A 121,421-nucleotide genomic window follows, 5' to 3' on the forward strand; every position below is an offset into this window, starting at 1 on the left:
AGCTTGGCTTAGCATAGATAATTGAAATGGATTAGGCCATTAGCATCTCGGTCAAAAAATGTTTGAAATAAATTTCCTATTTAAAAAGCAATGCTATTACACAGCTGCTGAAAATAGTCCCCTGCTAAGAAACTAGGCCTAATATCGTTGCGCCTGCTACAGCCATGGTAGAGCAGCAACGTTCCTTGATTATGACCTAGAAAATAGCAACTTTTCGTTTCAAGTCTTAGTACATGATGTCAAAACAGAGGAGTCAAGCTCTAAATAGGAAAGAACTCCACTTACTGTTGAAATAGGCTCATTTTAAAACTCCCATAGAGTAAAACAGTTGAGTTTTACTAGTTTTGAATCCATTCAGTCAATCTCTGTCTGGTGGGAGCACTTTTTTTCACGTTAAGTTGTTGTGAACCATTTATTTGGGCTGAATTTAAACACAAATTAGGTTGAACATTCCAAATTTAATTCGTTTAAATTCAACAAATTGTTTGCAACAATTTTGCTGAAATATCAAAATATCAACTTTTCCTCTCCTGTCAGTCTTAGTACATGTAGCAAAAACAGAAGTCTAGCTTTAAATAGGAAAGATATTTTAAAAAATTAAATAATCTAATTATATATTCTATTCTATTTAGCTTAGCTTAGCATAAATTATTGAAATGGATTAGACCATTAGCATCTCGTTTAAAAAATGTCTTAAATGATTTTCCTATTTAAAAAGCAATGCTATTACGCAGCAGCTGAAAACAGTCCTGTTAAGAAACTAGGCCTAATATCGTTGCGCCTGCTGCAGCTATGGTACAGCAGCAAAGTTCCTTGATTATGACTTAGAAAATAGCAACTTTTCGTTTCAAGTCTTAGTACATGATGTCAAAACAGAGGAGTCAAGCTCTAAATAGGAAAGAACTCCACTTACTGTTGAAACAGGCTCATTTTACAACGCCCATAGAGTAAAACAGTTGAGTTTTACTAGTTTTGAATCCATTCAGTCAATCTCTGTCTGGTGGGAGCACTTTTTTCACATTAAGTTGTTGTGAACCATTTATTTGGGCTGAATTTAAACAAACAAATTAGGTTGAACATTCCAAATTTAATTCGTTTAAATTCAACAAATTGTTTGCAACAATTTTGCGGAAATATCAAAATATCAACTTTTCCTCTCCTGTCAGTCTTAGTACATGTAGCAAAAACAGAAGTCTAGCTTTAAATAGGAAAGTTATTTTAAAAAATTAAATAATCTAATTATATATTCTATTCTATTTAGCTTAGCTTAGCATAAATTATTGAAATGGATTAGACCATTAGCATCTCGTTTCAAAAATGCCTTAAATGATTTTCCTATTTAAAAAGCAATGCTATTACGCAGCAGCTGAAAACAGTCCTGTTAAGAAACTAGGCCTAATATTGTTGCGCCTGCTGCAGCTATGGTACAGCAGCAAAGTTCCTTGATTATGACCTAGAAAATAGCAACTTTTCATTTCCAGTCTTAGTACAATGATGTCAAAACAGAGGAGTCAAGCTCCAAATAGGAAAATAAACTCCACTTGCTGTTGAAATAGGCTCATTTTACAACTCCCATAGAGTAAAACAGTTGAGTTTTACTAGTTTTAAATCCATTCAGTCAATCTCTGTCTGGTGGGAGCACTTTTTTTCACGTTAAGTTGTTGTGAACCATTTATTTGGGCTGAATTTAAACACAAATTAGGTTGAACATTCCAAATTTAAATCGTTTAAATTCAACAAATTGTTTGAAACAATTTTGCAGAAATATCAAAATATCAGCTTTTCCTCTCCTGTCAGTCTTAGTACATGTAGCAAAAACAGAAGTCTAGCTTTAAATAGGAAAGTTATTTTAAAAAATTAAATAATCTAATTATATATTCTATTCTATTTAGCTTAGCTTAGCATAAATTATTGAAATGGATTAGACCATTAGCATCTCGTTTAAAAAATGTCTTAAATGATTTTCCTATTTAAAAAGCAATGCTATTACGCAGCAGCTGAAAACAGTCCTGTTAAGAAACTAGGCCTAATATCGTTGCGCCTGCTGCAGCCATGGTACAGCAGCAAAGTTCCTTGATTATGACTTAGAAAATAGCAACTTTTCATTTCCAGTCTTAGTACAATGATGTCAAAACAGAGGAGTCAAGCTCCAAATAGGAAAATAAACTCCACTTGCTGTTGAAATAGGCTCATTTTACAACTCCCATAGAGTAAAACAGATGAGTTTTACTAATTTTGAATCCATTCAGTCAATCTCTGTCTGGTGGGAGCACTTTTTTTCACGTTAAGTTGTAGTGAACCATTTATTTGGGCTGAATTTAAACACAAATTAGGTTGAACATTCCAAATTTAATTCGTTTAAATTCAACAAATTGTTTGCAACAATTTTGCGGAAATATCAAAATATCAACTTTTCCTCTCCTGTCAGTCTTAGTACATGTAGCAAAAACAGAAGTCTAGCTTTAAATAGGAAAGTTATTTTAAAAAATTAAATAATCTAATTATATATTCTACTTTATTTAGCTTAGCTTAGCATAAATTATTGAAATGGATTAGACCATTAGCATCTCGTTTAAAAAATGTCTTAAATGATTTTCCTATTTAAAAAGCAATGCTATTACGCAGCAGCTGAAAACAGTCCTGTTAAGAAACTAGGCCTAATATTGTTGCGCCTGCTGCAGCTATGGTACAGCAGCAAAGTTCCTTGATAATGACCTAGAAAATAGCAACTTTTCATTTCCAGTCTTAGTACATGATGTCAAAACAGAGGAGTCAAGCTCTAAATAGGAAAATAAACTCGACTTGCTGTTGAAATAGGCTCATTTTACAACTCCCATAGAGTATAACAGTTAAGTTTTACTAGTTTCGAATCCATTCAGTCAATCTCTGTCTGGCGGGAGCACTTTTTTTCACGTTAAGTTTTTTTAAACCATATATTTGAGCTGAATTTAAACAAACAGATTAAGTTGAACATTCCAAATTTAATTTGTTTAAATTCAACATAAATTGTTTGCAATAATTTTGCGGAAATATCAAAATATCAACTTTTCCTCTCCTGTCAGTCTTAGTACATGTAGCAAAAACATTTATATATTCTATTCTATTTAGCTTAGCTTAGCATAGATAATTGAAGTGGATTAAACCATTAGCATCTCGTTTAAAAAATGTCTTAAATGATTTTCCTATTTAAAAAGCAATGCTATTACGCAGCAGCTGAAAATAGTCCCCAGCTAAGAAACTAGGCCAAATATCATTGCGCCTGCTGCAGCCATGGAACAGCAGCAAAGTTCCTTGATTATTACGAAAAAAATGAGAGTATAGTACATCAGTTATTTTGACCTATTAAATAGAAACTTTTAATTTCCATCGGTCTTAGTACATGATGTAAAAACAGAGGAGTCAAGCTTTAAATAGGAAAATTATCAAAATTCAAATTTTTTTGTGAGCGAGATGCTAATTGTCTAATCCAATTTAATGATTTATGCTAAGCTAAGCTAAAGTGCTCCCGCCAGACCTGGAGATTGACTGAAAGGATTCAAAAAATGGCAAAACTAAACTGTTTAATTCTAGGGGACTTGTAAAAAGTCTATTTCCAAAATAAAGAGGTGTTCCTTCTAACCTGAATTCTAGAGCCAGAGCAGATCAGGTAACAAATACATGCTTTCCTGCGTCAGGGTATTACTGAGCTACTTTTACCATCAATAGTGGAGGGCAGGCATTCTGTCTCTCTCTCTCCCTCTCTCTTTCTCTCTATATCTCTGAGTACAGACCTCTTAAAATAGACAGGGCAACTCAAGAAGCCATTTCGCCCGTGGTGGAAAAACAGCTCTCTGCGGTCCAGGATTGCGACAGGGCTCATCCTGTTGACCCATTCCACCCTGACAGACTCGCTTTCTTCATTCTGACCACGATCACCATCACTCTGGAAATTAGCATCATTTATCTTGCGCCACCATTTCATTTGTTTGTTTGTTAGTTTTTTCACAGCATTGCTCCTCACATGATTAAAGGTAAAGTACTTTTATTTTGTGAGTTTTGCTTTTATTTTTGGTCCCACTTTATATTAAGTGTCCTTAACTACTATGTACTTACATCAAAAAATAAATACAATGTACTTACTGTGTTAATAATGTATTTGAGAACACTTGTGGTGCTTTGAGTTGGGATAGAGGTTGGGTTATGAACAGGTTTGGTGGTGTGGGTAGGTTTAAGGGTGGGTTAAGGTGTAAGGGATGGTCAACAGTGTATTTACAAATGTAATTACAAAAGTTAATTACAGATGTAATTACATACATGTATTTAATCAAGCATAAGTACACAGTAAATACATGTATTAAAACAATAAGTACATTGTATCAAACTATTAATTCCTGTGTAAGTACATATTAGTTAAGGCCACTTAATATAAAGTGGGACCTTATTTTTTGACACTATGCTAATGTTAAATGAACCCCATAACTATTAGCCTCACTTAATTTGATTTAAGGATATTTGCCAGGGTTAGTGAGGGCATTGCTTATCTTTGAAATTATAATTTGAAGTGATCGCTTGATTAATTTTTGGCTTGTTTTACCAAATGAATCAACAACGGAATTAAATTCAAACTGTTTATTTGTTTTATTTAAAAATTAGTCTTATAAACAATTTTCTAAAGCTAATATGTAAATACAGTATGATAAAATAAGGTTGTAATTGTAACATTGAAAAATACCCAAAGCATTTATTAATCTTCATGTTACTTTTAGCATTTATTAATACATTGTTCCTAATATTTATTGCAACTTGGCTAACATAGACTACTAATGAAGAATTATTATTAAGAGCTGATGTTGTTTATTACTAAAAGTTAAGTTTCTTTGTTGCATCTGTGGTTGATATAACATTAAAAACTCCTTTTATATAACATTTATTATAGGAGATGGTATTTTAATTATTAATAATTCCTTTAAATAAATAAAAAAACATCCTTTGTAAAGTTGTGTCTGAAACGTTTTGTTCCAATGGCACTTTGAAAACCCATTTGGATCTATAGTTTATTATAATATTAACAACTGTACCTTACTGTGAAGTCTCACTAGATATAATTATAAATTTTTTATTATTAATTTTATTATTTATTTATTTTTATTTTTTGTATGATGTACCATTTCCTTGTAATCACAAATTTGTTACATCTATATAAACTGAACATTTATATAGACCGAACTCTTGCCATTTTTTAAAGCTTGCTTGTTACAGAAATGTGAATGAAAGTAATGTTGAGCTCAGCTAATTGTTTATACTCTGTTATCTGAGATGTTAATGCTGCATTCACAATAGTCAAAGTCTTGTTAAACAAGTTTTACCAGGGATTACTGCTCTTTTAATTATATTTAGCCTAAATTCCTTTTATTCCAGCCAAACTAAAAGAAATAAGTAGAAAGAAAAATGTAAAAGGAAATACCTGTTAGCATGTCCGTCCTTGCTCTGTTAAACATCAATTGGGGAATATTTGAAAAATAATAAAAAGATTCTCAAGATGGCCAATAATTTTGTCTTCAACTGTATAAACGGGTATTGGTTAAATTGGGTTATACAAATTGGGAGAGGCAACGCGATGGTGCAGGTTATGCTGTCCTCTCACAGCAAGAAGGTCGCTGGTTCGAGCCTTGGCTGGGTCAGTTGGCGTTTCTGTGTGGAGTTTCCATGTTCTCCCCGCATTCACGTGGGTTTTTCTCCGGTTCTCCCCACAGTCCAAACTCATGTGGTGAATTGGGTAGGCTAAATTGTCCATATAAGTGTAAACGAGTGATTATGGATCAGGGGTCACCAACCCTGTTCCTGGAGGGCTACCTTCCTGCAGAATTCAGTCCCAACCTTGATCAAACACACCTGAACCAATTAATAGTACCTAAAGCAGCACTTGATAATTACAAACACGTGTGTTTGGTCAGGGTTGCAACTAAAAATCTGCAGGAAGGTAGCTCTCCAGGAACAGGGTTGGTGACTCCTGGTATGGATGTTTCCTAGAGATGGGTTGCAGCTGGAAGGGCATCCTTTGCATAAAACATATGCTGGATGAGTTGGCAGTTCATTCCGCCCCACAATATACTTTCTGAGGTTCATATACTCACCCAAACATTGGATCCTATTGAATTTAAAAAAAATAACCCAGGAGTTTGGTTAGTCCACATTACACCCTTACAGTCTATGATTACACCCAGAATTGGGTTGAATTAACCCACCATTATTTAGTGTGATTTTGTCTTTAACTGTACTCTACAAATTAAAGGTATCCCTTTAATGTAAGTACAGTTCACCCAAGAAATAAAATTTCCTCTCCTTCAAGTGGTTCCAAACTTAATGAGTTTCTTTTTTGCTGTTGAACACAAAGACAACATTTTTAAAAAATATTAGAAACCTGTAACAATGGGGTATATGCACAGACTTTTCATTTCAGACAGCTAGCCTTAGCTCAGCTGTCTATCATAAAATCGCCACGTTTGAGTTCTGATTTCTATAAAAATCAGTGATCTTCAGTACCGGATGGATATATAATTTAAAGTGGGTCTCTGACCGGACAAGAAGCGCTGCATTAAATCCCATTTTCCCCCACCATGTGTTTAAAACATGACAGTTTATCTTACCCCAGTGGGCGACTTGGTGGCAAAGTAGGTAGTGCTGTCGCCTCACAGCAAGAAGGTCGCTGGTTCCAGCCTCGGCTGGGTCAGTTGGCATTCCTGTGTGGAGTTTGCATGTTCTCCCAGTGTTTGCGTGGGTTTCCTCCGAGTGCTCCAATTTCCCCCACTAGTCCAAAGAAATGCGGTACAGGTGAACTGGGTGAACTAAAATTGTCCGTAGTGTATGTATGTGAATAAGAGTGTGTGAGGGTTTCCCAGTGATGGGTTGCAGCTGGAAGGGCATGCGCTGTGTAAAACATTTGCTGGATATGTTGGCAGTTCATTCTGCTGTGGTGACCCAGATTAATAAAGGGACTAAGCTAAAAACAATGAATGAATAAACGGATTGTACCCTAGTATTTTCAATGGAGTTTCTGTGCTCGCTTGCTGATCCTGAAAACGCTAAGTTAGCAGGTTAAAATGTCTTTCTTCATTACAATTGAACATCTAATGCTTAAGTCTATTATACTGAATTTATTGCAATTACATTACAACATCGATGCTGTAAAAATTACCTTATGAAGTTAAAAGAAGTCACATTAGGCGCTCACCTGAGGTTTATCATCGGCTAAAAAACACTAACATTAGCTGTGCATAGACACACCATTGACTGTCATCGTCGGAAAAACAAATATAGAAGTCAATGTTGATGGTTTTCATATTTTTTTTTTAAATAATTTCTTTTGTGGCGGCGCAGTGGCACAGAGGGTAGTACGTTCGCCTCACAGCAAGAAAGTCGCTGGGTCGCTGGTTCGATCCTCGGCTCAGTTGGCATTTCTGTGTGGAGTTTGCATGTTTTCCCTGTGTTAGCGTGGGTTTCCTCCGGGTACTCCCGTTTCCCCCACTGTCCAAAGACATGCGGTACAGGTGAATTGGGTAGGCTAAATTGTCCGTAGTGTATGAGTGTGTGTGTGGATGTTTCCCAGAGATGGGTTGCGGCTGGAAGGGCATCCGCTGCGTAAAAACTTGCTGGATAAGTTGGCGGTTCATTCCGCCGTGGTGACCCCAGATTAATAAAGGGACTAAGCTGACAAGAAAATGAATGAATTAACTTCTTTTGTGTTTTACAGCAGAAAAACTAGTGCCAAAAGAAGGGTTGAGTTAATTACCCCCCCACCCCCCCATTTTGTGTTCTCCATCCACATCAAAGCTGAATAACCCACAATTGTCATAAGAATTAACAAGCTGTACCGGCTTTCTCCCCTTTGTTTTTCCTCAGCATGAAAAAACTGATGTCTTTAGGCCAGAAACTGTGTCCGGGGTCAGAGGAAGACCTGGACCTGAAGAAACCGTCTGGAGCCTGCAATGGCGCAGAGCCGCAGGAGGAGATGATGGTCATGCGGAGGGAGATCTCGCTCACCAACGGCATCTGCTTGATCGTGGGCAACATGATTGGCTCGGGCATTTTCGTGTCGCCCAAGGGGGTGCTGATATACAGCGCTTCATACGGCCTGTCCCTGGTCATCTGGGCTCTCGGCGGCATATTCTCCGTGTTTGGCGCGCTTTGTTACGCAGAACTTGGAACCACCATTCCTAAATCTGGCGCGAGTTACGTGTACATCCTGGAGGCCTTCGGGGGTTTCCTCGCCTTCATCCGCCTGTGGACATCCATCCTGCTGGTGGAGCCGGCCAGTCAGGCGGTCATCTCGCTCACATTCGCCAACTACCTGGTGGAGGCTCTCTATCCCACCTGTCAGCCTCCGTACGACGCTGTGAGGCTGATAGCGGCCGCCTGTCTCTGTGAGTCCACAGTGTGTCAGTTATTGATTTCTAAAACGTAATTTCCTTTCAAATGAGTTATTACGAAAATAATACAAGGCTTCTTAACAGGCCCAGATTGAGAACTCAGGGCCCCCTGGGCACATTATCTTGTAAGGCCCCCTTCCTGGCCGCATCCCTATAGTTGAATTAAAAAATAAGAATAACAAAATAATTTTTTAATAAAAAGAATCTATAATTTGTTGGCCACATATTTAAATAAATGACATATAGTACATATATATTTATGGTCTACAAAGATTTAACTTATTTTTCAATGCATTAAATACAAATACTAATATAGTGAAAATAATTTATTAATTTATTATAAAATTAGTATATATATATATATATATATATATATATATATATATATATATATATATATATATATATATATATATATATATATATATCAGGTTGAAGTCAGAATTATTAGCCCCCTTCGATTTTTTCTTCTTCTTTTTTAAATATTTTCTAAATGATGTTTAACAGAGCAAGGACATTTTCACACTATGTCTGATAATATTTTTTCTTCTGGAGAAAGTCTTATCTGTTTTATTTTGGCTAGAATAAAAGCAGTTTTGAATTTTTTATGAACCATTTTAGGTACAAAATTATTAGCCCCTTTAAGCTATATATTTTCGATAGTCTACAGAACAAACCATCGTTATACAATAACTTGCCTAATTACCCTAACCTGCCTAAATTAACCTAGTTAAGCCTTTAAATGTCACTTTAAGCTGTATAGAAGTGTCTTGAAAAATATCTAGTAAAATATTATTTACAGACATCATGGTAAAGATAAAATAAATCGGTTATTAGAAATGATTTATTAAAATTATTATGTTTAGAAATGTGTTGAAAAAATCTTCTGTCGGTTAAACAGAAATTGAGGAAAAAATAAATAGGGGGCTAATATATCTGACTTCAACTGTATATATTTATTTTTGTATTATTTTTATTAAACATTGCTGTGATGTAATATAATTTGCAAAAAAATAAAAATAGCTGGCATTATTATGCATATCCAAATACACACAGACATACATATTTGAGCAAATGTTTATTTATAGATATATGCAATGTGTATACGATACAAATTCTTTATCAATTTAAATATCTAAGTAACTCTTTAACACAAAAGAAGATATTTTTAAGAATGTTAGAAACCAGTAACCATTGACTTCTAATATAAAAAAATATTAAATATTAAAATATAAAAAAAAATATGGAAGTCAATGGTCACAGTTTTCAAAAGAAACTAAAACAGGTATTATAAGGTGATAAAATCATGACAGAATTTTCAGTTTAGGTAAACCATTCGCTTCATAACTTTTGAAAATAACCACCTCTGAAATAACTTTCCTTTTTGTTTGATTTAACTGTATTTTTCTAGCTCCATGTTGTAAGACTTTGTGTCCAAATAGCTTTATATGTGTGACCTGTATAGAAATGGCAGAAATCCCTTTATGGTATATTTTTCTTTAGCTATGAAATAGTTTTTTTTTTGTTTTGTTTTTTTACATACAATATATTACAGAAATCATTTCATTTATATATATCAAGCATTTAATTTTCTTCATATATCATATTAATTCTAACAGATAAACTTAACTTTTATGATGATATTCTGTTAAACACAGAAGACCATATTAGGTTTTTAATATTAAGATTTCCCTGTTTTCTTTGTAATAAAATATTTAATGTTTTCTTCCAGCATTATCCAGAATATAATTTTTTAGTTTCTACAGAAAAACAAAAAAAAAAATCATCATATACATTTGGACAGGCATTTTTCTCATATTTATTGTATCTTAATAACACTTTCATGAACAATACATACACAGCATATTTTCCTGCCAGTCAACATGAAACAGCGTTCATAACCCACTGCACCTCCATAATCTTATGTGGTAAAACAAATTAGATTGTGGATACTAGGCAGAAATAATCAGTTCTACACTATGTATTATGCACTATAAACAGTCTAGTTCAGGGGTTCTCAACTAGTTGGGCCATGGGACCCACATTTTTACATGGTCATCAAGCCGCGACCCAAATTTTTATGAACTATAATACAATTTTAGGAATTATAATTAATTTGTATTTATTTGTTAACATAAACAAGTAGTGACAGATACATCATATGAAATTCACCAAGACTTACAAATAAACAATATTTTATTGCTGTCTTTTAACAAAATGGATCAAATTATAGAAATATTACAAAGTAAAAACGGCAAATACTGTTAATAATAAACTGTTAATAAAACGCATTTTCTGGTTTCTAAATGTTGTTTTAATTTAGAAGGTTTAATGCTCTCCCAGCCGGCATTTCAACGGTGATTCAACGTTGAATCAACGTCAGGTCTATGGTTGGATCAACGTTGAATTACCTTTCGATTTTGCAAATTGGATCAACGTTTATATAGTGACGTTGTTTCACCGTCGGACCATCACCGGTGATTCACCGTTGAAATCCCAACGTTGTTTCACCCTTACCTTCTTCATGGGTGAATTGTGGTCGTTTTGTAGACGTTGAATGAAGGTTGAATTACCTTTCGATTTTGCAAATTGGATCAACGTTGATACCGTGACGTTGTTTCACCGTCATACATTTCAACGTAAGTTAAATAGAAATTACATACAACGCAAAGTCCATAAATATAGCAAACAAATTTTTACTAATAAAAAATACACGACACAAATACACAACTTAGTCTGTGTATCAATTTATTTAATACACACCTCATTATTTCAATTATTCTAAATATACAGCAACATTTACAGCATACAGTTCATTAAAACCATGCAGGTTACTATACATGCTGTACACTCAAATACAGAAAAAAGGCATACAATTAAATAGTCACTTTTTAATTAGGTTTCATGAATTAAACTTGTTCAACATTTATTAATCATTTAATTAATTGAAATATGTCCCGATGCTATTAAAATCAAAATGTATGCTTGTTAACATTAATGCACTGAGCTGACATGAACTGTACTTTCTTTATATGAAAGATGCTTCATTGCTCTTTGTTCATGTTAGTAAATACATTAACACTTACTAATACAACCTTATTGTAAAGTGTTACCGTCTTCAGAAAGACAGATACTAACTAAATTAAACTAAGTAACTAAACTACGCTTCAATTCTGTTTACAAAGTTTACAAAATACCCATTTTTAAAGTGGCTGCAGTAAAAAAATAAAATAAAAAACATCACTCACAACTAAGAATCACAAGTGAAATACATTACATCTGTTTGAGGTTTTATAGGTTGAGAGAAACACTTGAGGTAAAAGATGGCACTGGGGACAAAGAATCAAGTGTAAAACACTAAAACATCTATATCAGTCTAGCACTTAAATACATATTTATTTCTCAAACACCAGGTGAGTTTCCTACAAAATCAATAATGAGGTTTGCTATTCCAATTCATTGTGAATGAATGGCTTCACTTTCACAATAGTGAAAACTCATGCTATAATCTAAACCTGACATTACTCCTTCACTTTGCAGGTCTGCATGCTAAATATTTAGTAGTTTTTTTTTTTTTTTTGTATAAAGTACATCGATTGTGTTTAGCATTACTGCAGCAAAACTGAGCACCTGTGACAGTGGAACATGTAGACAAATATTTCAGTAAATCATCAAGAAAATGTGTAGAATATATGGTTTGATTCTCTCTCACAAACACAACAGTAAAAGCAATTTGTTATTCCATTATTATTATTAGTATCATAAAAATTGCATGTTCACATGGGTCTTATAATAATGGCTCACATTTGTGAATGTAGGACCACTATTTCACTATTACATGTCACATTTAGTGTTCATATAGGTTCTGTTATTAATTACTTGTGTCATCCCAGAGACCTGTTAATCTTCAGAACACAAACTAAAATATTTTAGATTAAATGCTCCTCATCCTCTACAGACAGCAATAGTCCCAAGATGGTCAATGTCAAGATAAGGCACAAAACACATTGTCAAAACGTTCCATGTGACTTCAGTGATTTCAACTGTGAACATACCAAGCTCCAACATCACTTTAGTGAGGCAAAACAAAACAGTAAATACAAATATGTTTGCATATATCTCTCCCGCATCAGATCAGCGTGTGTGTTTACTACGAGCAGTAAGCACACACCATCACCTGTTGTGGCAAAGGCAAACAAGTTATTTTTACAGTACTTACTGTGATTTAACCTTTATGACAAATGTACTGGACCTGTTACACATATCACTATCTTTTATGAACACAAATTTCACTGTAACGGATGCTATTGTTTTGCTCCAGTTATACCTTTAGTGAACACCGTAATAGTCAGACATCCATACAAAAGCAGAGAGTTTGGTCTTGTGTAGCAGAACTGCAATAGATGTCTGTCTGTCTAGGCTGACACTGGTTTAGGCCATCAGTATGTCCTTGATGCCCTCAAATGGAGCTTCCAGAAAACCTGCAATAAATGAAATACGAGGTTACAACTAAGTTGGTATCAGCTATTATACAAAGTGAAATTCAAATATTTATTTTTTTATTGAATCCAAATTTGTCCAATAATATCGCCACACTCAATAATTTTGACTCATCCATCTGAATATTCCTAACTAAGAGAAGTGAAGAATTAGGTGTGATGACGTCAGGAAGCCCTTCGCCACTACTGGTGCCAGCATTTCCAGAATTCAAATTTCAGATTCTCGAAAAAATTGCTTTTTTTTTTTTTTTTTAACCAAGGCTGCAGTAAAGAATCATGAAACATTCAACACATTTAATAATTATAAGTTGTTGTAAACCATTACATGTACTGTAAAAGCTGTTTAAAGCTTTTTAGACATGGTTGAGAAAAACTCTAGGAGTAGCACTTCTGCAAAAGTCTGCATGTAGGACAGAGAATTAAAGGGATAGTTCAAAATTTGTATTCTGTCGTCATGTACTGACCACATTGAACACAAAAGAAGATATTTTGAAGAAAGCTGCAAATCTATTTAACCATTGACTTCTATAGTATTTTTTTCTACTATGGAGGTCAATGTTTACAGGTTTTTAGTTTTTTTTTTTTTCAGAATAGCCTCTTTTGTGTTCAACAAAATAAACTCATAATGGTTTTAAACCATTTGGGGAGTAAAATGTGAGTAAATTTTCATTCTTGGGTGAACTATCCCTTTCAGTTGGAAAACACCAGAATTCTTAAGTAGACCCTTTTCGCAAGACAGATGATGCATTTCATTTGTCATCTTAATCCTCAAGTTTTTAATATTTAGATTTATTTAAATAGCATGTTTATTTATTTGTTTCAATGACATTTAATAAAAACAACTTCTCAATGACATCACATGTACTGGACCTGCTACACATGTATCACTATTTTTTTGAATACAAATTTCACTGTAACAGGTGCTGTTGTTTTGCTCCAGTAATACCTTTAGAGAACACAGTAGTAGTCAAGACATCCATACAAAAGCCTTGGCATGGAGTAGCAGAACTGCAGTCTGTCCAGGCTGACACAGGTTTAGGCTATCTGCGTGTTCTTGATGCCCCTCAACTGGACCTTCCAGAAAACTCAGAAAGTTAAAACCCATTACACCTCTTATCTGCTACTATACAGAGTGTAATTTAAGCATTAATTTCTCACTAAATACATATTTCAAGAGTTCACACTTAGCTGATGATTTACAAAGCTTATTTGGCATGCTGTCCCGGGAGAGAGCCCCGAGCTCAAGGGCTCCTCGAGCCCGGGGCTTCCTCCCGTTGGCAGAGCAAGAAGGGAGCCTGAGCTCGGTGGATCTCAGAACTCCCCTGCCGCTGTAGCTAAGGGAACGTAAGGAATTAGACCAGCTTGATTGTTAAGTATGTTGAATGTCTTTGGATGGTGGGAGGAAACCGGAGAGCCCGGGGAAAACCCACGCGGACACGGGAAGGACATACAAACTCCCCACAGAAACACTCACCGGTCCTATCGAACTAGGACCGGCAGTATTCTTGCTGTGTGGTTCACAGTGCTAACCACTGGACCGCCGTGCCGCCCAATTACAGGTAAAGGAGGAGAATAGGGGAGGAGGGGGGTTTCTTCCAAACGAAGATAAAGTGAACTGGAAACTTAGACTATTTATGGTGCCTTAGGGCTCATATGATTGGAAGATTAGTGATTAGCAAATGCGAGACTGGACGTGATAAATCATAAGCACGTGATCCTCTCGAAATTAGTTTATGAATAAACTTCACTTCAAGAGTTCACACTTAGCTGATGATTTACAAAGCTTATTTGGCATGCTGTCCCGGGAGAGAGCCCCGAGCTCAAGGGCTCCTCGAGCCCGGGGCTTCCTCCCGTTGGCAGAGCAAGAAGGGAGCCTGAGCTCGGTGGATCTCAGAACTCCCCAAAATGCAGAATTAATCGCTCGGGACAGCAGCCGCGTATTCGAAGAAAAAACCCCCCAAAAGGCAGGAAATTTAGAGCTATATCCGGCTGCTGGATATAATAGAAGAAAAGAGATTAAATGCATGGGCATTAATTAGATAGGATTAATAAGGGTGAAAAGAGGATTCTAATAACTCTTGCTGGAGTTAGAGTTTGAAGGAACCCCTGCGGGGGTCATGGTTTTCGGGGTTAAGAAGAAGGGGAGAATAGGTGGTTTGAAGCAGTGAAAGAGAACTTTGAGTGAATCTTGTGGGAGTTGGAGCTCTAAGTGACCCCTGCGGGGGCCAGAGTAGAGTGAAGGTATGGAGCAGAGAGTGGAGGAGAGTAGCTCTTACGAAAGATGGAGCTTTGTGAGAGTTTGAGTTTAGAGCAGCCTCTGCGGAGGTTAGAGCTTGAGGGTAGGGTGTAGATAGGAGTGACCTCTGCGGAGGTTAGAGCTTGAGGGTAGGGAGTAGATAGGAGCGACCTCTGCGGAGGTTTGAGCTTGAAGGTAGGGTGTAGATAGGAGCGACCTCTGCGGAGGTTTTGAGCTTGAAGGTAGGGTGTAGATAGGAGCGACCTCTGCGGAGGTTTGAGCTTGAAGGTAGGGTGTAGATAGGAGTGACCTCTGCGGAGGTTTGAGCTTGAGGATAGGGTGTAGATAGGAGTGACCTCTGCGGAGGTTAGAGCTTGAGGGTAGGGAGTAGATAGGAGCGACCTCTGCGGAGGTTTGAGCTTGAAAGTAGGGTGTAGATAGGAGTGACCTCTGCGGAGGTTTGAGCTTGAGGATAGGGTGTAGATAGGAGTGACCTCTGCGGAGGTTAGAGCTTGAGGGTAGAGAGTAGATAGGAGCGACCTCTGCGGAGGTTTGAGCTTGAAGGTAGGGTGTAGATAGGAGTGACCTCTGCGGAGGTTTGAGCTTGAGGGTAGGGTGTAGATAGGAGCAACCTCTGCGGAGGTTTGAGCTTGAAGGTAGGGTGTAGATAGGAGTGACCTCTGCGGAGGTTTGAGCTTGAGGGTAGGGTGTAGATAGGAGTGACCTCTGCGGAGGTTTGAGCTTGAGGGTAGAGTGTAGATAGGAGTGACCTCTGCGGAGGTTTGAGCTTGAGGGTAGAGTGTAGCTAGGAGCGACCTCTGCGGAGGTTTGAGCTTGAAGGTAGGGTGTAGATAGGAGTGACCTCTGCGGAGGTTTGAGCTTGAGGGTAGGGTGTAGATAGGAGTGACCTCTGCGGAGGTTTGAGCTTGAGGGTAGAGTGTAGCTGGGAGGAGCAATGAGTGGAAGAGAGTAACTCTTGTGAGAGTTGGAGCTTGAAGCGACCTCTGTGGAGGTCAGAGCTTGGGGGTAGAGTGTAGATAGGGGGAGATAGGTAGCAGTGAGTGGAAGAGAGTAACTCTTGTGAGAGTTGGAGCTCTGAGCGACCTTTGTGGAGGTCAGAGCTTGAGGGTAGATTGCGGATAGGAGGAGATAGATATCAGTGAGTGGGAAAGAGGATTTGGATAACTCTTGCGAGAGATTGGGGCTCGGAGCGACCCCTGTGGGGGTCAGAGCTAGAGGGTGAGTCATAAGGAGAAGAGAGGTAGTTGAAGTAGAGTGAAGAAGTTTTAGCTTGAGCGGACCCCTGCGGGGTTTGGAGCTTGGAGAAAGAGTCTAGGCGGAAAAAGAATAGGTAACATCGTGAAGAAGCAAGGACTGTGGCCGCTATGGCCGAATCCTGCAAGAGTTGGAGCTCAAGGGGGCCCCTTCGGGTGTCTGAAGAGTCTAGACAGTAGAAACAAGATCATTAGAGGTAGAGTGTAAAATAGATTAGTTGGGAGTGGAGTGTAGAGAAGAAAGGAACGAGAGGCTGAAAAGTAGGGTTATAAGGATAAAAGATTTGGAAAAGTTGGAAGAAGGGAACAAGCACAAATATAATACATATGTACAAACGCAGTAAATGCGCAAAGAACATGTGGATACAAACGTCTGCATCTGTAAATAGCTATTGGTGATTGCAGAAGATGCTAACTGCAATGGCCCTTGAGGGAGTCCTTGGCAAACATGTAAGGGTGCCATGGGTGGACAATTGGGCTTCTGCGGGGTTTGGTTTGGATGACTCTTGCGAGAGTCGAGGCTCTGTTAGACACCTTTTTGAGTTGGAGCCGTGTGAGGAGGTGCTTGGGGGTTGGTTAAAGCCTGTTGGGCTTTCTTGAGGTGGTATTTACTGAGACGTATATAAGATTTGAAAACTTCAGAAGACCAGCGACCAAGGGTCTGGATCTGATGGTGTGAGAGCCCGTTGTAGTGGCTGCGCCAATCCTGAATGAGTGGCTGGAAAAGGGCTCTGGGAAAAAAACCTGATAGGCGAAAGATTTCTTTAAGGTGTTTTTGAAACCAGAATCGAGATACTGGACGGTTAGCGTCATCAGTAAAAAGCGGGGCCAGTGGGTTAGCCTCTTGAGATTTTCTAGGCTAAGAGGGTTTGGAATGGGCGTGTAGGTGAAGGAATATTGAAAATGAGGATAGAGTGTCCTCTCTGGAATTAATCTGTTTTGCTTTGTTTGATAAGGAAAGAGATAGTTTCCCTGTCTTGCAAAGCTAGATCTGAGATGGTGGGGTGGAGTAGAGGGTTAAATTTGGATGTAACTGTTAATTCAGAACATTTAAGAAACCCCCCAAAAAATGCTAGATTGAACATAGCATCTAAGGTGCGGGCTGTATGGGAGGAAATGTAACCTTTACAGAGGGTGTAGATGCATGAGGTAAGGATTTTGAGTGTAATGGGTTGTCTAGCATGGTATGGAATTGTTTGAACGAATTCCATGCTGTGAGGTAGGCATTGAGGGTTCTGGGAGCTATTGCTTGTAGGATAAGAGATAGAGAAGTTTGATGAAGATTATGAAGTGGGTGGTTTATGGAAATATCGTTACTGAATAAGGAGGGACCGGCGTTGGGTGAGGGTCTGCTTCCGGGGCTAGTTGCCAGAATATCTGCAAAGAGAAATGAGAGAGAGAGAGTCAGCGATTTGGTTTTTGCAACCAGGTACATGTTCAGCAATCATGATAAATTGTTTTTTAGCAGATATCCAGATAAGGTGTCTTAAAAATGGCATAAGCGATTGGGAGTGGGAGCGTCCTTTGTTAATGCAATGCACTGTAGCTTCGTTATCGCAGTGAAAGAGAATGCTAGATGTAGACCATTCATCCCCCCACAGGATGGCTGCTGCGATGATAGGGTAGAATTGGAAGAGGGCTGAAAAACATTGGTCTTTGGAATGGAATTACAATTGGGTTGGCCATGTTGAGACAAACCAGTGTCCTTTATATTAGCCACTGTAACCTATTGGAGGGGCAGCGTCTGTGTATGTGTTGATGTCAATAGGGGATGCAATCAAGTCGCTGTAGAAAAAGGAACAGCCGTTCCATTGCTTAAGGAAAGAGATCCATAAGCAAAGTTCATCGCGACTGGGTTTGGAGAGAAAAATTGTTTCTTCTAAACCATGAACTGTGGTGGATAATTGATGGAGGTGGGAAATGAAAGGAATAATGCGCATAGCGAAATTTAGATGGCCGAGAATTGGTAGGAGTTCTCGTTGTGTGCACATCTGTTTTTCAAGGAAAATTTGGGATAGAGAAATTATTCGATTGATTTTCTCTTTAGGAAGGGATGCTTGGAATTTATGCGAGTCTAGATTAATACCCAGAAATTCGATTGAAGTACTGGGTCCTTCCGAGATCAGCGAAAACCTGCTGGGTGATCGCTAGGTGTTTGGCTGGAGGAGATGACGGGGGGGAAATAAGAAAATCGTCTAGAAGGTGAATGAGGTATGGTATTTCGTAAATATTAGACAGAATCCAGCATAAAGCTTCTGACATTATGTCAAATATTTTTTTTTTTTTTTTTTTTTTTTTTTTTTTTTTTTTTTTTTTTTTTTTGGGCTGCTTTTGCATCCGAAAAATAGAATTGATTTCGCCAATAAATGCCAAAAGGTGCCAGAAGTCTGGGTGGATTGGCATGATTTTAAAGGTAGGGGAAATGTCTTCTTTGGCTAGCCAGGTGTTACGACTGGCTATCTTTATGAGAGAGATCTCTTGATCAATGTCGTAGTAGTTAAGTAAATATTCGTCCAATGGAATGGTGCTGTTAATGCTAGGAAAGGAGCAATTGTGTTGGGACGAAAGGTCGACTACAAGGCGTTTTTGCCAGAACATTTTTTGAGTAGCGACACCAATGGGGCTAATGCGCAAGATATTAAAAGGAGGAGCCTTGGAGTTCCAATCATGAAGTTGTTGTCGATTTCTTTTTAATAAGATAATCGACGGTTTCAGGTTCAGAGGTTGCAGACTGCAGGTTAGGACAGATTGGATAAAGTGAAAAATGGAATGTATCCTTTGTGAAGAGGATGTGGAGTGTAATAGGTTGGATGAGGGTCAGCTTCTGGAGCCAGCAGTCATGATCTCTAAAATAGAAAAAACAAAGAGAATCAGAAATTAAATCTTTGCAAAATAATACAAGTATGGCAGACATGAAAATTGTTTTAGTTTATATCCATGCGAGGCATCTTAATAAGGGCATGGGCGGCTGTAAATGGAAGCGCTTTTGATAATGCATGGTCCGATGACTTCATTGATACGATGTGCAAGGATGGTAGGGGTGGGTGTTCGTCTCCTAACGGGATGACAGATGAATGGAGAGCTGAGGACATGGGATATGGCTAGTCTGGTGGTCCTGGAAAACTGGTACCCCTTGAAGACTGAGCATGTGAAGTGATAGTGAAGTTTAAATTTGTATTTATAACAGTCAAGTGGGAAGTTTGTTTCTTTGCCGTTTTCACATCCGACTGACTTGCTTTATAATCTTATATGACGCTTGTAAATCAACACATGAGTCGCTGGCGTATTACAATTGGACTTCTGTGCTTGATGGCATAATGTTTTTCAATAGCTTGTTAATATTTACTGGTTGGGTAATTTTTTTTTTTTTTTTTTTTTTTTTTTTTTTCAGAAGTTAAATGTCAAATGGAATTTTTTTTTTTTTTTTATTTATTTTTTTTTTTTTTTTAACTAAATTTACAAGCGTGTCTGGCCTATTCATTCATAAGGTCTTTGCAGCAGAGTCAAGAGAGAGGGCGGGACCATCTCCAGTCTTTTAGCTCATTGGATGGAGACGCTTATCTTTACAGCTATTGGCTTAAGGAGTTTCAGTCAGGCCATGCAAAAGGTGCAAAAAGCCTGGCGGCCATTTTGTTGATCAAATTCAACATTGTTTGTGGCTGGAGCTGCTGCTCTGCTGAACACATTCCAGCAAACAATCTGTTAAACGATGGATAGCATGTGTACTGCTAGGAGAAGGTGAGGGTTCCGTTTTATTGCAATAGCTTTGGAGTTTGGCTTATATCTTGCTGGGAAATAAGGTTGAAGACACAGCAGATGCGTTGTGGAGGCTCTTTGAAGTGGAAGGTTGTTGTTTAAGCTGTTGATGAAATTGTTGGAGTTGTAGTTGTTTGAAATGGTAGCAATAGTAGTTGTTGTTGTTGTTGTTGCTGTAGCTTGTATATTGTAGCTTGTAGATTGAAGCTTTTAGATTGTATATTGTAGATTGTAGGTTGAAGCTTTTGTAGCTTGTAGCACTTGTAGCTTTTGTAGTTGATGAGCAGAGCAGAGCGTTCTTCCAAATGAAGATCCTGAAGATTGTAGCTTGTTGCTGCTTTAGTTGTCCATGCTGGTTTAGAGTTGGTTCTTCAACGGAGCTAGCTACGGTGAAGCTGCTTCTTCCAAACGAAGATAAAGTGAACTGGAAACTTAGACTATTTATGGTGCCTTAGGGCTCATATGATTGGAAGATTAGTGATTAGCAAATGCGAGACTGGACGTGATAAATCATAAGCACGTGATCCTCTCGAAATTAGTTTATGAATAAACTTCACTTGTTCCCCAATACTGTCACATAGTATAACATCACAACATGATTTCACAATAATAATATCAATATAACAATATAATATCACAACATAGCCTAACAATCAATAAACAAACAGATTAGAAAGAGAATATCACCAACCAAAGCACCAAGAAGATTTAACAGATAGCTTAGTTAAAGGTAAAGTAAACTTACATGGACAAAGCCTTTTCCATTCAATGCTGTGCAAGTTAGTGCGTCTCTGGAGTAAGTTAGTTACATGTCTAAAAGCAAAAACAACAACAACAGTGAAACGACAGCAGTTCACTTTGTAATAATAACACTAATAATACAGCGTATAAAATGGATATTGTTTTATAACGTTGCTCAGTAACTTTAAACTGAGTTTAGAGTTTATCGCTTTGAATTTGCCATAAAAACGCTCATTTAGACTAACGTTAAACATGTGACATTACCTCGAGGTTAGCTGCGTCACCGGAGCGCAAACAAGACTAAAAACAAACTGGAAAGTTTTAAATGCTTCAAAATTCGAAACACCACACCAAGTCACATTTAAGATACACTGTGTGTAAAACAAAATCGGGGGGTAAATAAAACATTAAAGCATCTAAAAACACGCTTACCTCTGAATTCTGCTGCACTGCAGGTCAGGTGTTCGTAATTAAGTGAAGTGAAGCGCTGCGCGTGGCCGCGTGCGCCGAGTCCTCCGATACCATGGTAACCAAACATGTTGAATATTGGGTGAAGCAATGACGTTAATTCAACATACAGACCATGATAAAAAAATGTCAACGTTGATTTGTACAAGTATTTCTGTAACTTTTTTCAACCATTTATCATTCAACATTGTTTCAACATTAAAGCAACAACTGACGTATTTTCAACCACATTTCAACGTTGAAGCCTTGTCATATGCAGGCTGTTTTTCAACCGTTCAACATTAAACGTTCTATCAACATTATTTCAACGTTCAAAACACATCTGACCTTATTTCAACGTTGAAGGTCGGTCGTGTGCCGGCTGGGCTCTTATGAGTGCACCTCACATATAAAACTGAGGCTTTAAGTCTTTTTTGTCGTCAATACTTATTTGTCGTACTTGCACTTCGACAAATTTGTTGGAATAATTAAATTAAATTTCACATGTCAAACGGTAGGGTTGTCGCGCATGCATTTTAAAATAAAAGTCCGGTATAAGCAAAATAATTAAAAATTTTTACTTTCGTTGTTTTTTTTTTGACCACACACTCAAAAATGTTACATTTTCACCCACTAAAAATGTTACGTGGGTTTTGACCCACAAGTTGAGAAACACTGGTCTAGTTTATGACATTTATATAACTTGACAACATGATTAGTCAGTCTAAGGCTGAGCAATACTGCAAAAATAATTATCACGCTATCGTGTTTCATATCATAATTACTAAATATTTTTTAACAACACATTTAGGAATATTAGGATTAATATTAGGATTACCAACATTACCAAGGCAAATAGTTTTAATAGTCAAAAACAAAAATATGTAAACAAAATAGCTGATCTCTTTATAGTAACATAAACATAAGTGTTAAAGAGACTCCTAAACTTGATGAATGAAATTTTACAAAGTGTGTGCAATGGTAAAGCGTTAATGCAGAAATGCCAAACGCTTTTGCCTGTTTTTTGTAAGGGGAGGAGCTAATGTTTGGCCTGCCCTGTCTTTATGTTTCAGTTGAGATTACACTGAATAAAAAAAATGAGAGGACCTTTAATATTAGTAATGTTTTTAAATAAGTACATCATCTTAAAGTCCATTCTTCTGTTTTGGTGTAAGTAGCATCAACAAGAAAAGAAAAGTTGTTTCAAAAGCGAGTCTAACCATTTTGAATTGATTTAAGAACACATACATTGTGAAAATGTTGTCTGAATATGAGCACCGATGAATCATGCGCATTAAGACTAGGTTCAAGCGCTAATTTCTGTTTTGTGGGTCTAGTTGGCATACACTTCCTTAAAGCATGAAGTTTCCCAAGAGATTTTCACATGACCCCTGATGAAGTTTTGTTTTCATTCAGTTTGGACATGACAGTTACTTTCAAGATTAAGCAAGAGGGACTGTATACTGCATATGTGCTAAAGGGAAAACAAGATTCATTCTCCCTTTATTTACCTTAAACCTGTTTCATTCCTGTTTCTTTGTGAGTTTATTTTTCTGTTAAATACAAAGGAAGATCTACCGAAATGTGTCAGAAAAATTGAAGGTCATAGTATTTTTGGTTCCTACTATGGATTCCTACAACAATCTTCAGAATATCTTGTTTTGTGTTCATAAATGTTTAGAAACACTTGAGTTTGAATAAATACTGAGCATATTTTCACTGTTGGGATGTATTATGCCTTTAAGATAAAAGAAAAGCCAGGCCGATTTTGTGAGGAAAAATATAAACAAAAAGAAAAAGTGGTATTGTATTTCATACGATTTAATTTGATTTAATGATTTTTAAAAGGAGACATGTCCCCAAACCTCAGCCCTAAACCCCAACCATCATTCGGGAACGAGTAAATAAATCATATTCAAATGTACAAAAGAGACCATACAAATAAATATGACAAACGAAACTAAATCGCCAAGTTACAGATTCCTGTGTGATTGCGTTGAAAAAACTCCCATTGATGTCCATGGTGTTTTTGGTTCCTCTTTGGATGCCAATGGCTGTTTTTTCCAACATTCTTCAGAATATCTTGTTTTTTGTTTATAAAAGTTTGAAACCACTAGAGTGTGAATAATTGCTGAGTATATTTTCACATTTGGGATGAATTATGCCTTTAAGATGGAAGAAAAACCAGGCCAATTTCACAAGGAAAAATACAAACTATTTTTGTAGTATAGTCAAAAAATTGGCTATTAAATACTATTTAATTTGATTCGATGCGTGTCCCCAAACCTCAGCCCTAAACACAACCATTATTGGGGGATGAGTAAATAAATCATGCTAAAATGTACAAAAGAGATTGTACAAATGTATACAAATTACGCAACTAAATCAAAAAGTTACAAATTGCCGTGAGATTGTGTTGGAAAATCTCCTATTAATGTCCATGATATTTTTGGTTCCTCTTTGGATGCCAATGGTTGTTTTTTTCAACATTCGTTAGAATATCTTGTTTTTTTTGTTCATAAAAGTTTGAAACCACTTGAGTGTGAATAAATACAGAGTATATTTTCTCTATTGGAATGAATTTTTCTTCCTTTAAGATGGAAGAAAAACCAGGCCAATTTCACAAGGACAAGTAGAAACTATTGTATTCAATGTGGAAGTGTGTCTTTTTTCCAATTGTTTTAGAACTTATGATTCAGCTCCCTAAATTACTAATAATAAATGGAGGAAAACAGTCAAACTGCTTCCTCTACAAACAAGTGTGTCCTTGACTATACAGACAAAGTAATATAATATAAAAAAAAATCAGTTTTCAACATCAAGCAGCAAAACAAGCTGTTTCTAACTTCTAAAAATGAATGGAAGTGAATGAGACCGGCTGTCTCAAGCCAAAAAAATTAAAATGGCTGCGCCCGCTCATTTGCAAAGAATAAGGTGAATAGTCAAAAAAAAAAGGTCTATTTCATATGGTTTCATTTGATTCGAGGCATTTCCCCAAACCTCAGCCCTTAACCCAACAATCATTGGGGATGAGTAAATAAATCATATTAAAATGTACAAAAGAGATCGTACAAATATGACACGTAACTAAATCACCGTTACAAACTGCCGTGAGATTGTGTAGGAAAATCTCCCATTGATGCTCATGGTATTTTGGTTCCTCTTTGGATGCCAATGGCTGTTTTTTCCAACATTCGTTAGAATATCTTGTTTTTTGTTTATAAAAGTTTGAAACCACTAGAGCAGGGGTGTCAAACTTAGTTCCAAAAGGGCCGAAGCCCAACAGGTTACCTGTAGGTTTCAAACAAGCCTGAAGGACTCAATTAGTTTGATCAGGTGTGTTTAATTAGGGTTGGAACTAAACTGTGCAGAGCTGCGGCCCTTTTGGAACTGAGTTTGACACCTGTGCACTAGAGTGTGAAATAATACTGAGTATATTTTCACTTTTGGGATGAATTATGTCTTTAAGATCAAAGAAAAACCAGGCCAATTTCACGAAGAAAAATACAAACTATTTTTGTAGTATAGTCAAATAACATTTCATATGATTTCATTTGATTCGAGGCGCGTCCCCAAACCTCAGCCCTTAACACAAACATCATTGGGGGATGAGTAAATAAATCGTGCTAAAATTGATGTCCATTGGTACTTTTGGTTCTTGTTTGAATGTCAAGGGCTGTTTTTTTCATTATTCTTCAGAATATCTTGTTTTGTGTTCATAAAAGTTGAGAACCACTTGAGTGTGGATAAATATATTTTCACTTTTGTGTAAACTGTCCCTGGAAAATGGATGAAAAACCAGTCTAATTTCACAGAGAAACATAACTATTTTATATATTGTCAAAAAGGTGGCTATTTTATACGAGTTAATTTGATTAGATTTTTAAAAATTATGATTTTAAAACGAAGATATGTCGATAACCCCACCCTTAAACCCAACCGTCATTGCTGGATTAAATAGTAAGAGTAAATAAATCCTACAAATGTATACAAATTACGCAACTAAATCAAAAAGTTACAAATTGCCTCAAGATAGTGTTGGAAACACAGAAAACCACATATGATCTGTATTGCATAAAATATCTGTAGGCCACTATTTATGATCTGCCTATTTGAGCACATATGTTGAGCACATATCTTAGCAAGTCCAAGTCCAGGCATCCACGATATATATTTTTAAACTGCTGCGTGTTGCTGCTCGTTGTTGTGGCGCTTTAAGATCCAGACCAAACTATTTTTGTTGCGCACAAATATTTTTTGTGACTCAGCTGGCTTGACTGTTGCAGACACTCGTATCTGGGTGAAAGATCAACAACCTGCGTCTTACACATGACATGTACTCTCAGGGCAATACAATGGTAATGAAAAGATTGCCAGTACATGTTATATTTTAAAGCATACCATTTTTATACATGTACAAAAACCGTGATAGTGTATTTTGTTGGTGGCTCTTGCTGCGTAAACATCACATTAAACAAAATGGGTGTAGAAATAATTGTCATTCAGAATTGTTAGCTTAATTTCTTACGTAAGTTCTTAAGTAATTACAATGAATGGAAACCAGTCCTATATAACTGTGCGATCACACCGAAGATGGCAAGACCGTCAAAGTTTGCTCTGGCCGCCCTGGTGACAATGCTGTCTGCCTGTATTGCTCTGCCGTCAAAATTCGCTACATTGATCTCGTATTTAAAGAGGCCAAAAAGAAAATCAGTTACATTTTCGCATAAAAATACAATTTCTAGCGTATAAATGTTTAACACTTTTTTTTATCAAACTTTTAAATTTTTTTACACCTCTGGAGTTTCATGTAATTTCGGGTGTTTCATTATTAATTTGTCGACTTTAACTACGGTTTGGTTCTTTCACTTTCATTCTGGCAACAAGGAAACATAACTATTTTACATACTTTTACATTCAGAAAAGTGGCTAATTTGTACAAATTTATACGATTTCATTTGTAAGGAACAATACGAATTCAAAAAGGAGGCGTGTCAACTGAAAATGTGCTTTATTTACATTAGATACGCACTGTTTAGAATACTAGAATGTTTATTCTATTCTTTTCTTTCAGTTAAACAACCACTTTCTTTCACGTAGTTAGGAGACATTAATGAAGTAACATGTTGTACATCCAGCTTCTCTAATCTCTCCATTGCAACGTAACTGTTTTACCTACTTTTACGCACAGAAGAGTGGCCAATTTGTACAAATTCATATGATTTCATTCATAAGAGGTGTATTCTCAAACCCTAACCCTACCACAATTTATACTAAAATGTATCCATAAAAATAACATAAATTAGCCACTAAATCAAAAGGTTACGAATTGAAGTGAGATTGTTTTGAAATAACACATTGAATAAACATGGAATTGTGGTTAAACATTTCTTTTTTTTGTAAAGCATACTACAACAATAAAAAAGCATATTTCTATAGCATAATTACATTTGTTTTTACATAGAAAAAAGACCGGTTCATATCCCTTGCTCAACCAAACTAAGTTTGATCAAAATGAAAGTGAAACAGGTGAATGTGGCACTTATTTTTCTGATTTGCCCAGATTTCACTGCTCCAACAGACGAGACACAGGAGATGTTTTTTTTCTTTCCCTTTCCTTCTAAGCAGCTGTTGCTTTCACACAGTTTCCAGACAGAGCTAAATGTGTTCTCAGAAAGCAGGGACATGATCTAACTGCATGAGGACAGTCTGTAAAAACACACACAAACCTAAGATTAACCCTGGCTCTTTCCAAGAATATAAAACCTTAGTACAAAAAGTGATTATTTTTATCATTACAAATATCTATGAGACCAAAACCACCTATGATATAATTAAAAGACACTTGATTCATATTAAATGACCTACTTTTAATCTTACACAGTATAATATTTTTATCTAACGAACTGTATACACTCAAAAAATATGTTTGCTGTTTGTTCAAATTACTTTTTTATGAGCTGAATATTTTATATTACTTTTAAATAAGCTGAAACAACACAATTGTTGTTTTTTCCCAGACAACTTAGTTGTTTTATGTTCAATCTACTTAAATTTATGAGAACCAATAAGCTAACTTAAAGTTTCAGTATGTATGTTTGACATCAATTGGTCTCGCAAGCACAGGTTACTACTGTAGATTGATGACATCAACAGAACTGTGCCTTACTATCAAGCCTCTGGCAGATTTCAATTGTTTACTAAATAAAAGCAACAACACACGAAGGAATTCATTCATTCATTTTCTTTTTGGCTTAGTACCTTTATTAATCTGGGGTCGCCACAGCGGAATGAACCACCAACTTATCCAGCACATGTTTAATGCAGCGGATGCCCTTCCAGCTGCAACCCATCTCTGGGAAACATCCATACACACTCAATCACTCTTATACACTATGGACAATTTAGCTTACCCAATTAACCTGTACCACATGTCTTTGGACTGTGGGGGAAACCGGAGCACCCGGAGGAAGCCCAATAGCAGGGAGAACATGCAAACTCCACACAGAAATGCCAATATTTCACATATTAAAAGGAGTTTTTGTTCTAAGCTGAAATTGATATATTAGAGACGGCTTCTATTTCTTGCAGCTGAACAGAAAACCTACCTTACCTCAGGTACACCTTATGTGCTTGACTCAGTGTTAAAAGCTAATCGTTCGAGTTTGAATGCCATTATACATGACATTTATTGCCATACTACTGAAAGCAGCAGCAGATAGTTCACCTCAGATCTTGGAAATAAAATAAACCGTTTGAAATTGAACTTTAGATCTGTGACTCAGTGCAAGCCAACACATATCAGTGATTCAGCATCTACATTTAATAATGTTAAAGAGGTTTAATATGTATTAATTAGATTATAAACTTTATCATTTTGTCGGTGTGCAGTGAGTGCTCTATTTTGTGCTTCTGAATGGCTGTATTTAAATTTTTGTGGTGTTTTGTTTGGTGCAAACAGCCAAATTGCTTATCACTGCAAATCTCATCACGTAGCGTGTTGTCAGGACACAGGGTTACAATGTAACCTGTTCACCTAATGTTTACGCTCGTAATATTTATATTATTTGCTAATTAAAAACCTCATGTGGAACTCTAGAGGTTCCATTTCGGTTGCATTTCGGTTGCGATGCACACTTTGAGATCCTTCCTGACTGAATAAATGAAATACTCGGTTTTCCACCAACGCAACCCAGAGTTTGGGCTGAAATACAATTGTGGGATGAAATATAATAGCTAAGCTAGCATTCGGTAGTTTAAAAGAACCAAAACAAAGACAGACGTTTTGGCATTTTTAAAGCAGAATATCTGACTTCAGTATTGTTTTTCAGAAAATCAAGAATGTTCACTTGGCATGTTTCTTCAATATCTGCAACATATGGCATTTCTGTGCTTTAGAAGAGACAAAAACTTACAAACAGCACCATTAATTCCTGTTGTCTCAAAACAAATCGATTGTGTGGAACCCTAAATTATTTACAGTGTAATTAATTCACACACACACACACACACACACACACACAAACACATATATATATATATATATATATATATATATATATATATATATATATATATATATATATATATATATATATATATATATATATATATAAATGAGCAAAATCACACAAGTAGCAGTGCGATATGGCTGTATATCGGCACTGGTGGGAGGCGTGCGTTGGCAGGAGGCCACAAGCTGAGTGCCTTAGTGGCCCCACCAGTGCCGATATACAGCCATATAGCACTGCTACGAGTGTGATATTGCGTTTATACAACAGTTTGATGGCATAATAGTGTATATAAAAACAAAATCAAATATGGAGAGTCTCAAAAACCCTTTTGAGGAACTACTTTCTTCCGCATTGGATTCAAATCATAAGCTGACTGTTAAACAGCTGAGCAAGCATCTTTTAAACTTTAGATCTGTAGTGTCTGCCTTTTGCTGGCTGTATGTGGGTGGAGTAATACACAAAGGGTAAAGAGGCTGTACGGGTGCTGATATTACTTAAATATATCACAGCTATCAGCCGATCAGATTCGATAACCAGACAGAACTGTTATATATATATATTAGAATAGATCAGTACTGCAATAACAAATTGTATCATATATTCATAGAAAGTGTCTGCAGAAAAAAACTGATATTAAAACTAAATATGAACATCTCCTGACCAAAGCATCAAAAAAATGATGTTTGTAGTATGTTCTAATGACTTTTTTAAAATGAGTTGATACAACACAATTATTAAGATTTGTTTTGAGATAACTTAATTATTTTATGTTCAATCCACTTAAATTTGTTAAAATAAATAAGTTAACTTAATTCCTTCATGTTGTCCCAACACAAATCGATTGTGTGGAACCCAGCATTTTTAACAGAGTATTGTTAAATTTGTTTACACTCCTTCGGCTCATTTTAAAATGTGCTGAATGTGTTTCCCCTCTTTCCACAGGTATTCTGATCTTCATAAACTGTGCTTACGTAAAGTGGGGCACTTTGGTTCAGGATGTTTTCACATACGCCAAAATCATGTCTCTGCTCCTCGTCATCACTGTGGGCATCATTAAGATCATTAACGGTAACAAAGCAACTCCAATGTCATGGATGTGACATTTGCACAATCTTACAACAGAAAATCACATAGAAAGTCTATGTTAACATTATATTGAAACATCTGTTTATATTTTCCAAAACCACTAAGTGATTGGATCAGAGATATATCAATATGTAAACCTTTTTTTATACTTTAAATGAGGATAATAACCATGCGTTATGGATGAGACCTAAAAAGCTAGCGAGTTTATAGTATACAACATACTTTGTAGAAATTCTGTGAATTAAACTGAGCAATCCAAAAGAATTAATGCTAATGAAAAGGATTAGAGTTAGCTCACTATAGACCAAAAATGATTTTATTTTGTTTACGTTAATGAGGAAAAAGCTTTGTTATGAATGTTACACTTCTCTGTCATGGATTTGACACCTCTCCTCTCAGTGACAGGTGTGACATTGGCACTTGTGTGACTTTGGTAAATCAAATAGTTTGAAAACATCGGCAAAGACATTTCTGAGTTCCTTAGTACTGTAAAATACAAGCCTACACAAAAAAACGTAAAAGGCTTTCATTATTATGGTGAAATTTTACTTTTTTTTTGTCATGGAAAGTTTTACATTTGCATTTAATTGCTTAACACTGATCATATTTAGGCGGATTTGTTACAGTAAATCACATTGGGATTGCATGAACAAGGAAGTACTTCTCAATCATTGCTCAGGTTGCACCTAAAAAGCTTTTGATGTTTGTATAGACTACTAATACCTAAATGATCTCAGGTTGTTTCTACTGCTGAGTTGTGTAATTTTCCCTCTTTTTTTTGCATGTCACCACAGGAGAAACAAAAAACTTAAATAATGCATTCGAGGGCTCCTCGACTGAGGCGGGCAGCATTGCTCTGGCTCTTTATTCAGCGCTGTTCTCCTACTCAGGCTGGGACACGCTCAACTTTGTTACAGAGGAGATCAAGAATCCTGAGAGGTGCCATTTTTACATTTTCATGCTTTTAAGGGAATTTTGACCCAAAAATTAAAATTATTTCATTGTTTACTTATCCTTGATTTGATTCAAATCAGTTAGAATTGTTGGTCCCACTTTATATTAAGTGGTCTTAACTACTATGTACTTACATTAAAAAATAAATACAATGTACTTACTGTGTTTATAATGTATTTGAGAACACTTGTGGTGCATTTGAGTTGGGATAGAGGTTGGGTTATGGACAAGTTTGGTGGCTTGGGTAGGTTTAAGGGTGGGTTAAGGTGTAAGGGATGGTCAACAGTGTATTTACAAATGTAATTACAAAAGTTAATTACAGATGTAATTACATAAATGTATTTAATCAAGCATAAGTACACAGTAAATACATGTATTTACACAATAAGTACATTGTAACAAACTAATAATTCCTGTGTAAGTACTTATTAGTTATGGCCACTTAATATAAAGTGGGACCGAATTGTTTTCTTCTGTTGAACACAAAAGAAGATACTTTGAAGAATGCTGGGAACTGTTCATTTCTAAAGTAGGAAAAACAAATACTCTGGTCAATGGTTCAACACTCTTCAACATACATTTTTTTGTTCAACAGAACAAACAACTCAAACTGATTTGTAAAGAAATCAAGGGGAATAAGTAAATGGTGGCAAAAGTTACAATTTTGGGAGAATTATCCATTTTTACTGGATATTGTCACATTAGCATATAAAAACATTTTAAGAGTTCAGATGCAAAAACCTCTAAATGCCATCTGAATTTTATTCTAAAGTGAGGATTTTTATCAAGCGCCTGTGTGTATGTTCAGTAAATCCACTTTTATGTCAATAAATAAGTTTTTTGCATTGCCTTTAAAGTGAAATAGCTGAACAAAAATATTGGAGGCTGAGAAAAATGCTAATTTTAGAAGAAAATTTAAGACAGCACGAGGATTTTGCATGTGAACTCTTCATTTTTTTAACAAACTCTTTTTTTGTGTGTGTTAAATCATTAATCATCAGTGATTTGAACTGATGGATCAGTGATGAATGGGGACGGGGGGTAATTACATTGGAATAAATTGGAAAAATCAAGAAAAGCATAAAAACTATCACATTTAGTTGAAACTGTGTAGTTTGTCATTTTTTTTTTTATTAACTAAGGTCTTTGGTGACCAAACTGTTATATTAATCTATATATATATATATATATATATATATATATATATATATATATATATATATATATATATATATATATATATATATATATATATATATATTATAGATTAATATAACAGATTAATATAACAGTTTGGTATATATATATATATATATATATATATATATATATATATATATATATATATATATATATATATATATATATATATATATATTATAGATTAACATAACATTAACATAACAGATTAATGTAACAGTTTGGTGTATATATATATATATATATATATATATATATATATATATATATATATATATATATATATATATATATATTTATAGATTAATATAACAGATTAATATAACAGTTTGGTATATATATATATATATATATATATATATATATATATATATATATATATATATATATATATATATATATATATATATATAAATATATATATATTGGTTTAATAAAACTGTTTAAATGCACCCCATATTTTTGGCTATATTCACTGTGAAATAGATAAAAAAATATATTTAATTTCAAAAGACGGTGTACTGATTTATGCTGAGCACTATATAGAAAATCCAGCTTTGACTAGTGGTCGTACTGTATGTGCTTTCATAGCACAGACAATACAGTAGCATCTACAGTAGCAACAACGCAAGTCAAGTTCTTTCAGTCATCAGCTACAACTACGGTTTTTAAGGGTCAAAGTAGGTGTAGATCATTGTGACAGATGATCTGTCTTATAAATATAAGTGATTTATGTGTTTCTAAAGTGTTGCACTTTAATGTGTTGGCTCCTTTAAGAATGCACTCCTCATTAGTTATGCATGAGGAACATACCACGAGGTTGTATGTTATAGCATGTTCCGGTTAATATAACAGATTAATATAACAGTTTGGTATATATATATATATATATATATATATATATATATATATATATATATATATATATATATATATATATATATATATATATATATATATATATATATATATATATATACATAAATATATATATATTGGTTTAATAAAACTGTTTAAATGCACCCCATATTTTTGGCTATATTCACTGTGAAATAGATAAAAAAATATATTTAATTTCAAAAGACGGTGTACTGATTTATGCTGAGCACTATATAGAAAATCCAGCTTTGACTAGTGGTTGTACTGTATGTGCTTTCATAGCACAGACAATACAGTAGCATCTACAGTAGCAACAACGCAAGTCAAGTTCTTTCAGTCATCAGCTACAACTACGGTATTTAAGGGTCTAAGTAGGTGTAGATCATTGTGACAGATGATCTGTCTTATAAATATAAGTGATTTATGTGTTTCTAAAGTGTTGCACTTTAATGTGTTGGCTCCTTTAAGAATGCACTCCTCATTAGTTATGCATGAGGAACATACCACGAGGTTGTATGTTATAGCATGTTCCGGTTAACAAGTGCGCTGTTTATAAAGTACAATCTTTACATGAAGGTGGACGTGTGTTAATTCCTCAGAGGATCGGTTCACAACAGTAGGCATTGATTAGGGAATGCCAAGACCACAGTCTGGCATTTTGCAAATTCATTTAAAACCTTAAAAGGTTTGTGCATGAATTAAGAAGTAAGGAATTACTGACAACCTGCTTCAAGCTGCTTTGAGTCACTTCTTTATTTTAAGAAACAGCAACTCCATTTTTTACTCCATTTTGATTATTGAATCTTTTCAAATCTTTCAAAGTATGGCAACGTTATTATACTAAATTATTATTATTATTCATTCGTTTTCTTTTCGACTTAGTCCATTTAATAATCCGGGGTCGCCACAGCAGAATAAACCGTCAGCTTATCCAGCATATGTTTTATGCAACGGATGCCCTTCCAGCTGCAACTCATCTCTGGGAAACATCCATACACACATTCACACTCATACACTACGGACAATTTAGCCTCCCAAATTAACCTGTACCGAATGTCTTTTGAACTGTGGGGGAAACCGGAGCGACCGGAGGAAACCCACGCGAACACATGAAGAACATGCTAACTGTACACAGAATCACCAACTGACCCAGCCGAGGCTTGAACCAACAACCTTCTTGCTGTGAGGCGACAGCACTACCTACTGCGCCACTGCGTCGCCAGTTTTTCAGCTTAGTCCCTTTATTAATCTGGGGTCGGCACAGCTGAATGAACCGCCAACTTATCCAGCATATGTTTTACGCAGCGGATGCCCTTCCAGCTGCAACCCATCACGGGGAAACACCCATACACTCTCATTCACACACTTATACTGTACTGCGGACAATTTTAGCTTACCCAATTCACCTGTACCGCATGTCTTCGAAATTGTGGGGGGAAACCGGAGCACCCAGAGGAAACCCACATGAACGCAGGGAGAACATGCAAACTCTACACAGAAATGCCAACTGACCCTGCCGAGGCTCTAACCAGAGACCTTCTTGCTGTGAAGCGACAGCACTACCTACTGCGCCACCGCGTCTCCCCATTATTATTATTATTATTATTATTTAATATTTATTATTATTATTAAATTCTGTGATAGCATATTAGGGACACATAACATTTTTACAATAGCTAAAGCGAATAGCAAAATTCTTAAGCTTATTTCTTCCTCTGCGTTTACATATTCATCTATTTACTTAGCTGAAAGGACTTTCCAAATACTCTAGTTTTTAAAGTGCTACTTCGCCAAACATATAATAAGTAGATATTTTGAAGAATGTTGGAAACCACTAGGTAGAGATCTACGTGGGACTAAATTTTGAATCCCGCTCCCGCCCGCACCCACCAGGTTTTAGCCCGAACCCGACCGCCCCCACATATATTAAGCATTTGTTGTCCCGCTGCCCGACCCGCCCCGTTTTCTACCCGCCGCGCCCGATCCTGCTAAAGAGGGGGGGGGGACAAAACCGAAAATCACCCAGCTATACAGTCCAGACAGCCTATAACAAGCTGTCTGTACAAACACAAACACACACAGCACCAAGCACACATACACAGACAAAGCTCTCTCTCTCTCATTCGCACGCGCACTAACACACACACATAAGCACCAAGCACACACACAGGCAAAGCTCTCTCTCTCTCTCATTCGCGCGTGCGCATTAACACACACACACACACATAAGCACCAAGCACACACACAGGCAAAGCTCTCTCTCTCACACACACACACACACACACACACACAGCAAAAAACAAGCTAAACACAATATCGCACAATATTTCATTTACACACATACATACGCGTGCTCGCTCGGGTGTCGGGAGTGATGTTGCTAGACAGCCCTCTCCCGTCCCAAATTAAACCTGTTACCGACCGCTCCCGTGATTTATTTGGAAATTTATTCCTGTGCCGCAGAAATCTGGTCGGGTCCCGCAGCGCCCACGGGAATGCAGACCTCTACCACCAGGCATTGACTTTCATAGAATTTGTTTCCCCGTCTATTCATGTCAATGGTTAAATGTTATCAACATATTCAACATATTCAAAAATATAATCTTTTGTTAAAACTCAAATTGACAAGTCAATGGTGAGCAAATGATGACAGAATTGTAGTTTTTGGGTGAGCTATTCTTTAAATGTTCTCCTTGATCATTGACAGGAATCTGCCCATCGCTATAGCCGTCTCCATGCCAATCGTGACCATCATCTACCTGCTGACCAATGTGGCGTACTACGCAGTTCTGGACATGCCTTCTTTCATGGGTAGTGATGCAGTGGCTGTAGTAAGAGTCTTTCAGAGTATCAAATACGCAGTGTTTATTCTGTATGCGTTCAGTGTATTGACTGCAAAGCCATTTAATTAAACCTTCAGCTTCTGTCCCAATCTGTAGACATTTGGAAATCAAGTGCTTGGGCCTATAAATTGGATCGTCCCAATTGCCGTGGCCATGTCTTGCTATGGAGGACTCAACGCTTCCATCATTGCCGCCTCCAGGTAATGTTCTGGTTCAGTTTTAATCGATGAAGGCTTTCAAATGTTGATATTTGCGTCTTGTATGTTCTGTTCTGGGTGTTAGGTTGTTTTTTGTTGGGGCGAGAGAAGGCCACCTTCCCATCAGCTTAAGTCTGATCCACACTGAGCGGTACACTCCTGTACCAGCACTCCTTTTCAATGTAAGTGTCTTTTTTAAAGAGTTGTAATTGGTTTATATTATCCACGATGATACAAATAGTTGGTAGAGTTAGCATGACATGGTGTTAGCATGACATGGCGTTTGCGCATGGACCGTCAAAGTCTCCCTGTCCATTGAACTTTGAGCATATTACATTCAGAGATGTTGTTTATACACATCAACTTAAGTTTAAAATATGATATCATAGTGGACCACCCTTTTAAGAGATACTATTATCAGAAATATGTTTCTAAAAAAATAACAGGAACACTTGGAATTACATTGTGTTGTTTAAGTGTTCCCTTTATTTTTTGAGCAGTTTGAACAAACAGCAAAATACTTTTTCCTAAGTGCGCTATGGATGTAAACATTCTTCAGAATATCTTGTTTTGTGTTGTTCAATTGAAGATAAAAAAAAAGAAATGAATGTGCGAGTTCACATGAGTGAGTGGAAATGATGAGGTCATTTTTATACGGGGCTGCCATGCGTGAGAGTCACACAATTGAGAGTATTCTCACGCTCTCACACCACACGTCCATTTTCTCACGCAGAAAAATCAGCCCTACAAAATATTTCTTCCCAGCTGTATTTGATGTATAACAATAAATAAATAAATAAATAAATAAACACTATCTACACAGTATCTTTAATAATGTGAACTGGACTTAAGGTCATTACCTCAAAATGTTTTCATTAAAAAATAAGTCTTAAAGTTATTATTTCACATTTATTTTGGTCTTGCTAATATAATCTGCATGTTTGGATTGATGTTGAAGTTTGATTTCTCATAATATTTTAAAAACTTTTGCGTTTATAAACTTTATGCTATTATTATGTACATTTTACATACACAAATACACTCTCTTCATGGTGCTAGAAAAAAAGAGATAAAAATAATTAATTTAAAGTTATTAAAATAAATTATTTTGTTAATAACTAAATTAGAAAAAAAGTATTATATATTTTTATGTATATTAATAATAATGTCACCTCTGCTTTTTTATTGTTTTTATTTATTTAATTTTTCTTTTCTCTTTGTCTTTCTCTTCTTGTTAAGGAATGTGAAGTGAGTTTCTTGTGTAATGAAACTGCACATGAATATAAATGTGTATAAATATAAACAAGTGAGTTTTTTTTTGTTTAACCCTTTTAACTGCACCACCAATAAAAAAATGTTTGGATTGCATTTCTCAACTCCTAATGTCACTAGTTAACACACTCATTGCATTTTTGTTTCAACACATCCTCTAATTTCTAAAATATCAGCCTCTGCAAATGTTCGATATGTCGGTAAAAGCACCGGAATTAATACATATACTATGAAAAATCTGAAAATATGAAGTGTAACACCAAAACATAATCAAAATAAAACATTTTTGAACACTTATATATGCCATATTCTCATTTAACATGTTTTCTTGTTTTATTTTACAATAAAACCAAAATCAAGTGTAGTATTGCAACAGGATTATATTTGTTTGATCATTTTGTAAATCAACAACAACGCTGCGTGTGTAAATTATTAATTAAAACAGTCATTAGCCAAACAGTCAGAGATTAAAATTATAAAAGTGATGACTAAAACAGTTAATACATGCTCCTTCTTTAACATTATTGCATAAAATGTTAGTATACATGGATTTTTCTGTACTAAAAGTGCGTCTAATAACTTTTGTTTATATATATATATATATATATATATATATATATATATATGTATATATATATATAATTGTATGTACAGTATATGATATATGTCCCAACCTCTTTTTTATTATTATATTATCTTTAATTTAAATGTTCTTTTCTCTTTTAATTCTTGTTAAGGAACATGAAGTGAGTTCGTTGTATAATGATTTTTGTAAATGATCTTAGCATATCCCTCCAGCTGTTTTATAGTGTTTTCCCGTTTCATTCAAAATCGATTTCTGTTATTTATAATAATAATAATAATAATAATAATAATAATAATAATAATAATTTATTAAAATATATATTTATAAATAAATAGGGGCGGGGCACAAATTCTCACTCCAAGTTAGAACCGGCTACCCTTCAGGCGCATTAAATGTGCAACTGCGCCCTCGTCAGGTCAGATGATAAACAGTGTTTGTATGTTTGTTTTGTTTTTTGCTTTAACAAGAACCATCATGTACAGCTTCATTAACTCTTTGACTGCCCGCTCTAGCTAATAGTTTGACCATGTTTTAACTGTTTTTATTAGTGACTGTTAAAGTCATTTAAAGAATGACTGTTTTAATTAATGGTTTACACACAGCGTTGTTGGTTTACAAAAAATAACAATAATAACTTTTATTTTGGTTTTATTGCAAACTTAAGAAAAAAAGAAAACATGTTAAATGAGAATCACCGAAGGCATTTCTCGTAAAGAGGAGGGTTGTAACCCTGATGTCCTGGACAAATTCCCTCTCTGCCTTTAACCATTATGGCCTCCCAATCATCCCTATCTGCTGAATTGGCTCTATCACTGTCACTGGTGGTGTGGAGAAACCCCCCTCCTGATTGTGAAGCACTTTGGGTGTATGGCCATATACAATAAATGCGCTATATAAATACACATTACATTACATCACATGGCATATATTAGTGTTTAAAAATGTTTAATTTTGATTATGTTTTTAAATAAATTGGTCTTACACTACATATTTTCAGATTTTTTTTTATAGTAAATGTATTTATTTCTGTACTTTTACCATAAACTGACATCTCAACCATTTGGTAGAGGTTGATATTTTAGTAATTTTTGGATGTGTTGACAAAAAAAAGTGAAAGTAGTGACACTGGGATTTTTAGTTAGTTAACATTAGTTTTCTTGGTGGGGCAGTTAAAGGGTTAAACAACAAACTCAACACATTCCTTAATAATAATAAAAAGGAGAGGGGACATTATTATCAATATACATACAAATATGTATCTTTTTTAATTGAGATATTGACAAAAGTTATTAAATGGACTCTTAGTACAGAAATATTATATTTTATAAACATTTAAATCTCTTTTTTTTCTATTCACATATTTTCTGGAAATGTTTAAAAATTCAGGCATTTTGAAATTCCTAAATGTTTAGAAAATATATTCCATATCCCCATCAATTTTTCTTTCTCAACTCTATACTTAGGCCTAAAAAATCCTATGTTACAAGAAAAATCTGACAAAAAAAGAAAAACTGCTGAAAATTTTGCTGATAGCCTGTAAAAAAGCTATAACCAAAAAAATGGTTACAGCTTGAAATACCTCAAATTAGTGACTGGTTTGACATAATTTATGAAATCTGTAAGATGGAGAGGCTAACAATGAACCGTCGTTTACAGACTGAGGAGTTTAATGAGACATGGAGAAAATGGGTAGAATTTATTCTGCCATTAAGACCAGATTTATTATAGAATGAATGAATAGTTAGAAAGACGTGAAATTTATTTTGTTTATTTTGTGTATTATTTCTAGTAATAAAAGAAAACATAACAGAAAGATAGAAAGAAGAACACTAGCTATTTTAAATATTATACATTTAAGATCCTAAAAGTAGCATCCTCGTAGTTCCATATGTACATAGTTTAGGTAATTAAAAAAACTGGGTGCTACAATATGACAAAAAAGTACACAATTGAAAGGCAACAAGTTAATTTTATCTGTTTCATTTTTGATGATATACAAAACAATTAAGTGTATTGATTTTCTTGTTTCTTATAATGTCCTTAAATCATTAATGTAACTTCCATTTTCATTAATTGAATTTTTTGTATTTTATCATTTTATTTATTTCTACAATTTTGGGAATCCAATCTTTGATTGTTTTGTGAATACATTGTGGAAAACCAGATCTGTATGTGAATTTGGAAACTGCAATGAAAAACTAAATGAAAAAAAATCTCTTTTTTTCTAGCACTATGAAGAGAGCAAACTTGTATTTGAGTATGTGAAATGTACATAATCATAGCATAAAGTTTATACTGAAACCAGCAACTTTTAAAGATCGATCCTTAACATAATCAGGTTTATAAGAGAAGGAAAAGGTTTTTAAAATAATATGAGCAATCAAAGGTTCAACATTAATCCAAAAATGCAGATTATATTAGCAAAACTTAACTCAAAATTAATTAGAAATAGTTTTATTAAAGCATTGAAAAAAACATCTCTTTAGCCTAAAATCTTTGAGGTAATGACCTTCAGTCCAGTTTACATTATTGAAGATATTGTTCCAGTAAAAAAAAAAACACAAGGCCTAGACATATTTTCTTTTAAAATTAAAGAGCTCATTTTGTCATCGTAAGACTTACATCCACAGAAATTGTGTTTGTATGTGTTTGTGCTGCAGTGTGTGATGGGTCTGGTCTTCCTGTGTGTGGAAGACGTGTTTCAACTCATCAACTACTTCAGCTTCAGTTACTGGCTGTTTGTGGGTCTGTCTGTGGCCGGACTCATTTACCTACGCATCACACAGCCTGACAGACACAGACCCGTCAAGGTGACTCCTCCAGCCATCAATGGACCCGTTTCACATTTTCGGGTTTATCAGTATTTTATTTTCAATAACAATATCTGTAAATAAATAAAAAATAAAACAAAAAGATTTTAGGTTAAGTTCTTATCCTTTTAACTTTACAAATTTAACACACACTTTCATCCTCAGAGGTGTTATTTTTTTACTATGACAATTCTAAGTGTTTATCTTTTGAATACATCGTTAATCTTTTTATTCTGAATGCAAATTTTTGTATTCTTAAGCAGAAATAGCTAAAATCTCCTTTGTTTTTGTTTTCATTTTCATTTTTCTTCTTGAATTTGACTTGTTTCTTCTCTTAAATTTATTAAAAACAAGAAAAGCGAACAAAAATGTTTTTGACACATTATGGCATCCTACGCCACATAAATCATTGTCAATTTTATTTATTTTTTCAATTACATAATAGCTTTAATTCATGCAAACCCCCATTGTTGGTTTATTTTCTTGTTCTTGTTATTGTCATTGATTTACACTTAAAATATTGTCATATTATTTAGTTTTTATTGTACAAGTTTGACAATGAAAAAAAGTTTTAAAGATTTGTAAATTAACAGTTTTTCATATTTTGTTATAAAAAAATTTCAGTTATTTATGCTTTTAATTTTATTATGGGACCTTGATCTTTCCTTTAAAAGCGTACACTTCCTGACAAAAATCTTGTCCTCAGTCCCAGTTGTAAGAGCAACAAATAACTAGTTAATCATTTGGAAAATTGACAGAAGGTCGATGAATCCTCTGTTGAGCTGCATCCCAATCATCGCAAATACTGCAGAAGACCTAACTGAAACTTCATGGACCCAAGATTCTCATAGAAATCAGTCAAGTTTGGTGAAGGAAAAAATCATGGCTTGGGGTTATATTCAGTATGGGGGTGTGCGAGAGATCCAGAGTGAATAGCAACATCAACAGCCTGAGGTATCAAAACATTTGTGCTGCCCGTTACATTACAAACCACAGGAGAGGACAAATTCTTCAGCAGGATAGCGCTCCTTACTCACACTTCAGCCTCCACATCAAAGTTCCTAAAAGCAAAGAAGATCAAGGTGATCCAGGATTGGCTTTCCCAGTCACCAGACATGAACATTATTGAGCATTTGAAAGATGGTAAAGGAATCTTGATGAACTCTGGGAGTCCTGCAAGAACGCTTTCTTTGCCATTCCAGATGACTTTATTAATAAGTGATTTGAGTCATTGCAGAGATGTATGGATGCAGTCCTCCAAGCTCATGGGAGTCATGCACAATATTCATTTTTTTCCACTGCACCACGGCTTTATATTCTATACTGTACATTATTTCTGTTCAGTGACAAGACTTTTGTCTAAGTAAATTCAGACCTTACTGTCCTAATTAAATAATAAAAATCAAGGCATGATCATATTTTATTTTGGTCAAATAAGCGTAATCTACAGGCCTTTGCCTTTATCTAAGCCACTTCTGATTTCAAATGATCAACTAGAAGTCAAGTTATTATTAGTTGTTACTGAAACTTGGATAGGCGACGAGACTTTTATCAGATAGTGTTAAAAAATTGACTTTACATTTTTATAGTTTAGAGTAATTTATTGTCTGGGTTGGTGTTGTACAAAAAGCCTTGTAATAGTCTGCCAGTAAATTTTCTGTTGCTTTACAGACTTAGTTCGCTATATATTATTTATTATACTTTTTATTATCTCAAACAGCTGAAATGTCAATAAAATTCCCTTTGTTCAACTGCAGAGTTGAACTTTCAAAATCAAATTAGACAGAGCAGAGATGAAATTTCCATTATGCAATTCACAATCAGAAAACACTTGTGATGCACTAAATACAGACACTGTTAATTAACAGCTATATCGGTCACACTTTACAATAAGGTTTATTAGTTAATGTTAATTAATGCATTTACTAACATGAACAAACAATGAACAATACATTTACTACAGTATTTATTAATGTTAATAAACGTTAGTTAATGAAAATACAGTTGTTCATTGTTAGTTCATGTTAACTCATGGTGCAATAACCAATGCTAACAAGCATGGACTTGGATGTTAATAATGCATTAGTAAATGTTCAATTATGATTAATAAATGCTGAACATGTGTTGTTCATTATTAGTTCATGTTAGTAAATGCATTAACTAATGAACCTTATTGTAAAGTGTTACCGATATATTTTACAGTGCAGAGCGCAGTGAATGGGAGAGTACAACAAATATATATTTTTTACAATCCTATTTGCTGAAATAATAGAAGAAAAACTCTAGGATTGTGTTATCAAGAGCGTCAGAGGATGGAAAAAAATGTGCAAGACTGATAACGGCAACCAGGAGAAAAAACAACGACAAATTTACTGTTACACTGCATTAGAAACCCCTTAAGCGGTAATTCGTTTTTTGTAATTTGGTGCAAGAATGATTTAATACATACGTAAATACCAGTGTTGGGGAGTAACTAGTGACATGTAACGGCGTTATGTAATTTAATTACAAAATAAAAGTAACAGTAATTCGTTACAGTTACTGAGAAACAATGTTAAATTACAGTTACTTGTGAAAATGTTTACGATTACAAATGTAAATCTAAATTTACAAATGAAATTTAAGAATACAAATGTAAATCTTACATCTAAAATTTTTCTTTCAAATTCTGGGATATGTTGAATATTTATCTGTTGCTTTGTCTGTTTTTGATATGCACGAGGCCTTTCGCTAAGGCCATTTATTAAAGCGATGCTATTCTGATGCTTTTGATTTGCGGCGCACCCACAGGCATAAATCCCGGAGGGAACATGTCCTCGGTATAAATGCTTGAAAATGATTTAGTTGAAAATGTACATTAAAAACTTAAAAGTAATCAAAAAGTAATCAAATGTAATTTGTTACTTTACTTTTATAAAGTAATCGAAAAGTAGTGTAACTTATCACATTTTAAATAGGGTCATTTGTAATCTGTAATCTATTACATTTCCAGAGTAACCTCCCCAACACTGGTAAATACATATGAATGCTCATATGTTGTTGTTTTTTTTTATTAAAAACTTTCAAGGATTTAAAATGCTGATGACCTTTAAACGCATAATACCAGTTTTGTGAAAAGGGTCTGTATTCATATCTGCTAATTTGTTAGAATCCAAACCATCTGCCATTCTTACATGTTTCTTTTTCCTCCATCAGCTCAGCTTGTTTTTCCCATTCGTCTACTGCCTGTGCAGCGTGTTCCTGGTGATCGTTCCCCTGTACAGCGACACCATCAACTCTCTCATAGGAATCGCCATCGCACTGTCCGGAGTGCCTGTTTATTACCTGTGCGTCTACCTGCCCAAAGAGAAAAGGCCGAAATGGATCGGGAAACTAAATGGTAAGGGATAATCGTGTTACATATTCAACTGAGAGGATTGAACTTAACTTGGATAGGCTGATCAAGTTAAAGGTGCTGTATGTAAGTGTTTGACTCTGCTAAAGCATAGAAAATACCTTAATATGTTTGCAGATATTTAAGAAATATGCTAAGTGAACATTCTTGTTTATCTAAAAAACAATGCCTAATTCAGATATTCTGCTTTGAAAATATGCTTTACATGCCCGAACATCGGTCTTTGTTTTGGTCATTCAACCTGCCCGATGCCAGGCACCCCGGGTTGCTTTGGTAGAAAACAGCGTATTTCAATCATTCAGTCAGGAAGGCTCTTAAAGTGTGCGTCCGTGACCCAATGTGACCTCTGGTGGACAGTAGCAGACTCATAAATGTGACGCAGATTCAGAGTTCCACATGAACTTTTGAAGTGGTTATTAATTAGCTAATAACATAAATATACAAACGTTATGTAAGGAGAGAAGGTTGTATATTGTAACCCCCGTGTCCTGACAACATGTGAGAAGATTTGAAGTGATAAGAAATTGGTCTGTTTGCACCAGACGAAACACGACAGAAATTTAAACAAAGCCTTTCAGAAGCACTGAATAGTGCACTTACTGCACTCCAACGAAATGGTGAGGTTTATAATCGAATTAATGCAAATTAAACCTCTTTAATATTCTAAAAAGTACATCCTGAATCACTGATATGTGTTGGCTTGCGCTGGACCACAGAGGTGAACTATCTGCTGCTGCTTTCAGTGGTATGGTAATAAATGTCATGTAAAAAGGCGTTCAGACTCACATTATTAGCACTTAAAACTGAATAAAGCACATGAGGTGTTTCTGAGATGATCACTGTTAGTTTATCCTGTTGCAAGAAATAGAAGCCGTTTCTAAAATATAAATTCCAGGTGTTGGTTTGGACAAAAACTTTTTTTAGTATAGAAAATATTCCTTCTATCACGTGCCATTGCTTTTATTTAGAAAACGGTTTAAATCAGCCTTAAATCAGCCTTTAGGTTTGATGGTTAGGCACACTTTTTCCGATGTCATCAATCTGGCAACCTGCGCTTGCATTTGCTTCGAATCAGGCGTGCAATACCTAGTTCAACCACTGGGTGTCAAACTTACATATTGCACCTTTAAATGGATATTTAATAGTGCAAAAAATGATTTTCTTACTTGGATATTTTGTCCTGTTTCTAGTCCAAATGTCTAAAAATAAAAATAAAAATAGCATTTTCTAGACAAGTAAAACATATTGTCTTGTTTTAAGGCATAATATGTCAGAATGAAGTGAGTTTTTCCTTAAAACAAGCTAAATAATGTGCCAATGGTGTAAGCAAAATTGTTATTTTGTCAAAAGGAAAAATACTATAATTTAGCTTGTTTTAAGGATAAAGTCACTTCATTTTGATGTATTACTTCTTAAAATAAGAGATAATCATGTTACATAGTAAATTGAGTTGATCAAACTAAACTTGGCTAGACTGATCAATTTAAATCGATTGTAATAGTGCACAAAATGCTTTTCTTAGAGATTTTTTCTTGTTTCTACTCCAAATATCTTTACGTTCTTAAATTAAGAAGCATTTTCTAGACAAGTAAAACATGTTGGCTTGTTTTATGAAGTTATATGTTAAAATTAAGTGACTTTTTCTTAACACAAGCTAAATAAGGTGCCAATGGGGCAAGCATTTTTTTTTTGTCAAAAGGAAAAATACAATTGTTTTGCTTGTTTTAAGAATAAACTGACTCCAGTTTGATGTATTACTTCCTGAAACAAGGGATAATCATGTTATATATTAATTTGAGTAGATCCAACTAAACTTGGATAGGCTGATCAAGTTAAACAAAACTTTAATAGTGAAAAAAAAAATTCTTAGAGATTTTGTCTTGTTTCTAGTCCAGATATCTAAATATTCTTAAATCAAAAAGCATTTTTTTTAGCAAAAAGCAAAAATGTTTGTCTTGTTTTTCCTTAAAATATGCAAAATAATCTGCCAATGGGGTCAGCAAAACAATCCTGCATCAAAAGGAAAAACAAGATTATTTTGACATATTACTTCTTAAGATAAGGGATAATCATATTAGATATTGAATTGAGTGGATTGAACTAAACTTGAAATGGCTGATCAAGTTCAACGGATCTTTATTAATGCAAAAAAAAATTTTTTTAATTGGAGATTTTGCCTTGTTTCGAGTCCAAATATCTAAAAATTCTTAAATCAAGAAGCATTCTCAATACAAGCAAAGCATATTGTCTTGTTTTAAGAAATAATGTGACAAAAACAGTTAAAAGCAAAACAGTTAAATGGTCACAAAAATAATCTATACTAAACCTCTAAATAAAAACATAAATAAAAGGACCTTTGCCATATAAAATGGTAATATTTCACTGAAATGTTTATTTTCACTCACTTTCCTTCAGCTTATTCATTATTTTTCAGTGTTTTAATTTATTTAAATGTTATTTTATTTTGTCATTTTATTTTATGCCATTTTACATAGTTACATTTTATAGTGTTTTTTGGCCTCAGGTATTTAATAATGATTTAACGATTTTTATTGGCGAGGCAGTGGCGCAGTAGGTAGTGCTGCCGCCTCACAGCAAGAAGGTCGCTGGGTCGAACCTCGGCTCAGTTGGCGTTTCTGTGTGGAGTTTGCATGTTCTCCCTGCCTTCGCGTGGGTTTCCTCCGGGTGCTCCGGTTTCCCCCACAGTCCAAAGACATGCAGTACAGGTGAATTGGGTTGGCTAAATTGTCCGTAGTGTAAGAGTGTGTGTATGAATGTGTGTGGATGTTTCCCCAGAGATGGGTTGCGGCTGGAAGGGCATCCGCTGCGTAAAGACTCGCTGGATAAGTTGGTGGTTCATTCCACTGTGGCAACCCTGGAGTAATAAAGGGACTAAGCCGACAAGGAAATGAATGATTTTTATTTTAATTTTAAGAGCTGAAATGTATTAAACTATGCTTAAACCGATCTAACCATAGATTTGGCTATTTTAGTAGCAGCATCTTAATAACATGTCCATGGAATATGAATTTATATTGAACCGTTTAATGCCTTTTAAATGATGACAACGCTAATTATATGAATTTCTGACACATGCGACAGTGAAAATGCAGTGTCATGTCCACAACCCATGTATAGTCATGTGGTCAAAGCATTTCACCTCCACAAATGTGATTATCATCCATGGAAGTTCACAGTTCTGCCTAATTTAGACATACAGTTTAAGTCGAAATGATTAACCCTCTTGTGAATTTTCTTTTAGAAATGTTTCCCAAATTATTTTTAACAAAGCGAGGAAATTTTTACAGTTTTCTTATATAATTTTTTTTCTTCTGGAGAAAGTCTTGTTTGTTTTATTTTGGCTAGAATAAAAGAAGAAACATTTTTAAACACCATTTTAAGGTCAATATTATTAGCCACCTTAAGCTATATTTTTTTGGATAGTCTACAGAAAAAAAAACATCATTCAATAACTTTCCTAATTACCCTAACCTGCCTAATTAACCTAATTAACCTAGTTAAGCCTTTAAATCTCACTTTAAGCTGTATAGAAGTGTCTTGAAAAATATCAGCTAAAATATGATGTACTGTCATCATTGCAAATATAAAATAAATCAGTTATTAGAGATGAGTTATTAAAACTATTGTGTTAAAAAAAATGTGTTTTCTTTCCATTAAACAGAAATTGGGAAACAAAATATACAGAAGGGCTAATAATTCTGACTTCAACCGTATATACACATTTCTATGAATTGAATGGAAGCCAAGAAGACTCAGATATGTTTTACCAGATACAAAGTTATGTAAATGTTAGTCACAACCAGATCTATGACAAGATGTTCTGGCCTGGAGGAGGGAAGTGGGCTGTGTGACTGAAATGCTGTCTCATGTTTACGCTAGAGCTGCACATCTAGTCTCTTCTTACTTCAGTCCTGAACCGCTCACACCGTACAAAACACCTTTTCTCAGTCAGAATGTACAGTATGTATATCTATGAGTTCCAGTAAAAAGACATGCAGAGACCAGCAGGGAGAGTTTGGCATGGGAGACTAGAGTCCTTGTCTTTTGTTTTTTAAAACTTTGTTGTTACATTTTAAGCTTTATGTGTTTGCTCTTATCTTTTTAATTGTTTATGGGATAGTATTTTAAATATATTCATGTGCAATTTATGTTGTATGTCTTTGGGCTCTATTTTGACAGTCCATGCGCAAAACGCAAGGTACAAACACTTTCAGGGCGTGTCAAAATGCATTTTTACTAATATAAGGATGCTTTGCGCCGTGGCGCATGATCTAAAAGGGTTGAGTTTATTTTTTTAATGAGTTATAGGTGTGTTTTGAGAATAAACCAATTAGAGTCTCATCTCTCATTCCCTTTAAGAGCCAGCTGCGTCGCGCCATAAGCGCATTTGTTATTTACATGACTTAAAGTAAGTGTAAGTGGAAAAACTGAGCATTTCACTAGCAAGAAAACAGTTAAACAACGCAAGAATGAGAGATAAGGCCTCTCAACAGTTAAACAGCATCTACTGCACGAGAATGAGACATAAATGATCTACTTTCACTTTCGCTCTTTACTCACAGAAATCAATTAGCCTATGAATAATTAATTTTGTTTGTAAAGCCCAAATATTTGTTTCAAAACTATTTCTAAATTCAGTTCTAATTTCCAGCAAACAAATAAATGAACAAGAATAACGAAGTGTGTTGAAAAACCTGAGTTATATCCTAAAACACATGCTGTGCCCCATATGGTCTAAAACCTGACAGGTGGGCAAATCTAAGCTTGTTTTTAATAAAACAAATATAAATATGGATATAATAAATAATACTGCTAATAATAATAACATTATACAAAAGCAAATTGTTATGAATGAACTGAAAAAGCCTCCCGAGATGAAGACATAAAAGCGGTGATTTTTCATATTTATGTGGGCTAGAAAATAATATGTTTTGTAATATTTTAATCCTTTATATTTATATCCTATATACATCCTTAATTTTTATTTTTTTCATATGTAAAGATATTTGCGTATTGCTCTAAATATTGTGTGTATTAAGCAGTGTGTAAGCGAGGTGCAACTCTGCGCTGGAGTTTAGACCGGGTCTGTTTTGGTCTATTGAAAAATCTATTATAGTTTCTCAAAATAGCAACGCGCCAGCGGTCCGCCTCAGAACGCCTTCTTTTTTAGACCAGAACGCCTATGGGCGCACATATGAGCGCAAATGTATTGGCTATTTAAACAGGGTGGCGCAACGCCTCAAAACGACTCTTGCGCCAAGCTGAAACTAGCAAATAAACTATTGCGTCGCGCCTTGCGCCACATTGTGCTGGGTGTATGATAGGGCCCTTCATGTCCATTTGTTGTGGTCACCATGTAAGGTTTTTTGTGTGTGTGGCACTTTTATGAAATGAGCACTCTAGACTGCAATCCAAATCTACCTTTAAATAAAGAAACGTTCGAGGTTACAGAAGTAACCCTTCGTTCCCCGAGGAGGGGAACGGAAGTGCCATGAATGGGAGGATTCGGATCAGAAGCCGCTTATCTGGAGAGTATTGAACGGGCCAATGAATGAAATTAATTGGCAGCGTAAGCTTGCGCAGGTGTGCGACATCTGCAATCATCTCAGCATATAAGCACACCTGAAGCCAGCAGACGCCATCCTTTTAAGCTGAAGAGACTTTCAAACAGCTAAGGGACAGTCATTATGGCGACGGAATATGGCACTTCCGTTCCCCTCCTCGGGGAACGAAGGGTTACTTCTGTAACCTCGAACGTTCCCCTTCGGTTGGGGAACTTCAGTGCCATGAATGGGAGAATATGGAAAGCGCCATAATGACTGCACCTTACCAACACCCCCGATGAGGAGATAGTCAAGCAAGCGTGACGCACCCACATCATGGGGGGCGCGGTCCTCCAACGTGTCCCTGGCCCTAATTTATCCTACTTCAACAGAAGTTTTACGGATTTAGATATATTTTTTGGGAAGTCGTGAGCATCTAGATAATTCTAGGAAATACGACAGTACGTTGGGAAGCGTGCAATCCCGATAGGGAGGACGCTGCGGAGGCCATCCGTTACCCAAGGGGGGGATAGATGGCAGAATTTACCTATGGACTAGCCCTAAAAAGGGGGAGTACGCATAGCAAAGAGTGGTTAGCGGAGAGGGAAGACACGGGTCCGCCCAGGGGGGGGACTTAACCGTGGCGGAATAAGCATATGGGATCGCCTAGTGGGGATCACGCATAGCAGGCACCTATACCCAAAACGCGGGCTGACCAGCGGGCAGACCTACAACGTAGTGGGCCAGCAAGTGACTCCTCCGCTGAGTCAGTGCTGGGGGCCACGGAGGAATCTGCAGGGCTCACCTGACGGGGAACTTTACTGACAGATAAAAAAGGCGCACGTACCTCCGTGTTAGGGAGAATGGCGCAGCAAGCGTGTTTCAACACCCTACCGAGTTGTCTCCTCAATCACCAAAGGGTTACCTAATACCCTTGAGGAAACCGGCTCCACTCGCAGATTGTAAAACCTTGCAAATGTGTTGGGTGTCGCCCAGCCCGCAGCTCTACAGATGTCTGTTAGAGAGGCGCCGCGTGCATGCGCCCAAGAGGATGCAACGCTCCGAGTGGAGTGTGCACGTACTCCCGGGGGACACGGCTGACCTCGACTCGAATAAGCGAGTGAAATGGCATCCACAATCCAGTGGGATAATCTTTGTTTCGATACGGCACTTCCCTGCTGCCGACCGCCATAACAGACAAAGAGCTGCTCAGATGATCTAAAATTCTGAGTACGGTCCACATAAATGCGCAGAGCGCGAACTGGACAAAGTAAAGAAAGGGCTGGGTCTGCCTCCTCCGGGGGCAGCGCTTGCAGGTTCACTACCTGATCTCTAAAGGGGGTGGTAGGAACCTTGGGCACATAACCGGGGCGGGGTCTCAGGATAACGTGAGAGTAATCCGGCCCGAATTCCAGGCACGAGTCACTGACCGAAAATGCCTCCAGGTCCCCGACCCTCTTGATGGAGGCCAACGCAACCAGCAGAGCTGTCTTCAGGGACAGAAATCTTAGAGATACTGATTCGAGTGGCTCAAAGGGATCGGATCGCAGACTCGTGAGAACGAGGGCGAGATCCCAAGAGGGCATGAGAGGGGGGCGAGATGGATTAATTCGCCTAGCACCCCTAAGGAACTGGATGACCAGGTTATGCTTTCCCACGGTGCCGCCAGCTACCGCGCTATGATAAGCGGAGATGGCGGCCACGTAAACCTTGAGAGTGGAGGGCGACAGCCTGCTGTCCAACTTCTCTTGAAGGAAAGAGAGCACAACACTAATCTGGCAATTTCGGGGGTCTTCTCTGCGAGAGACGCACCATTCAGTGAATAGACTCCACTTCAGGGCGTAGGCGCGCCTCGTGGAGGGGGCTCTAGCCTGAGTGATGGTATTAACCACCGCAGTCGGTAGGTTACCTAAGTCTTCCTCGCGTCTAGGGACCACACGTGGAGGTTCCAAAGATCGGGGCGAGGGTGCCAGATGGTGCCCTGTCCCTGAGAGAGTAGGTCCTCTCTCAAAGGGATCCGCCAGGGGAGGGCCGTCGCGAGGAGTGAGAGCTCTGATATCCAGGTCCGGTTGGGCCAAAGGGGCGCAACTAGCAGAACCTGTTCCTCGTCCTCCCTGACCTTGCACAGAAACTGCGCGAGCAGGCTCACTGGGGGAAACGCATACTTGCGCATGCCCCGAGGCCAGCTGTGGGCCAGTGCATCCGTGCCGAGAGAGCCCTCGGTCAGGGAAAAACACAACTGGCAGTGAGCGTTCTCGGGGGAAGCAAACAGATCGATCTGGGCCTCCCCGAATCGCGCCCATATCAGCTGAACAGACTCGGGGTGGAGTCTCCATTCTCCAGGGCGTAACAGCTGTCGTGAGAGCGCATCGGCTGCACGATTGAGCGTGCCTGGGACGTGAATGGCGCGCAGCGATTTCAGCCGCGGGTGACTCCAGAGGAGCAGACGGCGGGCGAGCTGAGACATGCGGCGAGAGCGCATACCCCCCATGCGGTTGATATACGCCGCCGCCGCCGTACTGTCCGTCCTGACCAGCACGTGTTGCCGCTCCAGCACCGGTAAAAAGCGGTGGAGAGCGAGGAACACTGCCAACAGCTCTAGGCGATTGATATGCCAATGCAGCTGGGCACCCTTCCAGAGGCCCGCAGCCGCATGCCCGCGACACACGGCCCCCCAACCCGTGTTGGAAGCGTCTGTTGAAACAACAACATGGCTGGACGCCTGTCCTAGAGGCACACCGGCCTGTAGGAACGAGGGGTCGTTCCAAGGGCTGAGGGCGCGGCGACACAGCGCAGTAACCGAGACCCGGTGTGTGCCCGCGTGCCATGCGCGTCTGGGGACCCGATCGTGAAGCCAGTGCTGAAGTGGTCTCATATGGAGCAACCCGAGCGGCGTGACGGCGGCTGCGGATGCCATATGCCCCAGGAGCCTCTGAAAGAACTTCAGTGGGACCACTAGTTTGCTGTCGAGCTCCCTCAGACAGTTCAGCAACAGGCGAGCGCGTTCCTCGGAGAGGTGCGCTACCATGGTGATCGAGTCCAGCTCCATCCCGAGAAAAGAAATCCTCTGCACGGGGGCGAGTTTGCTCTTTTCTCGGTTGACCTGAAGCCCCAGTAGGCGGAGATGCCGAAGCACCTCGTCCCTGTGCATAATCAATTGCTCCCGCGAGTGGGCTAAAATCAGCCAGTCGTCGAGATAATTGAGTATGCGAATGCCCGCGAGCCGAAGGGGCGCTAGGGCACCCTCCGCGAGTTTGGTGAAGACCCGCGGAGACAGAGAGAGCCCGAAGGGGAGGACCTTGTACTGCCACGCTCGACCCTCGAACGCAAACCGCAGAAATTGGCGGTGGCGTGGAAGAATGGAGACATGGAAATACGCGTCCTTCAGGTCTATGGCTGCAAACCAATCCCGAGGACGAACGCATTGGAGAATGCGCCTCTGCGTGAGCATTCTGAACGGCAGCTTGTGCAGACAGCGGTTCAAAACGCGCAGATCTAGGATTGGCCGTGACCCACCGCTCTTTTTGGGTACGATGAAGTATGGGCTGTAAAACCCACTCTCCATCTCGGCTGGAGGAACCGGCTCGATTGCACCCTTCGCCAGGAGGGCAGCAATCTCCTCTCGCAAGACAGGGGCGGACAGGGGGTTGACCCTGGAGAAATACACGCCCGTAAACTTGGGGGGCCGTTTCGCGAACTGAATCGCGTAACCGAGTCTGATTGTGCGTATGAGCCACCGCGAGGGGCTGGCCCGCGCTAACCAGGCAGGCAGAGCCCTCGCTAATGGAGTCATCGCTACAATCGCTGACGTACCAGCGGTGGGGCAGCGCGGAGTGGGTGTGCTGATCCGGGAAGCACGAGGGTCCCGCGGAAAAGCTGGAGGAGAGCGATTCGCTCTGGCTCCGCACCCTGACTCCGGAGAGGGGGCTGGAGGGCTGAGGGAAGGGAGACCGTCCCCCCAGCGCTCGTGAGCCACTGGCGAAGCATGTAGAGTCTGCGAGCCGGAAGGCAGCGCGTCCCGGACTGGCAGAACTCGTGCAGTCACATCCGGGGAAGGGAAAAAGTGCTCTTTTACTGATGTTTTGGTGGCACTGAAAAGTACCGTTGTTATCGGGGCCCCGCCCTCCAGCGGGGAAAGAGCAAGTTTCCTCTTCTCCGGATGGCCTGTCTCAGGGACGCTTCGCGGTCCGTTTACCGGACTTAACGGCGCCCTGGGCAGGAGGGGCTGCCTGCTTTCGAGGTGAACGCCGCGCCCGCTTGGCCGGAGGCGCAGGCGGGGGCGGGGCAGCACTCGTTGGCGGGCGCCCTCGGCGAGGAACAGCGGAGGTGGATGGCTCGGCGGGCGGAGCGGGCTTACGGCCACGCCGATAGATGACATTGCCCATCGCATCCGACTGCTCTTTCACCGCCTTGAATTCCTGGGTGAATTCACCGACGGTGTCGCCGAACAGGCCAGCCTGGGATATGGGCGAGTCAAGAAAGCGAACTTTGTCAACGTCGCGCATATCGGCCAGGTTTAGCCAGAGGTGGCGTTCCTGAACCACAAGTGTGGACATCGTCCTCCCCAGCGCACACGCGGCGGACTTAGTAGTCCGAAGAGCATAGTCGGTCGCGGTGCGCAGCTCATGTAATAAGCTTGGGTTGGACCCGCCCTCGTGCAGCTCGGCCAGCGCCTGCGCTTGGTAGCGCTGGTAGGTGGCCATCGCGTGCAAAGCAGAAGCAGCCTGGCCCGCAGCCTTATAAGCTCTGGCTCCGAGGGAGGCAGACAACCTACAGGCTTTGGACGGGAGGCGGGGCAAACCCCGCCACGTAGAGGCGCCGCGCGGACAAAGATTGACCGCGATAGCGCGCTCCACTGACGGGATCGCCTCATACCCCCTGGCAGCTCCGCCGTCAAGGGCGGTGAGGGCGGAGGCACTCGCAGCACGGGCAGAGAAAGGTGCCCTCCAGGACTGCGTGAGCCTACTGTGCACTTCCGGGAAGAAGGGGACGAGAGGCTTCGAAGGCTTCGCCTTCTGGTCCTCTACGTAGCACCCATCTAGTCGGTCCGGCCGCGGAGCTGGGGGATAAACCATCTCCAACCCCACGGCCGAAGCAGCCCGGGAAAGCACGGCTAACATGTCCGCTTCAGGATCCGATTTGACAGCGCTCACCTGCCCGGAGGGGGCGAGCGGGTCCGGATCTTCGTCGGACAGTGAAAGCCCACCCTCCGATGCCGCGGAGGACATCTGATCTCCGGTGTCAGCGAGTGTGAGAGCTACCATCTGGTTAGACGGATCACTCTCACCACCCGAAGCTTGGATGGAGCGCCGTGAGGAGCGAGAGGTCCGCGAGCCCGTGGGCGGCGGATTAGCTCCCGCTGAAACCCTCAGATCTGCCCGAGCGCCCGCTGCTTTTTTAGAACAGGAGGCAACTGGGGTGGCTCGCTCTCTTGCGAAAGTTAGCCGCGATCTTAGCTGTGCAACGGTCATGGCATCGCAATGACGACATGAACCGCCCGCGAGCACCGCATTAACATGCTGGACCCCCAAACATGCAATGCAGTGATCGTGTCCATCATCCGGAGACAGGAAACCCCCGCATCCAGAAACGCACAGTCGGAGCGCCATCCTGAAAAGGACGTGCTGCACGACTGTGTTGCTCTTTTAGGAAAGTTGCAACTATACGCACCGCTCTGGAGGACCGGACCCAAAGAACCGCAGGCAAGGGAGTAACCCAGCTCGACCGTCTGCCACCGCGAAGACCCACTCTGGACCGGGAGACACACTCGTTCGCTCTGAAGTGCTGATCAGCAAGAGGAACCCTCATCGACTCACTCAGAAAGGATCTGAAGCGAAAAGGATGGCGTCTGCTGGCTTCAGGTGTGCTTATATGCTGAGATGATTGCAGATGTCGCACACCTGCGCAAGCTTACGCTGCCAATTAATTTCATTCATTGGCCCGTTCAATACTCTCCAGATAAGCGGCTTCTGATCCGAATCCTCCCATTCATGGCACTGAAGTTCCCCAACCGAAGGGGAACTTAAAATTCTGTCAACCATTCTTTTCCAACCGTTAAGAGTGTCCTTCTCCTGTTGAACTGAATAGAAGATATTTTGAAGAAAGCTGAAAAACCATCAACTTCCATAGTATTTGTTTTTTCCTATAATCTGACTCAACGCTTTTCAGCTTTCTTCAAAATATCTTCTTTTATGTTCAACAGAGCAGTGGTGTAGTCCTTGCTATAGGCACATATATTCATATGCTTACTTTTTTCCATGAGCTGTTTGGGTATTACCACTTCTGAGGACCAATAATTGCGTATACCCTTGGTATACTCACTTGTTTTGCTGACTAAGCTTCCCTAATTTACGTGGATTCAAGACCCTTTAAATGTATACCATATGTTTTTTTTTTACTTGCATCTTAATTTGTTGCAAGTGGTGCATTTTAGTTTAAATTGTGCACTTCTACTATAAATATATATACAATTTTCATTTTTTCAATATATATATATATATATATATATATATATATATATATTTCTTTCTATTTATATTTATATATAAATATAAATAGAAAGAAATATATATATATATATATATATATATATATATATATATATATATATATATATAGAAAGAAATATATATATATATATTTATATTTATATATATATATATATATATATATATATATATATATATATATATATATATGTATATTTCTTTCTATTTATATTTATATTTATATTTATATATATATATATATATATATATATATATATATATATATATATATATATATATATATATATATATATATATAGCTAATGCATCAAAGAAACATTAACTTTCGTCATTTCTTTGGCTTCTTTCATTTCAAATTTGGGTGGTGTGTAATAGTACATCACTTTTTTTTTAGGACTACACCACTGCAACAGCGTAAATATATTCAGTTCAATTCATCTTTATTTCTATGTCGCTTTTATAATGTAGATTGTGTCAAAGCAGCTTAACATAGAAATTCTGGTAAATTGAAACTTTGTCAGTTCAGTTTTCAGAGTTGAAGTTCAGTTTAGTTCAGCTCAGTGTGGTTTACTTTTCACAGTGGCAGCCAACCCCACCCCCTCAAATCGTACTAAATTGTACAAATTAGATCGTACAAATTCCTACGAATTAGCCACAAAATCAAAAAGTTATGAATTACTGTGAGAATGCGTCGGTGGGCCTCAAAATCACTGGGATTTGGATCCTATTTTAGTGTCAGGAAATGTAAAAAAGAGACTTGTTGGGTTAATATCACTCCAATAAGACTGTGGACAAACTATTCATCCAAACAGCTTACAGATGTTGATTTTCATCATAGGTGCCCTTTAAGTAAAGCTTTTTTGCAGTGTAGTGAGTAAATGTTTATTTTTGTGTGAACTATCCCTTTAAATTAAAATCAAATAAGATATTTTTAGATGAATAATTCACAAATAAAAAATAAAATGCCAATAGGGCAGGAAGATCTTTTATTTTATGTTGTATTTTATTATGTGTCTACTTATTTATCATTTTTATTTTTGATCTTTTCATTTTTTGCTCTTCTTTTCTTCAATCTCTCTCTCTCTCTGTCAGATTCTGTCACCAAATACACTCAGATCATGTGTTACTGCTGTTTAACTGACTTGGATGTGGAGTCAGAGAAGTTGGCAGAGCCGAAGACTCAATAACTGTTTACATGCCTGGAGCATGGACTCCATCTCTGCTACACAAACAAGAAAAAAGAGAGAAAGTATCTGCAAAAAGCAAAATACCTCATGGATTTCTAAAACGTCCAGCAAATATCTCATGGAGATCTCAGAGATGACTCTTTTTGCTCAGTAAATAATGCGTGTGATTTATTATACTGGAGTGCTTCACGACTGATTTGCTGTTTTTGATCATTTTAAGGATCACTAATTGCACTGTGAACCAAAATGAACCATGTCCACCGTTCTGTCACGGTCTAAACGAAGAGCTCTTTGTGTGACTCTGACCGAAGAGGATTGAGCCTAAATATACTTGGAGTCATTGGAACTGCTTTTCAGTTTGATTCCTGGAAGAAGAAGAAAAAAACTTGGCCAGAGAGCTGGAATTTAACGCCAGACTGGACATCTCATCCAACTACTCTAATGTAGACTCTTGGGACTATCTTGTTAGTTTTTCTAAAGCAATCAATGTCAATCAATAAAAAAGAACTGAACAAAGTTCGTTATTGAATTGTGAAACTCAAAGATAAGTCATTTTGATTCTGTCATTTTGATTTGACTCTTCATTTTTCAGTTAAGATTAGGTCAAACAATGAATAAAAAATGCACAGAAATGCAGATCAAACTAGACAAAAACTCCAGTATTTTTGAGTCATTCTTCCATCTTTCTCTAAATCTTTCTTTCATATGACTTACAGTTTTTCTCAGTCGCTTTGGTGCGTTTCTCACAACAGTTAATGCATTTCTCAAAACAATTAGTACAAACTGCAAAACATAGCCGACAACCTGCAAAAGCGCGTCACATGCTCAAAATGTATAGTTCATTCCTCAAAAGCAAGTATTGATGTCAATCAAAGTGTCAGTATCATCAAAATGAAAAGTCCTGACACCATTGTTTATGAACAAGATAGTCAAATGGCTTAGTCATGTTTTCATTATGAGTTTACTCTGGACATTTTTTCAATGCAAAAAAGTCAGATGTTGGTGACACTTCCTGAAAAAGCCCAAGACAGCACTATATACTATTTGCACAGCCATTTGAAAACTACAGTAAAGTTAGACATCACTGCATTTAGAGAGATATCTGAGTACAAGACACTGAATATGTATGTTTCACATTTTTACTCTGCATTTGCTCTTTACAATCCTAATTTATTCACAGCATTGTGCAAAAGAATAAATACACCCTTATTTACAACAAACAGAAACTTCCTTTGGGTAGAGCTGTGCACAACTGTACACAATATTGCAGTACATATCGGAACTGAACATGCAACATACATAAGTCTGTAAATCATTCATCAAATTGTTCAATTTTAAAGACATTTTCAGGAAAATAAAGTTTTAAGGTTTTTTTTTTATAAAGTTTGCTTGACAGATTTTGACAGCTCGTTCAACATTTCTGTATGTAATGACTCAAGTAATTAATTGAGGACTGTTAGTTTTATATGGAATGACTATTCAGCATTTGCTAGTTTAGTTCATGACATAAGCAAATGATAATGTTATAAACAGCAGGGAGTTGTATGAAAACAATTGATGCATGTCCGAAAGCATTTGCAATTTGCTGAAAGGAATAAGAAACTGCTACTGGGATGTGCACAAATGACTAATTGTTTTGAGGAATGCATGACCTGTTGTGCAAATATAAATAGTGTTGTGAGAAATGCACCAAAGCCACTGAGAAAAACTGTAAACAAATAGACCCCAAAAATCCAACCTGTATTTTCTGTTCATATTTTAATGAAGATTTTAAAATACAGATATATAATATGTAAAGTCTTTATTCCCTCACTAAAATAACAAATGTTACTGGGGGCATAAAACTTTTGCACAGTACTGTACACACAAATTACCTTATTGCAGTTTTTCTCAGTGGCTTTGGTGCATTTCTCACAACACTATTTACATTTGCACAACAGGTAATGCATTTCTCAAAACAATTAGTCATTTGTGCTCATCATAGTAGCAGTTTCTCATTCCTTCCAACACATTGCAAATGTTTTTGGACATTCATCAATTGCTCTCATACAACTCTCTGCTATTTATAACATTATCATTTGCTTATGTCAGTCAAAATTAACTAAACTTGAATGCTGAATAGTCATTCCATATAAAACTAATAGTCCTCATTTCATTACTTGAGTCATTACATACAAAAATGTTGAACTAGTTGTCAAAATCTGGCAAGCAAATTTTATAAAAAAAATTGTAAATCTTTATTTTCCTAAAATTGTCTTAAAAATTTAACAGTTTCATGAATGATTTACAGACCTGTGTATGTTGTAGGTTCAGTTCCAGTATGTTCTGCAATATTGTTTGCAGTTGTGCACAGTTCAACCCAAAGGAAGTTTCTGTTTGTTGTAAATAAGGGTGTATTTATTCTTTTGCACAATGCTGTGAATAAATTAGGATTGTAAAGAGCATGTGCAGTAAAAATGTGAAACATACATATTCAGTGTCTTGTACTCAGATACCTCACTAAATGCAGTGATGTCTGACTTTACTGTAGTTTTCAAATGGCTGTGCAAATAGTATATAGTGCTGTCTTGAGCATTTTCAGGAAGTGTCACCAACATCTGACTTTCTTTGCATTGAAAAAATGTCCAGAGTAAACTCATAATGAAAACATGACTAAGCCATTTGACTATCTTGTTCATAAACAATGGTGTCAGGACTTTTCATTTTGATGATACTGACACTTTAATTGACATGAATACTTGTTTTTGAGGAATGAACTATACATTTTGAGCAAGTGACGCGCTTTTGCAGGTTATCAGCTAGGTTTTGCAGTTTGCACTAATTGTTTTGCAGTTTACATTAACTGTTGTGCAAATGTAAATAGTGTTGTGAGAAACGCACCAAAGCGTCTGAGAAAAACTGTAAGAGTTCAATAGTTTGTTCTCTATTATAGAAAAGTGTTATACACATTTTTGTTCTAGATAACTGCGGCAATGTTGTGGCGCAGTAGGTAGTGCTGTCGCCTCACAGTAAGAAGGTCGCTGGTTTGAGCCTCAGCTGGATCAGTTGGCCTTTCTGTGTGGAGTTTGCATGTTCTCCCCATGTTCGTGTGGGTTTCCTCTGTGCGCTCCGGTTTCCCCCTACAGTCTAAAGACATGCAGTACAGGTGAATTGGGTAGGCTAAATCATCCGCAGTGTATGAGTGTGTATGGATGTTTCCCAGAGATGGGTTGCAGCTGGAAGCTGCATAAAGCATATGCTAGATAAGTTGGCGGTTCATTCTGCTGTGTCGACCCCAGATTAATAGGGATTAAGGGACTAAGCCAAAAAGAAAATGATTGAATGAATGAACTTTTGACTGCGAAGTACATACTGAAGTATAAATTTGTATTTGGTATTTAATTTATCTGCCCATAGTGATTTGTTTGTTCGTAATGAGGTTGTGGTCTGTTGTCTGTTGTTGAAATAAAGTTTTATATATTGAAATAAAAGCAGATCTAATCACTGTAACTGATTTATAGAGCTGAACTTCTGACTTTAATCTGTAATGGAAAGTACTGTAAGTCAAACTGAGACCCACGCATGCACACATGCGTCCTCCTGCTGCCCTGTGACTTGTGAAGTTTCAACATATTGTGGCTAAAATGAACTCCTCACCTCAGGATCCTTCCTGTTTTCCTAATAATTGTTGCATTTGTTTTTCACAGATGTGTTTATGTATGAAATACTGTAAGTGCCTCTCAATGACACATCAGACTGTAAAAAATATTAGTTTAGACAATTTTAAGTGAGAAAACCTGTTGCTTTTGAAATAATTAGTTGACTTCACTTAAAAAAGTGAGTAAACCTGTTGCCTTTCATTTTTTTTAATCTAAATTATTTATGTGCATATGTAAAGTTAAAGGCGCAGTAGGTGAGTGTCAGATAAAATGTAGATTTGTACATCTGCAGTCATTCACATGCACACGAGAGAGAGAGAGAGAGAGACAGAGAGAGAGAGAGAGAGAGAGATCAGTAAAAACAAATGCTGAATCAAAACTTGTTTAAATCCTGACTCAATATTGGAGTTACTTTTGAACGCTGGAGGAAGGACGACACCATGGCTGAAGTATTTCTTTTAGACAAGTAATGTTGTGTTTTAAAACTGTTTTAGTTAAGTAAAGCTTATATAGATTGTGCTGTGACATGAGAGAGAGATCAGTAAAAACAAAAGCTGAATCATTCATTCATTTTCTTGTCGGCTTAGTCCCTTTATTATTCTGGGTCGCCACAGCGGAATGAACCGCCAACTTATCCATGCCCTTCCAGCCGCAAACCATCTCTGGGAATCATCCACACACTCACACACACTACGGACAATTTAGCCTACCCAATTCACCTATACCGCATGTCTTTGGACTGTGGGGGAAACCGGAGTACCCGGAGGAAACCCACGTGAACGCAGGGAGAACATGCAAACTACACACAGAAACGCCAACTGAGCCGAGGATCGAACCAGCAACCCAGCAACCTTCTTGCTGTGAGGCGAACGTGCTACCCACTGCGCCACTGCGACTACCCACTGCGCCACTGCGTTATGAATGGGTTATATGCATGGAAATGTTGTTGGTTGATGTGACTATTTTCAATTTCATAAGGACATTTTATAGCATCAATAATGTAGATTTTTATTTAGTTTAACAACAAAACATCAGTAAATAGTGCTGTTCCACCTAGCCAGCTTTACTGCGGTGACGTTTTTTTATATTCACATTGGTTCATTCCCTGTATTGTTCACTGCTTCTCTGAATATTCGCTCTGAAATAGCATGTAAGTATGGTTTAGTAATACGTGTAATTCCTGCACGCCGCAGGCCAACCACTAAGCATACAGTAGTCACTTCAGGACAAAGTGCTAGATATAATACAGTGTTTTGTTCAGAATTGTAGCATTATACTATAACGTTTTTTAACTGTCGAATTACATGACCTAGTGGGTCTCTGTCAACTTTAAGGTGCGTGTTCGTGATTTCAGGAGGCGTGGTTTTACACTGCAGGGGAAGGGCTGTGTTTCAAAAATATTATGCTAACCAGTTAGCATTTTGGCAGATCACCTACTTTCCCTTTTAGTCTGCTTAACAGTTCCAGGTTACAATGGGTTTACACGATATTTATAGGGGCGACACAGTGGCACAGTAGGTAGTGTTCACCTTACAGTATGAAGTTCGCTGGTTCGAGCCTTGGCTGGCTCAGTTGCCGTTTCTGTGTGGAGTTTGCATGTTCTTCCTGCGTTCGTGTGGGTTTCCTCCGGGTGCTCCGGTTTCCCCCACAGTTCAAAGACATGTGGTACAGGTGAACTGGGTAGACTAAATTGTGTATGAGTGTGAACGAATCACCGACCTTCTTGCGTCACTGTTTCGCCCCTATATATATATATATATATATATGGTCAAATTGTTGCTTTCAAGGCAATGGGTTTACTCATCTTTTAAAGTAAAGTATGGGTTAATTAGCGGTTTGTAAGCATTTAGGATGCTTACAATCAAGGTTTCAGAAAAAAATGGGAGCATTGGCATTCATGAGGAAATGCCATACAATGGGGTACAAAGTTTTTTATTGTTTTAGAGATAAGTTATATTAATTACATATTATATATATTATTTACATAATGCTTTCAGCGTACTATAACAGCTTGTAACCCAGTGATAAGCACAGTTATTCGGCAAAATTAACGTTAAAGTGAACGGCGTTCTTCTGACAAGCTGTGAACTTACATTTTTACATTTCATTCTAAGAGTTGCTGAAGTTTGCCCTGCATCATCAAAAAGTGATGATTCACATTCATCAAGTAATTGCTTCGTACTGTTTTTTTTTTTTCTTCTCACATTCTTCAGGTGATTAATGACACAAACGTTTCGGCACAATGTCTTTCTCAGTGTGCACACTGAGGAAGGCATTTTGCCAAAACAATTGTGATGTCAATTGGTTGATTACAGGTTGGTTGGTTTGTTGGTTAGTTGGAAACAGGTTGGTTGGATGGTTGGTTGGTTGGTTGGTTGGTTGGTTGACTGCAGGTTGGTTGGTTGGTTACAGGTTGGTTGGCTGGTTGCATGTTGTTTGGTTTATTGTTAGTTGGCTGCATGTTGATTGGTTACAGGTGGGTTGGTTACATGTTGGTTTTTGGTTGGTTACAGGTTGGTTGCTTGTTGATTGGTTACAGGTTGGCTGATTGGATGCAGATTGGTTGGTTAAAGGTTGGTTGGTTGGTTGCCTGTTGGTTGGTTAACGGTTGGTTGGAAATAAATTGGTTGGTTTGTTACTGGTGGGTTGGTTACAGGTTGATTGGGTGGTTGGTTACAGGTTGGTTGGTTACAGAAGGGGCCTGGCCCACCAAATCTAAAGCCCACCCTGACCCCACATCAGATAACAACCATTTTTTAGCGATGTGAATTCACTTTTTTTACGGCTGTATTTTTGCGTATTTGTATTTAGACATTTATTTATATTGCTGTTAGTTGTATTTTTAATGTTATATTATTTATATTATTATGATTTTTTGTGTGTTTCTATGTTAAATTTTGTTTCTGAGGCTAGAATTTATAAATGCACTATGTTTGATTCAGAAAGAGGAAGGAAATGTGAACTCATTTTATTTTCTGCTGATAGAATAGAACAATTGATTTCCTTCTGATTCTTTATATTTGATACTGTATTTCTCTGAATAATAAGGATTGATGAATAGAGTTAAACTACAGTCCAGATTTGATACAGAGTTGTCCTCTCAAATGTTGCTGAGTACATCCCACTGTTTATAACAGCTTTATTCACACACATGAAAAGCTGCTTGTGTTGCAGAGCATAAATAAAATGCATATCATTCCTCAGAAGTTACGCGTACTGAACAGATATAATGAAGACTCGAACAGAACCCAAATGTTAAAGAGTTACCACCAGATCAGCTGACACAGATTAACACATTTCTCCAGGCAGAAGAACACGCGTGTAAAGTCCCGGAGCTTGTGTTTCTGGAGCTCGCTAATCAATGCCGTGGCTCTACTTTCATCTAAACGCACATGATCAGATGCTGAGTATAAAACTGCAGCACATCTCTGAATGATCACTGACCACTGAAGACCTTCACCATGCAGACCAGAGCATTGCTGCTGACCTTCACCCTGATTCTGGGCATCGGTCTGATGGTGACCGCAGAGCCACTCCACGCTCAGTGCAGGGTCATCTGGTAAGGTCTCTTCAGGAGACACCTGTGTTGCTTTGTGTTTTGAATGTGTAGTGGAAATGATGTCAGCTCACGAATGGGCAAACTCTGTTCTAAAAGCTAAAGACAAGTGTTTGATTAGGGTTGATACTAAACTCAACAGAGTTTGCCCAGTTTTGTCTCAGCTGCTGTCGGTATAGTCTAAAATGTTGGTTGTTGTCTCAACCCACCGTTGGGTTGGGGATTTGTTCATATTTAACCCAACATTGGGTTGAAACCACATTGAACTAATTCTTTACATAGGACACAGCCATTGGAATCTTTTTGGCCCTAGACTTCAGGTCTCATTCAATTTCATAAATTTTTTTAGACATTATAAACAGCTTGTTATGCTTCAGACTGATGTTTTCTTATTATATTATTCTGCTTTTTATGAATAGTCATGAATACACTGTTTGTACCAATTAAGTATACAAAAGAAACAATTGCATTGCAGAATAAGGTCAATCACAGGGTTTTAGACAGTATGTGTGCGCTGATTGAAGTTAAACTGAAACATCAAATTGAAGTCGACCGTTTCTTGGTGGATACATGGTAACCCAATGATGTCACCATCAAAAACATCGAATCGATTTGATGTCGATTGACTACATTGATTTCAAAACGATATTAAATTGACATCTAATGATGGCATCAAAAATCAATAAGAGGAGTCTTGTAATCGTTTTTAGATGTCAATTTGTTGTCGTTTGACATCAATGTAGTTTATATGCAGTGTTGGAAATACAAACTCCAGCGCAAATTTGTAAAATTTTAGATTACTTATTAAAAATAAGCTGTAATAACACCATTCTTAAGTTTTTTGGGCGAAAACTTAATTGTCTTATGTTGAATCCACTTAAAATTGTAAAGACAAATAATTTAACTTACAGTAATTCCTAATCTTATTTTATTATTCCTAGTCATTTCTCCCATAGGCAACTGAAACGTATGTTCTAAACCATCGCAAAAAAAAAAAAATTTTAAATTGCATCGAAGAATAAGGTCAGTCACAGGGTTTTAGACAGTATGTTTGATTTGATGTCGATTGACTACATTGATTTCAAAACAATATTAAATTGTCATCTAATGATGGCATCAAAAATCGATAACAGGAGTCTTGTAATCCTTTTTTAGATGTCAATTTGATATCGTTTGACATCAAGGTAGTTTATATGCAGTGTCGGGATACAAACTCCAGCGTAAACTTGTAAACTTTTAGATTACTTATTTAAAATGAGCTGAAATAACTGAATTTTTTAGTTTTTTGGGGCGAAAACTTAATTGTGTTATGTTGAATCTACTTAAATTTGTGTAAACGAATAATTTAACTTACAGTAATTCCTCATGTTGTCCCAACACAAATGGATTTCGTGGAGCCCTGCATTTATTTACAGTGAAAATTTTATGACATCATTTTGGTGGTCAAAAGAGCATCATTGTTTGGATGTCAAATAGACGTCTAGATTGGACACATTTTTAATGTGTTTTCTGGTGTCCTTTTGACATTAAGGTGCTTGCTGGGAAGTTTTAACCTCTACTGGCTGATTATATGTTACAAAAAAGGCACAATAAGCCAATTTTAATCAATTGAGATTCATATATAACCTGAAAGCTAAATAAATAAGCTTGTTTTTATTATTTGAAAAACTAAAATCTTAGGATTCAAAAAGTGTAAATATTGCATTAAAAAAGTTAAAGTTGTCCAGGTTAAGTTCTTAGCTATGATTATAACAACTTAGAAATTAAGTTTATTTTGGGGATTTATTAAATTTCTTCATCGTGAATGATCTTAATATTCTTATAATTACAATGTATTTTTGATCTTGCACGTATATATTTGTGGGAATAGTGTTTGATTAAAGTGTGGTTATAAGCAAAAATACAAGCATTAAGAAATATAATATTGGCATTCCTTTAACTTTACACATAATATTGTTATAATGCAGGGGTGGCCAACCCTGTTCCTGGAGAGCCACCCATATCAAACACACCTGCCTGTAATTATCACGTAGTGTTCAGGTCCTAACTAATTGGTTCAGGTGTGTTTGATATGCAGGAAGGTGGCTCTCCAGGAACAGGGTTGGCCACCCCTGTTATAATGGTTATATTGGTCATTTAACTTAAAGACAAACTGAAATGTTGCATTGACAAATAACAGAAATACACTGTAAAAATAACGCTGGGTTTCACACAATTCCTTCAAGTTGTCCCAACACAAATTGATTAAGTTAACTTAATTGTTTTTACAAATCCAAACATGCAATAATTGTGTCGTTTCAGCTTATTTTAAATAAATAGTTTGAACAAGCAGCAAAATTTTTATTTTGAGTTGAAGTACTAGTTTAGCCATCAACATTTTTTGTTGTTGGGAAAATTAAGCATTACAAAAAAACTTTACATTTACAAACTACAAAAATTGTTAACGATAAAATGTTGATATTGACTGGACTGGAATTCTGCTCTTTATATATGTTTATATGTGGTTATTAGATGTCATTGTGAATGTCAATGCAGTATAAAAACACAAATAGCAAAATCAATTAGTATGAAGAAGCACACTTTTCATGCAAATCAGTGGTAGCAAAGCATAAAATACTATTGAATTACTTCAAAGTAATGTCTGTTGTTGGGAAAGTTTTGCAATTCTTCACCCTTTTATAAAAACAAATCATCAAACCTTATGATTGGAATGGCTGAAATACCATGACAAATCACAAACTTGTGACTCCCATCATGAGGCTTGGATTGCAAGCAATCACCATGCTAATTATTCACAGTGACTGACCTTCCACATTTGCTGGGAAATGTTTATTCTTTTAATATATTTCCCAACTGATGTTTAATAGAGCAGGGAAACCTTTACAGTATTTCCTATAATGTTTTTTCTTCAGGGGAAAGTCTTTTTTTTAGCTTGGCTGGGAAAAAAAGCCGTTTTTATTAAATTTTTTTTTTTATTAATTTTAAAGTTAATAGTATTAGCCCCCTTAAGAAATAAAGATTTTAATTGTCTACAGAACTATTTAACCTGCCTAGTTAACATAATGACCTACATTGTAAAAAAAAAAGAAAAAACAAGACTAAATTAGCAGTTTTCTGTACTTTGTGATTCATGTTTTTATTTGTTCCTGTATTTTTGAGTTGCATAATGGGACTTTGGTATTTCTTCCAACAACTTTTAATCTTGAAAAGTTGAAAACATTTTAACAGTTGACAATTTTGTGTCTAATATTGTCTATAGGTTGGTTTTGTTATGCTAAAAAAATTAATAAACTGCAAATACATTTAGTGTTATTTACAGCCTTATTTCTCTACATATTAGTTCCTATTTATATTATATCAAAATACTAAAATGTCAATAAAAGTCACTTTATTGAACTGTAGAGTTAAATTTTCAACATTAAAAATCAACAGAGCAGAGATCAAGCTCCCATAATGCAATTCACAACCATAAATAAACAGAAAAAACACTTATGATTCACAAAATACGGAAACTCATTTCACATGAGGGTCCAATACACACTCCAGTTGACAAATCCACGCACTGTGAGACATTGTATTGTATTTTTGCAGTAAGTTACTGGTAGCTCTGTTGCCAGCAAATTACTGCAACTTTCCTTTTACAGTAACCTACCTGTATATGTGTTTTACAGTAGCAGAGACCCTATTGCAATTTAATTTTACAGTAAAATAGCCTTACTGGAACTTCTTTTTATGGTAAAATGCAACCACATTTTAATATTTTACTGTATGATCATTTTACAGTACTTCTACTTTAATTTATTTACATTTTACACCACTATCACAAAACCTTTATTTTTAGTATTTAATAAATTTTAAACAAGTGCCATTTTTTTTTCATTAACCGTCTCATTTATGTCTTCAGCTACAGTAGCAGTACTCAAGTACTTTGATTCCAGTAGTATTTCACAATTTCTTTACATGCAGTTAGTTACTGTAAAAGTGTTAAAATGACGAACAATGCAGTGCATTTTACAGTAGTGAATTGTGAAGAATGCATCTGGTATTTTACTGGCCGTTTTTGCAGTAAATAACTGTAAAATTGTGAAAAGTCTGAAAGTCTACTCAAGTGCTTTGATTCCAGTAGTATACCGCAATTTCCTAATATGCAGTAAGCTACTGTATAAGTTTTAAAATGACCCACAATGCAGTGCATATTACAGTAGTGAACTGTAGAGAATGCATGTGGTATTTTAAGGGCCTTTTTTGCAGTATATAATGGAAAAAATTGCGGCAAAGTCTAACAGTGTACTCAAGTACTTTGATTCCAGTAGTATACTGCAAATTCCTAATATGCAGTAAGTTACTGTATAAGTTTTAAAATGACTTAAAATGATAATGCATATTACAGTAGTGAACTGTAAAGATTGTATGTGGTATTTTACTGCCTGTTTTTGCAGTAAATAACTGTAAAATTGTGGCAAAGTCTGACAGTCTACTCAAGTACTTTGATTCCAGTAGTATACCGCAAGTTCCTATTATGCAGTAAGCTACTGTATAAGTTTTAAAATGACCCACAATGCAGTGCATATTACAGTAGTGAACTGTAAAGATTGTATATGGTATTTAACTGGGCAGTTTTGCAGTTAATAACTGTAAAACTGTGGGAAAGTCTAACAGTGTGGCTGTAATTGCTATTCTTGCTTTCTGTCAGGCTCTTTGGGATTCCCTGTGAGGAGGTTTACATGAAATTGGTGAGCCAGATCAAGGCCTGGAAGGGCATGGGTAACTGCTTGACCGTCGGACAGAGATGCTTGTATGATGTAAGACTATCTACTACTTGCAAAAGCTTGAATCAACACAAGAACACACATCCTACTGTTTAAAATCTCCCTGAAATGAAAAATTTGCTAAGTTTATTTTGATAGCTCACGTTGTTACTTAAAGTGCATCATAAATCCATGCAAGTTAATCCACTGAATTTGTTTGTTAGTTTTGGTAATCTTCAATCAAAAGGACCTTTTGTTTCCGCGTTTGAAATGGCAGAGATTGACATCAACCTCAGTGCTTCCATAACCTCAGCCACGCCCCTCTTATCGTCTATTTACCCACCCCTACTCAAAATTCACTGACATAAACGTCTCAGCAACTTTCTGTTCATGCTGACTTTATATTATGTATTTAAGAATATCCATTCAGTTAACGTATAATAAACATTTTATTTGGAAGTTTAATTACATTTATTTTGATCAAACTTTATTATTTTAAGGTACAATTTATGTTGTTAATAAACCGTTAATTATGACTTTTAGCTCAATAAAGTACTAATTTGCTGCTTATTAATAGTTAGAGCATAGAGAAATAGAATAAGAGCATACATAATAAGTACTAATAAACTGTGACTACCCTAATAATAAGCTGGTTAAAAGCAGGAATTAGCAGTGGGAATTAGTAAATAAACTAAAGTGTTACCCGTTTTTTTAAATGCTGGTTTCTTAATGATAATGTTTAGAAAATTAATAAATGGAAAGTTCCCTTAAAGGCAAAGTTCACCCAAAAAATGATAATCCTGTCACTATTTACTCATCCTCCATCTTGTTCTAAACCTGTGTAAGTTTCTTTCTTATGCTGAACACAAAACAAGATATTTTGAAGAATGTTGGGAAAAAGCAGCAACTGACTACCATAGTATTTTTAGATCATACTATGGATGTCAATGGCTGCTTTTCCCCTAACATTCTTCAGAATATCTTGTTTTGTGTTCAACAGAGTAAAAAAGATTAATCAAAGTTTATAACCATTTGAGTATGAGTAAATAGAGAGGGAATGTTCTGTTTTGGGTGACAAAAAGTGGGAAAATATATTTTGAATATTCATAAAACAGAAATAACACTTGGTAACTCTTAATAGGAGGACCAGCGTCAAATCCAGTACCTGGAGGGCCGCAGCTCTGCACAGTTTAGCTTTAACCCTAATTAAACACACCTGATCAAACTAATTGAGTCCTTCGGGCTTGTTTGAAACCTACAGGTAAGTGTGTTGAGGCAGGGTTGGAACTAAACTGTGCAGAGCTGCGGCCCTCCAGGATCTGGATTTGACACCTGTGAGCTAAATGTTCTAACATGTTGTCAGCTCTGAGTATTACATACAAATGTATTGTACTGTTGTGTTTTGCAGTTGGTTTCTGCCACACCATTTCACATCGTAGCTAAACACACATCCAGACAGTGGACCAGCAAAGAGGACCTGAACTTTCACCTGGTGGCAACTGAGGAGTCTGTCTGCAGAGTGACGGTAAAATACTACACTGATAATATTCACGTTCATACTGTAATATTAAGTATGTGTGTGGATTGTGGAGATCAGTGTTGGGTAAGTTACAAAAAAAAAGTAATTAATTACTAATTACATCAGTAAAATTATTTAAAGGGGACCTATTATGCCCCGTTTTACAAGATGTCAAATAAGTTTCTGATGTCCCTAGAGTGCGCATGAGAAGTTTCAGCTCAAAAACTATTTTCATAACACAAATAATGTTTTTATAAACTATACTTTTTTAGGTCTTTGATCCAAAATGTGCTGTTTTGGTGACTGTCGCTTTAAATTCAAATGAGATTGTGCTCCCAACCCTCTTTTAAAAAGGGGTGGAGCTTTCAATGACCATGTGTCACCATAGTGGCAGACTTAAAAATTCTATTGGCAGAAGGCTGCTTCTCTCTCAGGGCTGTTTATGCTAATGAGGGAGAGATTATCATCAATGGGCGGGACTTTTTCCCCTCTGTTGACATGTACAAAGGGAGAATGTCAATCAAAGTGTTTCTGCAGACTTATTAATAAAGTGTGATGATAACAAATATATAATTATTTAATTTTTACCATTAGGGCCTGGCTATATTACACAAAACTGTGTTTAAACCCCTTATAAATGTGATTTTTGCATAATATGCCCCCTTTAAATGACTTCCCAAATTTTGTCTTAAAAGTAATTTAATTATTAAATAAGGAATTTAATACTTAATCTCTTGACTCAATACTTAAAAATAGTAGAAATTAAATCTTAACACTTCAAATATGAGTCAAACTTGGCGTTTTAGCTTCATTAAAAATACCTAAGCATTTGCATAACAAAATCCAGTGCACAAAAGCAAGGTCCATAAAGGTATCGATGAGCATTTGGCATGGAGCAACTTGACTGGCCTGCACAGAGTCCTGATCCAAACCCGACTGAACACCTTTTGGATGAATTAAAATAAAGTAGTTTTTTTCTTTTATCGGATAAAAAAGTTTGTCCTGCTTGGTTGTGCGCATATGTTTAAGCATATTTATAAAATGTATGCGCATCTTGGCGCATTTTTTAATATGCATTTTGAATATTCGCTAATGGAAGTGCCAAGGTGAGGATACATTTTGAAAATATGCATAAACATATGCACACAAACAAGTAGGACAAACTTTTTTATTGGTGAATGGTAAAACAAGTGGGTAGAAACATAGCTACTGTCATCTTTTTCTTTCCTCTATTGAAAATGTATGTATTACTCAAGGATATTTATACTTTTTGTCTTTGTTTCCACTATTCTACCCACTGCAACAGGGATATGCTGTCTCTAAAGCATGGGCCAAACTGGAGGACAACGGCATCACCTACTGCACCCTCTTTAACCTCATGGACGGTGAGACTTTCACACTTGAAAAAACTCTGACAATATGAGAGCTCTTAAACATTCTTTCCCAGTCATGCAGAGAAATGACTAAGTCATCTTTTATGTGTGTATTTGCAGGCAGCGGACTGGTGGAAGCTGAGGGTTTTAGGCAATACACCAATGAATGGATTTGCCTGGATTACTCCACTGCCAACTGCACCGTCTACTGATGAGTTTTTGATGTGATTTATAGGTCAAGCTTTATTTTGATGGTCCGTTTGTTGAATTCAAGTTACATTACATCTTCATGCTGACTAATTCTTATTAGATTATAAGTAGACTGTTAGGCTGGGGTTATGGTTAGTGTAAGCTGACATGTACAGATATTAAGCAGACAGTCTACTAGTACTCAAATGGACCATCAAAATAGTGTTACCGATTTATACACTGAAAACATCATGAAATGTGTAGCTTTTTTAGCATTTTCTGCAGTCGCTCATATAGTTACTGTGCTATTCATCATTACTAATGCCAGATCAGTATGTGTAGTTTAAACTTGAGTGCATACTTGTATAAATAAACCTTAAAACATTAATGTGTTGAATTGCATCCTTTCTAAAATGCTGTTTTTGTTGCCATAGGGGTCTGCGAAATTCTTGGTTTACATTTTAACTAGAACCTAAAGTTCGCTGACGAACTTCGATGTTGGTTTAAGAAAGCCAACGTGACTGTGCTAAGACTGGGAATGGCAGTTAGCAGGAAACATTGTGGTTGCAGTAAAATGCTTATAGCATTGTTAGGTGGTTGTTAATCAGTTGCTAATGTAAACTGGGTTGCCAAATGGCAACCTTCATGTGCGTGTTTAATTAAATCCTAATACTTAGTAGCAGGGCCGGAGTGGGACTCCTTTTCAGCCCTGGAGTTTCAAGCATTAGACCGGCCCACCTCAGTTCACAACTGACTATATTAAAATAAGGTAATTTCCAATTCAGTTTCTAATTACACTATCACGTCTTTTTCAAGAAAACAGCTGCTTTAGAACTTCAAATGTTCAACAACCCTAACAGTATTATATGTCTTAACAATAAAAATGAAAAAAAAAAAAGATTACTCAGGTGAGAATTGAACACGAATCGATGACGTCGTAACGCAACGTGCTGACCACTGGACCACAATGGCGCTGTTATGCCTATGTGGCCAGAATGATAGTTACATCATCATTACCCTGCATGTTGCATTTTGCTCATGGGGCTGGAGACAATAAAAAGAAAGAGGCTATGGTCAAATAAATAAATAAATGAAAAAAGTGCAACTGCTGAGAGTGCAAGCAGCTAGAAACACCGGCCCTCTCAGCCAAAAAATGGACCGGCCGACCGAGAACTCTACCGGTCCCCCCGATTGGCCAATCCGGGCCTGCTTAATCCGCTTGTTAAGTGTGACATCACGCGAAGCGGCTTCCGGGTCCAAGTGCTCTATTCAACTGTATGGGAAGACTAATTAAATGGTAATAATAAACGTTTACAAAGCGATTTAATACTTTCGAAAATCACGATCGCAATATACATGTCCATGTCTAATATCCGATGGCCAGAAAGTGATTTATTTTTTTATAAATTGTTAAATTTTTGGTATTTGTTATGTAGCAAGCCCAGAGATTGTTGTGTACACTATGACTTTATATAAAAGTAACTTTAATGTGTGATAGGAATAAAACGTGATAATAAACAAATGATTTCTCTACTCAAATGAATGGCGGATTGGACCCAGAAACAGTATTACATACGTCACAAATACGTCACCACTTAACAAGCGGATAGGCATTTGTAGCATATGTTACCGCGCTTTGAAAATCATTAATAGCATGTAGCTTATCATTATTAGCACTTGGCTAATCATTGTTACCATGCATAGGTCACAGGAAGTCCCATTTTGCTAACATGAGTCAAACGAGAAAATACCCAGGTCCCTACGATGTTCTGATGTAGAGATATTGCTGTTTTTAAATGGTTCCTAGGTTAGCGTGTTTTATTGCTATGCACATAATCAGTATCATTGCAGAAATTTTGTGCGTTGCTTTCACGGATGTTTTTTGCAGTCGATAGCTACAGACCTGCAAACTTCATGTGGCGTTCAGATTAAGTCAAGAACAGTGTGTAGAGAGCTACAGGGAATGGGTTTTCATGGGTGAGCACAGCATCCAAATTCTTACACCACCAAGTGCAATGTAAAGTACTGGATGCAGTGGTGAAAAACACCCTGCAACTGACTCTAGAACAGTGTTTCCCAACTCTATTCCTGAAGGTACATCAAAAGTATACATTTTTAAACTCTCGCCAATCAAACACACCTCAATCAACTCATCAGAACATTAGAAGAGACTCCAAAACCTGAAAAGAATGAAGCAGACAAGAGAGACATCCAAAATAAGTTGACTGTAATGTGACTGTTGCGAAGTTGACTGTGATGACGGGGTTCAAGTCCATCGAAAAATGATTCCAGAAAGTGGGTAAGACAAAAAAGCAGACGCTAAAAATAAAATAATCAAGTAAATAACCGAGAGTGAATGTGGTCAAATCTGAAAACTTGATAAAAATTAGGTGACAGCTTTTCTTTTTCTGGATTTCTTTTTAAAACTATTGATTGAGTTTATTGAAGGAGGGTGGGTCAGTCAATCAGTCAGTCAGTTGACAGCGACCTCTGGTGGATTTACGTGAGAACAGCGGGCACGAATGGCACTCGCAAGATAAATTTGAGATCTCAAAAAATGTACACAGCGGTCTCTGGTAGATTCACGAAAACAAAACCAGAAAAAATGTAGCTCCTGTGATGTATTTGGTGCTCTCCAGAAATATATATAGAGGTACGTTTTCAAAATGAGCCTGGATTGGAATTTGCTGCTTTGTCCATCCTAAGTTTGGCTTGAAAATGTCTCATGTTTGAGTAACATTTCAAGCTACACTGTTGACAAAAGATATTTTTCTGGCAAAATTGTTAGTGAAAAAAAGACCGATTTAATAATCAAATAAAGAAAACATTTATATAAAATAATAAGAAATAAAAAGGCAGAAATTTTTTTTAATTTTCTTTCCGAATCTGAATGACATGGCCTAATCACACTGACATATTCAGATGGATAATAGCTCATTTTAGGAATGTTTTTAAGCAATACTGCTGCTGCTCCGGATGCTTCTCACCGTAACGGACGTTTTTCCTTTGTCTGCATAAGGAATGAGACTTTCCACCTGAAAGGACAGAGCATATTAAAACTTTCCGCTTTATGTTTATAGATGTATAGAACACTGCAATGAACAGTTATACAGCAAATAAAAAAATATATAACTAGCCATTTTAATGTTTCATGCTACTTTTAATGACATATAGGTATTATTTTGCATGAAGTCTGTCATCAATGGCTCACAGTTATCCAGGACATTGTATTCAGAACTTTGTGGGCACCAAATAATATCCCCACAAGTACAGAGGTACCAGTGAATTTTGAACTTGTGGTGACTTTTTTCGGTCCCTATGAGAAAAACCGCTCATAAATTGCACAGAATGAAACTGAATGAAAATGAAATGGTTCAAAATGTTTCCACGATGGCTCAGTGGTTAGCACTGTAGCCTCACAGCAAGAAAGTCTCTGGTTCGAGTACCAGCTGGGCCAGTCCGAAGACATGCGGTATAGGTGAACTGAATAAACTAAATTGGCCGTAGTGTATGAGTGTGTATGGGTGCTTCCCAGTATTGGTTGGGGGTTCCAGGTTGGGGCTGGAAGGGCATCCGCTGCTTAAAACATATGGCGGAATAGTTGCTGGTTCATTTCACTGTGGATAAATAAGGGAGTAGGCCAAAGGAAAATTAATGAATGAATGTTTCCTGTGAGTGTTGGGCTTATATAAGGTTGTGAAACATTTAAGAACCGTCCTATGGTAAATAGAAATAAATAGAAACAAATAATTCATACCTGACGCACAAGGAGCTCTATCTCAGCTGAATTTCTGAGCAGATCAACCACAGATTTGACAGTCATCCTCATGCCAATTACTACTGCAGGGCATATGAAAGAATTGACAGCGCGTTACATTAAAAGTGCTACTAATCTCTAATAAAGTGATATAAGTGACCTGTCATATATATTTTTATTTTCTTTCAAAGTCAGTTGGCTCAAAGTTATTACATCTCACAAAACATTACTCATTACATTATATTACAAGTGTTGTTTTGAACCCCAGTGACTAACTATTGGCAAAACGTGTTGAATTATTTACCACAGAAGAAATTTATAGAGATTCAAGGAAATAATAGGGTTCATGAATGATAGATCACCATACTAGCAGGTTCATGAGTGAAATACACAAGTAAAATGTGAATGTACGACAAATGACAAACTAGTAAAATATGTACCAGGCGGCTGTGTCCCGTTTGCTGTTGCTTCCATGTTTGAAGGAGTAACATCACTGTTACCTGAAGGAAGAAAGAGAGTGATGTTACATTGGAGTTTGACGAATGGGGATTTCAGGGTTCCCACAAGTCATGGAATTTCTGGAATATCATGGAGTTTTAAAATGTCTATTCAAGACATTGAAAGTCAGAGATTTTTTTAAAGAGTTGAAGTCAGAAATATTAGCCCCCTGTATATTTTTCCATTACTTTGTTTAACGCAGAGCAGATTTTTTTAAACACATTTCTAAACATAATAGTTTTAATAACTCATTTCTAATAATTGATTTATTTTATCTTTGCCATGATGACAGTAAATAACATGTGACTAGATATTTTAAGACACTAATATTTAGCTTAAAATGACATTTAAAGGGTTAAGTAGGTTAATTAGGTCAATTAGGCAAGTTAGGGTATTTTTGCAAACCATTGCACATGTATAATGGTTAGATCAAAAAACCTTAAAACTGCTTTTATTCTAGCCAAAATAAAATAAATAAAACTTTCCCCAGAAGAAAAAATATTATCAGAAATACTGTGAAAAGAAATTATTTATCTGTTAAACATAATTTGGGAAATATTTGAAAAAGAAAAAAAAATTCACAGGAGGGTGAATAATTTTGACTTCAACTGTATAACGTTATTTTTATCAGGGATTTTTAGTTGTTGCTATAAACATGTACTTTTTCTATACTATATTTTTTGTATCTGTTACACGTTTATTGTTATGGTTAGGCTATTTTTTCAGCTGTTTTTTTTTTTCCTTTGAAGCTCATCAGTTGGAAGTTTTTGAAGTCAAAAATGAGGGATCAAAAATTTTGGCTTCAGAATGACCACTTTAAAGACTGGGCGTTAAAAAGTAACAACAGAAAAGCTACATGTAAAGCTTATAAAACTACTATCAAGCTATCAAATATGATCAAGGGGGCACTTCACAGCCACTGTAAAAAAACATCTGTGGTAGATTATTCATTGTTGTTCTCATCATAAGTATTAAAGTCATGCAAAATGTTATATTATTATTATAAACACAAACGTAGCCTGTTTTTCCATTCATTGGATGTCTTTTTTTTTTTTTTTTTAGAAATCAGTGACAAGTTAAGGAATTTGATTTTTGGTTTAATAGGGGAACCCTGAGATTTGCTAAGAAGACCAGTTACTGAATTGTATGAAAACCAACTAACGAAATGCCTGTAAAGAAAGAGCTGAAGCTGAAAAACAGCATTTTGAGCACACCTATAAACCCCCAACCCAGGCTCATTCTGATTATGTACCCCTATATACATTTCTGGAGAACGTTAAAAATACATCCCAAGAGCTACGTTTTTCGCAAATCCACCAGAGACCGCAGTGTACGCTTTTTGAGATCTCAAATTTCTCTCACGAGTGCCATTCGCACATGCTGTTCTTGCGTAAATCCACCAGAGGCTGCTGTCAACTGACTGAATAGCCCCTTTCACACAGTGATACCGGTAAATATATGGAAAATTTCTGGAACGACTTTACCGGTAAATTCAAAAAAGCGCTGTTCACACAGGCGAGGACGTTATGTTACGTTAATTTTTCCGGAAAAGAGCATTCACACATCCATTCCAAAATACCAGTAAATTCTGACATCATCAACCAGAAATTACCTCTAAACGGCTGGGCTTGTATCTGTAAACATTTGATTACATTACAAACTCTGTGGACGGATCAGTATTGTGAACAACTTCGATAAAAACATATAGAGAAACACTTCCACATGTCGAGATGTACATAAAATGTGTGTGTGCTTTCACGGGTACACGCAAAGCTTAAAGGTAAACAAACAACGGCTTATCATAACCATCTTATCGATAATTATTTACACAGTTGCCATTAAGACGAACATAAAAACGTTATCTGATTAACATCTAGCAGCTAAATATGTCTGGTAAAATATTCAAAGGCTTTTATTCTCATAAACCGCGCGGACGTGAATGCGTCTGACTGTTCTGATTGGCTAAAGCAGGCGTTTCACGTCAGCACGTTCTAGACATGCACAAGGAATACAAGGTATTCTCAAAAAGAGCCTGTTCACACATACACACCTTTCCAAAGGTCTGTCTGTGTGAAAGGGGCTAATAACTGACTGACTGACCAATCGATCGACTAACCTACCCTCCTTCTTTCCTCAACCCAACCAATAGTGTTTTCAAAACCACCGTTTGACCCGCCCACCCACTTAAAACACTCTATTGTAACCCCTCCTTGGTACCTCAACAAAAAATCCTGGAGCTGCCACTTTACAAAGACATTTCATTAGCCTGTTTTCATACAGTTCTTTTAAGCGAATCATCATTTGTCAATGTCCAGCATAATTCGAAGAGACCAATTGAAAGGGAACTATAATTACCATTAACATTCTTAAATAAATAAGTAAGAAATGTAAATGACATTCTCAGCTAAATTAAAAACTAAAATTAATTAGTTAATAACCTTTGGAACAAGGAAGAATTAAAAACAACTATTTCCCACACAATAGCTAAGGTACAAAACGGCAATTCAGGTCAGCCTTTACCTGGCTGACCTCTGGCTAATTCTGTAGTTTTTTGTTTTTTCTATACTGTGTCAGAGAAAGAGTTTGATCAGTCACTCACCAGTAGGTATCAGCTGCCCTGCAGATAAACCCAGAAATCCAACGAGCAGGACCAAGTGGACCATCTTCTCCATTTTCAGCAAATGATCCTATGGGGGGATGTGTATGGACAAACAGTGGCTCTTCAGGTTTGTAGGAGGGCGTTGATTGAACGGACTGCCTCATAGGGTTTCCATAAACACTGAGACTGAACACACCCTTGAACCGTCAGAGCAAGCACAATGACCCATAGGAGGAAGTCATTTACAATTATTCCACCTGATACTTCTGATTCATCACAGAACAAAGCAATGCGCTAATGTGGCGTTTTATTGTTTATTTAACTGCCACCTAACACAAATGAAACAAGACATGTGGATGTCATGCGAAACGTGAAAAGTTCTGTGAATAAAAGCTAGTGTTTGTTTAGAAGTTTGGATTAAAGCAACACCTCTCTTATTTTTAATAAGAGAGTTCAACAGTTTTACCATTTTTGAATTCATTCTGCCAATGGGTCTTTGGGTCTGGCAGGAGCACTTTTAGCTTAGCTTAGCATAAATCATTGAATTGTATTAGACCATTAGCATCTCAATTAAAAAGATCATAAAAAAGGTGTTTTGCTGCTGCACAGCTGCAGCAGACGCAATGATACTAGGTAGCACTGTGACCTAGTTAGCTGGGGACTGCATAATATCACTGCGCTTGCTACAGTCATGGTCGAGCAGGAAAGTTACTTGATTATTACACCAGAATGAGACAATCGTCCCAAACCGCATCGACCTAGAAAATAGCAAGTTTTGATTCTCTGTCAGTCTTAGCACACAATGTAACTAAAGAAGAATTAAACAGGAAAAGTATTAGAACTCTTTTTGAAAAGTTGAGCGAGATGTTAATGGTCTAATCCATTTCATTGATTTATGCTAAGCTAAGCTAAAGTAGAGATCAGCTGAATAGATAAAAAAAATGGTAAAACTCAACTGTTTAACTCTAGGGTCGAGTTAAGATAAGGGATAGGTTTTGCTGAAGCACCGGGGCCGGCGAAAGGAAGGGACCCTCGATTGGCTGAAGAATTAATTTCCGCCATGATGCGGGAAATCCCTCTCTGCATTATGCTTTCGAATGTCAATAATGTGAAATAATCCTTTCAGCTCGCTGCTGTTTAAAAACAGTGACGCTGCTAAACTATGGCTTGAAGTGACTGTAGCTCAATCAGAGATTTGACGAGCTCTGTTTAGTCACCAAGGGTGAACAGATGTCCCTTTTCGCGAGAATGGTCAAATCAAAGGTAGGCTGACCAAGTGCATTGTAAAACAAAAAAATCTAATCAAAATCAAATACACAAGTTAGTATGAGGTCCATCATTGCGGAGTATCTATCACATGAAAATATTACATGGTTTAAGCAAACGTTTAAATAAATGAAAATCACCATTTATAACAATGAAATATTGGTGCTGGATTTCATCAAACAAACAAAAAAAAAACATGACCAAACAGGAAATCAGAAGCATGGCTTTTTAAAATATTTGAGGGATATCTGCTCAGCTAAATTTTAACGGAAAGCCCAAAAGATAGGGAGAGACTTTAAAAGATAGCCCTATTTAACAAATTTATTGTAAAGTGCTTATTAACGAGGTATTGCAAGTGAGTTTTTGTGTTTGTTTGTTTGTTTTTGCTGATTTTGGCAGGCTCTTTAAAATTTGAAGATTATGTTATGTGATTAATTTTGTATGCTTGTATTGATACTTTAGTAAAACAGAAAACATTTATAATATTCAATTATAAATCAAATAGTGGAAAGCTAGTTAATATTAGTGAGCAAATTAATAACAATGAACCAATTAATTAAAAAATAATAATAACAATAATAATAATAATAAATAATAATAATAATAGCAAAAAAAGCTACTTTTGTGAGGTGATAAAATTAATCCTTGGGTTTGCTATAGCCCCAGGGCCCAATATGTTCCTAATCTGGCCATGTGTAAGGGAGTTGTTAAATGAGCCTATTTCCCCCCCAAAAAAGTGTAATGTTCCTGTTTTTGAATATTTTGAATGTCTTATGATCACTGTCTAATTTACATTAAAACATTTTATTATAGTTTAAAAGTACTATTTTGTAGGCAATTTATTCCTGTCGTGAAAAGCAGCAAAACTCCAGCATTTTAGCAGCAAATACTCCAGTCTTCAATGTCACATGATCCTTCAGAAATTATAAAGATGAACCATTATTAATAACTAAAAACCAACAATAATCAAATTGACGTATTAAATTAACTGTGACACTAAAAACCTAAAATTACATTTTATCACAGAAATTTGTTTTAAAATACGAGTTAAATTGTATATATATTTTTAAATTGTATAAATTTTACACGCATTTCTACCTGAATTATTGACTCAACAAATAAACGTAACTGTTTGTTTACAGTAAAGTCAAAAGCATACTTTCAGGAAATAACTTAAAAATAACCCCAATGACAAGTATTTTTATAGTCGGAAAGGCAAATACTTTGGAAGTCAATGGTTACAGGTTTTTTTTCGAAAAACCTTCTTTTGTGTCAACAGAAGAAAGAAAGCCAAACAGGTTTGGAAAAAAGTAAAGGGTGAGTAAACAATGACAGAACTTTCAGTTTTGGGTGAACTTTCCCTTTAATTATTCCAACCTTTCACCAGTAACCAAGCTGTTTGTTTATAGTAAAGTTGAAAGGATACTTTCTGGAATTTATTTTTTAAATTAATGATAATTAATTTAATGGATCAAATCACTCAAAATGCTGTAAAACTGGAAACACAAGAATGGTGGTAATGTTGTAATCATAAATAATCATTTCCCGGTCGACAGACAGCACTTCAGAAAGAGAGTGGTGTGAATTTAGGTCTGTCTACGGGCTCTTGCACTTGCTGCTGCTTCTGCTGCTTCCAGCACTGGATGGCTGAGATCCTCGTGGGGATGTGACTGAGAGGCCGAGACCCAGATCCACAGTCTTCATTTGTGGGGATGAGACAGATTGGCTTCTGGGACTGCTGCTGGCTGATAGATTTGAGGATCTGATGTGTATGTGGGGCAAATAAGACAAGATGTCACGCATATTTTGACTTGCTTACACTTAGATATACAGACATACAGTACTGTGTAAAAGTATAGGTCACCACCAATCTTTGGGAATCTAAGACTTTTGCTCAAGTTTATCTATCTATCTATCTATCTATCTATCTATCTATCTATCTATCTATCTATCTATCTATCTATCTATCTGTCTGTCTGTCTGTCTGTCTGTCTGTCTGTCTGTCTGTCTGTCTGTCTGTCTGTCTGTCTATCTATCTATCTATCTATCTATCTATCTACTGTATCTATCTATCCATCCATCCATCCATCCATCCATCCATCCATCCGTCCGTCTGTCTGTCTGTCTGTCTGTCTGTCTGTCTGTCTGTCTATCTATCCATTCATCCATCCATCCGTCCGTCCGTCCGTCCGTCCGTCCGTCCGTCCGTCCGTCCGTCCGTCCATCTATCTATCTATCTATCTATCTATCTATCTATCTATCTATCTATCTATCTATCTATCTATCTATCTATCTATCTATCTATCTATCTACTGTATCTATCTATCCATACATCCATCCATCCATCCATCCATCCATCCATCCATCCATCCATCCATCCATCCATCTATCTATCTATCTATCTATCTATCTATCTATCTATCTATCTATCTATCTATCTGTCTGTCTGTCTGTCTGTCTGTCTGTCTGTCTGTCTGTCTGTCTATCTATCTATCTATCTATCTATCCATTCGTCCGTCCGTCTGTCTGTCTGTCTATCTATCTATCTATCTATCTATCTATCTATCTATCTATCTATCTATCTATCTATCTATCTATCTATCTATCTATCTATCTATCTATCTATCTATCTATCTATCTATCTATCTATCTATCTATCTATCTATCTATCTATCTATCTATCTATCTATCTATCTATCTACTGTATCTATCTATCCATCCATCTGTCCGTCCGTCCGTCCGTCCGTCCGTCCGTCCGTCCGTCCGTCTGTCTGTCTGTCTATCTATCTATCTATCTATCTATCTATCTATCTATCTATCTATCTATCTATCTATCTATCTATCTATCTATCTATCTATCTATCCCAGGGTCATTACTTTTGGGTGAACTATACCTTTAACATACAAACAGAAAACATGGGCGATATGTATGCAATTTTGACAACAAAATTACTTTTGGAATCAAAAGACTAGTATCAAAAGTCTGTGTTTTACTTTACCTCTTTAACACAGAGTAACAGTTTGAACTTTTTTGTTAATTCTGTTCTGAAATGATCTGTAATTTACAGTTTTTCTCAGTCGCTTTCGTGCATTTCTCACAACACTAGAGCATTTTTGCACAACAGTTAATGCATTTCTCAAAACAATTAGTACAAACTGCAAAACATAGCTGACAACCTGCAAAAGCGCGTCACATGTTCAAAATGGATAGTTCATTCCTCAAAAACAAGTATTCATGTCAATGAAAGTGTCAGTGTCATCAAAATGAAAAGTCCTGACACCATTGTTTATGAACAAAATAGTCAAATGGCTTTGTCATGTTTTCATTATGAGTTTACTCTTTATATTTTTTCAATGCAAAAAGTCAGATGTTGGTGACACTTCCTGGAAATGCTCAAGACAGCACTATATACTATTTGCACAACCATTTGAAAACTACAGTAAAGTTAGACATCACTGCATTTAGTGAGGTATCTGAGTACAAGACACTGAATATGTATGTTTCACATTTTTACTGCATATACTCTTTACAATTCTAATTTATTCACAGCATTGTGTAAAATAATATACACACCCTCATTTACAACAAACTTAAACTCCCTTTGGGTAGAGCTGTGCACAACTGTAAACAATATTGCAGAACATACTGGAACTGAACCTACAACATACACAGGTCTGTAAATCATTCATGAAATTGTTCAATTTTTAAAACATTTTTAGGAAAATAAAGATTATAATTTTTTAATAAAATTTGCTTGACAGATTTTGACAACTGGTTCAACATTTTTGTATGTAATGACTCAAGTAATGAAATGAGAACTATTAGTTTTATATGGAACGACTAATAAGCATTTACAAGTTTAGTTAATTTTTCTGACATGACATAAGCAAATGATAATGTTATAAAACAGCAGAGAGTTGAATGAAAGCAGTTGATACTTGTCCAAAAGCATTTGCAATTTTTTGGAAAGAATGAGAAACTGCTACTAGGTTGTGCACAAATGACTAATTGTTTTAAAAAACACATTAACTGTTGTGCAAATGTAAATAGTGTTGTGAGAAATGCACCAAAGTGACTGAGAAAAACTGTAATATTAAGCATCTTTCAGCATTTCTAGGAGTTCTTTCTTATATTAAGCATGTTCTATCTTACTTTTTCTCTCTAGGTGAATCTCATACAGCCTAATATCATACATACTATATAATATTCAGGTCTGGACTCTTTGGTGGCCATTTCATGACTGTCTGTTTTTCATCAGCTGTTTTTCTCTCCAAATATGATTTAGAAGTGTCTTTGGGATCCTTATCGAGCTGAAAAAAAAAAAACTATCACAAATGAGGTGCTTTCTAGTGGGAATTAGATGATGAATTAAACCTGTCTGTAATTTTTAGCATTTACAATCCCATCAATTTAGGCAATTTTGGCAACAGCTCCGTCAGAAATGCAGATCAAACCAGACAGAAACTCTAGTATTTTTCATCATTTTCAATTTTTCATCGTTTCTCTGACTTTTTCTTTCATATATCTTAAACAAATAGAAATCCCACTAGAAGCTGCATTTTCTGGTTGTACTTTAATAAAGAGAATGAAAAGTAATAAATAATGCCCTCATTCCCTCACTAAAACAACAAATGTACTGTAACTGGGGGGGGGGGGGGGGGGCTAAGTCTTTTGCACAGTACTGTACATCTGCATTATTTTGAAACTCTGGTAATGTGAATACCGATGGAGTGAAGCTGAACTGCGGGCAGAGCTGGGCTTTGAGCTTAGACGACTAGATGGTGTGGAGGAAGGAGAGGGCAGAGACAAGCCAGCCTTAAAAAAGGAAGCAAAAAAACCATTACCCATTATTAATGAGTAAATTATTTACAAATGCTAGTACATGCAGTTTATACAAATGCAGTAAAAACAGATAAATGCAACACTGTTATTAAAAAAAAACATTAAAAAGTTATACTGTGAAACATTGTTAAAGTTTAAATAAATATTTTTAATATATTTTTAAGTTTTCAGTAGTAGCCTTTACTGTCACAAGATCATTCAGAGATCATTCTAATATGCTGAATTTGTAATATTCGTATCATTATACAGTATACACACACCAACTTTATTAGGTACGCCTTACTAGTACCAGGTTAGACCCTCTTTTGCCCTCAGAACAGCCTAACCCATCGTTGCATAGATTCAACAAGGTACTGGAAATATTCCTCAGAGATTTTGGTCCAAATTGACATGATTGCATCACAGTTTCTGCAGATTTGTCGGCTGCACATCCATGATGTGAATCTCCCGCTCCACCACAGCCCAAAGTTGCTCTATTGGATTGAGAACTGGTGACTGTGGAGGCCATTTGAGTACAGTGAACTCATTGTCATGTTCAAGAAACCAGTCTAAGATGATTCAAGGTTTATGAAATGGCACTTTATCCTGCTGGAAATAGCCATCAGAAGGTGATGGACATGGTCAGCAACAATACTCAGGTAGGCTGTGGCGTTGACACGATGCTCAATAGGTACTAATGGGCCCAATATGTGCCAAGGAAATACCCCCCACACCATTACACCACCACCAGAAGCTCAAAACATTGATACAAGGCAGGATGAATCTATGCTATCATGTTGTTGACGCCAAATTCTCACCCTACTGTCCGAATGTTGTAGCAGAAATCAAGACTCATCAGACCAGGCAATGTTTTTTCAATCTTTTTTTTTGTGCAATTATGGTGAGCTTGTCATGAATTTTAGCCTCAGTTTCCTGTTCTTAGCTGACAGGGGTGGCAACCCGGTATGGTCTTCTGCTGCTGTAGCAGCAAGGTTGGACGTGTTGTGTGTTCAGAGATGCTCTTCTGCATACCTCAGTTGTAACGAGAGGTTATTTGAGTTACTGTTGCCTTTCTTTCATCTCAAACCAGTCTGGCCATTCTCCTCTGACCTCTGGCATCAACAAGGCATTTGCGCCCACAGAACTGATGCTCACTGAATATTTTCTCTGTAAACCCTAGAGATGGTTGTGCGTGAAAATCCCAGTAGATCAGCAGTTTCTGAAATTTTCAGAGCAGCCCGTCTGGCACCAACAGCCATGCCACGTTCAAAGTCACTTAAATCACCTTTTTTCGCCATTCTGATGCTCAGTTTGAACTGCAGCAGATCAACTTGACCATGTCTACATGCCTAAATGCCTTGAGTTGCTGCCATGTGATTGGCTGATTAGAAATGTGCAGTAACAAGCAGTTGGACAGGTGTACCTAATGAAGTGCCCAGTGAGTGTATTTTGATATATAACATAAGCAGTGATATGTATTTTAAGAAGAAATTCATTAATATTTAAATACTTAATATTTTTATTATTATAATTTTTCTAATTAATTAGCGTAATCCACTCTTGCTGAATACAATATAATTTTTTTAAAGGGATACTTCACCTAAAAATGAAGATTTCCTCACCGTTTACTCAAGTGGTTCTAAACATTTATAAATTTCTTTCTTCTATTAAATGTTGAAAATGTCAGCAAGCATCGACATCCATAGTTGGAACAAAAACTATGAAAGTCAATGGCTGCTGCTTTTTCGTTTGTGTATTTTTGAAGTTTGGAGTTAGATGGTGAGCAATGGATGACAGAATTATAATTTTGGGTGAACTATCCCTTTAACTTTTAAAAATACTCTTGATTGTATGTACTATTTCACTGGTGGAAAAAAAATAATGGGTTGCATTTTGTACAAACACAAATGTTGCAAATATGTAGGCATAGGGGAACAAGAAAATAATGAAGTTTTACCTGCGTAAAGTGTATCTGTAATATAGATGACAGTTCAGGATTCCCCTCCATGGCATCCAGAAGCATCTTATTTATGCTTTTGTTAAAATCTCGGAGTTCTCGCAGCTCAATGTCGCGTTCTTCAAAGGTTTTCTCTGTGCTCTGTTTACCAGAACGGATTTCCTTGGTATATTTGGCACACTGTAAGACAAGAAGAGGATGAGATTAAAGATCCAGGGGTTTTTAGAAGGCAACTTGTTTTATTTCAGATAATCAATATTAATTATATCTCTCTATCCTGGCCATACATACTTATAAAAAATTTTTAGGCTAACATGAAAACTGTTTTTTAATGGATATATGTGACCATTTACCAAAAACCAGTCATAAATGTACATACTGAAAGTGTCAGTTTTAAAAAAAGAGAGAGATTTAAACATGTTAAATAAATTATCTTTCAGTCGATGTATGGTTTGATAGGGTAGGAGTGAGTTTAGGTTAGACTTTGAATTATTTTGGTTTAAATGTTTAAGACATGTGAAAGACAATGTTGGAGAGAGGCTGTTTGTCCTGGTTTGTTATGCAATTCTAGCAGTGTTGTGAGTAATATTGTCTGAATTGATGGAATTGTAAATGTTGAAACGTATAGGTTTTAATCCATTATGCCCTATGGAAACGACTTGATGGGTAATAGTTTTCATTTTCAGAATGATAATGATCCGCTTAAATCCTATATAAAGAAGGGAAAAAAAACTAATGAAATAAAGACAGTCATGAAATGGCCTCCACAGTATCCAGACCTGAATATTATAGAGACTGTATGAGATCACCCGGACAGAAAAAGAAAGATATGGCACTCTAAACCTAAAGAAGAACTCTGGAAAGTGCTAAAGGAAGCTTGAGATTACACAACATAATTTCAGAAAATAACAGAACAAGTAGAACAAAACAGTTGCCAAGGAAAGCCAAATTAAAAATAGTAATTTGCTTAAAGAGAAAATGTTGTGCTGTTGTTGTTTTTTTGTACATGTTTCCTTTATTTTCTGCTTGTTTTAATAAAGAGACTGATTGATTATATATTGTGCCTAAGTCTTAGGCCAACAAAGTGGGTATAGTGCTTAGGACCAATACAGCAGGCGCCAGAAATCAGTGATTTGAGCTAAAAAAAAATTATGTGAAAGATTTGTTGTTACAAAAACACATTGATAAGCTTCATAAGACTGGATGATGAATAATTAATCAATTATTGTTCATTTATTATTGCTTTTTATTATTACTTAAGAAGTCAGTAAGATTATGTAACATAAGATTAATATGAAATATATACATTCAGAAGAGCGGCCAGACCTGTTTGACGGCTCTGTTGATTTTCTCCTCCTGAGAGAGGATGTCTTTGTTAAGAGAAAGTACATGTGCTTGAGTCCTCTCAATGCCCTCATTCAGGACCTTTTCCTCTTGAAGAAGACCCTCCAATGTGTTGGACATGCTCTGAAATATGTGGAAAGTGTCATTCATTTTGCTATACTATCAAATACTTGCTTTGAATTACTTGTAAGATGTCATATATAATTCAAATAATACAACAAATGACATAAATTACATAAAAAGTGTGACCCTCAACCACAAAACCAGCCATAAGTTGCACGGGTCTATTTTTGCCAAAAGTAAATGTTGATATACAGTACAGTGTATGGATCAGAACTATACATTTTCGTCTATGGCGAAAATTCTTAGAATATTAAGTAAAGATCATGTTCCATGAAACTATTTTGTCAATTTTCAATTGTAAATATATCAAAACCCAACCCAAAACAAAACTTCAAAGGCGATTTTCTAAGAATTCAGATTCTTAAGACCTCAGATTCCAGATATATTCATAGTTGGGTAAATATTATATATGCAAACAAACTATACATCAATCAAAAACAGGTCATTCAGCTTATTCACATGATGATACACTTATGACTGGTTTTATGGTGCACGATCATAAATAATAATAAATTATGAAACAATCTGACTATAAATAAACACTTTCACCTTTATATCATGTTGTGAATTATGTAGGGCAAGGCAAGTTTATTTATATAGCACATTTCATACACAGTGGCAATTCAAAATGCTTTACATAAACAGGAATAAAAGAGACACGTATAAGAAAATAAAAACAAATAATAAAAAGGACTTAAAAAAACAGATAAAAATGTTTAAATGCTGATTCCAGCAGCGGGGTGCGTAGCTGCTGAAAGCTGATTCACTCTGCTTTGACTGAACTCTAGGAATTTCTAGTTTATATGATTCTAAAGATCTGAGTGATCTGTTAGGTTTGTATTTAGTCAGCATATCTGTAATGTATTGAGTTCCTAGGCCATTTAGTGATTTATAGACAAGTAATAATACTTTAAAATCTATTCTGAATGTAACTGGGAGCCAGTGTGAAGACCTGAGGATAGGCATGATGTGCTCTGATTTCCTGGTTATAGTTAGAATCATGGCCACAGTGTTTTGGATGAGCGACAGCTGTCTGACTGTCTTTTTAGGAAGGCCAGTGAGGAGGCCGTTACAGTAATCCACCCTGCTGCTGATAAAAGCATGAACAGGGGTCTCTAAGTCCTCACTGGAAACAAAGCATCTGATTCTTGCAATGTTTCTGAGATGATAGTATGCTGGTTTACTAATTGTTTTGACATGACTATTAAATGTAAATCAAAGGCGGCAACACCAAGGCTCCAAAAATACAAATTTATTAAATTAAAAAGGCTGACACAGAGCGTGTAACGTTTCGAGCCACCCGGCTCTTCATCAGCCGGGTGGCTCGAAACGTTACACGCTCTGTGTCAGCCTTTTTAATTTAATAAATTTGTATTTTTGGAGCCTTGGTGTTGCCGCCTTTGATTTACATTTAATTTGCACCTTTTGCGGTTTTGGCTGAGCACCCAATTAAGAGAGATGTGTGTGCTTTTGTACAGTTTTTTCATTTTTTTTTGACATGACTATTGAAACTCAGATCTGACTCTAGAGTCACACCAAGATTATTGACCTTATTTTTTGTTGTTTTACCTTTAGTGCCAAGGTATAAATTCACCTTGAGAACCTCATCTCTGTTCCCAAAAGCAATGACTTCAGTTTGCTCTTTGTTTACCTGAAGAAAGTTTTGGCACATACAACTGTTAATTTCATCAATGCACTGGCAGAGGGTGTCAATGGGGCTGTAGTCATCAGGCAGTAAGGCTAAGTGGATCTGAGTGTCATCAGCATAGCTGTGGTAGGAGATTTGGTTCTTTCTCATTATTTGGCTCAGAGGAAGCATATGAAGGTTGAACAGTAGATGTGCCAGAATTGGGCCTTGTGGGACTCTACATGTAGTAGGTGTCCACCTTGACCTATGGTTACCTATACTGACATAGTAACCTCTCCCTTCAAGGTAAAGCCTGGTTTATACTTCTGCGTCAAGTGACCGGCGTAACCAGCGGCGCATGCAACGCGCATAGCTGTGCATTTATACTTCTGCGCGCTGTCTCTGTTGGTCTGCATTAACACTTCCAAAACGCTAGTTGGCAGTGAGGTGTTAATGTGTCTTTGTGTCGAGTTTCTTCGCCTGTGTTTTGTTCTTTCTGAACGCTTCCGGGATGTATAAGTGGCTCAAACTAGCTCATTTTGAGGCAGGAACAAGCGGACAAGTAACAACTTTAACTACGAGCTTAACACAAAACAAAACTTTCCATCAGGAGCTCCTTCACGGGATTCCACACTTGTAAACAATTGCTCCATTGGGCTCGCGCCACTCGCACGGCTCTCGGTCCCGTCCAGACTTGTCAGCACTACCAGGCCGACCAATCACAGAGCTTGCGCTACGCGTCGTTGCGACGTGTTGTTAAATTTTTTGAGAGGTGCACGTCAGCGACGCAGACGGACACAGCGTAAGGCTATGCGTCAGTGCCGTAGCATACGCGTGCGCTTGATGCAGAAGTATAAATCAGCCCAACCCAGTTTTTCAGCCTATCCAGAAGTATGCTGTGATCGACAGTGTCAAATGCAGCACTGAGATCGAGTAATACCAGCACTGATAGTTTGCCTGAATCTGTATTCAGGCGGATATCATTGATTATCTTTATTCAAGCGTTCTCTGTACTGTGTAATTTGTATCCAGGAAAAGGACATGCTTTGCAACAGCTCATCCCACTTTTAAATACATTTTTTTACATGTTTGTGTTACACGTCCCTACTGAAAAATCAAGCTTAAACCAGCCTAGGCTGGTTGGCTGGTTTTAGCTGGTCGACCAGGCTGGTTTTAGAGGGGTTTTGGCCATTGACAGGCTGGTTTCCAGCCATTTCCAGCCTGGCCTTAGCTGGTCAGGCTGAGAGATGACCAGCTAAAACCAGCTTGACCAGCCTAGCCAGGCTGGGAGCCCAGCCAAAACCAGCTATATCCAGCTTAAACCAGGCTGGTCAAGCTGGCTTTAACTGGATTTACCTGGTCATTTTCCAGCCTGACCAGCTGGAAATAGCAAGAAACTAGCCTGGAAATGGCCAAAACCCCTCTAAAACCAGCCTGGTCGACCAGCTAAAACCAGCCAACCAGCCTAGGCTGGTTTAAGCTGGATTTTTCAGAAGGGGTAAACTAATAATGAGATTAGCTGCTCTTCAGAGGACTTTCTGAACTGATTTCTTTACTAACCAGAACCACACTAGCCTTCCTTATATGCTAAAAATGCTACAAACTGAAATATTGCTATGGATTTCATCGTTTTCCTTTATAAAATTAGCACACTTTTCTTCAATATTGCACAGCCCTATTGTAATGCATTGTACATCTGATTTTCTGGAGCACAGTTGACATCAACACAAATATTTACTTCAATGTCCTCCTGCAGTTCTTGGGTCTGCCGTCTCTTATATTTGTATTTCTCCTCGGCTGCTCGCCTCTGCTCCTCCAGCTTCAGCTTCTCCTGGTGTGCAGGACCTAAAAATCCATACCAAAATGTGATTATATACTGTTTTATTAGACATTTTTGTATACATTGGGATACTTCACCCAATAAATCTGTCATCATTCACTCACCCTGTACTTGTCACACACCTTCTGTTGAACACAAAAGAAGATATTGTGAAGAATGTTGAAGACCAGTAACCATTGAGTTCCACAGTATTTGTTTTTCCTACTATGGAAGTCAATAGTTACAAGTTCACGACATTCTTCAAAATAACTTATTTTGTGTTCAGCAGAAAAAAAGAAACTTGTAAAGGTTTAGAACCACTAGGGTGAGTAAATTGTGAATAAAATTTCATTTTTAGATGATCTATCCCCTTGATTTTGTTGTAAAATGCAATATGTCATATGTTGTTTCTACGCCAAATGAAATCTTTACAATAGCTCTACTACAAACAAGTAACATCCTACCAGACCACTTTAAATTGAGATCTGTTGGAATGTTTTGACATAAATAAAAAGGTTTTAAGGCTGAAAATGCCTTACAGTGTTTGAAGCTGGCTATAAAATAATTTGAATGTGAATGATGTGAATGTAGTTACTGGATTCGGTGACTTTGGTCAGGGCTTTGCGGTGGGTTGAATTGCAGTTGTTGACAACTTGAAGCGTGTTCTCCAGAGCATGGATCTCTTTCTCTGTTTTTCGGATTTTGGCATCTAACTCGTCCCCCTTACGCTGCAGTTCTTCTTTCTCTTGAGCTGCCTTTAGAAGAAGTTCAGGATTTAGAAGACGTTGTAACGTACAGTATATAGAGCTGTCATGTATATTATATATACAGTAGATGGGAAAGCTGTTATTCTTCGATTGAGAAATACGCCATTTGGTTGTAATGTTTTTAAAAGGTGTCCCTTATGCTCAGCATTGCTGGATTAGTTTGAATAAAAAATACTGTTGATACTCAAAAATAATTTTTTAATGATTATCAATAAATGATATAAGCTGTGTTTCAAGATTTTCTGATTGATTAAACGATTAACTGTGATTAACACTGTGATTTGTAATCAATTAAATCCATGGTTACTGAGTAAGAGGCTGATTTTCGCAATTTTCAGTTATGAAACCCGAGGCCAGCCCTGACGCCAGGATGTCATAACTGAGGGAGCATTTTAATCCCATAGGGGGGCACTAAACTTGGTGACTGATTTTGGTCCCCCTTGTTCCTTTCATTTAGGCTATTTATTTATTTAGGATATTATTTGTAGTGTTTTGTCAATTTTAACGTAATTTTAATAATATTAATAATAATACTAATGTATATAATTTATATAATTTAAATAATATAATATAATAAATTAAAATATTGATATTAGTGTAGACTACTGTGAGACTGTGCAGTGAACTGAACATTTTTATTAGGCTACATATCCCCTAACTGAATAACTAGTGTGAAAATGACTGGCAGTTGCGTTTTTGCTGAAATTAATTTAACAGCAAATTTCTTCTGCGTTTTATTTCTTTTAGGGCTTAAGAGAGTTGTAATTAAAGAATTACTTAATAAGTTTTATCCACTAGTACAGTGTTCTCCTGTGTGAGTTTAGAGTGCGCCTCCGCCCTGGACTATTGCTTTAATTTCAAAATTTTTATAATTTATTGCTTTTTCATAATATAAAATATCTAAATGTGTTCTGAAGGTTGGAATGATGGGAGTGTTGGTAATTAATGACCAAAGAATTTTCAGTTTTGAGTGAACAATCCTTTATGAAAACTGGGGTCACACATTCTTTCTGAGGGGGCAAATGAGGGGCGCACCACAGCACACTGCCGTTTTGTTTGACTTTAGACTGTATCAATGTTCTTGGTGCTGGAGTGCATGACATCGGGGACGTTTTCCGCACAGTGTTGACATTTTTTAACAGCAGGCACACAGAATGCTGTGTAAAAAATGCAAGGTGCACCAGGCTGTTAGGCTGCAGCAACCTTCGCTGCCAATTTAACCATTTAAAAAGGTTGTTATATGTATAATGAAGTCAGAATTGTTAGCCCCCTTTTGATTTATTCTTTTTTAAATATTTCCCAAATGGTCTTTAATAGAGCAGGGAAATTTTCACAGTATGTCTGATAATGTTTTTTCTTCTGAAGAAAGTCTTATTTGTTTTATTTCGGCTATATTAAAAGCAGTATTACATTTTTTTGTAAGTCATTTTAAGGACAAAATTATTAGCCCCTTTAAGCTATTTTTTTCGATAGTCTACAGAACAAACCATCGATATAAATTAACTTTCCTAATTGCCCTAACCTGCCTAGTTAACCTAATTAAAATAGTTAAGCCTTTAAATGTCACTTTAAGCTGTGTAGAAGTGTCTTGAAAATATCTAGTCAAATATTATTTACAGTCATCATGACAAAGATAAAATAAATCAGTTATTAGAAATGAGTTATTAAAACTGTTATGTTTATAAATGTGTTAAAAAAAATCTTCTTTCTGTTAAACAGATAAACAGGGGGAAAAAATGAACAGGGGTGCTAATAATTCGCGGGGGTTAATAATTCAACTGTATAAAGAAAAAGAAAAAAAATAACTGATCCCAAAAATCTGAATGACTGTGTACTGTATACTGTGTATTTTACTTAAGCATTTTATTTGATTTAATTATTCAAAAGGAGCGATCCATGTCATCAGATACTATTGATTACAGATATAAGCTAGTAAATCTCTTTAGAAATACGATAAATAAAAAAATAGAAATTATATACCTGATGCACAAAATGCAGCACAGAAAAAAAACTCTCTTTTAACAAAAAGTCTATTGATACCTTTATGATAAAGTAGGCCTGGGATTTATCCTCTTCTCCCTCAGGTGGAGCCAAGGAAACACTCAGGACCTCATACCGCTTCCTCTGCTTGTCAATTTTGGACATAGCCTCATTCACCGCAGCACTGAATGCAGGAAAAAATCAATGCAGGAATCAAACAGATGACACGACATCAGTGTTGATACTTTTCTACTTTATAGTTTATTTTTATAAACAGCAAATATATACATTTATATAACATTCACAAAATATGTAAATTCATTTAGAACCTTTAAGAATGACGCATGGCGCATGGTCTAAAAGGGTTGAGTTTATTTTCTTAATGAGTTATAGGTGTGTTTTGAGAATAAACCAATTAGAGTCTCATCTCCCATTCCCTTTAAGAGCCAGCTGTGTTGCGCCAAAAGCGCATTCGATATTTACAGGATGTAAAGTAAGTCTAAGTGGAAAAACTAAGCATTTTACTAGCAAACAGTTAACAGTTTACAGTTTTTTGTTTTGTTTTTTACAGAAAACTGTTAAACAGATCATCTACTGCGTGAGAATGAGAGATAATCGATCTACTTTCACTTCCGCTCTTGGATAGGGAAACCTTTACGCACAGACATCAACTAGTCTATAAATAATTAATTTTGTTTGTTAAGCGCAAATATTAGTTTCAAAACTATTTCTAAATTCAGTTCTAATTTCCAGCAAACAAATAAATGAACAATAATAACAAAGTGTGCTCAAAAACCTGAGTTATATCCTAAAACATGCTGTGCCCCATATGGTCTAAAACCTGACAGATGGGCAAATCTAAGCTTGTTTTTAATAAAACTAAAATAAATATGGATATGATAAATAATCCTGCTAATAATAATAACATTATACAAAAGCAAATTGTTCTGAATGAACTGAAAAAGCCTCCCGAGATGAAGAAGACATAAAAGCAGTGATTTTTCATATTTATGTGTGCTAGAAAATAATATGTTTTGTAATATTATAATCCTTTATATTTATTTCCTATATCTATTCTTATTATATCCTATATATATCCTTAATATTTACATTTTTTCATATGTAAAGATATTTGCCTATTGCTCTCTTGTGCATGTATTAAGCAGTGCGTAAGCGAGGTGCAACTCTGCGCTGGAGTTTAGCTTGGATCTGTTTTGGTCTAATGAAAAATCTATTTTAGTTTCTCAAAATAGCAACCCGCCAGCAGTGCGCCTCAGAACGCCTTCCTTTTTAGACCAGAACGCCTATGGACGCACATATGAGCGCTAATGCATTTGCTATTTAAACAGCGTAGCGCAACGCCTCAAAATGACTCTTGCGCCAAGCTGAAACTAGCAAAAGACTATTGCGCCGCGCTTTGCACCACATTGCGCCAGGTGTATGATAGGGCCCAGAATGTGATGGGCAGGGATGGTTGAGAACCACTGCTGTCTTTCCCATGCCGCTGTTTGGCAAGTGTGTTTCCCTGTCTATACATTTGACACACTGTCAGATTCTGTTCAGGATTCGTTTAGGGAATGTTTTGTTATGTGTCTGCAGTATCATAAGCGAAGTATCAAAATCCCACGGATTTCCTGAAATAAACTTTGCATTTCGGGATAATACCATGCAGATCTTTGATAAGGAAGTGAACTTTCCTTCCTCTCCATGCAGCGGATTGGATGAACAGCTTGAATTGACTCCAAATCATGTAGCTTTTTCACAATAGATTAATTAATACGCATCAAGGTTTTTGCACATGACAAATTGTTAGGATAAAAAGAAAGCATACACTACCTGACAAAAGTCTTGTTGTCGATCGCAGTTATAAAAGCAACAAATAATAACTATACTTTGAGTTGATCAATTTAGACTTGGTGACTGATTTTGGTCCCTCTTGTTCCTTTCATTTATTTATCAGGCTATTTATTCACATTTATTATCACTTTGCATTACTGCCTAAGTAAGGCATAAGTTTAGCGTTTTGTCAATTTTAGCTTAATTTTAATAATATTAATAATAATGATGAATATAATATATTAAAATATTATTAATAGTGTAGACTACTGTGGGACTGTGCAGTGAACTAAATATTTTTATTAGGCTATACAGATCCCCTAACTGAATAACTAATGTGAAGATGACTGGCAGTTGTGTTTTTGCTCAAATGAATTTAACTGTAAATTTCTTCTGCATTTTTTCCCTTTAGGGTTCAAGAGAGTTGTATTTAAAGAATTAGTTAATAAGTCTTATTCACTTGTCCAGTTGTCTCCTGTGTGAGTTTAGAGTGTGCCTCTGTCGTTGCCAGTTGTAAAAGCAACAAATAATAACTTGACTTTGAGTTGATCATTTGGAAAAGTGGTAGAAGGTAGATTTTTCTGATAAATCATTTGTTGAGCTGCATCCCAATCATCACTAATACTGCAGAAGACCTATTGGAACCCGCATAACCCAAGATTCTCAAAGTTAACAGTCCAGTTTGGTGAAGGAAAAATCATGGTTTGGGGTTAAATTCAATATGGGGGTGTGCGAGAGATCTGCAGAGTGGATGGCAACATCAACAGCCTGAGGTATCAAGACATTTGTGCTGCCGATTACAAACCACAGGAGAGGGCAAATTCTTCAGCAGGATAGCCCTCCTTCTCATACTTCAGCCTCCATTTCAAAGTTCCTAAAAGCAAAAAAAAAGTCAAGGATTGGCCAGCCCAGTCCCTAGACATTATTGAGCATGTCTGGAGTAAGATGAAGGAGGAAGCATTAAAGATGAATCCAAAGAATCTTGATGAACTCTGAGAGTCCTGCAAGAACGCTATTTTTGCCATTCCAGATGACTCCAGGTAAGTTATTAAAGATTATTAATAACTTATTTAAGTCATTGCAGAGATGTATGGATGCAGTCCTCCAAGCTCATAGGAGTCTTACACAATATTTATTTTTTCCACTGCACCATGACTTTATATTCTATACTGTACTTTATTTCTTTTACGTGACAAGACCTTACTGTCCTAATCAAATAATTAAAAATCATTTTATATTTGGTAAAATAAGCATAATCAAGGTCTTTTCCATTCATATAAGCCACTTCTGATACCAAACGATTAGCTGGAAGTCAAGTTATTATTTGTTCCCTGCTGAAAAATCCAGCTTAAACCAGCCTAGGCTGGTTGGCTGGTTTTAGCTGGTTGACCAGCCTGGTTTTATAGTGGTTTTGGCCATTTCCAGGCTGGTTTCCAGCCATTTCCAGCCTGGTTTTAGCTGGTCTGGCTGGAAAATGACCAGCTAAATCCAGCTAAAACCATCTTGACCAGCCTGATTTAAGCTGGACATAGCTGGTTTTGGCTGGGCTCTCATCCAGGCTAGGCTGGTCAAGCTGGTTTTAGCTCGTCATCTCCCAGCCTGACCAGTTAAGACCAGGCTGGAAATGGCTGGAAACCAGCCTGGAAATAGCCAAAACCCCTCTAAAACCAGCCTGGTCGACCAGCTAAAACCAGCCAACCAGCCTAGGCTGGTTTATGCTGGTTTTTTCGGTAGGGTTGTTCCTAAAACTTGGATAAGTGACAAGACTTTGGTCAGGTAGTGTATAAAAATATCAGATTTCAGAGTGTAAACACATTTACTCTGATTCATACTACCATGACATGTTTTGATTAGTTGAATTGTTTCGAATAAGTCCCATAGGATGTTGTGAAAACGATATCTCAGCATCATCAAAGTAATTTTTTGTTGTGAATGCTCGCCCTCTAGTGGCGAAAATTGAACAGTGCCTTAAATCTCCCTGCGCTTTCACCTGAGTCCTTGTCTTTCCTGTTCAGTGAGCTTGACCTGTTTATTGAGCATCTCTCTGTGCACACGGATCTCCTCCTCTCTCTCTTTCATGGCTGTTTGCAGCTGCAGACGCCTCTTCTCCAGGGTCAGCACTCCATCTGCTCGGTCATACAGCAGATTCCTCAACCGCTGCACTTCCATCTTCAGGAGACCCTTCTCCACCATACTGTCCTGCATGTGTTTTCAAATGCATTTTACTGTTCTCTCTTGTCATTAACATCCACAATACATCTATAAATTATTAGTTGGTATTAAAATTATCTTTTAAGAAATCTGATGTATGATGTGAAACGGGTCCCTGCTGAAATATCCAGCTTAAACCAGCCTAGGCTGGTTTTAGCTGGTTGACCAGGCTGGTTTTAGAGGGGTTTTGGCCATTTCCAGGCTGGTTTCCAGCCATTTCCAGCCTGATTTTAGCTGGTATGGCTGGAAAATGACCAGCTAAATCCAGCTAAAACCATCTTGACCAGCCTGATTTAAGCTGGACATAGCTGGTTTTGGCTCGGCTCCCATCCAGGCTAGGCTGGTCAAGCTGGTTTTAGCTGGTCATCTCCCAGCCTGACCAGCTAAGACCAGGCTGGAAATGGCTGGAAACCAGCCTGAAAATGGCCAAAACCCCTCTAAAACCAGCTTGGTCGACCAGCAAAAACCAGCCAACCAGCCTAGGCTGGTTTAAGCTGGTTTTTTCGGTAGGGGTAACCGAAGACATTAAGAGATTATTTGAATATTTAAAAAACAAGCAATTTGTACACGGTAAAACCCCAAAAGTTAAGGTAACTCAAACCATTTGAGGAAAACAATTGCCACAAACCATTAAAATTCCAAAACTAATCTATATGAGTACTGTGAACTTACTCCCTTTAAGTTAAAGGTGCATATCTGCCAAAATGCTAATAAGTTAGCATATTAGCTTTGGACGGCAGGAGAATGACTGTAGCAACACGATAACAGACAACCCACTAGTTCCCCACATAGCAAAATATCTCTGGCCCAGCTCTGGCCCACACAACCAGCTGTTGCTTGGCCCACATGCGACAGTGAATTATGGTACATGACTGGACCAAGTCTGGCTTCCAAACAAGGTCCAAACATGGACCATATCTAGGCCAAGTCTCAGCCAATTTAATAACCCATAACTGTGGCTGAACTGGGCCAGATATGTTGGTGTGTCATAACTGCAATGAAATTGATAAACCCATAAAGCTTTGCCTTTTAGGTGCGCTATGGGTGTGCTTTTTCTCGAATCGACCTGATTGGTAGATTTTTTTTTCCTTTATTCAAAAATAATAAAATGTATTTTAAATGTGGGTCAAAATAGGCCAAACTTACATGGCCCACATATCCATTGTTAGCATCAGGGCCAAATACTACATTTGATATCTGGCCCAAGTATTGTGTGCCGCCTTTTAGACAGTGCCACCTCTGCCAAATCCAGGTCATGCTTGGCCCACATGCTGTATGCCAGTGCCGGATAAATGCCTGCTGTGCCAGATTTAAGTCAAATTTGAGCTAGTCTTTCGCCAGTCAGAAGTTTAGTGGTTGGTCTGCGGCGTGTAGGAATTTCACTTATTACTAAGCCACACTTACATGCTATTTCAGAGCGAATATTCAGAGTAGCATGGTAAACAATATTGGGAGTGCGTCACAGGCTGTGATTGTTCGGAAAATGACCCAATGTGAATATAAAAGCAACTAAATCTACATTATCGATGCTGTAAAAGGACCTAATGAAACTAAAAATAGTCACATCAATCTTTCAGCGGGATATTTCAGGGGCTGAACAACACGTCTGTGCATATAACCCATTTGTAACAACAACATCTGCATCAACTCTGCGTGAAGCTACAATAGTTTTAAAACAGAACATTACCTGTCATACAGAAATACTTCAGCCATGGTGTCGTCCTTCCTCCAGTATTTATTCAGGAGTTTAAAAAGTTTCAATTCAGCATTTGATTTTGCCGCGACTGTGACTGTCTCGTGTCCACGTGTCGTGAACATGCGGCGCTCATGCAGGCCTTCACACGTGTTACGGTTGCTGTATATTGGTGGGATTTTTGCCTCCCGTTCTCTCTCTCTTTTTCTCTCTCTCTTTCTCTCTCCCCATCTCTACCTGTCGTATCCTCTAGGTCCGCCTTCACGGAAACCAATTGGTCAGGAGACCAGTCACTCATCATTGGGTGACTTGGCGCTGTCACATATAAAGACGCCAGGGAGAGCGGATGACAGCGCGCTTTTCCTTTGATCCCGTTTTTGTGTGTTTTTGCCGACATGATTTTGTTATTTGTTAATTTTGATTAACTTTTGTTTGGATAAAATTATTTTGTATTATTTCTGCCCATTTTGAACTACTTTGTGATTTTTGTACATCTTATTTTCGATTGTTTGTTTGTTACTTTTGGTACAACTCTTACCTGGCAAACAAAAAGAGATTATTGAGAGTTGACTTTGTCCTCAGAGTAAGGAGGACAGGGAAGATGTCGTACGACTTCCATCTTACATACACGTAGTCAATCCATTGTTTAAAACACCAGGTAAGAAGTGAATGCCACTTATGTATTTGTTTTGTTTTAGTTCAGAATAGGTAAGATTACGGCGCTCGGCGCTGCAGATTTTTCATTTCTTTTTCTTTTCATGTTTCTAGCGAGGTAAGGGGTTTGCTTATGAGTTACAATTGTTTTGTTATATTTATTTCTTTGATATGGCTTCACTAGCGTCCCCTTACTCTTGAGTTGACCTAATTTTGTTTGATACTTTGTTTAATTTGTTACTTTATTATTGTAAATATTTTTGTTATTGTATATATATTTGGGCATTATTCTGATTTCACGTTTTGTACATTAAATCACTTTTGTTGGCAGTTTTGTTGTTTGTGTATTTTACTTTCACCCATCATCTTGTAAAAGTACCACACCTTTTAAATGTTATTACTTTTACCCTAGACTAACATCAAAGAGGTTATAACACACGCTAATGATGGATTCTCATTTGCTGACAGACAGTTTGAGCTACTTATCGGAGTTATGAGAGATGTCGGCCTGACATTATTTAATTGGATAAACATTTGTTTTGTTTTATGCCTTACCTAGAATATAAAAATACACAAATACATTAAGATTGTTTACTGTAATCATTACTATTGGACTGTGAAGAGACTTCCGACTAGCACAACAAAACATGTTTCCGAAGACAATCACCTACTGCACCTTTAAAGTAATGAGGTATTTAATTTAACTCATTACCTTCAACACTTGAGTTAAAAAAAAATTCAAATGAGTTGAATTAACTTTCAGGTAATTTTGAGTTGACTACACTCATTTCATTTTATAAAGTTGACAGTTGGGTTTTACAGTGTAGAAGTCAAGTCATTCACCTGTTTTTTAAGCCTGCTTTTTTTCCTCTCTTTTTCAGAGGTCTCAATGAAGAGTTCCACCTCCTGGATCTTAGTGCTCAAGTTTGTCTTCTCTGCTCCGATCTTCTCGGTGTCTTTCTTAATGCAGCGAATATCATCCTGTGAACAAATGAATCATTAAAACACCCCATACAAAAACAGGAGAATGCTTTAGACCAAAATAAGGACGAGGCATTGTGTGTTTAGTTGGAAGACATAAACTAAATTAGCATTGAGTGTCACAATATTTTATATATATGAAAAATCTTGTTAGGCATATCTGAACAAGAATCAATTGATGACAGATCAAAAAAAGTTAATTGAGAATCGCAATTATAATTTAGCCTATATTTTATCCACAACACAACTTGGGAGCAAACTTTCATCTTATTTTATTCACTAACTTCTTCTAATAATAATAATTAATAATTCCTTTGATATAGCGCTTTTCTAGACACTCAAAGCACATTACACATTGGGGGGAATCTCCTCATCCACCACCAGTGTGCATCATACGCCTGGATGATGCAACGCCAGCCATATTGTGCCAGAATGCACACCAGCAGATAGGTGGAGAGGAGACAGAGTGATGAAGCCAATTATGATATGGGCAGGGCTTCATTTGTGCTGGAACACCTCTGAAATCTGATCCGGCACCTCATTTTACAGATCCCCGCTCTTCACTTTCTTCAGCGACTCCCCAACCCTCTTCGTCTTCGATCCCCGTACAAACTCTTGTCTTTGGTATGCAAACACATCTCCATTAACTTCCACCCCCCACCCCGCTCTTCACTTTTGTCCGTGACAGGGCAGGATGCCGGGGTTAAACCCTTACTCTTTTCCCATCCTGGGAATTTAATAACCACAGAGAGTCAGAACCTTGGTTTAACGTCTCATCCGAAAGATTTAACTAGCTAAAATAAATCTCACATCAGTTAAAATATATTTATTTCTTAATATATTTATTTATCATATTTATGAATTACTCAATTTGTTCTAAAACTTTTTGACAACTGAAGTATTAGTTTGTATATGTGTATTTCAGAGTACATCATGCTTTTTGTGTGTGTGTGGTGTGTGAGCGTCAGGCATTGACACAAGCTGTGGAGCAGAGCAGAGCTCATTAATATTCACAACCCTTCCAAATATGGTCAAAACCAAGCTTTTCAGTTTAGGGGTAATTCCTGTGCTTATAAATAAGCATATAAAGCTGTTTCTGGATAATTTTTGCATTTACCTACCTACTATGTAGATTTCAGAGAACAATTTAACATTTTGAAGAAGTGCACTCTCTAATAAGGGCTCATATGACTTAGTGTGATCACTTAGATATTTTAGCAAGTACAAACTACATCAAATGATTCACAGTGCAGCTGTGAGAAATCAATGTCCCAACCCTAACCCACAGTCTCACCTGCAGTTTCTTCAGCTGTTTGTTGAGGTTGGCAGCGGTCTTCTTCTTCTCCTCTAGAGATGCAGCCAGATCTGCGACCTTCTTCTCCAGCGCTTTCTTCTCCTCTGTGTTCACCTTCCCTTGCAAGTGTAAAGTCTTCCTCTCCAGCATCTGAATCTGAAAGTCCTGGACCGAACAAAAGACCAACACTTGGGTCAACTGTCTTTCAGTAAACACAAAGTTTCAGTAAGTCAAATTTAAGACTTTTTTAACACCATTATGAATGAAATTTCACAAAGTTTTACTTGCCCTTTACAAAAATATCAAATGTTGTTATTTGTTACCCACATATTCGTAGTCGTTTATACACTCACCGGCCACTTTATTAGGTATACCTTATTAGCACCGCATTGATCCCCTTTTGCGTTTAGGACTGCCTTAATCCTTCGTGGCATAGATTCAGCAAGGTACTGGAAATATTCCTCAGAGATTTTGCTCAATATTGACATGATAGCATCACGCAGTTTTAAGCTAATGTTATAGTAAATAAGAGACTTGATGTTTTTTATTAATTAATTGATTTATTATTTTTATATATACATTTTTTATTATTAATAATAATTAATTTGTTTATATGCCGATGCAGTGGCGCAGTAGGTAGTGCTGTCGCCTCACAGCAAGAAGGTCGCTGGGTCGCTGGTTCGATCCTCGGCTTAGTTGGCATTTCTATATGGAGTTTGCATGTTCTCCCTGCGTTCGCGTGGGTTTCCTCCGGGTGCTCCGGTTTCCCCCACAGTCCAAAGACATGCGGTACAGGTGAATTGGGTAGGCTAAAATGTCCATAGTGTATAAGTGTGTGTGAATGTGTGTGTGGATCTCCCCCAGAGATGGGTTGCGGCTGGAAGGGCATCCACTGTGTAAAAACTTGCTGGATAAGTTGGCGGTTCATTCCACTGTGGCGACCCTGGATTAATAAAGGGACTAAGCCAACAAGAAAATTAATGAATAAATAATTTGTTTATTTTTTTTAATATTATTTGTTTATTGTTTTATTTTTTTCCATCTGTATGCAGGTAATCTCTGATGTTATGTACTTATGTGTCTAATGTGGTATTAAATTAGTATTTATGTATATATAAATTTACTTCTCTTGTTTTGTTAATTGAGTTAATGAACAAGGGGTTAGGGGATGGGATTAACGAGGGGCTATATATTGCTGTTTACCTCTCTCTTAATGTTTAATTTCATTTTGTCAAACAAAAGACCAATAAAAAGATTGGAAATTAATAAGAAACTTAAACCATATTGGTAAACTGAGTTACCTTTTGATTTTTGAGATGTATTGTTTGATTAATTGTGATTGGAATAGTGTTGGTCTGATTTGGAAAGTTTACATGGACATTGGAAAAATAAGAAAATGATGTAAAACCTCTAACACAATATTCAGTGAACTAAAGCATTAAATTTTAAGGCCTAAATTTAGTTTTTAAAACTTAAGACATGTAAAGACTTTTTAAGACCAAACGGATGCCCTGAAACAACAATCCAGCTTTGGTGTTGAATATTTCAATGACTATTTGTTGACATAGAATAGCTGCAATGCCTGGTTGGAGATGATCATCTGCTGCTGGAGGAAGTTCTGGTCCAGCTTGCGGAGTTTACTGTCTAGGTTGGACAGAGCGGTCCGGGTGGCACAGATCTCAGCCGTGACGTTCTTCTCTTTATCACGCAATGCCTGCACCTCCTGACTCTTCTTGAACAAGAGCTCTTTCTGACGAAGCAGCTGAGAATCAATCTCCTGCACACATGGAGTAAGAAAAAAAGTTGAATACACTATATCGAAATATTAAAATGTTGACTTAAAATTCAAGTAAATACGTTACATTTAAAGTGTTAAACATTGCAAGCTTCTGCAGTTAACCATTTTTAACATTCTAGCTTTACGTCATGAAGGATGCATTTCTGCTTTATTGGATAACTTGGGAACACATAATAACTATTTCATCAACAAAAATTCTTTAAAAAATAGTAGCTTTTGTACAGTCCGATTTACTTATTATGAATAATAATAATAATAATAATATTAATAATAATAATAAGATAAGATTTGGTCGATACTGCATTTTTAAAGGGATAATTCACTCAAAAATGGAAATTTACTCACTATTTACTTGTCCACAAGTGTTTCAGAAGCTTCATAAGTTTTGAACAGTAAAGAGCTGAAAGCTGAAAACCAGTAACCATTGACTTCCATAGTAGGAAAAATAAATACTATAGAAGTCAATGGTTACAGGTTTCCATCATTTTTATAAATATCTTATAAAGTCAAAATGATTTGGAACAAGAGAAAGGGTGAATAAATTATGACAGAATTTTCAGTTTTTGGGGAAATCGTCCCTTTAATTCTGCATGCTCATCTAAAGTTAAAGTTAATATTTTTTACATTATAATTGACTTTTACTCCTACTGTTGAACATAATCTCTAGCAAGTGTCTAAATTACACTTTTCATATTATTGTTTCTTACATTTCTACTATTTCCAGTGTTCTGAGAACAGTTTGTTTGTTCTGTTGAACACAAAAGAAGATATTTTGAAGAATGTTGGAAATCTGTGACCATTGACATCCATAACAGGAAAAACAAATACTATGGATGTTAATGGTTACAGGATTACAAGATTCTTAAAAAAATATCTCTTTTGTGTTCAACACAACAACAAAAAAACTCAAACAAGTTTGAAACAAGTAAATAGTGAGAAAATGATGGCAGAATTTAAATTTTGGGGTGAACTATCCCTTTAAAAAATAGTAGTTTTTGTACAATCCCATTTATTTATTATGAATAATAATAATAAGATAGGATTTAGTCGATCCTGCATTTTTAAAGGGATAATTCACTCAAAAATGGAAATTTACTCACTATTTATTTACCCTCAAGTGTTTCCAAAGCTTCATGAGTTTCGAACAGTAAAGAGCTGAAAGCTGAAACCCAGTAACCATTGACTTCCAAAGTAGAAAAAAATAAATACTATCAATTTTGGGATGAACTATCCCTTTAATATCATTGTAAATTAAAGCTATTAAAAGTTTTTTTTTTTTTTACTAACTGAAACAAATACAAATACATGTAAAAATTAGTCTGGAAGGGCATCTGTTCCATTGAAAAAAGTCAGAGTTATTGGTGGTTCATTGCCCTGATTAATCAGGGACTAAGCCGAAAGATAGTGAGCAAGTAAGTGAAAATTCGAATAGCTATTTTGGCAACTAACTACAATTAATTAATTAATTAATTAAACAAGCAAATATAAATATTAGGGATGCTCCGATTGATCGACTGAAGATTGATATCAACCGATAATCACATTTTCCGACTTGATCGATAAGGGCTTACCTGGTCGATCACATGAACCGATCGTAAGTGTTAGTTTACGGGTTTACAAGCAGAGGAAGATGCATTTTAACTTCTTTTGCATCAAATATACACTCCAAACTTTTTCTTCGTTGAGGCATGTTGCATTATTCTTCCATCATTTGCGATGTTTCCAAATAGCATTAAGTCAGTTTTCTTACCAAATTTTGTATCAGTTTAATCTATTATTTTCTGTAAAGCTGTTTCGGACCATGACTTGTCCGCACTAAATGGTAATAATAGATGTGTTTAAGGAATTATATGCAACATCATTTATTATTTTAGGAAAGGAGAACGTTTGAGCTGTGAAGTGAAATGAGTAGAAGCCAAACTGACTTTGATGTTCTGCTCTTGTTCTCTGAGCAGCTGCTCCATCTGTGCTGCTTGCTCTTCACCATTCAGCACCGCCTCCGTCACCATCCGCAGCTTCTCCTCCAGAGCAGCATTATGCAGCTGTGCCTCTTCAACTCTACAAGAAAACAACTGGATATTTTACAAAATTTTACATATGTGCATATTTGTGTTTCGTAATGCGTGTAGTGTAGTTTACAATGATTGTATATATACAAGTATAGGGGAAAAATTTAGAAAAATCATGACAAAAAGAGACTGCTTGACTGTGAGCTGTGAGACTGAGTAAAGTTCTGAAAAACAGAGGAAGAATTACTTTGTTGTTTTGTCCTGAATGTCTTTTTTCATGCTGGATAACTGAGATCTGCTGGTCTCCACATCTGTGGCAGTTCGGTCTACAGTTCCCTTCAGAACCTCCACCTGAGAGCAAAATAACACATTTGATTTGTTTTGTCAAGTATTCAAGCCATGTTTTTCTTTAACCCTTTCATGCATGGTGTCTACATTTGTGGACAGTTATAAAAACTGAATTTGAGGTTCATTAATCATGGTAATTGTCTCCAAACCACTTGAGGGCAGTGTCAGTAGACTGTCAGCAGTATTGTCACAGTGGCTACTCTCTTGCATTCCAGTTATTCTTTGCTTGGGTAAAGTCTAGATTGGATATGCGGCCGTATGCACATTAATATAGCAGCATTTTTTTTTATGACACTGTATAACAAAAATTTATATTTTTACAGATCTGTGACGGTTGGGTTTAGGGTTGGGGTGGGAGTAGGGGTTAAAAAATATTATTTATTGGGTAATTTAATAGATAACATAAATAATACTCGGTACAACTACTGTTTTAACGTTACTGTGACGATTGGGTTTAGGATTGGGGTGGGGGTAGACGTTGATAAAAAAAAACAATAAATTTGAAATATCATGAATAATGGAAACAATGCTCATTAACTTCCGGCCGCAAACGTATCCGATCTAGCGACAACCCTTTGCTTGATGACATCAATCATCCAAGATGCCCGACACGGATGGCCGTGTGCTAAATGCCTCAGCATATCTGTGAAAAACATTTATTCAAGGAGGTCAATTGAAGTAAAAAAAATATCAGTATGTACAGTACATTTAGGTATGATGAATATATTAGTAATTTATAAAATAAAATGTAGTTCTTATTCACCAAAAACCAACTGTCCACGTATGTGAACATCATGCAACAGAGGAGTCAGCTTGCATTAGTCCAATTTTTCTGTAACTTGCTACTATATCTATTCAGTTTTTTCAAAGATGCTGTAAATTGTCTTATATTGTAATAAAACAGATATTTACAAATATATCAACATAAATAGACATTTAAAATTACATGTTACATATGCCCTTTGTCCTGACTGCTTTGAGGGCTTTCACACGAAATGAGAATAATTGCTTGCATGCTCTAAAGAAACTATTTTCAACTAAAAAGACTGAAATAATAAGTTGTTACAATCAGCAGTGAATGTTTTCCACGATTTAACCATACTGTAAATGTTTCTGCACATATATATATATATAGGGCGAGGCAGTGGCGTAGTAGGTAGTGCTGTCGCCTCACAGCAAGAAGGTCGCTGAGTCGAACCTTGGCTCAGTTGGCGTTTCTGTGTCGAGTTTGCATGTTCTCCCTGCGTTCGCGTGGGTTTCCTCCGGGTGCTCCGGTTTCCCCCACAGTCCAAAGACATGCGGTACAGGTGAATTGGGTAGGCTAAATTGTCCGTACTGTATGAGTGTGTGTGTGGATGTTTCCCAGAGATGGGTTGCGGCTGGAAGGGCATCCGCTGCGTAAAAACTTGCTGGATAAGTTGGCGGTTCATTCCACTGTGGCGACCCCGGATTAATAAAGGGACTAAACCGACAAGAAAATGAATGAATGAATATATATATATATATATATATATATATATATATATATATATATATATATATATATATATATATATAACTACTGGTATTATTATTCCAACATTATGTGTTTTATTGTTATTATATTGTGCTATTATTGTTTTTAATAAATGAAATAAATAAATGTTTTTCATTTTTGCTACATGGTGTCCTGGTATGTGGACAGTTAATTTATTTTTTAATGAAATAAAATTTGGTAAAAATGAAAATGGTTTTTAATTTTAGTGTCATGTTAAAGCTACAAAAATGACAATAAACTAATAATGTTTTTTATAATTCAAGCATGAAAGGGTTAATGCTTAATTGATGCATTATTTTGGACCCTTAAAATAGTGTTACCTTTAGAATTGTATGCTCTTAAAGTTGTGGATTTACTTTCCCTTGCATCGAAAATGGTATTGAAAAATGGTATTTTTAGTAGGAGGTGTGCTTCCCTCCCTCCAGGACATTTACACTAGGCGGTGCATAAGGAGAGCCAAGAGAATCATCAGCGACTCCAGCCACCCAAGCCATAGACTTTTCTCTCTGCTACCCTCAGGCAGACGGTTCTGCAGCATCCAGTCACGCACCAGCCGGCTGAGGGAAAATTTCTTCCCTCAGGCCCCGTTTACACTAGTGCCTTTTAGTTTTAAAACGGCGCTTTAGATCAAAAACGATCCGAGTCCACATCAGCGTTTCACCTAGTGTCTCTGAACATATCTCCGTCCAATCTACGCCACCAAAAACGTATATCACGTGACCATTCGCGCACTCTGGGCATGCGCGTTCTAGTATAAACAGAAAGCATGTGTCTCGCTCGGCATTTGGTTATTATTAGTCAACAAACACCGGTTGAACATTAAACGCGATGGCAAAGAAAGCAAGAGAGGTATTTTTGTGGACAGACGACGAGGTCGAGTTGTTACTAAACATAACAAATGAATAACTGCACAATGGCGCCTAAAACAGACAAAAGTGCAAACAACGCTCCCATTTTTGTGCCCATGTTGTTGTTTACAGTACTGTCCTCCGGTAGCTTTAAAGCCATGTGTTATAGTCATGTGATAGGGGCTTGACGTATAAGGGAAGGATACGCAATTACACAAAAGCCCCAATTAGGTAGCGCATCTCAGCAGTCCCGCCTCCGTTTTCAGATGTCTCCGTTTTTCCTCATCCATACTGAGACGGAGCAGCAGCGTTTTAGAATGAAAACGGCCTCTCCAGCGTTTTCGAAACGCTCCGTTTTCGGCGCTCGAAAACTCCGGCGTAGTGTGGACGGATGGCATAACCGTAGCAAAACCTATGCGTTTTAAAACGAAAACGCAATAGTGTAAACGGGCCTCAGACTATCAGGCTGATAAACACTTAACACACCTTACACAGACTCTCCCATACCCTCACTGCACAACATCAATATGTAGCATGCACTGCACTTTAACCAATCCATACTTAAAACAATACTGCCTACAACTATGTGGACACCTATTTATTGTACATATCGCTGTCAATTTCACATTATCGTTGTATTTGCACTGTCTGTATTTTGCTCTGTTACTTTATTTGCACTGTCTGGAGCCATCACCTAAGCTTTTCACTCATCATAGCACACGTGCTGCTGATGACGTGACAATAAAAGCGATTTGATTTGATATCATATCAAAGTTACATTTACATTTAGTCATTTAGCAGAAGCTTTTGTCCAAATCGACAGCGTATCTGGTGTAAACGTGCAAACCTGGTGTAAGTGTTGGTTAAAATGTCAGAGAGATTAAATAATATGTTTTCTACAGGTGGTTTACCAATCCCACTCACCTGTGTGAAGCACACTGAGAATTTATAATGTTTTAATATTGATAGTGTAGTGACAACCCTATTGTAAGTTAGAAACTACAACATCATGACAACACCTCATCCTGCAGTCGCCTTTGGTTCTTCTCCTCTTCCTGAAGCTGTTGCCTGAGTCGAAATGCTTGACGCTCAACAGTGCCTATATTCCTCTCCAGCTCCTTATTGTTCTCTATCTCACGCTCCAAGAAGTCCTTCCTCTCCTTGATCAAATCATTCTTCTCTCTTATTGTTTGGTTCAACTCTGCCAGCATCTAGAAAATCAAGTGTTTTACATTCAAAAAGTTAAATAAAGTCTTCTGAAATAAAGGATAGAGATGGTTCTCTTATAATAAAAATGGCAAAGCCTATGATTATATCTACAGAAAAAAACTGCATTTATTGACTTGTATTATTAAAAGAGCGCCCTCTTCAGTTTACCATGGCACACTGCTGTATATCCTGGTCTCTTTTCCTCATTTGTTCAATGGTGTTCTCCCACTGGCTGATCAGTTCTTGTCTTTCCGTGTGAGCCTGACGAAAGCTCTCAGCTGTCTTGTCCAAAGCTATCTACATCCGGAAATACGAAGTACGAAATACTAGATCAATGTCTATTAGACTAAAGAGACATTTAAATCCTAAAAATGTCAAAAATTATCCCTTACCTGTGATGTAACAGTCTCAGTGAGTTCATTGTCCAAAGTTTTTCTCTTCTGGTTCGATTCAAGAGTCAGCTTCTCAATGTTCAGAGTCAACTCCTGATTCGAAAGAGAGCAGAAATTATTTTGATCAAGACATAGCAGTTGTTTAGTAAAAATAAATTAATTAATTAAATAAATAAATCGTATTTAGGTATTTAGAGTTTTAAATATATCTGCGTACATGTGTAGTTTTTAATTGAAATGAAAAGCTAAAATACATCAACTAAATTAACTTCAGAATGTTATTTAAACTATAATATTATACCAATGATAATTTAATAAAATTGATAGATTATTATTTACTAGGCATGTACCAATAATGTAAATACCATCATACCGCAATAGTAATTTTTTTCAATATTACCTTAGGTGCACGACTCAATAAAACTATATTTCTGAGAAAAGTTTGCTTAGGCGAATGAAGCGAACGGGAGGTAGCGGGAACTACAATTCCCATCAGCCTAGGCGTGGCCATCATCCTTTGCGGTCTGTTGTCACTACAGATCCAGTAATGCGGAAATGGAGTGTGTTGCTAGTAGCGGGGAAGAAAAAGAGCTGGAAATGATCGAACCTAAAGCGGGTTTTAAATCGGATGTGTGGAAGCATTTCGGTTTCTTTCTAAAAAGATACGAAAAAGGAGAAAAGGTGACAGACAAAGAAAAAAACAACATGCAGGCACTGCCAGACTGTGGTGAAATATAAGTCGGGGAATACTACTAAAAACAGTCATGGGGACTGCAGAACACAGCACACTTGTTAGATTGATGCAGACATTCACTTGTACCGCAAAGAGACCTCTATCTCACTCATGGCTTGTCCTCTGAAGTGGTGGAAAGACAATGCACAACGTTACCCACTGCTGTCAACCTTGGCTAAATTATATCACTCTGTCCCAGAAACCTCAGTCCCAAATGAGAGGGTTTTTTTCTGTTGCAGGGGACATGCCCAGAGATCCCAGCTTTAACCAGATTATAGTTATATGATAATTTTCCTTAAAAAACCCATCTCTATCTAAGTAAGTGAGTGATTAAATGTTGAATGTGATGAGTTTTCAACAATACTAAATTGAAACTTTTTTTTTTTACATGGTTTAATAGTTTTTTGTTATTAAAATTAAAAAATTGAAGTTCCTGTTTCGAAACTTACAGATAGATGGCTAATTTGTATGTCATTGATATGTTCAGTGCTAAGGTAAATAAACACTTTTGCCATTTTTTTGTGTCTTTTCATTAGTTTTGTTTTTCCTGTAAATTATTTAATAAATACCGTACCGTGCCATTCATACCGAGGTATTATCGTACCGTGAAATTCTGATACCATTACATCCCTATTATTTACCTTATCATATTTTAGTTCAATCATATGCTTACAATGCTTGCATTGTGATAATATTGCATTGACAGTTTTGAAATGCTTTAACGGCATTTACAGCATTGATTTGCATTCAGCATCACTTCATAATATGAAAATATCTAATATATATTATAGACATATACATTTCAAATGTATATATAAATATCATATCAAATATATATTAATATGTATTTATAATTATATATACAGTGGGGGAAATAAGCATTGAACATGTCATGATTTTACCTAGGACTAATATGTCTAAAGGAGCTGTTGACATGGAATTGAACCAGATTTTGGTAAAAACCCAAACAATACAAACATAAAAATAAAACATAGCAAAAAAATCGGAAAAATTAGTTGTGTAATAACAATAAAATGGCATAAGGAAAAAGTACTGAACTACATAAATGTATTTAATACTTTATATAAAAGTTTTTTTGTGTGTGTGTGTGTGTGTGTGTGATGGCAGCTGAAAGACGCCTCTCATATGGAGATTTTTTTCAACAGAGTGTAAAAATCTTGATGGTTCTGTGGGTCTCGTCTATCAAATCTGATCTTTGATTTGTATTTTCTATTGGGTTTAGATCAGGTGATTGGCTGGGCCATTCTGCAGCTTGATTTTCTTTCTCTGAAAGCATTTGAGAGTTTCCTTGGCTGTGTTTTGGATCATTGTCTTGCTGAAATGTCCACCCTGGTTTCATCTTCATCATCCTGTTAATGTAGATGTTAGACTAAAGAAGCTGATATTCATTTATACTGAGGAAGGGCAGAAGGTTGCTGAATAACTACTGAGAGATTTCAGCTACTGTCTGGGCTTTCACTGCCTTTTTACACCTCCTTTCTTCATGTGTTCAATACTTTTTCTTAATGTCATTTAATTTTATTACTTCATTTTTAAACTAATTAGTTATGTTCTTTGCATATATTGATTTGGTTGTTACCAACACCTGAAAAAAATTTCAAGCCAACAGCACATTTAGAAATATGTTTTCTGAGAAAAATGGTCATGTTCAATACTTACTTCCCCCACTATATGGTGCTGCATTCAACCCAAGTCATCATGTATGAACAGTTGTCACTGCACTGCACTACAAACTCACTTTAATCTTCCTCTCGTCTTGCTTGGCATACTTGATGATAGCCATGGTGTCTTCATCCTTGTGTGCTGATTCCTGCAAAAAGGCCTCCAGGGTCTGCTGATCCCAGTTCAGCTGACTCGTCAGTTCATCGATCTTCTGGGTGGCTTTAAAGATGCTGTTCTGCACACATTATTGACAGGATTACATTAAGATTGTAATCATGTCCGTTTCTAATCTGATCTAAAAGATTTATTAATATTTTTTTAATTAAGCTGAAAGATAAAGATTTTATTTATTTGTTCAAAAATACAGTTAAAACATAAAATTAGTATCACGTAAATTATTCCTGCGATGGCAAAACCACATTTTCAAAAGATTAAATTCTCTCATTCATTCATTCATTTTCTTTTCGGCTTAGTCCCTTTATTAAGCCGGGGTTGCCACAGCGGAATGAACCGCCAACTTATCCAGCACATGTTTTACGCAGCAGATGCCCTTACAGCTGCAACCCATCTCTGGGAAACATCCATACACACTCATTCCCACTAATACACTACGGACAATTTAGCTTACCCAATTTACCTATACTGCATGTCTTTGGACTGTGGGGGAAACCAGAGCACCTGGAGGAAACCCACGCGAACGCAGAGAGAACATGCAAACTCCACACAGAAATGCCAACTGACCCAGCCAAGGCTCGAACCAGTGATTTTTTTGCTGTGAGGCGACAGCACTACCTTCTGCTCCACCGCGTCACCGATTAAATTCTCTCTTTTAGCAATATTCTAATATATTGTGATGAAAATGTTCAAATAGAATGAACATCAAATCTAAAGTTTTTATCAGGATAGAGTTTTTGCAACATTTTAAAAGTGTTTTTAGTGGTTTAATTAATGCTACTTCTAAATAAGAAATTATTAAGAAGTTTTATAAGGATTAACCCAGAAGTGTGTAGATGTGTTCGTAAAACATATTTGTGACTGCAACACAAAACGTCTTTCGGTGCAGTTTTAATTTTTGACAATAGCCAAAAATATGCTGCATCGATCAAAATGAACAATTTTGGTTTACTAAAAAAAAAAATAATCAGAATATTGAGTAAAGATTATATTCCATGGAGATATCCTGTTATAAATATATCAAAAACTAGTAAGTACATTGTTAAGTACTACATTTAAACAACTTTATAGGTGATTTTCTCTTTTTTTTTTTTTTTTTTTCGAACCCTCACATTACATATTTTTATTCATTCATTCATTTCCTTGTTGGCTTAGTGCTTTTATTAATCCAGGGTCGCCACAGCGGAATGAACGGCCAACTTATCCAGCAAGTTTTTACGCAGCGGATGCCCTTCCAGCTGCAACCCATCTCTGGGAAACATCCACACACACATTCACAAACACACTCATACACTACGGACAATTTAGCCTACCCAATTCACCTGTACCACATGTCTTTGGACTGTGGGGTAAACCGGAGCACCCGGAGGAAACCCATGCGAAGGCAGGGAGAACATGCAAACTCCACACAGAAACGCCAACTGAGCCGAGGTTCGACCCAGCGACCTTCTTGCTGTGAGGCGACAGCACTACCTACTGCGCCACTGCCTCGCCCTACATATTTTCAAATAACTGTATATTTTTAAGGGTGGCACGGTGGCTCAGTGGTTAGCACTGTCGCCTCACAGCAAGAAAGTCACTGGTTCAACTCCCGGCTAGGCAAGTTGGCATTTCTGTGTGGAGTTTGCATGTTCTCCTCCTATTCATGTGAGTTTCCTCTGTTCCTCCACAGTTGAACGGCATGTGCTATAGGTCAACTGAGTAAACTAAATTGGCCGTAGTGTATGAGTGAATGTGTATGGGTGTATGGGTGTTTCCCAGTACTGGCTTGTAGCAAGAAGGAAAAATCAGAGTTCGTACACATTTTTCTACAAAAATTCCATGACTTTTTAAAGGACTTTCAAGTCAATTTTCATGACCTAATGTTTCACCTATATGTGGTAAATCGTAAGAAGCGTTTAAATTTATTACAGCATATCATAAAACACGCAATAGTTTCAATGTATTTATATATCTATGTAAAACAGAGGATGCTTACACAGCACTAATAATGCCAAAGCATGTCTTTGGCCAAGAAAAGAAGTAAAAACCACTAACCTCCATTCCGTTATACAGATATTTGTCAAACTAAATTTAGATTTTAACAGTTTGTTAAACGAGTAATAGTAGGTAAAACTACTTCTATTGTAAAGCTGTGATCACACTGCACTTTTCACTCCATAGACTTCCATTTAAAGTAATGCGAATGCAACAGACCAGAAACACAAGCACGTGCTACAAGTTTGGCATTTTACTGCACTCGTACCTGCAAAATCACATCACGTGATTGCGTTAGACCAATAGAAGATAATTTAAAATAAGACATTTAAAATATGGAGCAATCGCTCACTTTTATTCATTAACATTTACATTTAGTCATTTAGCAGACACTTTTATCCAAATTTCTAATCATATTGTTTATTACCACCCCTTTCCACAGCAATGTACAGAATTTTGCAAGCACATGCTCTAGTGCAGGGGTCACCAGTCTCAGTCCTGGAGGGCTGGTGTCCCTGCAAGGTTTAGCTCCAACTTGCCTCAACACACCTGCCTGGATGTTTCAAGTTTATCTAGTAAGACCTTGATTAGCTTGTTCAGGTATGTTTGATTAGAGTTGGAGCTAAAATCTGCAGGGCACCGGCCCTCCAGGAACAAGTTTGGTGACCACTGCTCTAGTGTGACCGCAGCTTAAGTCACTTTGGACAAAAACGTCTGTTAAATGACTAAATGTAAATGTAATTTCCATAACTTTTCCAAAACCTTTTGAGAGAAACGTTTCTAGGCCTGGAAATGCCATGTCAAAATACCATGATTTTCCCAGGTTTTCCATGACCATATAAACCCTGGAAAATGAATGGATGAATGTATCTCTACCAAATATTTTCCAATCCTAAAAAAACAAACATCAATGGAAAGCCTACACAGCAAAAAAAAAAAAATAAAATACTGGGTTCCACACAATCGATTTGTGTTGGGACATAGAGGAATTAAGTTAGCTTATTATTTTTTACAAATTTAAGTGGATTGAACAAACTAATTAAGTTTGTTTTAAATAAGTGATTAAACACTTGTTTTGAACATAATTTTTGAGTGTATTTCTTTTTCGTTCAGGTAATTAAAAAACTGACACTTATGATTAATGGCTTTATGATCCTGAGTCACATTTATATTTTATGAGCAACAAAAAAATGAAGGTTTCTGTATATTGCTTTAAACTGTTTCTGCTGGACAGGTCATGTAATATGCATGGTGTAGGAGTCAGATGTGACCTCTTGTGCATTCTTCTTCTCATTCAGTGTTGTCAGTTGACTCTCCAGCCGAGTGATCTCTTGCTTCAAGCGGCCTGTCTCTCGCTCCGCCAGCGCTTTCAAATGCACTTCCGATTCGGTCTCCTTCTCTTTGGCTTTGCACAAAGCCTGAACACATGCAAACACATACAGTTGAAGTCAGGATTATTAGCCCCACTGTATATCTATTCCCCAATTTTTGTTTAATGGATAGAAGATTTTTTCAACACATTTTTAAACATAATAGTTTTAATAACTCATTTCTAATGACTGATTCATCTTTGGCATGATGACAGTACATAATGTTTGACTAGATATGTTTCAGGATACTAAGTATTCAGCTTAGTGTAATTTAAAGGTTTATCTAGGTTAATTAGGCAAGTTAGGGTAAGTAGGCACATCATTGTAAGAGTGGTTTGTTTTGTAGACAATGAAAAAAAAAATTGCTTAAGGGGGCTAATAATATTGACCTTAAAATGTTTTTGTTTTTAAATTAAAAAATTTTATTCGAGCCAAAATAAAACAAATACGACTTTCTCCAGAAGTAAAATTTAGGAAATACTGTAAAAAAAAATTAATTCTTAAAATATTAATCATCAAAAGAAGAAAATATACACAGTGTAAAAAGTGTTGCATGCAGAACTGTTGAAACAATTTATTTGTGTTGAATTTAAACAAACAAATTAAGTTTAATAATGTTCAACTTAATTTGTTTATTTAAATTCAACACAAATAAATTGTTTACAACCACTTAAAGTAAAAGATTTTAGTAAATCCAAGGAATCATCTCTGAAAAATTTTTTCAGTGCTTGTGCCTCTTGTTTGTTCAGTCGAAGCATTTATAACATCTTTGTGTTTCTTCAGTTTGTTGTCAAGATATTTTTTTTTCTTTTTGCTTCATCAAATGGAGTTATTAATCAAGGAAAATTGAGATACTGCTTAAATTAACATTATTTGTGCGGTATTATTATAACATTGTAATATTGTTATTAAATCTCCACAGAAAAACTAAAAAAGTAACGCAAATGTGACTGGTTTTCAAGACACCAGCTAATCTGTTTTATACAAAAAAGAGAGGATTGAACATAAAACAATTAAGTTTTCACCACAAAAAAAATTCAAGAATTGTGTTGTTTTAGCTTGTTTTAAACAAGTAGTTTGAACAAACAGCAAATGTAATTTTTGAGTGTATTTATTCAGTGTTCAGGTAACTAAAAAACTCTTGTTTGAGATTTGTTGAGATGTTCAGTCAAAGCATTTATAACATCTTTGTGTTTCTTCAGTTTGTTGTCAAGATTTAATGTCTTTTTGCTTCATCAAATGGATTTATTAATCAAGGAAAATTGAGGTACTGTTTAAATTAATATTATTTGTACAATGTTATTATAGCGTTGTTATACTGTTATTACATCATCACAGAAAAACCCAAAAAAGTAACGCAAATGTGACTGGTTTTCAAGACACCAGCTACTCTGTTTTATTAAAAAGAGAGTGTTGGGACAACATAAGGGAATTAAGTTAGCTTATTAGTTTTTACAAATTTAAGTGGATTGAACATAAACAATTAAGTTGTCGCCCCAAGAATTGAGTTGTTTTAAATAAGTAGTTTGAACAAACAGCAAATGTAATTTTTTGAATGTATTTATTCATTGTTCTGATAATAAAAAAAACTGACACTTATGACCTGGGACAACACGATAGCTCAGTGGTTAGCAGAGAAAAAAAATCAGAACCAAGTGGAAAGGGAAAAACTAATCGAGAATACACAAGGAGTTATTAAAATTCTAACGTTAAGTCAAAGAGATCTTGTAACGTTACCTGATTGTGTGAAACCTCTTGCTTGAGATTTTTGAGATGTTCAGTCAAAGCATTTATAACATCTTTGTGTTTATTCAGTTTGTTGTCAAGATTTAATATGTCTTTTTGCTTCATCAAATGGACTCATTAATCAAGGAAAATTGAGGTACTGTTTAAATTAATATTATTTGTACAATGTTATTATAGCGTTGTTATACTGTTATTACATCATCACAGAAAAACCCAAAAAAGTAACGCAAATGTGACTGATTTTCAAGACACCAGCTACTCTGTTTTATTAAAAAGAGAGTGTTGGGACAACATAAGGGAATTAAGTTAGCTTATTAGTTTTTACAAATTTAAGTGGATTGAACATTCAAAATTAAGTTGTCGCCCCAAGAATTGAGTTGTTTTAAATAAGTAGTTTGAACAAACAGCAAATGTAATTTTTTGAATGTATTTATTCATTGTTCTGATAATAAAAAAAACTGACACTTATGACCTGGGACAACACGATAGCTCAGTGGTTAGCAGAGAAAAAAAATCAGAACCAAGTGGAAAGGGAAAAACTAATCGAGAATACACAAGGAGTTATTAAAATTCTAACGTTAAGTCAAAGAGATCTTGTAACGTTACCTGATTGTGTGAAACCTCTTGCTTGAGATTTTTGAGATGTTCAGTCAAAGCATTTATAACATCTTTGTGTTTATTCAGTTTGTTGTCAAGGTTTAATATGTCTTTTTGCTTCTTTCGAATCTGTATAGAGAGGGGTAAAAGAAAACAAAAAATATATTTAGCTATAACGTTGCACAGACACACACAGAACCCACAATGTTTTTTAACAGTGAAGTAAATTATAGTAAGGTTAGATTTCACACTCACCTGCTCCTCTAATGCTTTGTTTTCTGCATTAGCAACAGGGATAGCAAAATCCGCGTCCCAACCTACTTCTTCTAACAGAGCGCTGGACATTTTGTCCTGTTTCAGAACTGCACAACGCCAAAATACTGAAGGCTGGAGCGGATTACAAGACGTTTATCGTTGTGTTTTCAACCTTCGTTTCCAAGCAACGATGCTATCAAAGTACCGTTTTCAACCTACAGGTGACGCCAAACGCTCCTCTAAAGAGAAGCAGAAAAAAAGGAAAAATAACAAATAAAATAGCTAATCTATGCTTACAATTAGGAACTCTTCCGTTAGTTCTAGTCCAGGGGTGACCAAACTTCTTCGTATGAAGGGCCAAAAACTAAATATCAACTGAGAGCCATGGGTCGAAGGTAAACATATCAAACATACATTAAAGTTGTCATGGCTAATTTCCTATTTTTTCATAATATACATTTATCAATTTTCTTTTCAGCTTAGTCCCTTTGTTAATCTAGGGTCGCCACAGGTAAATGAACCACCAATTTACCCAGCATATTACAAAGCCTTTGGTGGCAACCCAACATTGGAATTGTTTTCAGTTCAAAGTAAATTGAAAACTTAACTTAAAATCGTATATAAAGTAATTCAGTATAATTCTTTGAATGACAACTTTCTGCAAAAAAACCCCATAAACAATCACATTTATAACACAGTAGTGTTCAATGCTAAATACAGTCCAGCAAAATCTGCCTTTGACTTAATTTGCTCACCAAAGTCTCTGGATTGTCGGGTGACTGTATGTGCATTAAAACAAATTCTGATTCATTTACACCATTTAATTTCAGTTAGCTTCTAACAATAAAACAAACAAATGGTTACATTAAATTGACAATCTTAAAACATCCCCATCATTCTCAGACTCCGATGGGATGGCAGGACAAATCAAAGGTTATACCATAGGCAAACTTTTGCTCACGAGCCCTAGTTTGGACACCTTTGTTCTAGTGGTTTTGTAATAGTAATTTGTTTTAATTGTATTAATGGTGTTGGTTTTGTGAGTCTCCCCTGGTAATTTGGATGGAATATGTCCAATGTCAACAAAGAAACTATTCAAACGCATGGTTAAAATGTGATGACTTGAAATGGTTTTAATGGG

At 36.7% G+C, this 121,421-nt stretch overlaps 3 protein-coding genes and 1 long non-coding RNA gene across 13 annotated transcripts; 2 read left to right on the top strand and 2 right to left on the bottom strand.

Moving 5' to 3' along the window:
• Positions 1 to 3,628: 3,628 nt before the first annotated feature.
• On the top strand, positions 3,629 to 57,890 carry LOC100150834 (Y+L amino acid transporter 2). Of its 2 annotated transcripts, XM_073923066.1 has the most exons (10): positions 3,629 to 4,010; positions 7,879 to 8,399; positions 29,815 to 29,940; positions 30,753 to 30,897; positions 35,699 to 35,822; positions 35,931 to 36,034; positions 36,117 to 36,213; positions 40,550 to 40,699; positions 43,895 to 44,078; positions 57,259 to 57,890. In XM_073923066.1, the coding sequence occupies exons 2-10, from the start codon at positions 7,880 to 7,882 to the stop codon at positions 57,351 to 57,353; spliced, it is 1,545 nt and encodes a 514-aa protein (XP_073779167.1). In that variant the 5' UTR covers positions 3,629 to 4,010; position 7,879; the 3' UTR covers positions 57,354 to 57,890. The 2 variants fall into 2 exon arrangements, with proteins under 2 accessions (XP_073779167.1, XP_073779173.1); XM_073923072.1 differs by lacking the exon at positions 40,550 to 40,699 and having other exon boundaries at positions 3,678 to 4,010.
• On the bottom strand, positions 11,677 to 21,406 carry LOC141377743 (uncharacterized). The gene is made up of 4 exons (XR_012390543.1): positions 21,344 to 21,406; positions 20,916 to 20,983; positions 13,851 to 13,978; positions 11,677 to 12,886 (listed from the first exon to the last, which is right to left on the bottom strand). It is a non-coding gene; the product is annotated as an uncharacterized lncRNA (long non-coding RNA).
• A 6,539-nt stretch (positions 57,891 to 64,429) lies between the features above and the next one.
• wu:fc46h12 lies at positions 64,430 to 72,773 on the top strand. The gene is made up of 5 exons (NM_001291347.1): positions 64,430 to 64,550; positions 69,241 to 69,349; positions 70,704 to 70,820; positions 72,121 to 72,199; positions 72,308 to 72,773. The coding sequence occupies exons 1-5, from the start codon at positions 64,453 to 64,455 to the stop codon at positions 72,397 to 72,399; spliced, it is 495 nt and encodes a 164-aa protein (NP_001278276.1). The 5' UTR covers positions 64,430 to 64,452; the 3' UTR covers positions 72,400 to 72,773.
• Positions 72,774 to 81,840: 9,067 nt separating this feature from the next.
• Positions 81,841 to 120,407, bottom strand: ccdc39 (coiled-coil domain 39 molecular ruler complex subunit). 9 transcript variants are annotated; one of them, XR_012383814.1, is made up of 22 exons: positions 120,281 to 120,407; positions 120,035 to 120,154; positions 117,584 to 117,730; positions 114,238 to 114,396; positions 111,746 to 111,838; positions 111,522 to 111,650; positions 111,164 to 111,355; positions 107,659 to 107,762; positions 107,328 to 107,460; positions 105,187 to 105,381; positions 103,605 to 103,769; positions 102,173 to 102,310; positions 98,762 to 98,970; positions 97,577 to 97,645; positions 94,996 to 95,119; positions 92,784 to 92,943; positions 92,108 to 92,214; positions 88,602 to 88,742; positions 87,276 to 87,455; positions 85,221 to 85,312; positions 84,695 to 84,807; positions 81,841 to 82,258 (listed from the first exon to the last, which is right to left on the bottom strand). XR_012383814.1 is itself a non-coding variant. In XM_073909764.1 (21 exons), the coding sequence occupies exons 1-20, from the start codon at positions 120,368 to 120,370 to the stop codon at positions 84,732 to 84,734; spliced, it is 2,754 nt and encodes a 917-aa protein (XP_073765865.1). In that variant the 5' UTR covers positions 120,371 to 120,407; the 3' UTR covers positions 81,841 to 82,258; positions 84,695 to 84,731. The 9 variants fall into 9 exon arrangements, 6 of the variants coding, with proteins under 6 accessions (XP_073765865.1, XP_073765864.1, XP_073765875.1 ...); XR_012383813.1 differs by lacking the exon at positions 84,695 to 84,807; XM_073909764.1 differs by lacking the exon at positions 97,577 to 97,645.
• Between the last annotated feature and the right edge of the window lie 1,014 nt (positions 120,408 to 121,421).

This window comes from Danio rerio, chromosome 2 (genome assembly GCF_049306965.1).
Source record: "Danio rerio strain Tuebingen ecotype United States chromosome 2, GRCz12tu, whole genome shotgun sequence".
Classification (NCBI taxonomy): Eukaryota; Metazoa; Chordata; class Actinopteri; order Cypriniformes; family Danionidae; genus Danio; species Danio rerio.

What these genes read in the sequence shown, in the direction of transcription:
- LOC100150834 (XM_073923066.1), top strand. Translation starts at nt 7,880, where the DNA reads ATGAAAAAACTGATGTCTTTAGGCCAGAAACTGTGTCCGGGGTCAGAG. An exon ending in CATCATTAAGATCATTAACG is followed by an intron (nt 29,941 to 30,752) that starts GTAACAAAGCAA and finishes ATGTCACCACAG; the next exon opens with GAGAAACAAAAAACTTAAAT. An exon ending in TCCATCATTGCCGCCTCCAG is followed by an intron (nt 36,035 to 36,116) that starts GTAATGTTCTGG and finishes TCTGGGTGTTAG; the next exon opens with GTTGTTTTTTGTTGGGGCGA.
- wu:fc46h12 (NM_001291347.1), top strand. Translation starts at nt 64,453, where the DNA reads ATGCAGACCAGAGCATTGCTGCTGACCTTCACCCTGATTCTGGGCATC. An exon ending in GCTCAGTGCAGGGTCATCTG is followed by an intron (nt 64,551 to 69,240) that starts GTAAGGTCTCTT and finishes GCTTTCTGTCAG; the next exon opens with GCTCTTTGGGATTCCCTGTG. An exon ending in CCTCTTTAACCTCATGGACG is followed by an intron (nt 72,200 to 72,307) that starts GTGAGACTTTCA and finishes GTGTATTTGCAG; the next exon opens with GCAGCGGACTGGTGGAAGCT.
- ccdc39 (XM_073909763.1), bottom strand. Translation starts at nt 120,370, where the DNA reads ATGTCCAGCGCTCTGTTAGAAGAAGTAGGTTGGGACGCGGATTTTGCT. An exon ending in ATATACAGCAGTGTGCCATG is followed by an intron (nt 111,356 to 111,521) that starts GTAAACTGAAGA and finishes TTGATTTTCTAG; the next exon opens with ATGCTGGCAGAGTTGAACCA. An exon ending in TCAACAGAGCCGTCAAACAG is followed by an intron (nt 87,456 to 88,601) that starts GTCTGGCCGCTC and finishes CTTGTCTTACAG; the next exon opens with TGTGCCAAATATACCAAGGA.